The 101,549-nt window shown below is 42.6% G+C and overlaps 1 protein-coding gene across 7 annotated transcripts; it reads left to right on the forward strand.

Annotated features, from left to right (window-relative positions):
* Positions 1–24,444: 24,444 nt before the first annotated feature.
* On the forward strand, positions 24,445–77,974 carry SPATA6 (spermatogenesis associated 6). Of its 7 annotated transcripts, XM_048860488.2 has the most exons (14): positions 24,445–24,620; positions 25,767–25,963; positions 29,352–29,489; positions 31,287–31,335; positions 32,825–32,866; positions 34,141–34,265; positions 38,958–39,038; positions 41,452–41,730; positions 43,639–43,726; positions 46,634–46,674; positions 49,444–49,625; positions 64,756–64,855; positions 73,483–73,571; positions 77,570–77,974. In XM_048860488.2, the coding sequence occupies exons 2-14, from the start codon at positions 25,961–25,963 to the stop codon at positions 77,847–77,849; spliced, it is 1,497 nt and encodes a 498-aa protein (XP_048716445.2). In that variant the 5' UTR covers positions 24,445–24,620; positions 25,767–25,960; the 3' UTR covers positions 77,850–77,974. The 7 variants fall into 7 exon arrangements, with proteins under 7 accessions (XP_048716445.2, XP_048716444.2, XP_048716447.2 ...); XM_048860487.2 differs by lacking the exon at positions 25,767–25,963; XM_048860490.2 differs by lacking the exon at positions 25,767–25,963 and having other exon boundaries at positions 24,447–24,620; positions 77,602–77,974.
* Positions 77,975–101,549: the final 23,575 nt, after the last annotated feature.

The following is a 101,549-nucleotide window of genomic DNA, read 5'->3' on the forward strand; positions in this document are numbered from 1 at the left end:
AGTCCCATAACATTTTTCTGTGCTTCATCCTCATCATCTCTGTAATTAGCATACCATAGAATAGTAATACTATTCCACCATTGTAATAGTACCCTCCTCTAGCAGCCACTATGTGAGAAATCTCAGAGAACTTTATCCTCATGAATGCAGTAAACCTTAGAACAGTCTTGTGAGAGGGGGGATTATAATCCCTGTGATGGGGTATCTGCCCCTTAAGAGCAGTGGTGCCTAGGAGACAGTCCACCCTGTCACCTGGGTGGCCCTTTAAGATTTTGCATGGGCTGCCACATATGAGGATCTAGGAGATATTGGAAGGTAGGAAGTGGTCCCAGGATTGAGTGGTGGTTGGGAGGAAATCCCAGCACTGTTGCTTTAAGGGCCCAGACCAGAAGCCTGGCAGAATGGGCGGGGTTCCCCTCTCCCCCAACCAACTGGGATGAGGTTTGGGAGGGGGACCAGCATAAATGCTGGCTCTGCCTTCCTAGCAGAGACACACCAGCAGGGAGAGGCTGGCCTGCCGACTACCCTCGCCCTACGGGGATTAACTGGGGGGAAGGATGCTGCTGAAGAAGAAGCTGGCTAAGCCTCTACATCTGGCTCAAATGACTGGGCAGCTCCAGGGAGGACAGATTGTGAGTCCGGTCTGAAGACTATGACTGGCCAAGTTCAACCCAGCTCCAGGAAGAGGACTGAGGAGAGCTCCTGAACAGAGGCAAGAAAAATCTACCAGGAATCTTATATGGAGCTAGCGTGGGTGTGAACTTGAGCAACTAAAGAAGCAAATTATGCTCTGTGGAAGGAATTAATAAACCAGACCTTCCAGAAGGGAGTAGGTACTTTGAATTAATCTGGTGTGAGTCATTGACTGCAAGATCCCAAGTGGGGCTGAAGACCAAGCACCTGCAGGGCCGTGAGGGGCCACAAAGTGGCGTGCTTCAGGGCGGTGCCCCATGACCAGAACACTTCATTTTATGTCTGGGGACACTGAGGCAGAGAGAGTTTAAGTGACTTGCCCGAAGTCACAAAGGACATCTGAAGGACAATGTTGGCACAAGAACAAGTGGGTGCTCAACTGGCCATGAACACATTCAGGCTAGAAATTAGAAGAAGGTTTCTAACCATTAGAGGGGGTGAGGTTCTGGAACAGCCTCCCAATAGGAGTCATGTGAGGAAACAATTAGTTTTGAGAGGGAGCTGGACACATTTGAGTGGGACTATGTGATGGGTTTGCTTGTGGTGTCAGGCGGGGGGTGTGTAGACAGGGCTCAGAAGCTCTGGGCCTCACTCCTGGTTTGTCTCATGTTCCTAAAAGCTCATGCTTCAGGGTTTCATCTGGCCATTGGCTGGGGTCAGGAAGGGATTCACCCCATGTATTCTGTTTTGTTTTTATTTCCTTCTTCTGAAGCATCAAGGATGGCCACAGCTGGAGATGGGAGATAAGATGGGGTGGGGCAGGGCTCTGAGGTGGCACCAAGCGTGCACACATTCCCTAACCCAGAGTCTAACTGATTGCCATATGTGGGGTCGGGAAGAAATTCCCCCACAGGTCAGACTGTCAGTGACCGTGGGATTTTTGCCTTCCTCTGCAGCATGGGTCAGCAGGTTGCTTGCCTGGTTTATCTGGGTATATTTCACTTAATCACTTGGCCAAGAGTGGGGAGCCCCAGTGTAACACCGACAGACCCCAGTCGTCAGCAGGTGGGACTGAACCTGGGACCTCTGGAGCTTAGTGCATGAGCTAAAAGCCATATGGCTGTTAGCTAAGGCTGCAGAAGAAACTTTTTTCTCTCTCTCTCTCTCTCATGGTCTCAATGCCACAAGATGGAGCAGAACACCACACCCAGGAGGTGTGTGGGTTACACCACGCACTGGTGCACCTCGGTCCTTCTAGTCTCCCAGTGTGGCACATGATGGGCTCGTCTCCTGAAGGCTGTAACACTTTGGGCTCATTTCAGTTCTTGGGTTTAGTGTGTTGGTGACCTGTGATGTACAGGAGGTCAAACTACATAATCTGGGCGTCCCTTCTGGCCTTAAACTCTGTGCCTTTCTGTGTGGTGGTGCTGGGAACAGAGCCTAGATCACCTGATGCCGAGTCTTCCAAGGCCGTTGGGGCTGGTGATTAACACAGAGATAATAATTAACAGGCTTAATTCATTGTGGCTTGTAAAATGCTCACATGGCTGGTGCTGTGGAAGAGGAACGTATATTATTATTTACAGTGGCTATTAAATAAAATAGCTTTAGTAAAAGAAATAGTTCCTCTCTCCTCCCAGTAAAATATAAGTGTAATAATATCTTACTGTCATGCACGGCATTCATCTGAAGACCTCACTGTTGTTTATGAAAATAGCACTATGCTTTAATCCCTGCTCCAATTTCATAGCATTCCCATTCTACTGAGGGGGAAACTGAAGCAGGGAGCCGTTGAGTTGTTTGCTGAATTGTTTGCAAGATAAGGCACAGCCAGGAGATGATGGTTGCTCTAATCATTGTGTTATACGGCCTCTCAGGCCAATGGCGCCATTTGTTCTGGGGGGTATGTGTGATGAAAGCGCTTTTATCCCTTTGCTCAGCCTGCTTGTCACTGCAAATTTCACACATCCATGTGGCACGGCAGCAACCAACAACATGAGTTTATTTTGTAATGAGCCAAAGAGACTGGCCAGTGGGCAGGGGCTGGTTAGCTGGACCATTTCTGTTGTGTGTGCTGAGCCCTGAGTCACTTCTCATTGCTTATGGAAGGTAGGCCCATAGCTCGACTTGAGAGGACAGTATGGCTAGGGTTGCCAACTTTCTACTTGCACAAAACCGAACACCCTTGTCCCGCCCCCTGCCTTGCTTCTCCTCTGAGGCCACGCCCCTCCTCCAAGGCCACGCCCCTGCTCACTCCATTGCCCCAGACTTTGTCGCTCTCTCCCCCCACCCTCATTCACTTGCTCATTTTCAATGAGCTGGGGCAGGGGGGTGGGGTGCAGGATGGGGGTCAGGGCTCCGGGGTGAGGCCAGAAATGAGGAGTTCAGGGTGCAGGAGTGGGCTTCAGGATGAGGCAGTGGGTTAGGCTGTGGTAGGGGGTGAGGGCTCTGGCTGGGGATGCGGGATCGGGGATGGGGCCAAGGATGAGGGGTTTGGGTTGCCAGAAGGGGTTCTGGGATGGGGGGTGGAGCCAAGGGGTTTGGAGTATGGGAGGGGGTTCTGGGCTGAAGCAGGGGGTTGGGGTGTGGGAGGAGATGCTGGCTCTGAGCTGGGGGTGTGGGTTCCAGAGTGGGGCCAGAAATGAGGGGTTCAAGGTGCAGAAGAGGGCTCCAGGCTGGAGCAGGGGATTGGGGTGCGGGGGGTAAGGGCTGTAGCTGGGGGTGCGGGCTATGGTGTGGGGCCAGGGATGAGAGATTTGGGGTGCAGAGGGGGGCACATGGCTGGGGCTGAGGGGTTCAGAGTGTGGGGGGGTGCTCCAGGCTGGGGCAATGGTTTGGGGTGCGATGGGAGTGTGAGGGCTGTGGCTGGAGGAGCAGACTCTGGGGTGGGGCTGGTGATAAGGGGTTTGGGATGTAGGAGGGTGCTCTGGGCTGGAACCGAGGGTTTTGGAGGGAGGGAGGGGGATCAGGGTTTTGGCAGGGTTTTGGGGGGCGGGAGGGGGCGAGGGGTGCAAGCTCTGGGCAGCGCTTACCTCAAGCAGCTCCCGGAAGCAGTGGCATGTCCCCGTTCTGGCTCCTATGGGGAGTCGTGGCCAGGTGGCTCTGTGCGCTGCCCTGTCCGCAGGCGCCGCCCCGGCAGGTCCCCCTTTTGGCCTCGGTTCCTGGCCAATGGGAGCTGCGGAGCTGGCGCTTGCAGTGGGGCAGCACACAGAGCCACCTGGCTCCCCTATGCGTAGGAGCCAGAGCGGGGACATACCACTGCTTCCAGGAGCCGCGTGGAGCCACAGCAGGCAGGGAGCCTGCCTTAGCCCTGCTGCACTGCCGACTGGACTTTTAACGGCCCGGTCAGCATGGTGGCAACTAAACTAGCCAGGAGCGACAGGCCGGAGCGGGGCTTAGGCACCTAAGTGGCTCACCTTGGGCACCTGGCTGATTGGCTGTAGGTAGGCACCTCCCTCTATTTGGGATCCTCAGCCACAAACTCTCCCTAGGAGCCAGGTCAGCTGCTTCGGTAGCCCCATGTCCCATCAGCCAAAACCACGTCGCTCCACTTCCTGCTCATGCTGCTCACCTCTCATGCTTGCTCTGTGTTTCCCAGTGGCCTAGGCTGACCAGATGTCCCGATTTTTGGTGCTTTGTCTGATAGAGGTGCCTATTAACCCCCCACCCCATCACACTTTCTATCTGGTCACCCTACAGTGCTCCTCCTCTGACCCCCCCCCATGGGATGATGAGAGGGAGAGAAAAGGGCCCCCACAATGTCTGTAACTGGGGTAAGATGGGATGAAATGGGAGGGGATGGGGCCTCAACGAACAGGATGGACCTGCCCCAGCTGTCTTTTGTGCTGGTGCTGTACTGCCCATCCCCATCCCCAGCACCTGCCAGGGGCCTGTACCCAGCCCTGCTGCGCAGCTATCAGGGCTTAGGCCTGCTCCGAGCACACCTACGGGATCAGGCCCAGGTGAGCGAGGCAGTTCCCCACCTCGTTTGCGAATCCCACTTACGGGGCTTTGGCTTAAGCCAGGGCTCTGAGCAGCTTGTTCACTGTGGGGCGACAGCAGCACGTGGCCATCCCTGAAAATGCCAACCAGTGGAAAGGAGGCACCTGCTGAGCAGCAGAAATTCAGCAGTGCCTAGATGGTGGACTTATGTAACGAGGCCGACGGGTGCCTAAATACCTTTATGGCTCTGGGGCCCAGTGCTGCAGCAAGCGGAGGCTGGCTCCCAGGCAGAAATGCTCCAACTCCACTCAGTGTGGGAGGTTGCAGCAGGAAGAACCAGAGCAAATAGTTTTAAAGGGCGTCTCATGCAGCAAGCTGAGGAGCAGTGGGGCCCACCTTGCAGATGCCAGCTGCCAAAGGAAATAAGAAGACCTCGCTCTTGCACAGCAATTTTTGCTCCTGGGTCTCAAAGTTCCTTCCAAAGTCCGTGTCGGTTCATTGTCCTCGTTTCACAGGTAGGGAAACTGAGGCACGTGAAGGTTAAGTGGTTTGCACGTGGGCATGCAGCAGGCCCATGACAGAAGAGCCTTCCCTTGGCTCACATGGCCTGCCCCAACGAGCCACACTGCAATGATGGCCTCTAAGCAGTTGATGCGACAGGTGAAAAGCCCCCTGTGGTAGGTGTAGAATGGTGTCGTGACTAAAGGCCAACTGCCACCCTTTCCCCAAAGGCCGGTCCATGAAAGGATCAGGCCCCTAAAACTGCAAACAAAAACAGAGGCGAGAAGCTTCTCCGCTCCACCAGCGAGACAACGGAGCAGCAAGCACCGCTCCCGCAGGCTCAGCTGAATCGCGAGCCACAGACAGACAAGCTGGGGTTTTAACGGAGGCGTGTTTGTGACAGGTAGCAGATGCTTACACCCACCCCTGTTTCGGCCACAAGCCTGGTTGCCAATTATTGTTTGTAGACTGTTTACTGCAGGGCTCGTTGCCATCCGGGTAGCAGAGCTTAAAACAGAAGTATATGGTTATTATTAGCCAGTAGGTGCTAGATCTCTCCTCTCATGTTACTAATGCTCCTTAATTAAAACTTGCATTTCTGTGGTTGGGTCCAGAAGTGATTTATTTTGATCCGCTGGCCCGGAGTGAATGTGTGCCTTTTTCCAGAATAAATGTACCGATTTTCTCAGAAACATTGAAAATCTGCAAGGGGGAGCAAAACCCAACCATCAAGTATTTGTTTACATTCAAAATCCTGAAGAATGAGAATAATCTGCCTGTTACCCTTATGGCGAGCTGAGCTGGTGCTTGGGTTGTGTTTGTGTGGAATATAAGCAGCACGGAATGGCCATTTATGGTTGATTAATCACAGCCGTGTAGCCTTTATTTCTTATTTACGGGTGATACAGTAGGATGAATTTTAATCAGCTCTCAGTCGCTTTGCTGGGCTCATCATGTTCTCTGCTTTGAAGCCTCAGAAGTTAACTGTTTCAGGAGATACAAGAAAAACAGATCAGCTGAACAATGGGACAAACCGTTTCTGCTCGCACTGATTTGCTGTGGACTAGTGGAAAGTAGAGTGTGACAATATACATATTTAATGACAATGCAAGCCACAGAACAATCTCCACAGTAGGGAAAATCGCTGTTCCTGACTACATTTAGTGGGCCTGATACCCCACAGTGCTGCAACTTATCTCGTCATTTAAACCTGTGCAAAGTGGGTGGGAAATAAGAACACAAGAACGGCCACAGTGGGTCAGACCAATGGTCCATCTAGCCCAGCATCCTGTCTTCCAACAGGGGCTTGGGCCAGATGCTTAAGAAGACATGAATAGTACAAGGTAATTTACTGAGTGATTCATCTCATGTTCTCTAGTCACAGCTTCTGGCAGTCAGAGGTTTAGGGATACCCCGAGAATGGGTTGCATCCCTGATCATCTTGGCCAATAGCCACTGATGGACCTATCCTCCATGAATGTATGTCGTTCTTTTTTGAACCTAGTGATACTTTTGGCCTTCACAACATCCCCTGGCAACAAGTTCCACAGGTTGACTGCATTTTGTGAGGAAGTACTTCCTTTTGTTGGCTTTAAACCTGCTCCCTATTAATTTCATTGGGTGACCGCTGGTTCTTGTGTTATATGAATGGGTAAATAACACTTCCCTATTCACTTTCTCCACACCAGTCGTGATTGTATAGACCGCTGTCAGATCCCCATTAAGTCATCTCTTTGCTAAACTGAACAGTCCAGTTTTTTTAACCTCTCCTCAGATGGAAGCTGGGCCATAACCATAATCATTGTTGTTGCCCTTCTCTGTACCTTTTTCCAATTTTAATATATCTTTTTTGAGATGGGGCAAGCAGAACTTGCATGCAGTTTTCAAGGGGTGGGTGTACCATGGATTTATATAGCACCATTATGATATTTACTGGCTTATTATGTACCCCTTTCCGAAAGGTTCCTAATAGTCTGTTGACTTTTTCGACTGCTGCTGCACACTGAGCAGATGTTTTCAGAGAACTATCCATGGTGATCCCAAGAGCTCTTCCTTGAATGGCAACAGCTGATTTAGACCCCATCCTTTTGTATGCATAGTTGGGATTATGGTTTCCAATATGCATTATTTTGCACTTAGCAACATTGAATGCTACTGCTAGTGTGAGAGGTGACTTGGTGACGTCTCATGTGGTAGCGTTTGACACCCACTTTCCTAAATGCACGTGGCTAGTGCTAAGCAAATGAAGCTCACAATTTTGTCACCGTTTGTACATAACTGCTTTTAAACCAAGAACTTTTAAAGGTTGAGCTGCCTGTTTAATAATGCATTTCCTTGATTCCTCTTTGCATTGGTAAATCAAGCCCATTATTATCCACGGTCTGGTTAATGGGCAGAATCAGATGATTTATCCTTGGCTGGATCATTTAATTGTGTGTCAGGGCTCTGGCCAGGGGTTTTGTACTGTCTTAGCTATGAAGTCCTATACAGCTTTTGTGGACTTCTTTTGATTTCAGTAGATCTTTGTATTGGTGCATGGATTTTCTTGTGCACAATCAATTGCAGAATCAGGGTCTTCATTCTTAATCCTTTTAATACTTTGCAAACTGTATCCAGCTGGAGGACACTGTCTAGCACAGCAGCTGTAAACATGTCAAGGTTCCTTCCCCACTCTGAACTCTAGGGTACAGATGTGGGGACCTGCATGAAAACCTCCTAAGCTTACTTTTACCAGCTTAGGTTAAAACTTCCCCAAGGTACAAATTAATTTTACCCTTTGCCCTTGGAATTTCCACTGCCACCACCAAACTTTAACTGGGTTTACTGGGAAACGTAGTTTAGACACATCTTTCCCCCCAAAATCCTCCCAACCCTTGCATCCCACTTCCTGGGGAAGGGTTGGTAAAAATCCTCACCAATTTGCATAGGTGACCACAGACCCAAACCCTGGGATCTTAGAAAAATGAAAAAGCATTCAGTTTTCTTACAAGAAGACTTTTAATAGAAGTAAAGGAATCACCTCTGTAAAATCAGGATGGATACCTTACAGGGTAATTAGATTCAAAACATAGAGAATCCCTCTAGGCAAAACCTTAAGTTACAAAGAAGACACGCAGACAGGGATAGTCATTCTATTCAGCACAGCTCTTTTCTCAGCCATTTAAAGAAATCATAATCTAACACATACCTAGCTAGATTACTTACTAAAAGTCCTAAGACTCCATTCCTGTTCTGTCCCCAGCAAAAGCAGCATACAGACAGACCCAGACCCTTTGTTTTTCTCCCTCCTCCCAGCTTTTGAAAGTATCTTGTCTCCTCATTGGTCATTTTGGTCAGGTGCCAGCGAGGTTACCTTTAGCTTCTTAACCCTTTACAGGTGAGAGGAGCTTTCCCCTGGCCAGGAGGGATTTCAAAGGGGTTTACCCTTCCCTTTATATTTATGACAAAGCACATTCAGGTATTACTTTGACAGAGGCAGGAGGAGAATAACAATTCATGAGTAGTTTAGCTCAAATCCTTGGATTATGTTAATCTTGGGCACCTTATGGTACTAAAACGGCAGTAAAATAAAAATCTTGGGTTAGATTCTGACCTCAGGTACACTGGTGTAATTTTGAATCTGGGGTCACTTCACTGAAATCATTAGAGTTACTCTGGATTGAGACTAATATCACTGACATCTATATATGGTAACTACACCAGCCTAAACCTATGTGTGCGTATATATAGAAATGTACACGTATGTGTATATGATATAATACTCACACACATACAATCAGACACACAATATATTCATTACCTGTCTTATTAATAACACTGTAGGCTATTAAAACTGAAAGAGTTTTGAAAATCTAATGTATGTTTCACCATCACACCCTTTGGATCTAGGCCTAATTTTCAAATCTCATCTCTGTTTAAGGAGAGGGCTGGGAGAATTGGAGCCTCCAAAAAACAATTCATCCCCTTAGCTTAGTGGGGCTCGGAGAAGAGAATCCACTGAGTGAAAATGAATTCTTACAGAGCTGGGCACTATCATCTGAGTAAGACTGAGATGTGAAATTAACAAGCATCTCAGGTTGGTTCTTTCTCAGAAATATATTTACAAAATTGATGCAGAGACATGAGGAAATCCTGAACCTCATGCCATGGTTTCCTTTCAAATAAGAGCCTGTAGGTGATGGGCATTTTTCCAGGTATTAGGACTCTGTCAGCCCAATGTAAAATACAAGAGCAAGAAAGTAAATGGAAGGAGTTACTTTTATTACAGATAATGCTACCGTTTTCAGCTAGCCATGCTTCAGTTAAACCCACCGAACAAAATTCCATATCACAATTCAGTCTGGAAAGTAGGTTCCTTAAGATAGGATGTAGGACAAGCAAAATTACTAAACTGAATGACTTTTAGGACTATCATCATAGGTACAGTCAGCTGGATTTTATTTATTTATTTTATCATGCTGCTTTTACCTTGAGATATTCTGCTCAGATCCAATTCTCCTGGTCTAGCCTAAAAATGGACAAGTCTTTATAAAAGAAAGCAGCATCAGGATCTTCTACTACCAGATGAGACAACGGAGCAGGCCCAGCTAAATCCTGATCCCATTCATGGCAATGACAACACTGCCATTGACTTCAGTGGAACCAGGTTTTGGCCCTAAATGGCCCTTTGGGGACTTTGAGACCTCAGGGATTTGGGAATAACATTATAGATTTCACCTCTCGGTACTCTCTTCAAAGTCAGCCTAGGTCTGTAGAGACTGAAAGTCCAGCTTCAGTAGCTACCATTTGTTGTTCTCATTCCAGTTCCTAGTGGATGGGTAGCTACATCACACAACTACTATCAGAAAGGCCAGGGCATCTTTCTTGACAGGAGAAGCTGAGGCTTGAATAGGTGATGGAGATCAGTTACTCTCCAGAGCTGGTCATCCCTTCATACAGGACTGGGGAAGCCTGCACTACCTGGTCTGGGGATTAACAGAGCTCGGGCTTCAGTCACCGGTACTAAACATACAGAGTCAAATTTTGCCACCCAGGAGCTCGTGAGACAAGTGTTGTGTCTGTAAGAAGGGAAGAAAGCAGAGAAGGAAGAGGATGCAAAGTTGCCACAGTAGGTAGAACTACTGTTGAAGTGGAGTTAAGAAGAGAGTACACATTCTGCTCCCAATTACACCAATGTAAAGCTAGCTTCCTTGGAGCTAGCTTGGATGTTGCACTAGGAAAAGAAGGTGGCTCGCTTTGTTTTTTGAAGAAATATCATTTGCAACTGGCTTTCCTAAAGTGAGTGAGAAAATAGTGTCACTTGGCATTTGTGCAAGATGTGCGTGCATGTGACTGTGTGCGTGAGTGAGAGAGAGAGAGAGAGAGAGCGTGTATGCATGTACACAAGCTTGTACGGCTTAAACCAAAGGTCTGTTTTTCAGTTACTGAGAACGACAACAGCCGCTCCTCTAAGTCTGGCCAACGTGAACAGCATGGAAATGAAGTACATTATCCTTAATGCTGTTAATAAATCATTAATGCTCGGCACTCATGTAGCACCTTACAGCTGAGATTTTCAAAGCTGCCCAGCTGCTTTGGATGCCCCTTTCCCATTCACGTTGTTAGGAATTCAGCACTCAGAGCCCATCTGCAGCTTTGAAAATCTCAGCCTGTGTGTTGGAGACACTGTGCAGTCCGTGATTACTTAGCTCTCACAACAGGCTTTGTCTACAGCTAGATAGGAAGGTGAATATTATTCCTAATTCTCTGAGGCGCAAAGAGGTCAAGTGATGGATATGGACCTGGCCCCAGTAACATGCACTTTTGTGAACTCCAAGCTTGACGACTGTAACAGAATATACATAGGAATGGGAGCAGGTACATTCAAAAGGATCCAGCTGCTGGTTAGCCAACATGTATGTTGTGCATATAAAACATTGCATTGCTTTGTGTATTAATTATATTATATTATATTATATTGTATTATTTATTACATATTAATGTTATGTAGTTATGCTAAGTCATATAAGTGTGAATGTATTATGGTGACAGGTTTCAGAGTGGTAGCTATGTTAGTCTGTATCAGCAAAAACAATGAGGAATCCTTGTGGCACCTTAGAGACTATCAAATTTATTTAGGCATAAGCTTTCATGGGCTAAAATCCACTTCATCAGATGCATGGAGTGAAAAATACAGTAAGCAGTGTATGTATATTACAGCACATGAAAAGATGGGAGTTGCCATACCAAGTTGTGGGTCAGTGCTAACAAAGCCAATTCAATTAAGGTAGAAGTGGCCTATTCTCAACAGTTGACAAGAAGAGGTGAATATCAACAGAGGCGAAATTTCCTTTGTAGTACTAATGAGGCCAATACAATCAAGGTGGATGTCGCCCATTCCCAACAGTTGACAAGAAAGTGTGAGTATCAGCAGAGGGAAAATTACTTTTTGTAGTGACCCATCCACTCCCAGTCTTTATTCAGGCCTAATTTGATGGTGTTCAGTTCGCAAATTAATTCCAGTTCTGCAGTTTCTCGTTGAAGTCCGTCTTTTAAGTTTTTTTGTTGAAGAATTGCCACTTTTAAGTCTGTTATTGAGTGTCCAGGGAGATTGAAGTGCTCTCCTACTGGTTTTTGAATGTCACAATTCTTGATGTCTGATTTGTGTCCATTTATTCTTTTGCATAGAGACTGTCCGGTTTGGCCAATGTACATGGCAGAGGGGTGTCCCATGACACTTGGCAACAGTTGAACTTGGCTTTTTGCAGAAGCAAAAACTAAGCCTGTCAGAGACTAGATATATTAATAGTATGTCCTGGTACTGTGAGGGGTGCCTTCACGGCCCCCTGACACCTGTAATGTGATATTCAAAATAATATAAGGAAAGGTACAGGATGATACAGAAAAACAGCTACAGACTGGCGGATGATTGTAGAGGGCTCCCTAACTTGTAATCAAGTGTGCTCTAAATATGAGTAGTCCTAGAAGCATGTTTTTGAAGCAGACGTTCTATGTATGATGAACGCTGCTTCCCAATATTGCTTCTCCCTTTTTGTATTGATCTGTCTTTGGCTAATAACCTGACTAAGCTTGGCTATTTGCTCTTGTGAATAATTTTAACATTGAACTGAGAGTGTAGTCAAGCAATTGGCTGTTTCTACTCAATGTGGTACTACGTGCAGCTGCCCATCTGCGAAGAAATACCAGCTGATGTGAACGCATAGTCCTGGTATGCTCATTGCTATGCTGGCTCCCACAAAATATTGACTCTGGGTTGTGGTCTTGATCTTCAAGGGTTCAATCCTGCATGGTGCTGAACACTCTATCCTGATACAGCAAAGCACTTAATCATGTAAGTAGTCCATTGAAGTCACATGCTTAAACGAAAGCTCAGTGAACAAGGATGGGCCAGGGGGTTAGAGTGCTGGGGATTGACAAACCTGCTTTCCATTCCCTCCTCTGCCACAAACTCCCTGTGTAACCCTGGACAAGCCACTTAGGGCCTGAATATTAAGTGTATTTAGGTGCCTACAGATGCAGATGGGTGCCGAGTAGGATTTTCAAAAGCATCTAACTCCCATTGGAAGTGAGGCACTAGATCCTTTTGAAAATCTTTAGGCACCTAAATACCTTTCAAAATCTGTCCCTTAGTGTCTCTATGCCTCTTCTATAAAATGGGATAATAACACCTCACAGGGTGTTGTGAAGAGTGTGAGGTGCTTAGACAGTGCAGTGATGGAGGCTACATAAGTACCAGAAAAAGACAGAAGCTTGCAGGACTGAGTCCCAAACCCTAAATGGCACAGACTGAGTTACCTCAGGGAATGGTTCTTCCTCTGCAGCTCGTGGATGTCAATGGAACGATCAATGACAAGACTCATAAAATTAGAGGTTCTTCGTCAGAGGGATCAAAGCTTTCCACGTCCGTTCTAAATGTGAAACCCACCTCGTCAGCTGGTCTTTTCCAAAAGATGGTAATATACATCCATCAACGACACCCCGTCATCCAGGTAGTAGGCATTAAAGAGAGGCTCTTCACTTTGTCAAGTTTCTTCGCCATTGTGAAGTCCTCCTAGACCATGGCTCTATGTGGGGTACAACAACCCAGATTAGAACAGAAAGCTCTTCCCAGAGAGCATGTTTTCCAGCAGCAAAGATGCAGCTTTAGACTGATGTTCATTATATTTCTTGATAGTAGCTAATTAAAAGAAATTAATAGAAGCATAGCCAGATCCAAACATTTATTAGATGAGGCGCATTGTAGTTTAATTACACTGGTATGTTGTGTACGACACAAAGCCCACTGAAAGATGAATACTTTATGATCTCTGGAATTTATCTGGGAGCTCTTCAGCCAGAGGGAGAATCTTCACAATTTCTAATCTACATACGCTGACACTCTCTGTGTAGCGGGGGCCCCAGGAGGGTCTTTAATTGCTCTGTAAACTTCAGACTGGAGTGTTTTTCAATAGTAAGAGTCAAGATGCTGTATTAAAGTTAAAAAGAAACCATAGTTGACATGTTTATTAAATACCCCTACCCACAAAGGACACCAGGGCGGAGTAAATTATGCATGGAAAGAAAGAGTTAGTCAGTGCAAGACAATTATGTTTAAATGTCAAGGTGTGACTACAGCTGTGTGAGTTCTGGGGAGAGATATTGGCAAACATTTCCCAAATTCTAAGCCACACCTAAGTTCTGCCATGTCTAGACCCCTTTTTATTTGCTTTTCTGCACCCAAGGGGACGAGTGGTTTCTATTTACACAAATATTAGGGGATCAGCTGCTATTTGTGGAAGTAGGTTTCTTTTATACAAGACTATAACAGGGTTCCAAAAAGAACTAGATAAATTAATGGACGATAGGTCCATCAATGGGCAGGGATGGTATCCCTAACCTCCGTTTGCCAGGAGCTGAGAGAGGGCAACAGGGGATGAATCACTTGATGATTACCTGTTCTGTTCATTCCCTCTGGGGCACCTGGCATTGGCCACTGTTGGAAGACAGGATACTAGGCTAGGTGGACCTTTGGTCTGACCTAGTATAGCTGCTCTTACGTTCTCACAAGGACATGAATTTGTGTGAGACACATTAGCCCACAGGTCACAAAATAAATAAGTAAAGGAAGGAGAGCTGAGGTTCTCCTTACATTTCCATTCATGGAGTTCTGTTACCTCACCCTATCAGGGTTAACGGCCACCCTTGGACCAGTTAACCTCTGTGCCTTCAACCTGGCCTGCTATCTTTACTGAGAAAAGCAAGACGTTACTCCAGCTCATTCTCCCACCGCCAATGCTATCCAGACTCTCTTCTGCCTTGTGCATCATGAACGCAATTGCCAGAGCCATTCTGATTGCAGAATCTTTATTATTTTTATTTGTATTGCATTGCACTGCAGGGCACTCCTTGAGCTAAACACTGCACACACCCAACAGAAAGATGGTTCCTGCCCCCAAAGAGCTTACAATCTCTTTGTAATTCCGCTGCATGTTACAGTTATAATGGTCTCATGGTTACCGTTCCCTATGAGTTTGTTGCATTCATGAGATGGGAGAGAAATGAATGCAACAAACTCATAGGGAACGGTAACCATGAGACCATTATAACTGTAAGATGCAGCGGGCACAGAGCACCAGCTGCCTAGATGTTGGGGAGCAGCTTATAAACATGATGGCAGAGCTGAGATGTAAGGAGAGACTTGAAGGAGGCTAGGGTAGTGGTCATAAGGATTTTTATGGGAAGCGCCACAACCTCTGGTGACCACGTAAGAGGCAGAAAGAGCCTAGCCTGCAGGAGGCTACCAGCATCCAGCTGCAGTTTGAGGCACGCTCATTTAGGAAAACTAGCTTGTGATGGAACAAAATTGATCTTGGGCATAACGGAGAGAGAATAAATCTGGAAACTCACAATGTCATTTTTTTTACAATCACTCTTTAGCCTCTAATTATGCAATCCAAAGCCTTGAGTATAGGGCGTACATAAAGGCAGTTCTTCAAAAAATCTTACCTCTAGTGGGGCAATTGTGCTTCCGTAATACTTGTTTATTAGCAGAATGCATCTGATCTCAGAGGCCTGCATGACAAGTTCATTACATATCAATTTAATTAGTCAATTTACATTTAGTTTCCATTTCAATTAATGTCTTTAGCAACAAAACGTTGCCTTAATAGGGTAATTGCCTCTTAGGCAATATGTAAAAGAATAAATAGTCACATTCCGAGGAAGAATTCCTATTTTCAATTTTTTATTACCATAAATAACCTAAATAATTATTGCTCTTAAGGGGCCAAGTCCCAGTTCCCTTCTGGGCCTAATTATAAAGACTTAGTACCTCATTAAGCAAGATGGTTTTGGAGTCACAGAAAAGCATTACTCTAATCGTGACTCATTAGTTTCAACAAAAGAGGAGAAAACTGCAAAAGTCAGCACATTTAGCCATATTATTCTTGTGGTTTCATAAGCAGTGGCCCATTTGTGAAGTGGCTGTTACAGCTGTGTAGGCGTTACCCTCAGAAAGCACAGTTCTCAGAAGGTTTCTTGTAACTTTGGTTGTTTGGGGGGGGGGGGGGGAAGAAAATCACGCGGGGCTGAAAGTTGATATGGAGTATAGTGACGTAAAGCAAGCACGTTTAGCAAATTTCCCCCTCTTCCGTGCCAGTGCTCTCCCCATCCTCCCAAACAAAACACATCCATTTGTTTGGGTTTTAAATTAAATTCGTGCCGGTAAAACATAGGTCAAATTCTGCTCTCAAAGACTGAAATTCGCCAGCGTGCAGAGGGTCAATGCAAGGACTATGAACCACTTAAGTTCCAGTTAAGGTCTGTTTGCACCCAGTGACACACCAGAATGAATGCCTGTTAAGTTAGTGGAATTGGTCCTTATTTATTCTGCTGTAGCTGAGAGCTGAATTGAGCTCTTAAGGGTTTATTGATCTAAAATGATTTCATGTGGAAGTGGGAGGGAGTAGAGGGAGAGGGTAAGGTTGATTACAAATGTGTTTGGGAAGTGATTAGTCTGCAATGTGTTCTGGTGAGTTTTAGTATTTTTAAATCAAAGTGTTCAGTTGGAAAGCTCTCAAGCAGTGGGAAGTAACTAGTTTTCATATTGATTTTTTTCTAGCATGGCAACATTTAATCAGCAATCCACATGAAAAAACCAAGCTCTGTGCTAAGGAACATTCCTTCTTGTGTTGCAATTAGCAGATACTAAAAATAGATGTTAGGAGTGATAATATTTTGTACTTAAGGTAGTGCCTTTCAGATGACGAGCTAGTGCTTTGCAAAGGTGAATAAGTTTTATGCCTGATGTTCAAAGGTGGGTATATATTAATATCCCCACTGAACACTACAGATTGGAGGAATTGTGACTTTCCAAATGTCATACAGACAGAGCTGTGAAGAGACCCCACCACAAGACGTCAATCACAATGCTCAGACCACAAGGTGTCTCCCTATGTTCTACCTTCCGCAGACATTTTATTGTCACTCCTACATTTGTGCTGATCTGGAATTTTCCCCTTCAGGCTGCTAGGTCACTTTTTGCTTTTTTAAAGCTCATTTTAAAGGTTCCTTCTTCCTTTAGCCTGTGATTAACACTAATCCTCACCCCCGCCCTTTCCCTCCCCCCTCCACTTATATTCACCCCTTGCTGCAGCTTGCCAGAATATTAACTGACACTTGCATTTCTTTGGGATTTCAATTCTTCTCTTTCTTGTTGCTGCATTTTCTCTCTGTTCCTGGGCAAGCTGTTCTGTGCTTTCACCCCCACTTCTGCCTATTGTCGCAAATGATATTATGGTGCTTTGTAGGAAAAGCATCAATAATAGCCACAACACAGTGCTGGCCCTTTAAAATAGTTTCTTTCCATGAGGGAATGTCCTGCTTTGTGGAGTGAATTCCAGTGAAAACACTGCGTTCCTGTAAAAAGGACTCTTTGTTCCTGCTGGATAGGAGCAATTTTAAAAGATGAAAAATTCAACCAACAATTTCAGGACTCTATATTAGCTAATGTAGCCTCAGCCTTTATGTAAAGAAAGTACAATAGTATCTACTGTCATGGTACAAAACACTGCAGTTTACTATAAGGAAAAGAGCCAGATACCACATGAAATTCATGACAGACTTTACAATTGCCATTCTGCTTAACGTGGAAGCTGCTCAGATGTGACGTGATGGGTAGCAGTATGAACTTCTGAAATAGATACAATATAAAACACTGGCATTTTTTTAAAATAAGTCACAAGGCGCCGTGGGAATTAGATAAATATTGAGGCACACAGAGGCTAAGTGACTTACCCGAGATCACTCACAGCAACTCAGGAACAGAAACCAAAAATTCTCTTGACTCCCAGCCTCCCCCCGCCCGCCCACGTTAGCCTCTGCACAACCCTCCATCTTTTATTACTGCATTTTATTAACATACTTCATAGATTCATAGAGTTTAAGGCCAGAAGGGACCATTATATCATCTCGTCTGCCTTCCTGTATATCACAGGCCATTAAATTCCCCCAGATACTCCTGTATTCAGCTCAGTAACGTGTGTCTCACTAAAGTACAACTTGTGTTTGACTAAAGCATATCTTCCAAACAAGCATCCAGTCTTGATTTGAAGACATCATGATCCAATGGCTGGAAGTTGAAACTAGACAAATTCAGACTGGAAACAAGGCATACATTTGTAACTGTGAGAGTAATTAACTGCTGGAGCAATTTAAAAAAGGTCATGGTGGAGTTTCCATCACTGACTGTTTTAAAATCAAGATTGGATGTTTTTTTCTAAAAGATCTGCTGTAGGAATTATTCTAGGGAAGTTCTCTGGCCTGTGTTATGCAGGAGGTCAGACTAGATGACCACAATGGTCCCTTCTGACCTTAGAATCTATGAAATGGAGAATTCACCACTTCCTTTGGGAGTTTGTTCCAGGGGGTAAAAATTCTCCTTGTTAAAAATGTGTGCCTATTTTTAATGTGAATTTGTCTGGCTTCAGCTTCCTGCCATTGGTTCTTATTATGCCTTTCTCCACTAGATTAAAGAGCCTTTTAGTAACTCATATTTTCTTCCTGCAAAGGTACTAATGCACTATAATCAAGACACCTCTTTTAGTTTCTCTGACTGGCCACTTAGCTATTGTTGTTGTGGACAGGGACATCACTGCACACTTTTCTTAGCAGAAGCCCTAAAATACAGTACTTTAATGTCCACCCTTTTATATGCATGCAGAATGCCATGCATTCCCTTTTCTACCCTCCCCAGCCATTTACACTGAGTTATTACTGAATCAGGATCATTGGCATTGGGGTGGTACACCAATGAAATTCCACTTTCAAGTGCTACTTTCTAGTTCCTCCACCACAGTCATCTGGAGTCACTTTGCCAGCCTGCCAATGTTCTTTGCTTTGCTTTTTCAAATACAAAGCGGTGCATACATTAGAAATAAACCCCCCTAATTTATTCTACAGAAGTGTTCATCAAGTGAGAGACAGGACTCTTGGAAAAGATTAAGAGCTTACATTTTTCATTTGACTTATTTCACATAAAATTTCATAGAGGATAAAATGATGGGAGGTAAAGAGGAGAAATGATATTTCTGTTTTATCCCCGTCTAAGAACCATAAATCTTCCTGAAGTATCATTAATTGTAGCAGCTCCATTCACACGGCTATTGTTAAGCGTCTATCAGCAGTCCCATTATAAACCCCCATTTTCAGGGGTTTATAACTTGGTTGGAAGAATTTTGTTTCAGGCTGAAACTTCACTTGTGCTGTGTCTCCGCATAGGAGAATTCTGATTGCAGTTTTTTACATAATGTATTAAAAAGTGTCACCTGTTTTGAACTGATTAAAGGGTGCAGATGTGAACTTTTAGATGTGTAAAATCATCCTTCATATGCCAAAGAAGGAATGAATGTACTGTTTGTAGCTGTGATAGGGTTGACTTCACTGGAATTACATGCAGGATGAATATGGACCAATGCGTCTGACATTCAGTCATTTCATATGGCAAGCTTCTGATTAGTACCACTGAGTTCTGATTAGTACAACTGGCCTATTCCTCCAGCTATGGTCTCATCGAAACTTACCAGATAAATCTGTACTTTGATGGGAGTCATCCAAGATAAAAACAAAACAAAACCAGAAGACTGCTACAGGCTGGCTTGCCTCTGAAAAGCTGGAGGGCCTGGGGCTAGACAACTCTGATTACTAAAGAAGCACACCTGGGTTGGAATAGGTAATTCCCTATAAAGAGCAGCAGGAAGCTGCAAAGAGTGCAAGCTTAGGATATTGCAAGGAGTGAGTGAGGCTATGGTAGGAAGGACTTTGACATCAGGGTAATTTGGATGCCAGAACTCAGTGAGGAGGAGGGTCCTGAGAGAAACCCTGGCTGAGTCTGGCCCTGAAGGTCAAAGCTGGAGGGCTCAGCTTCAACGAGGAGGAGCTGGGAGGAGTGGCTGTGAGAAGACACTGGGATGGAAGAAGAGCTCTGGTTGTGACAGGAGGTGCTGGAGCTAAATAGAAATGTTTGTGTTGTGGCGATGGGCTATATTTTGGGCCCCGATTATTGTTTTGAACTGTTTCTGGTACACCGTACATAAGAATGACCACGCTGGGTCAGACCAGTGGTCCATCTAGCCCTGTTTTCTGACAGTGACCAGTCCCAGATGCTTCAGAGGGTGTAATCCATCCCCTATCACCCTGTTCCAGCTTCTGGCAGTTTGAAGTGGAGGGACAACAAGAGCATGAGGTTGTGCCCCTCATCATCTTGGCTAACACGTATTTCATTATTTCTTTAACCCAGTTATACTTTTGGCCTTCACAGCATCCTCTGACAAGTTCCACTTGTTGACTGTGTGTGGCGTGAGGAAATAGTTCCTTATGTTTGTTCTAAACCTGCTGCCCATTAATTTCATTGGGTGACCCCTGGTTCTTGTGTTTATATGAATGGGTAAATAACATTTCTCTTTTCACTTTCTCCATACCATTCATGATTGTATAGACTTCTATAATATACCCCCCTTAAGTGATGATCTAAGTAAGGGTTGTTTTCCAGAACCAGGGCCTAAATGATGACTATTGGTATGTCCACTGCATAAAAGAATCCCTGTTTTGTGACTGGGTGAAAAATGATTGAGTAATTTTCTATAGTTTACTTCAGCCAAAGCCAATAACATTGAGATCTGGAATAAATGTTAAGTAATAAAAAGTATGTTAAAATAGATCCACCCATTTCTTCTCCCCTCTTAGGCTGTTCATTTCAATGGAGAAACTGTTTACACTGTAAAACTTCACTGTAATGATGCGATCGTTGAAGCCATGCAAAATGTATGTAACAATGCATACGCTGACTATTGAGATATGTCGTCCCTCCATGAAAATATAACCTTGGCTTTACTTCAGTCACAATTTACTTCAAAAGTCAAAGCTTGATATTCACTTCAGCCAAAATCAGTATCTGCTTAGTAGCGGAATAGAGATCACCTCCCCAGTCAGAACTGAGAGAGAGGCTGTAAAAAGCAAGAAGAAATGCCTTAGATGTAGTCAGGCTTGTTCCAGGTGGCGGGCACTGCAGAGGAGAAAGCTCTCTCTAACAGAGAGGGGTTAGATTGGAGAGGAACAGAGAGCAGAGGCTCATGCTTGATATAGAATGGAGAGAGTGACACAGTCTATGGTGACTTTTGCCGATAATGATTTTAAGGTACAGCGAGTAGATTTTGGAGTCCAATAGCTTTGCCCGGTTGTGTCCCAGTAGGTAAGGAGGGCTCAAGATGAATGCAATACGTGGCATTGAAATGAAATTAACTAAACAAACGCGGCCTTAATCTAAAGCAATAGCTATCAATGAACAAACACTAACATGTGGGGAGCTTTTTTCTTCTTGCTTTGAAGTAGAAAGGTTATATGAAAATATGTTTTTGTGAAGTCTTCTGATAATCTCCATCTTCCAACCTCATACATCGCCTATCATTCTACCCTTCCCAGTCCCTGGCATATTACTGTCTGTGATAACGCAATTTACTTTGCTCCTCCTAGATCCCATTAGAATCTCTTCCATTACAAAATTCTCTCTGTTTCACTCCCCCACATGCTGGGATTGTTTAACATTAGCTTTTTCTGGGAGCTCCCTTGTACTAATCAGAATCTTGCCATATGACTGCACTGTGAAAGGTACAGTTATCCCAATAATGAATCTGGAGATAGAAATGAGATGTGAACACAGGTATTGTCCTAGTAGATCAGACAAGAGGTCCATCTAGTTCAGTACCCTTTCTCACACAGTGGTCGGTTTCAGAAACTTCTGAGGCAAACATTAAACCCCAACAATTATGCAATAAGATGCCTATGGGAGAAGTTTCTTACTAACCCTAGGTCTGGTCTTGCAGCACAAGCACATCCCTTTATGCATTATAATTTATTTATTTGCATTGCAATTGTGCTTAGGACCACCAGTTGTGGACCAGGACTCCACTGCGCTAGGTGCTGTATTAACACAAAACAAAGACAATCACTGCCCCAGCTTCAGGTATTCCTATTGTTCATATAAATATCTGGCTTTCCAAATCCTCCAGAGATCTTTGCCTCGTTAATATGTAGCAGCAGTGAGTTCCATGGGTTAATTCTGTCTTCATAAAGCACTTTCTTTTATAATTTTTGACCAGGTTGCCTTTTAATTTTCATATTACCTTGTATTCTTGCCCTCTATACAATGAGAGTCCTAAACTTTTGTTTCTTTTCATAGGGAAATCTTTCCATACCTAGCAATTTTTTTGTTGCCCTCCTTCAGGACTGCACATAGGGGAGACATTGTCATTGAACTTTACACAATTATTGTTAGGACAATTACTCTCAGTGATGAACTCTCAAGAGAAAAAAGAGGCCTAATTCTTAGTTAAGGCTCTTTTGTGCTGCTCTGTCAATATAGAGGCTTTAAAGGTAGAGACAAATGAAATGGAAATAATTGGATCAAGGCACAATTGCTCTCTGATCTAAACTATCTACTCTGCCTCTCTCTAGTCCAGGGTACTTCCAAGACTTTGATCACCACAATATCATCTGCTGCTTTATGTATACGCAAAAAGAAAAGGAGTACCTGTGGCACCTTAGAGACTAACCAATTTATCTGAGCATGAGCTTTCGTGAGCTACAGCTCACTTCATCATGCTCAAATAAATTGGTTAGTCTCTAAGGTGCCACAGGTACTCCTTTTCTTTTTGCGAATGCAGACTAGCACGGCTGTTACTCTGAAACCTGCTTTATGTATGTGATTTCTTCCCTTCCCCACACTTCTGGATCCCTGACCCCTCCCCTTACCCCCCCACACTCCATCAGCAGGACTAAGTGAATAGTCTAGAAAATGTCCTGCCACAACAGATCTAAAGCCCGATCCTGCTCCCACTGAAGAAAATAGGGTCATGATTCTCCTCATGTTTGTCTGGTACTGGTGTAACTCCAATTCTTTTAGTGGTTACTCCGATTCTCACTGGTAGAAGTGAAAGCAGAAGCAGAAGGAGGCATTCTTCCATTTACTTCCCTGTTACCAGGATTTTCACTTCCTCTGTACATTGCCCAAATAGGGGGAGCAGCAGCAGAAGGTGCTTTGGGTTCTTGATCATTTAGATGGAGTTGAGTGTGAAAAATTAATATTATGCAAGGCAGCCACCCAGACATCTTTATTCACCTCCATACAACTGAGTGGAAATAATGCTAAGAGAAGATTTATGTCTGCAGAATCAAAGGAATTCAGAGTTGAAGGGGCACTTCCACACTAGGGGAAAGCTTATGTCCTTTTAAACCTTGAATCCTTGAAACTAGCATGTGTTTCTTGTACTTCTGGTCACCAGTGTGGCTAATCAGTAAATGTTTGTGCTGATATAGGGGTTTCCTTCCCTAAAAGCCCATCTATTAGAGCTGCTTGGGTCTATAGTACAGTCATTGGACCAGACCATGACTGAAAGATCCAAATGGCTCTCATCCCTCCAACTAAATGGGATGAGGACTCAGATCCCCGTAGGGAATGGCAGTGGGGACTTTACAGGCTGAGACAGGGTTGGAGCAGTGTGCGGGTGCAGGATGGGAATTGCAGCAGCGAGGTGCAGGGTGGTGAGGGGCTGTGTGTGGACTGGAGGTGGGAAGGGGTGTGTGTGGGTAGTGGAGTGCTGCAGGATGGGGATCACAGCTGTGGGGTGCAGGATTGGGAGGGGTGGTTGGTGGGCAGGGAGGTGCAGGCGGGTTGGGGCGCTGTGTGGGTACACGGTGGGGATTGCAGCAGTGCGGTGCAGGGCCGGGGTGAGGGGCTGTGCAGGACCGGAGGGGCAGAGTGCGAGGGGCTCGCAGCACTGGAGCGATGGGTGGGTGGAGGGAGCAGGGAGGGGATGTTAAGAATCAAAAAGCAAACGGGATGTTAGGAATCATTAAAAAAGGGATAGAGAATATCTTATTGCCCTTATATAAATCCATGGTATGCTCACATCTTGAATACTGCTTACAGATGTGGTCCCCTCATCTCAAAAAAGATATACTGGCATTAGAAAAGGTTCAGAAAAGGGCAACTAAAATGATTAGGGGTTTGGAACGGGTCCCATATGAGGAGAGATTAAAGAGGCTAGGGCTTTTCAGCTTGGAAAAGAGGAGACTAAGGGGGGATATGATGGAGGTCTATAAAATCATGAGTGGTGTGGAGAAAGTGAATATGGAAAAGTTATTTACTTGTTCCCATAATATAAGAACTAGGGAGCCACCAAATGAAATTAATGGGCAGCAGGTTTAAAACAAATAAAAGGAAGTTTTTCTTCACTCAGCGCACAGTCAAGCTGTGGAACTCCTTGCCGGAGGAGGTTGTGAAGGCTAGGACTATAACAAGGTTTAAAAGAGAACTGGATAAATTCGGGAAGGTTAAGTCCAATAATGGCTATTAGCCAGGATGGGTCAGGAAAGGTGGCCCTCGCCTCTGTTTGGCAGAGGGTGGAGATGGATGGCAGGAGAGCGATCACTGATCACCACCCGCTACGTTCACTCCCTCCGGGGCACCTGGCACGGGCCACTGTCGGCGGCCAGGATACTGGGCTGGCAGGACCTTTGCTCTGACCCACTGTGGCCACTCTTATGTTCTTATCCCGCCAGCGGCACCTGCAGCCAGGGCTGGGCGCGGGACTGAGTGGCTGGTGCCGGGGGGGATGCAGGGAGCGCAGCGTGGCCCCGCCCCCGCTCCACAGAGCTCCGCCCCCTCCTGCTCTGTTCTTTGCCCCTCCAGTGAGCGCAGCCGTGCAGCTGGACTCAGCCTTCCGCGCATGCGCACAGCAGCCGAGGGCGTCGCTCGGGCTAACCCGGCCCATGGCGCGTAACGTCATTCCATTAGCCCCGCCCACATGGTAGCGTCCGGAAACGTTCCGGTTGCCACGACGACGGCGTTGTTCCCTGCGGGCGGGGCCGAGCGAGCGCCGCATCCTGTGCGGGCCCGGAGCTGCCCTTCCCCCTCCGGCCAGGGCCCCGGGCAGCCCCCCGCCCGGCCCGGCCCGGCCCCCCCGATGCCGCGGAAGGCGCTGGTCTGCGCCCTGGAGCTGGAGCTCCGCTCGGTGAGTGGCCGGGCCGGGCCGGGCGCCCGCCCCCGCCCCCAGCGGGTCCCCGCGCTGCCGCCGCCTCCCCCCGGGCTGTGACAGGGCGTGGCGGGCTCCTGGCTTCTCTGTCCCCCTCCCGCCAGCGCTCGGGGAGGAGATCGCTGCCCGGCGGGGAAACTGAGGCACGGGAAGGCCGCGGCCGCACCCGCCGGGAGATGGAGTCCGGCGCCCCCAGCGCCCGCTCCGCTCTGCCCCCCCCCCCGCGGGCAGCCCCTGGGCCGCCGGGTTAAAAGGCCTCGGGTCCCTCTTCTGCCCCGCGGCCAGGGGCTGCGGGGCCGTTACTCTCGGCCTCCTCCGCTGGCCGCGCTCGCCTTGCCCGGCCCCTGCGGGCTGAGCGCAGGGCCCCGGGGTCAGAGCCTTCCTGGGGGGTGAAACCCGCGCAGACCGGGGGGCCGCTGGAGAGCTGGGGGGGGGGGTTTAATTAATTTAGTCTGCTGGTAGTTCTCGTGGCTACAGATGGCACGGGGGGGAGACCAGCGTTTCTCAAATTGCAGGTCTTGGCCCAAAAGGGCATTGCAGGGGGGGGGGGGGGAATCACAAGGTTATTTTAGGGGCTCATGGGATTGCCACCCCTCCTTCTGCGCTGACTTCAAAGCTGGGTGGCTGGAGGTCGGCCTCTGAAGGCAGCGCCCTGCCAGCAGCAGCGGGGAAGTGAGGGGAGCAATACCACAACCGCCCCCCTACAAACACACCCTTCCCCCAACTCCTTTTTGGGTCAGGACCCCTACAGTTTCAACACCATGACAGTTCAGATTTAAATAGCTGAGGTCATGAAATTTATGATTTTTTTTTAAAATCCTATGACCGTGAGTTTGCTAGTGCCTTCCTCATGGCAATCATGCAAGAGAAGCGATCAGTTCTTCCTGGCAGAAGTTCCTACCCTGCAGTTTCTCCTTGGGACTAAAATGTTTTAGGTAAAAGAGGAGGAGTGGAGACTGCTATATTTTACCCTAGACTTGCCTGGAGACAAATGTCAGTAGCAGTGTAAATGGTGATGTTTTCACTTTCATCAGCTGCAAGTAGTGTCATCTGATTCAATTGTGTGCAGTGCAGGACATGCAAGGGCTGAATACGATTGGAATTGAAACCCATCTATTTTTCCAGGTGACTACTGTGAGTTGAAATGTCATGGAAGAGTCACGTGACCTCACCTGTGACCGCTCAAAGTAGCATACCTATATTCTGATTTACTCAACATAACGGTCTCTTCCCACGATCCCCCACCATAATTTTTAGACCTTCGGAGACACCTTGCATGCCAGCTGGCAAAATGAGGTTGGGATTATGGTTGACTTTGCATGGTCAGTGCTCGCTTTGATCTATCGGTTATATTGGCCCACTGGTTCCTGGATGCACTTTGCACAAAGAAAAATCCTGGATGCCATCTAAAATATGAAAATGCATTGTCCTCACATTGCCAGCGAGAGGCTATGATGGAAATGGAGCTGGTGTTTTTGGTTTCTGATTTGTTCCTACTGCTGGTAATTGCACGTTTGCTCTAAAACAGCCACATGACCATGTATTTGTTATGAGATGAAGGATAGGGAGGGTACCAGCTTTCCTACAGTTGTTCAGGGATGGCAGCTTGGTAGGTTTCCATATTAGCCTCTATCTATGGCTGTCTGATGAAATATGACCTTCTTCCCCCCTTCTCCCCAAAAAGCCCTTTTTGGCTACTGGAAAGAAGAACTAGTATTTTCTCTTGGTTCCTCCTTGCACCCCAGGTTTTGGGTGCTGAATGGGGTGTGGGGACAGGTAGCCCCTACTCCCTTGCCTCTGGCTGCTGCAATTAGGGATATTTGCTACCCTTCCCACCCTCAAGATTCCAGGTTGCAATCAAAGGAGGCTTCTCAGTTATGTCCACCAGCGTCGGTTCTGAATGCGCCTTCCTAGAGAATAGCTCAAGTGCTTGCCTTTGATGCTGCCTGTACCTCTCACCTGCTTCTTCATTTCACTGCCAGCTAGAGACTTCTTACTTGCAGCAACATGCTGAATGACTAAAACGGTGTGTCTGCAGGCTAAGGAAGTTAGTGTTGCACCTGTTTACATTCCATTTACATTTGAAGGTTACCTTTGCAACCGTATTGGCTAACGCCTTATTGTAAGTGAAAACTCTGTAGGAGTTAATGGGCATTGTTTGTCCTTGATACTGAGAGTGTCTTATTTGTTAGCAGAGAGTAGGCAAGTGGATTTTTGAAGCTCCGTGTCTGGAGTTAGTTAAATACACACACATCACAGGCCTAAAACTGCATGTAAAATCAGACCGTGGGAGTCCCCTTGAAAGGAGATCATGGTTCATTATAATATGCTGTCCCCTTATGTGAAATGAGTTTGGTGGGTCTCATTCCTTTTCTTATTGGATACTTATTACATCACAAGACCACGATGACCACACATTTTTGGGAAGCTTGGATCAGAAGACACAAATTGAATGAGTATGGATGCTGATCCAGTTTGTTACTGTATCTTTACTGTAAGTCCCTTCAGGTCTGTTCTGAGATCAGTTTGGGGATACCACTGTCGCTCCCCTAACTGTACTTGTCTTAGGGATAATATTAACATATTTTTACATAGCACGTAACAAAGCATAGAGCAAAACTGTCCATTGTACTTATCAAATAGGGGCTTCAGCTTAGTTGCCAAAGTCTGTGCAGCTCCATGTGACATTTATGGAAATTATTTAGTGAGTTAAAATTGTATATTTGTAATTCACTGGTATATACCCATAAATTGGCTTTAAAAATTGTAGATTTATGCTTCTGCAGCTCTGCTAAATGAAGCCCTCAGTTTGTCTACAGGGCAGCAGAAGTGCAAACTTCCAGCATACCTGAACCCTGATCTGGGAAGAAGTTCATTTTTCTGGCAAGGCAAAATGGGAAACTGGATGAAACTTGGGTCTGTCGGATTGGAGACTTGCCTTCAGTGACCTCCTTCAAGCTTTCATTTTTCTTATCTGTAAAATGGGGGAATGCTAGCTGCATCCTCTAAGGTAAAGATATGAGGCCTTGGTTATTAAGGGCTGTGAAGTGCACAGAAATATTAACAGCATTCAGTTGAAGAGCTGAGACAAACACATTCTCAGTTTGTAGCTCAAAGAATCTTCCCCTAGGCGACAAGGTGCTGCATGGGGAAGTCTCTCTCGCATTCATACTTATGTATGCATGAGTTTCATGCAAAGTGTAATACTTGGCAGGTGTGCTTCAATCTTTAGGACTGTTAACCTGGTGCCTTTCATCAGAGATAATAGCTCTTGGAGGGGGAAACCTTTTGCTTAGTTAATATATGTTTTAACAGACTTTCTTGTTTAGAACACAGGTCCCCATTAAATTCCACAAATCCAGTGCTTAATTTGTGCCAGGGCTGAGTCCTGGCACCTTTAGGGTTGGCCCTTCATAGCCCCAGCACATCTGAGCTTGCTGCATCAGTTATGAATGTAAAATTTTTTTTTTTTTTGCTTGAGCCCCGGCACCTTTTTCATTACAAATTGAGCACTGCGCAAATCCATCGGATTTAGGCTCCATAACTTCTTTCATTCAAGGATTATTTTTCTGTGATATATGAAGAATCTTTAGGTCCAGCAGGTATTCCTCATGTTCATCTGAGAGAAGAACTGTAGCAAACGTACCTCACTTAATTCCTATCACTCTGCTCCCTTTCTCCTCTAGCTGGCAATTGAAAATCTGAGCACTGCTTCTCCTGCAACCTTGTGTTGCAAGAGGCAACCTCACATTTATAATACTGTGATAATATGAGAGCAGCATAAACTGAAGTGAAAGGTGACTGGGAATTCTCTAGCTGGATCACACAGCAGAACCATCAGAATTGGAGAAAATAACATGTAGTTGTGGGGAAGAGATTTGTGTGTGTTCTTAATGTGAGAGAATAGCTGAGAATTGTGTGATGTACATCACAGCTTGAAAAAATGTATGAGATGCTCACTAGCCAGAGGACTAAACCTATGAGTTAGAAATAGATGTGAAAGACAATGCAGTGGCCACCCACCAGCAGTGTCCAGAGTATCACTGTAGTAAAAAAAAGTCCAGTCTCCCTTTGGTACTCCTCTGCAGTGCCCAAACTTTGCAACATCAGGAATTGCATTGGCAACTTTCTGGGAACCCAAGAGCTACACCTGATTCCCACATACATTTACATAAACTTTAAAAAAAAAAATCCAACCCTAAAACAAATCTACCTTTCTTAGGCAGATTGAATTTGTTCACAAGCAATAAAACCTACCAGTGCATCAGCTGAGTCCTCACTGCCGGGAGGCTACGTTTCAGGACGTGGACAGCTTTTGGCTCTTGGGGCATGTTTTGGATATCTCATGAGTCATTGTTTGCTCTGTATAACCCTTAGTGATTAAATGATGTGGATTGTGAACACCAGCAGCTATTATAAAGTGTGACCTTAAGACTGGGGAGTCTGGCTGAAGTTAATGGAGCTGTGACTGCTTACACTAGGGGAGAACTTAGTCCTAAATATTTTAAAACTATAAGTATTTGCCTTACTGTAAGTAAGTATAGCTAGAATTACTTCAGAAAAGGAGGGTTTGCCACTGAGCTATGTTACCATATGGGTCCCCAGCAAACAACTATTTTCATCTTAGCTCATTCTATTTTTTCTCCCAAATATAACCAATAATTCTAATGCTGAAGCTCAGTTTGTATAATAAATATGTTGTTCTTCCAGATAACTTGCCCTGGAGTGTTGCTGAAAGACAAAAGTGAGCTCTATCTCAGCGCCTGTGTATTTGGACAGTACAAAAGGACTCAATGTTTCCCTGCAGCATTTCCACTCTTCTTAGAAGAGAAACTAGTATTTGAAAAGGTACGATCATAACATCAGACATGAACATGTAAAAAACAAAGAACCAGAATCCCCAAACACAAATGATCACACCGAAAATGGTATTGTTTTACTACTAATTTCTGCAGCTCTTCAACACAAAAGACATTTGTTTTTTCATTATAGATATAGTAATTCAAAAATAAATTTGTGAGCATATGAGCAAAGTATATCATGAGGATTTTTAGGTTTTTGTTCTTTCTTCTTTTATGAAATGACCTTTTTTCCCAGTAGCTCCTCTTAGTTCCTGCCAAGTGTTATGCTCCTTAAATATAGGTCAAAATGGAAAATACAAGTAGGGAATAGGGAGAAGAATGAAAATTAAAAATCACAAAGTAAGATTATAAAAACAGTCTGTAGCAAAAAGGTGGAATATGAGCTTGGGCTTTCTGGTGACAGCTCTCTGCTCTTTCCTGGTTTGATGTCGCAAGAGCCCCCTTGATGGCACTATAGCCTTGTATTTTACCGTTGCCTATCACCTCTTCCATGTCCCTACTAGTTTCATTGTGAGTGCCATAGGAATAATGAAATTCTGTACCTTACAAACATGATTCTGTTTTTTGACTACTCATGAATAACAATACTTTGCACGTCTCTAATGCTTTTCATCCAAGTATCCCAAAGCACTTTCAAAGACTGACTAATTAAGCCTCAACAACACCTTTGTGAGATAGGTAAGGCATGAAGAGGGATAATTTCACCCACCACTGAAAGGCAGGGTGGAAATGGAACATAGCAGCTATTTAACAGGGCACAACCAGACTACAAAGCAACTTAGGACCGGAAGTGCTGATTACTGTATTCAACTGAAACTGAGGGAGAAATCTAGGTGCATTTATAAAGTGCAATTTCTTAAGTCGGAATTTAGTCAGAGCACTGGGAAGAACATCCATGCTCTTACAAAGTGTCATTTAATAGCTTGAGGTATTCAGGCTCTCTACTTTTACATCCTCAAAAGTTTGGTACCTCCAGCAATAGGATGCCTCGCAACATCATGCTGAGGCAGTGGCTCAGTATTGAATCAGAGAGAAGATTCCTACACCACTGTCCCCTAGAAATTATAATAACAAACTAGTCACTATTTCTTCAGGACTTGCAAAAATGTTGTAGAGAGCTGCCCTTTCTGGCTTTACAGCAGTCATTAGTGAATGAACGGTATTCCCAGGTGCTGACATGATCAGTAATAGTTATGCACAAACAAGAACATAATGGAAATGTGCCATGTTATTTTCAGGTCAGTCACAAGTGCCAGAAGAATTATCAACATTATACAAATGGAAATAAGAAAAAACAAAAGGGAGAATAATTCTATTTTCAAATATCTAAAAAGATTGTGGGATCGCTCAGTGTAGAAAACCCAATAATTAAAAAAGGTGCCGACATTGTCCCTTTAATCTTTTTCAGTTACAGATGAAAGATGAATTTTTCTAACAAGATCAGCTATTTGTCTTTTATATTGCTGAAATTTGTGCAGACTGCACTTGCATGTTCATGTGATTGGCTCTTTATCTATGGTAGCTCACATAATTTAGATAGAGAGGAAGAATCTTGAAATGGTTAGAAATCAGATGACCAAAAGTGCTGTCTTTCTAAGAAATATATTCTGTCTCGGTGCCAGGTTATAATTTCAGTTTTCTGTTGTTCCCCCCTCACTCCCTCCTTGGGGAATAGTACTGTTTGCAATAATCAGAATCAAAGGGAAACTTTAGTTTTCTTTAAGCACATCTGTTATTTCTGATCAAATGTGTCCATTACATTTTTTTAAATCTTTTGTTTTAGGTATTTACTGATGTAGTTGATCCTGGAGAACTTGTTGAGCTACTTGAATGTAGGTTTTGCTTTTTATATACATTATATTGTATGCACCTAGGTCTAGATCCTCAGAAAGAGAGCATAGGCTCAGCTTTGTAGTGCCTAATATGTAGGCATTCTGCTGCCCATGAATTTGGCGCTTAGACTCTGTATACAATGCAGTAGGGAGTTAAGTCCCTTCAAAATAGTCATGGGGCAAAAGAAAAAGAGAGAGACTCTGTCTCCTAGTGGTTAGTGCTCTTTCCTGGGAGACTCTGGTCCAGTACCTGCTTCAAGGAATATTTAAGTATTTCATACAAAGTAAAACAGCTTTAACAGAAGAGTTTAATTCCTGCGTGAGCTGGGTTCCGAGCTGCTCAGCGACTTAAACAGTTTTGCTCATGCCCACAGTCACGAATTTAGATGCTTAAAGGACTTTACCAGTGAAAACTTAGGGGTCTGGGTAATTTAGGTTCCTATAGGATTATGTGGCCACTGAGCAGGGGTTTAGAGGCACTAAAGTTTGAAACCTAAGTGCCTAAAGTGGCGTTTAGCACCTGAATCCCTTTGTGGATCTAGCCCTTGGTGGCTAATATCATATTAATAATATGGAATCTAAAGATATTTTTGAGAGTTGAGGGGTTAGATTGGGAACAGGAAAACATTCTTACTATCTCTTTGAAACACTAGTGCCTGAAGAATGATCAGTATTCCATCTGCTAGAAATATGTGTGACCATTAAATGAAATAGTCATTGCTCAAAGAGCGATCCTTCAAATGTGAGCCTAGGAATGTTTTAGAGGATGTGATGGCTTCTTTTGATAGTAATAACTTACCAGGAATACAGATAAATAGGCACTTCCAGAAATCTCTAAATTATACATTTCTTCTAGTGTATTCAATAGAGTGAAATTTAAAACAGTTAAAAACATACCTTGTTCGTATACAAAGACTTAATGAACTCAACAAACTGACCACATATAGCAAGCTATGTTCAAATACTTTGAACTTCAGTGAGGGTTTTACTTTGTCAAATGACTGTGATTTTTTTTTAAACAGAGTGACTCCACAATGAACAATGCTGCCATACATTGAGCATGACGAATCCTATTAAAATAGTATTGTGCCTGAACTAAAACTCCAAATTTAGGTCCCCTCAAACATTGTGAGAATTACAGTCCAAAACAGGATCCAAACTTCATGGCTTCTCTGTAGTCTCTTCAAAGGATTGACTCCATTTGCTGCCGAACTTGACAGTGTCTGTTACAAGCTTGAGCCAATAATTTATTATTTGTATTATGGTAGTGCCTGAGGACGCCATTGTGTTAGCCTAGATTTGTAGTATTCATATAAAGTGTTCATAATCTGCTCTTATTATTGGTACATCATAGTTGAACTTATTACATTAGCGCATACATTGTTGAGAGGGTTAAATCAGGGAATGGGTGCTCTTTTACTTTGCATATTAAAATTACTTCTGATCATAGTTTATTTTTTGACTTTTGAAAACTTTTTTTCCTTTCTAGTTGACACAGCAGTGCTTGAACTAATACAGCTTGTTCCTCCAGGTATTGTATCAATCTCTTCATAAATCAGGCAGTTTAATCGGTGAATTTCCATGAGGACACACAATCATTTTTCTCAACATACAAACCATGTAGAAAGCTCTTCAACAAATAGTCCCCTGAATATAAAATGTTAATAGATCAAGAGGATCTCATTTTTGAAAGAGAATAAAGCTAATATTGAAATGTTCTATTCTCAGGCTTACGAAAGTGATAATACTTTAAAAATTGAAAATAAACTGAACTCACACAATGCATACTTATTAAAGGCCTCAAAATTCACTTGTGGTCTGCCTGTGAGGTTTCAAAGTGTATAATCTTGTTCTCAAAATGACACTTTTCTTTTAATGGTGACCGCTGGGGAAAACCCTTATCCACGCTATAAATATTTCTGGTCTCTGGGGAGAGGTGAAGATAATAAATAACGATTTGTCATATTTCTGTTATAGGTTTGTGTGATTATAAAAAAATCTATCTTAATGAAATTCAAATATTCCCATGGATAATATAAATCTGCATTTTATTGGAAATAAAATAGAGTTTGAAGGAGGACTTGATTGAGAACTGTGGAATTAAAAGCATCCATAGTTACAGGTCCTTAATAACACCACAGCAAGCAAGAAAATACCTGTTTCTCTCAGTGGCTTCCTGGGATATTTACACAAAGAAAGAAACTGAGTGTGGATTTTGTTGTTGTGGGAGTGTAGGAGATTTTAGAAGGAGAGAGAGCTTATAGTGGACGCTTGGCAAAGTGACTGTGGTAGAACAACTTGAAAGTTTTATATAATCGATCTTGGTTTTTTTCCTTAAAGAAAATAAAACAAGATTTGAGGATCTTGAAATACTCTTTTTGATTGTACCTAAATTCCTTTCTGACAGCTGACTAAATCTCTGATTAACAACCATAATTGTTCTGTAATACAGAATAACAGATGTGAAGTTTGCTACTGTTAGAAAACCATTGGCTGTACATAGGAGAGGAAGAAGGGAAGAAATGTCGTAGGAAAACCTTTTACATGTCTCTTAGTGCAACAAAGGCAGTCTGCTTTACATAAATTTGATAGTTTTCAGTAAAAGGTGCTTAAGGGCCCAATCCTGTGCATTCTTACTATCGGGCATAGTCCCACTTTAGTCAGTCGTCTTATGGTCTAGTGTAGTAAGAGTTTACTCTTAATTTTTAAAGGTAAAACATTGTACTCATTTCGGCATAGTCTCATGCATGTGTGTCTACACTGTACAACTGTTTCCCAATACATTAGTACATATTTCCTTTTTAGTGGGAGAAATTCTAGCCACTTATGAAGAAAATACAAGAGATTTCCTGTTCCCTGACCCTAAGCTTACTCGTGGACACCATGGTTCAGATCGCGAAGTTTTAATGAAGAGGTCTTCTAGTTTTACAGTAAGTGCATATCTGTGTATTGTACTTATGATACAGTATGTTTCACAGGAACAGCTTCGTGAACTATCTCAAGCCAAAAGTGATTACTTTTGACAGATAATTCAATACCTGAAATGGCAAGTACTAATCCAAGGCTGAACTTTGTGAAGATAGAATATGTCTGCTGGAAATGTTATTTTAACTTGATGTGCAAACTGTACTTGTATAATGTGAACAAGTTAGTATCTAGATTGATTTGATATATAGTACCATGGCCTTTATATCTTCTTTTCACCCATCCACTGGGTGCGAAGCTAGATTTACTGCCAACAGGAACCATCAAATTGTACAGCAGTTGAACTATGTAACGGGACAATCTTATTTTTGTAACACTCTCCCACGCTTACTCTTTTGGTTGCATTTTGTCTCCAGTTACATCGGAAACCCTCTGGGTCAAGGTCTGTTGATCCATCTGTTTGTACAACACTGTGCGCAGTGCTTCTCCAGCACTCATTGGAGCTTGAGGGAATCTCACATAATAAGAATGAATAATCATCATCATCTGTATTTAAACTTGATTCAGACTCCGATAGCTTTGATTTTCCCTTCTAGAACTTGTTTGTCAAACTCTCGTTAGCCTCTGTTCACACTGACTGGCCAAGCCATTTTAGAAACTAGCCACATTTAGGCTTTCAAAAAAGCCATAATTGCTGAGGAGTGATTGGAAAAATGAATAGAATGAATTAGCATTGGTCTTTTGTAGCTGCAGGCTCAAATGTACACTAAATGAAAATAAGTTTGATCTCAGTCTGCACCTTCGTAGGTGTTTAAAGCTGATAATTCTCAGATGGGAACGGGATAGTCCTGAAAGCAACTTTAAAGAAAAAAACACAGTTCCCAAAGGTATTTCCTTAATTTGATATAATTGTATCATTAAAGTGACAGAACACTGAGATTGGGATGATTTGGGACTCAATTACTACTAGATTTCTTAAATTGATGATTAAAGGTCAAAAATGGCTTGCAGCTGGTACACTGTGCTGCCTCAGAAGGGCAACCTGAAAAATCACCCTGTCAGTTACAAGCAGAGGTGCTAATTTGATGGTTAGAGGTAGCATACTTCATTTGAATGATTTGAGTAGCAGAGATGGGCTTATGATGATATGTTTTATTTGAATGAACTTTGTTTAAATGAAAACTTTGAGTGAGTTGGAATCCAAATACATTGTGTTTAAGTGATTTCTCCTGTACCACAAAATTGTAACATCATGTGATGCAATTGGAAGCCTGCTTATAACCAATCCAGATCTGTTTTTATGTTTTTATCCAGGAGTGTTTTTATGTCAAAATTCAATACACAGGTGCACCTTCTTTTGGAAGATTCCACAATAACTGCTTTATACAAACCATTTTTTTAGCATCCTATCTGCATGTTATCAAATATATTTAGCCTGATGATAGATACAATATAAAAATAAATCATACTGTATTAGGTTAACTTCTAATATTAGTAGGAAGGTTTTTCCCCAAATGAAAATGTAGTCCTATTACACATTACAGTTTGGGACTTAAGGTATATATTTGACAGTTGAGGAGTATTAAATATGAAGCTTATTATAATTTTTTTAAATTAAATTTAGAATTCTTTAAATCTGTTGAAAAACTAGTTCATGTCTCCCAAAGTTCTTTATGGTAAATCAAATACATTTGCATTTGAATTCATTCTGAAAGGCTGTCTACCTCTTTGAGATACAAGTGTCCAGATAGTTGGCTTTTTGCAATAATCACTGTAGTAAACCATGGTAGTTCAGCGATGCTTTAGGGCCTTTCATTCTTGTTGAGGTGTTGAGCAGAGCCAGCTGGGGCATCGGCAAGTGCATAATGAAGCTGTAGCAGCCCTAAAATGACTGGAATGATGGAATGGAAAAAGGTACTCCAGTCTCTCTCATCCCCAGGAAAGTATGTGGAGCAGTTTAGATGGTGAAATCTGTTCCTGCAGAAGCATGTGTGTCTCCTCCCTCCCTCCCAGAAACATGGAATGGCTTAGAAGGGGTAGTGGGTAATGACAGTAGCCCCAGAATAATATAGACAATTTGTGGGGGAGAGAGGGATGTGGAATGGAGGATTTGCAACTCCTTTCTCTAGATCAGTGGTACTCAAAGTGGTGGTCCATGGATCTGTGCCGGTCCGCGAGCCATCGGCTGCCGGTCTGCGTGCACATTGGAAAAAACAATGCCGGTCCCCCACATCAGATAGCTCGAGAAGCACTGCTCTAGATGATGGTTTGGGCAGCCATGAGGGAAACAACCTCCCCTTCCAAACCAAGATGAAAGAGTCTCAAATGTTCCTTCCCAGATCCCCATCATACCAGCTGTGTTTCCTTTCGGGTGGGTCTCCCTCTACTCTCTGAACTGCTTCAGATTCCTGAGGTTGGGAATGATGGGTGCTTCTGCCTCACCCCTCTGCTCTCTTCCCTCTTGGGTGAAGGGTGTTCTTTCTGTCCCTGTAGGCAGCAATCAGCGTATGTACATTTTATTGCAAATGGTAAAATGTTAATCATGATCTTGAGAACCAAAACACTCATCTTATTTCAGCACTGGTCAGTTGAGTTCTTCCCACAAGAAAAGTTATAACAAGCTGCCATAATAAGTATATTTGACTGACAGCTGTGCTACAGTAGTGCTTTGATGCCCAGTAACTTTTTCTTGTGTTAAAACTAAAGGTAGCAAAAGCAAGGTTACTGTTCTGGACTTCAGCTAGGCAGTGACAAGCAGTGTCTGATTAGCACTGCTAATCTGCCAGTTGGAAAGAATTCCAAGATTAGAATATCAGAACTCCTCCAGAAAGCTGGCACTTGGCTGATAATGTCTCTGGCTAAATGTCTTACAAGGCTCACAACACACAATAAGAATATAAGGCATCCTGGAGTTCTCTCAGAACAATTTTATTTCTTTTTTCCTGCTCTGGTGTTGTCCTACTGATGCTTTTGCTGACTCTTCAACATTTCTGTGCAGACCTCACCTCTAAGAACATGATTAACCTGCTCTGATTGTGACAGCTTATATAATGTATTGTCTTCTCTCTCTGTGCAATATTTGCAGCATCACTTAAACAGACCTTTTTTCCCCTCCAGTATCTTTCATTAGAGTCCCAATTAGGGAGCTGTTTTTTTTGTTTTTGTTTTTTTTTAAAACACAGACTCTCAAGAAACTGGTTTCAGAGTAACAGCCGTGTTAGTCTGTATTCGCAAAAAGAAAAGGAGTACTTGTGGCACCTTAGAGACTAACCAATTTTGAAATTGGTTAGTCTCTAAGGTGCCACAAGTACTCCTTTTCTTCTCAAGAAACTGTTTCTCTGTTGAACAAACTTCTAAAGTTTCTGTAATAATTCCTGGTCTCTTTAAGAACAGTAGGCACTCTACTGAGGCTTTTCATAGCAGATGTATGAATTCTAATTTTCTCCTTTTTAGACAGTTGATAATTCATGTAGATAATAAAAATGAGTGCTGATTAAAGAAGGTCAGCTTTAAGATGTGTTTATACCCTGTGGTTTGACTTTTTTACAAAAAATTAACCACTAGATTGAATTTGTCACCATCCAGGGCCCTGATGATTGTCAAGGCTAAAGGTAACGAAAATCATGGTTGGCATTTTTGTCTCTTACACTTCTGATTTTAGTATTCTAGCATGGGGCCAGATCATGCCACCTCATGGGGCGTGGGGAAATCAATGGTGTAGGCGTGGGGAAAGGAGGGGCAGAGAAGGGTCTCCCTCATGGAGTTCCCCCCAGGTGACGGAAGCAGGGTTCACAATGGAAGAAGGCTACCCTGAAATCTCTGATCTTGGAGATCTACTGGAGACATGAGAGCCACTAGTGCGGAGGTCCTTTGCCTCCACACTGAATCCAAAGCCCCTCTGTCTTCTCTACCACTTGTGACAGTGCCCAGGACCCCCAGGCTGTATCAACTGTCCTGCAGAATGTCCCAGCCCTCACCCCTCCTGTCTACCCCTACCCCCTTTTCCATGTTCAGATCCCTAGACCCTAGTGTCCTCTGTGGGTCTAGGGATCTGCATATGGATAGATGTGTGGTGCTTGGAGGGGGTGGGGGATGAGGTTCCCTAGGGATAGCCGACCCCTAGCTCTCTTCTGCACATCTGAGAAAGATGCATGTGTAGATGGGTCCCTCTGTTCCTTGATCTGCAGAACATGGTAGGCCCTTAATGCTGTATACTTTTTTCCTAACATTCTACACAATCAGTGAATACCAAAAGTTTACATATAAGTAAATAGAAAAGCATTAGTTTAGCATAAGCTACAGAAACCACAAGCAATAAAGTGTTTATAAACAAGTTTGCAAAGTCAGTAGGAATGAAACTTGCAAAGCTTTACTTGAATTTTTATTGATGCTGTAACATGACATGAAAAATCTTTAAAACTGCTTTTGACAAAGAAATGTATTGAAATAAAAGTCAGACCTTAATTGTACAAAAGCAATGTAATCATCTGTAATTGAATTGTCAGAAATGCAAATGTTATCTTCTTGACATTTACCATTGCTGTTCTGTCTTTTCTAATTATCTTTATTAAAGGCTGAAATTAACAAAGGAAATGGTTTAAAATTAGGAATGGTTTGTTACATTAGGTGACATTTATTTCTTTGATACCCTTTATCTTTAGTTGGAGCTTGATGTTCAATTATTGTCTCTCTTCTAGGGAATTGCACCAAAATTGAGATTTTCTACCAGCTCCCTTATTACAGAAAGCCTGTTAAGTTCAGGAAGGATTCATGTACAGGTTAGCATAATTTAACTGTTTGTGATTTAATTTCTAGATTTAAACTGACAGCTGTGCTGTCAAATGTTTGCATGTGCTACTCCCTACAAACTTTTTTCTTCCTTTTGTTTGGGTAAAGCAGTTGTCAGAGGTGCTTGACAACTTGATTAAATTTTTAATCAAGCAGGAGTAAAGAGAAGGCTAGGTGCTTGACAGTAGGTGCTGAGAGTTCCTCGAATACAAAACAATTAACAGCTGCCATATCCTGTGATCAGCAGAGGTGCGTGTCCCTGGTGTGTGTGGAGTTGGGAAGATGCCTTCTCATCATTATTTAACAGTAGCTGGGTGAACCTGGAGATGACAAATTATTAAAAACAAACCAATACATAAAGTATAACTGTAATTATCTTGAGAAATTATTTTTGTAATGGATATGAAGACTTCATTTTAAAAGGCGACCATCAGCTTGTCAATCAAATATCCACCTGGAAATTATGAAACAATGATTAGTAACGCTTTCGATGAACTAACTGAAGGAAACTCTTTTTCTGCCATTTGTTTACTTTGTGTTTGACAGCATTTTGTGTATAGTCAGTTTTACTGTTTTGAGCCTCTGTTGGGCTTCCTGTCCTATACACTTATATGATGACATCACTTTTCCATATTGTTCAAAATGGTGTTTATTAGTAATAGCAACAGCAAAACTGAAAAGGGACAGGCGGCAGGCAGGAATGTGCACAGACAGAGACTGGGTAGCCTGTGAATGTTTGGGGGGTGGTGGTGATGTTGGGTCTATCCTTAAGCAGGGGAGCAAATAAAAAAAGCCTTATCAACATTTTTAAAGGAGGATTTTTTTCTAAAAAGGCACATTCTATTGGAAAACTGAATGTTTCTAAACTGATAAACATTAAAAAAAACCAACAAGTTGACATTGTCACTTTAAAGAGATGCAATCATATTGGTGTTTTTCTAAAGTGTACATAGCATGTACTTGAGATTTTTAATGTACTAAAAGGTACCTGAGATTCTTAACATACCACTCTGAAACCAGTCTTAAACATGTAACTCACCGTGTGTGCAGATGGAAAGGCAAGCAATAACAGTGAATACCGCCCAGTTAGTCTGTAGTCCATTTCTGTTTCAGTTCTCATGCACTGATATAGTGCGGTTGCATTGTATATGCACCAGAATGATGTCTGTCATCTCTTTTTATTTTAAAAGGAAAAGTAATTCCCAAACGAAAGTCATAAAAAATATACAAAATTAAATACCAATAAAAATTAGGTTTAATAAAATGGGAATTTGGAGCCAAACTTTACCTGAAATTCCAGTTCATTATACTGTGACATCAAAGCCAAAATGTTCAACTGAGAAAGCGTTCAAAGCATAGCCTTTTTTCTAGCGTGTCACCAACTGTAAAGCTTGTAGAGGCAGCTGAAAGATGATTTTGTGCTGAAATTACAAAAGAGTGATAATGTATTTCAAATTAAACTTCAGTACTGAAAGTATTACTCTTGACAGTTGATTTTTAAACTAGTCAGTGAAGAAGTTAATAGTTAGGGCTGGCTCTTTTCTTAATAACTGTTAGTTTGGTGTTGCTGGTTACAAAAGAATTGTGGTTTGTTAATATACCATGCATGTGCACAATGTGGTAGTTTTAAAGCTTGTGTCAACTCTGAGCTAGACCCCTATGCTGGCATTTTAAATGGTCTCCAAACTTTGCCTCCAAACCCTGTATTTGTGGATGCAAAAAATGCCATTTTTACAGGCAAATGTTTAGGTTTTGTATTTGCATTATATTATTGGCATAACTTAAGAGGAACATTGGAAAGTGGGTCCTTAAGGTTATATTATTATAGCTTTTTGGTAATAACCTTGTCTTTAAAAAAAAATACCCCAGTAAATTTGGTCAGCTTCTAAAATGCATATAATTTAACCATAAACAAGAGTTCAGTCTGTTGCCATCCACTCTTTAAAATAATTTAACCTTACACTCGGAACAGTAAACACTTTAAAAGATTTTACAAAAAAAGATGTTAGCCAGTTGAGCAAATATTTTCAAATCTGTAAACTTTTAATCATATATGCTAGGCAGAGTTGTCATTAAATGAACTAAAGTGACATAATTCAACTTAATTTTATATAGTGTCTTTAGCACCAACTGTGTGAGCAAGCTAATTGGATAAGTATCAGGCACTTAACCTTAAAGTCTGACATTTAACAATGTGCATTTTATCCTCCTCCTGGTTTTAAACGCATTATTTTTTTCTAAATTGCTGCGTGATTATAGTTTTCTTAGGGTAACTTGCACTGACGTACATCTATTTCTGTCGGAGGTATTGGTTCCCCTTTTGCAGATTTTTTTTTTTTTATCATCACTAGCAATCTTTGCTCGGCATGCTGTCAAACCAGATAATTTCTCTTTTCACTTTAGGATAATTTGGATTGGGTGCATCATTCAACAGCAAATGGAAGATTACAAACAAGGTCACCAAAGAAAAACACCCCTTCACCTGAGAAAAACAGGCACTGTTTAGCAACAAAGAACTATGAGCAGCCCACAATAGCTTCTAAATCACGATCTCCATCTCCATACACAAAAAGACGAATGTGTGAGCTATCAGAAGAAGCCAGACAACGGCTGGCCCATTTAAACCTGGGGCCTTTTGAATTCAGAAGAGAAACTGATAAACCTCCATTTGTAATTAGACGTGTATGTATTCTCTGCAAAGTGTTTCCAATTTAAGCTCAGCTCAAACATTATTCTTTTGCTAAATATTACTCCCCAAATCCTAGTTTAAATGAAAAACCTTTTTTTCTCCTGAACAGCCTGCTACATAGTGATTTAAATGTAAAATTAACAAGAATAAAAGTCCTTTTGTCAGCACTGGTAACTGACAAGGCTCAAACTCTTTCATGAATACCATGTTTAAATTCTGAGTGTCCATTCTTTTTCTTCTAGCACACTGGACAGCATAACAGGTGCATAATTCAAGTTGGAAGTAATTGGTATCAGTATTAAAAGTGGCTGAATAGGATTTGAAAAGAGTGCAGTGACTTTATGAAGAGTCAGAATTCCTCCTTTGTACCTTTCTTTACATTATCACCTTGTCTTTGAAATTGTCCCTTTTCTAAAATATAAACTTAATCCTTCAAGTTCCTGAGCATTCTGACCCCAACCTAGCAAAGCACTTATGCACATGCTTAACTTTAAGTATGTGAGTCATCCTGCTGAAGTCAACAGGACTACTCTTGCTTAAAGCTAAGCATGTTCTTAAGTACTTTGCTGGATTGGGGCCAGAGTGCTTTGCATCTTGGAGGATCATATTGTTCAATATGTACTTTAATGTTAGTTTTCTTTTTTCTTAATATTTCCCATGATCACTATAAACATCTACCTTCAGAATCCAACCTTGAAAGATTGCAGAGAGAAGGAGAAATGGGGCTCTTTTGTTTCTGTGCTATGACATCAGGCCTTGCGTGCAATTTCAGCGATCTTATCTGCCATGTTACCTGATTATCTTAGTTACTTCTCTGATTATTCCTTTTTTAAGCTGATTACTAATTAATTCATTAGCATATGTTATCAAACTCTGGAATTCACTAACAAGTTTTCTTTTACTCCTAGATACCCTTTAGAAATTCAGATGAGCCTTAAGCAACCATTAATCTTCATCCTACTGCTTATCGTACTCCCATGGATATTATTTTTTCTTTGAACTCAAATTAGTCAATTCTTCTGTTTCTGATCTATAGGTGATGTTCACAGTGTAATTACAGCACCTTTACATGACAATTGCTGACTGATTACTTTGACTACTTTTGTGCCTCTTCTACAAGAAGAAAATGTGTATCTGCTGTATTCTTTTAATGTACCATATCCAGACTTTCATTGCCTTTCTGATCTTCAAGGTGTCTTTAACTCTGAGGTCTTCTTGGACTGGGAATACTATGTGTTACATTAAGATCAAAATTTGAACTTGCTAAAACATTATCCTTTAATTAGGAAGAAGAGCAGTGCTTTAAATATCTTGGTGAGATCTGAACTATTTCTGGTAAATATTAGATAACTATTCCGTAGCTTTTCCTTTTTTCCTGTTATGTAACTGGTGCCGTAGTAGACTATGTATAACAAAGCTGTAAGCAGGGCTTTGGAGCTGGGCTCCGGCTCCACTCTAGCTCCAGGCAAAAACCTGCAGCTCCACTGCTCTGGAGCTGCTCCGCACTCCAGCTCCGGGCTCCACTCCAAAGCCCTGGCTGTAAGAAGGTTCTAGTGGATCTGCATTAATATATAAGACAATAAGTTACATCTTGTTCTGCTGCGTGTCACCCTCTCGCCTCCTTTCTGGTTTGATTTATAATTTCTAATCTAAGGGTTTTTGTAACTGTTCTTACATTATCGTCTGTGTATACGTAATAATACTATATTTACACAGACAAAATACTGAGAATAGCTTCCTTAACATTATCATCAAAAATCTTAGATTTATAAATTGAACCAGAAAGGAGCAGAGGTGGACTTACAGGAGAAGGAAAGGTAATTTAATTTATTTGTGTGTTTGTGGTCATATAAAAAGTTTATCTCCACACACTAAATGTTTTAACAATGTTTTGGCTCCAGGTTGAACATCCGAGCCCCACTGTTGATGTTCATACTTGGCGTCCCACCAGAGACAGTGGACGAGAAGCTTGGTCCAGGGTATCTTATGGTACGTATTGACTTGTGTATCTCGTCTTAGATACTCCCGTTCCATACAACTGGTTAGGCTTTTTAACCCCTTCGTGTGGAAAGACTGTCCTTTCTTCCGAGGATTTAGGCAGGATGCTGGGATGAATGAACCTACTGTTTAAAAAACAAACAAACAGACAAAAAATGTAGCTTAGGATATTTAATTAGTCCAATGATTGGGTCCTTAGTTCTGTGTCATCTGAAAACAGAGTGTCTCCAAACACAGGTTGGTGCACTGGTAAAGTCAGCCTGTGCTGGCAAGGAGCCAGTGCAGAGACACCTGGTGAGTGAGACTGACTAACCGTGGCCTATTTGGATGAACAAAGATGACACTGGAGAGGGCACTCCAAGCACTAAGCCTGAGGATCCCTGACAACCCAAACAAAAAACCCTATTACTCACTTTGAAATATAACTATTTTAAGCCTCTGTACCTAGGATATCTGCAACCTTTCTCTTTCCTGCCAGCCAAAGTAAAATACCCTTTCACTTACCCATGTGTCTGATTGGTTATTGGGGCCCACCAGGGCTAACCCCTACAAGGCCTAGCTTTTGAAGCCCCTAAAATGCTTGCCTCTGAATTTCAGTACACCTGGCATGCTACTGTTAGCCTACAGGGTTCGTGTACTGGGTTGGGACAATAATTACGTATCTTTATATGAACTGAAAAATACAGGTCTTCCTACAGTGGTTATGCTTTGCCATTTTATTTAGCTTCTGATCTCTTATTTCCCATATGCACGACATGGATTATTTGCTTTGTTACTTCCAGTAATCCATGGATTAAAGTTAGAATCCTTTAGTGGAGAGCTAAATTGAAAACAATCCTTCTCCCATATAGTATATTTCCACAGACTTGGAGATTCCCTGTCTGTCTCAGGTAAAATTAGGGAAGGCGGTACTTTAAAACATGGTTTTTCTTCAGTATTCCTCATGTATGATAGCGTGAAGTCTAGTGAACTTCGTCAGTATTTATGTGTACTTCTATTCACATTTTATTGTGACTCCTCACTAGTAATACCTTCGCTGCAATTCACCATGAATTAAAGGTACTTTGCAGTTTGCCCATAGTGGAAGGACTGGAGGCTCCAGATGTAGACATTGGGATGCAAAGCCTTTCACCTCAGGGTCATAAACTTGAATCTTTTGCAGTTTGGTAATATCAGAGCCACATTACCACCTGATAGGCATTAAGCACGTATATGAAATGAGCTAGAGGTCTTGGGCCAGTCACTAGGGGTCTGAAATCTACCTCAGAAAAGAGTTGTCACTTCTAACGGTCACAAGATTCATTGGTAGAGAGCCACCCCCCTGCCTATGTTCTGGGGTGTAACAGTTATAAGGATCAGACTTCTGAAAAATACAGGTGTTCTAATCCTAGAAATGACAGCTCAGTACTCTTTCATCCTTCTGGAGGTAGCTTACTGAGTCCATGCAGTTTACTGCATGTATATATTGATCTTTTGGATGAGACTAAAAATATGGAGGTCCTGTCTGCTTTCTGTGGAGAGGATTTACAAATTTGGTTACTTGGTTGCACCCCCAAATTAGATACTAAATTTCATCATTTTGTGCCTGTAAAATCAGAGGCAGTTATTGAAAATTTGACTCTACAGATACTATGGTGCTTTTAATTAAAGAAGGGTTTGCCCCAGTGCTTTAGAGGGAAGCTTTCATCCTGACAGTTCCAAATATATGGCCCCTCTTAGATATAAGCACATTTTATCGAAACTTGGGAGCCATTGATATTGGTGGGATTTCTGTGCATGTATCTGTAGATAGAATTGTAGCCCCTGTCTGGTTGCCATGCACTCTGGATATCTAAAGTTGCACAGAAGAACTAAGCATTAGATACTATTAGGTGAGCTCACTCTCACCTTGAAGATACTATCCACCAAACTGATTTGAGGCATAGCAGCACAGAGTGAGAATAGTTGGGACATTTCCAGTCCTGTGGATATACAGTGGACTTCTCTTTTAGGATGGAAATTTGACTTCCTTTACAAAGTGGCTTACTATAGTGTAGTAGATAATATGGTCCATATTCTGGTATAGTTTTACTTTACATTGGTTTAAGCAATGAATAACAATATAAGTCACTTCGGTCCACTCACAAAATTGTACTCATCCTCTGTGATGAGTTCCCGTTCACTTAGACCATGTCTACCCTACCATTTATGTTGGCAAAACTTATGTCACTCGGGGGGGGGGGGTGAAAAAACCACCCCTTTGAGCGACATAAATTTCTCCGGCATAAATGGTAGTGTGCACAGCACTATGTCAGCGGGAGAGCTTCTCCCGCTGGCATAGCTACCACCACTCTCTACCGTAGCTACCACTGCAGGTGGTTTAGTTATGTCTACAGGGAGCTCTCTCCCGTTGGCAGAGAGCAGCTACGTGAGAAATTTTACAGCAGTGCAGCTGCATCTGTACAGCTGTGCCACTGTAAGGTCTCTAGTGTAGACATAACCTTAGTGCTGCAGCCAAACTAAAGTTATTGTTGTCAGATGAAGAAACTGAAACCCTAACGCACTAATGGCCATGACGTTATTGTGAATTACACAATGTATCATGTGTCAGAGGCGTAGTCGTGTTCGTCTGTATCCACAAAAACAATGAGGAGTCCGCTGGCACCTTAAAGACTAACAGATCTATTTGGGCATAAGCTTTTGTGGGTAAAAAACCCACTTCTTCAGATGAATGTAAATTGCATCTGAAGAATGTAAATGTATAACAGTAAATTGCTTTGGCTGCTGTTTTGAAAGGTGAGTTGTAAGTGATTTTTGGGAAAGACTTTTTTTTTTAAAATGCCCTAAACTGCATGTGGATTCTAGACCTATAGTCTCAAAACTTGTTTAAAAATTCTGTTGGGGTGCATTTTTTTCCAGATCCTTCTCTTCTTGGCAGCTATAGACCCAAGCATACTAAAGTAAGTAATGCAAATAAAATTGCATGTAAATTTTCCTATGTTTTGGAGTATGTGGAATAGAAAAGCATGTGGGATTTTTGTTGAAGGTGCCTGAGTGAAATCAAGTATACAACTTCTTCATCTTGTTGTTTGAATCTGTATATGCACCGTTACCTGAATATAGATATTGTTTTATTGTACTATAAAGCGTTCTCAAAACATTCTGCAGACACAAACTGTTAACACTATGGACATAAACTCATAGTGAATAATCCTATTCTGCAGTTATAGAACCTAATTTTTATTTACAGTAAAGTCACTTTCACTTTATGATGCCGGGGTGAGTAAAGGCACCTTAAAGTGGGTGTGAAATTACATTTACAGCCACTTCAAGAGGATCTCTTGTATCACCAGAGCATTGGTGTAAATGACAGCTGGATCCACAGTGTTTTATTTTTGTTTTGTTTTTTTAAATTGCTGCTCATTACTTCAAATGTTTGGCTCTTGTGATTATTCTCAAGTTTTGTCTTTCCTTCCTCAGCTAGCTGCTTTTCATATGTTCTTGGTTGGGATGGAGAGCCTTGTTTATCTCACCAACCTGATAGACGTGTGAAATGAGATGTCACTTCTTTGTTTATCCTTTTTTTCCTAATTTTTGTCTTTCCTGAAATACACTGGAAATTTTACTAGCAGACTGTAGACCGTTATTTATTGTGTGTGTGCCCTATTAGATTTCCTAACGGCTGGCAAGAGAGATGATGCAAGGAGGGACAAGGAAAGTGAATTAAAAGGATAAACCTTTGGTTCAGGCCAAACATTCTTGTCAGCTTCTTAACTTTCACTGTGTAGGATTGCAGTTTTATGTGGCATGTAAGTCTAATATATTGTGCTGCCTCTGGATTGCTCCATAGTGATAAGTGATAAACTGTACTGAGAACTTCTAAATATGCTTTTATGATGGATGTTTTAATTCAAATCCATTTTTCTCAAATGGGGAAGAAGATATTAGCGGCAGTCATTGTTTGGACCACATAGATAACAAAGATACAGATTAAATTCATCACTCTCCTGATGCCCTTAAGCATTCCTGGTTTCAACAAAAAAATAAAGGCAAAAAGGAATATACCTTTTCTGTTGCCAAAAATAATAGTATAGCTCTGAACTAGATGTTGTTAATATTGTGTAGAGTGAGAGGGCCTGAGAATTACTATTGGTGTAAAGTGGCTGTTAAGGGGAAATCAATGTTAAATTTAATAAAGCAGATTATATTTGGGCATGCTGTTTGTCTGTGTGTTTAATCTGAAGATTACATTTGAATGGGATTCTAATTCTGTAGCCAACATCAACTACATCTTTTAAAATTGTTAGGTGAATTAGCTCATGGGGCCAAAATGTTTGGACTTTCCTGGCTTTTATTTGTTAATTTAGGTCTTTTGTGTGGCATGACTAGGGTATTCAACTTTGGTTAAAGTTCACCTAAAAATAGTGTATTGTGCGATGGGGACAGATACAGTCCTGCCTTTCAGAGGGTTTCCTGGCTAGCAAGGAGAATTCCATGGAATATTATTGAGTTCCTCTATGTGTGTGGTGTAAAATAACAAAACAAATTCCTTTCTCCCACAGGGCACAAGAATCTTTAAAGGGCCAATGGGGTAAAGCTTTCGTCAAGGTTACATTTGAATAACGCTCTGATGAATCTCTTTGTAGGAATATATGGGAACAGATCGAATCTTGATCTAAAAATGCTATTTCTACATAAGTGGGCATGGCAAACCAGATGAGACATGGCCTGGTCCCCTAAGCTTACAAGCTAAGCTGGAAAACATGTATCCTTATCCCACCCCACATCTTTGTCATGGAGCTATTCTGGCAGCTTTACAGTGTCCAAGGATCTCCCTTATGTGGCTGCAGCAGTATCTAGAGATCAAGAATTTGGCCCTAGCTGATGGGGCCAGCAGGAAGTGAGATGCTGGATCAAGATGGTGGAATACTAAAGGTTCATCACAGTGGGACACCTTTCTGTGAAATTTAAGGAATATAGCAACCCTTCTAAGCCCTTTGCACTGCTTGCACATTTTTCATTAGCAGCAAACTCCATCACTCAAGCGTGCAAGGTGTAGCTTTCCTTAGCACTTTACAAGCTTACAGAGAAAACCCATGCAAAATGAACTGTATGGGTGTAGTATTCAGTTTTTAAAGGGTCATAACTAGGGCAAATAGAGAACACTTTCAGTGGAAATCTTCAAGGTCTCTTTTCACTAGAAACCTGCAAGGCACTTTCTTCAGTGAGGGCTGTTTCAGATTTTTACCTCTAACTTTTTTCAGCTCTGTAGCGGCTCCAAAAAAATTGCAAAAATTTCTTTATAATTGGGAAAAATGTTGTCTCCCTCCTCCCCCCATTATCCCCACCATCTTGTTTGATAATCCAATATGGCTGAAGAGCTTTTGCTGAGACTAAAAAGTCCCTGTTCAGAAACCAATCCTAGAAAATTTTCATCCGGAAAGGTGAAAACTTCAAAAAGATATCAGTGACTGAAAACAGGGGTTAGCCTGGAATGCAATCTTAATTATGGGGGGTGCTGCTGCTCCCACTCCAATGTTATATGCAAACCTCTGTAAATCATCACGTTATGTGTATCACTTAATGCAGACAAGTTGAATTTTTAACTTTGTTTGACACACATAGCAGGTGGAAAGTGTACATCTCTGCTCCGTTAGCTGGTGCACAGGCATAGCCAGGGCACATTTTACATATTGTTTTAAGTTTTCCTGCTGTTTTCTCTCTGACAGATGATCAAGTCTCATCATGGGAAAGACTTAGATGGCTCTTCCGACAGCTGTGATGAGCACCCGATCTCGGGTACTGCTAGTAGGCATTTTCATTCTACTAGTTCATTAATACGTTCAGCACCCTCCTCATTGCAGAAACATTCCTCAAGTCCTGTACTAAACCGTTCTTCGCTTAGAGAAAGGTAAAGGCTTGTTTTCATTTGTTGTCTGTGAAACTTTGGGATAATTGGCAATTGTGAATCACAGTAATGTTTGCATAACTGTAGGTTGTAAGGGTAACACAGGCTACAATGACTGTGGATTTCCTGTTACTTTATGTAGTCATTTGAACTGTCATCAAAGGACCACATGTACAAAAGTTAGGGTGTCCATCTTCTCTCAACTGCATTTGTACAGCCCAACTGACATGGGTCCCAAAATCATGGCAATAAAATTCTCTTCTCCAATTGCATGTTTTGAATATTTGGTATAACTTAGTCCGGGTTTTGGCTCTGAATGTCTATTATATATCTCAAGCAACAATTGGTCAGTATCTTGGAAAATGCTAATATTCCAAACACTGATTTCAATGTCAGGAACTTAAATGTGGTGATTGCATTAGTAAAATATTCTGAAGGTGTTTTGAACTTCTGATTGTTTTTCAACCCCAGTATTTGTTAATTTATATCTAATCCAATTAAAGGTTCTTTTTATAAATAGAAACTTTACTTTAGGGTTTTCTTTAAAAATATGTAGAAATATAGTTTTAGTGGGGCATATGTGGGCTGGCTTTTAAATCCTAGTGAGAGTTTAAGGTGGTGTCCCCTTACCATCGCCCTCTGCCTGACACTATTCCAGCATTCTGACGACTATAACTGAGAGTTTCATGTGTCTTGTGTATTGATGTTTCTCTTTTTTTCTCCTTGTTTGTGTATTTGATAACTGTGTGTGTGTAGTTAAGGTCACTATGCTACCCGAATAGATTTACCCCCTTTTCTTTTGTGTGGATCTTTCACAGGCAGTAGACAAGAGAGAACAACACTTTGAAAACAACCTTTTAACTCTTTTTTTGCATGGTACTCATCTTTGCCTGTCCAGCTCAAAATCAGGTCAACATTCTTGCTGTTTCACATCACAGGTCTCTCCCCAGCAGATTCAGAATTTTGTCCAATGACGTCATGTTCCCTTCCTATCAGTAGGGGGACACCAATGTTGTTAATAAATACCCACAGTTTCCTTACTTGAGGTCCAAGACTTTTTAAAAAGAATGTAAATGTTTAAAAGAAATCTTTTGGCAGAAGCAAAATCATAAAATAAGAAAGCAAAGAGGCAGGAGCAATGAAAACGTAGTCTGAATCTGACCTTAATATTAGTACTGCTCAGCTTACTAAGGTTTTAACCGAATATATGCCGAAAGTTACATTTGAAGCTGGCAAACATGTAGCCAGGGTCAGCTTTTGGAAATGTATTAAAATATTTTTGTTCAAATCACCTAACTGTGCAGAACATCAGTATTGCTGAAAGCATAACAAAATACATGTATATCTAGATGAGTATAAGAGCCCAATCTTGTGGTGATTTGATAAATACTGCCTCCAATCTATTTTGAACCTAGCGTACGGAGAGCACTGAGCTTCTAGGCTACATAATGCTAGTCAGCACACAGCAACAAGAAAACTTGACCTCTTTGCTAAATAGGTGTGAAGTGAGTGTCCATGACATTATTTCCTCAGAGCCCCACTGTTGGTGTTACTTGCATAACTATGCACTCCCAGAACCTTTTTGAGCAATGTATGGAAGGGGGGGAGAAGGTTTGCATAATTCCCATGAATCCTGCATCACATAGCCCAAGGGTATAAATATTGTGCCCTTTCTAATAGTCCCTCGGCGCCTGCCTGCCTGCTAGCCAGTGGTTGTAAAACTTCTCCCTTTTTCTTTAGTGTTTGATAAATAAATCAAATAGTAAATAGTTAGATTGTTAGGCTAAGGCTGAAAAGTTTGCTTTGTTGTTTTAAATTTTTGTCTGTTTTAATTTCCTCAAATTCTACGTCACTTTGTGTCATTGTCTTAGAGACCAGTCTAAGACAATGGGTTTAAGAGGTGGTCTTTCCCCATACCTGCTTTATATAGATGTGTAACGTGCCCTTTATACGTTGGGGAAGTGCATTCCGCTAAGCAGGGATTGACCATTATTTTTTGTCAAGGTCCAAATTTTTTGGTCAAGGTACAGTGAAGGTCCAGACTCCAGAGCAAATAATAAAAAAAAACAATAAGTAAACAAATAGATTTTTGGGGTCCATTCAGAAGTACCTGGCAGTCCGGATTTGGCCCGTGGTCTGCCTATTGACTCTCAAAAAGGGCCCAAAAGCGTTGTAAGACTTTGGTCCAGAACTTGCTTTTGGAAGAGGCTCCAGTAGCATGCAAGTCCTGGTGATTTTCTGCTACGAAAGTACCCCCCAAGCACAAGTAATTTGGCAGCTAAATCTTGCTAGATGACAACGCCTGATGCAAAATCTCAAGCTGAAATCATCCCCTTGTTTGAGATTCCTTTACAAGCATTGAAATGGGTTCCACCAGCTAAAAAGATTGAAATTCTTTGGTTGGCTCTGAAAAGAGAATGCACAGTCATGATACTTGGTCATTTCTGGTGTGCTGAGAGGCAAATCGGGCTTTGAGAATCATGCATCCAGTTTGAAGTAATCCTTTCCATTCTGCACCTGGCAGGTGTAAAAACTCCCTAGCTGCTGATTTCAGTCTGAAAGGTGTGGAACATCATGAGTGGTCACTCCTGCCCTCAGGTGCTTGTGTGATTTCTGCCAGATGGGATCGTTGGAACACGGATTTATCCGCTACAAGTCAGAACAACAAACCACAATCAGGTTTGCTTGAGAACAGTCAGGGATCCACGTTTAGGACTCCTTTCTTTTGCATTGGCAAGAGAGTCTCCTTTTACTCCTTTCTTCTGTTTTCTCTCATTCCCAGAGTACTGGGAAAGTTTTGGCAGCATAGTGTTGGGTGATCTTAGTTACTCCAACATGAGTCCAGTTGACCATGTGTGTCCTGGCTCTACTGAAGTCTATGGAAGTTTTGCCTTTGACTTCAGTGGAGTCATGATTTCATCCCAGGTTCTTGACTTCTAGTTTTGTCCCAAGGTTGTTTGTTCATTCTCTCCCTGAGTCAAGATCTCCTGTCCCAGCAGAGTAATGCATCCAGACTTCAAGGTTCTTTGTCTCATGTTATAGAGATTGGCTTTCTAGGGCAAGATGTCTTAAAATGGAGTCCAGAAAACCATCCACTAGAAAACAGAATGCTGGTAAATAGAACTGTTTTTAAAAGTTTGATCACTGTAAAGGCTGTGACCCGGTTTCTGTCCAGTTCCAATTGGTTTAGACTTTCTTCTGTCTCTGTTATCAAAGCTGTTCTTAGGTAAGCACCTGCAGTTTCCATCTGCTATTACTGCTTATGCTGACCCTGAACCTGGCCCTGTGAAAAGGTGCTCTGGCTTTGTCTGTTCCCCAGTGAAACAATTCTGTAAAAGTCATACAAACTTATACATGCCTGTTCAGGAACCTATTCAACTTTGGGACTTGAACTTGGTATTAAATAAACTCATGGGAGGGTGTTTGAGCTTTTAGGGTCCTGCTCTCTGCATTGCTTCTCAGTGAAGATTATCATATTTTGTCACCGTTAACTTGGCCAGGAGGGTTTGAGTGGCAGGCCTTGATGATCTGTCACCTTATACTGTATTCCACAAAGATCAGTGGCTACTTCACCCCAATCTAGACCAATTTATATCTGACTTTTCATCTCAATTACTGATATCTCTGCCTGTCTCTTTCACAACGCCCCATAATTATGCTGAGGAGGTGAAGTTGAACACCCTGGATGTCAAGAGCACTGGCTTCTACTTAAACAGGACTAAGCCATTTCAGAAGTTAGACAATTTATGGCCTCTGGAGAGGAATTTGAGGGTCAACCACCTGAGCTCAAAGACTGTCAAAATGGATAAGAAAATGCATCCAGTTATGATATATACCAGGGGTGCCTGAATTCTTAAGGGTTTGATCAACAAGGGCATTGCAAAATTGATGGTATCTACATGCAATGTACCCTTATGTGAAATTTGTAGGGCTGCTACCTAGAGGTGAGTTCACACCTACGAATCACTATTTTCTCGACACTACATCCAGAGCAAATGGTGGTATTAAAGGACATTGTTTAAGACCAACCTCCTTAGAAGGTGATTGGCTAGCCTTCATGCTTTAAATTAAATGAGTTTACTTATCAGCAAGCACTTGTTCTCTGTGTGCCTCCATAGAGCTACCTCTTTTCTGCTTCAGAGCCCAGCTCTATACAGGGCTTCGGGGGGTGAAAAGGAACTGAGTGACCATTAGAAGGGATGATGCATTTCCTATCTACAGAATTTAGCACTCCGAGGAACTGAGTGCACCCACCAGCTACTGCTCAAAACAACTATTTACTGCCATAGTGTGACTCTTGTCTACGCTTAAAAAACAAAGTGGTGGTTGTAGCTATTCCTTCACAGTTAAACAGCAAAATCCCACGGGATGGGAGCAGTTATATCAGTATAAAGGTGCTTATACCAGTATAGCTTCTTGTGATTTGGAAACTGAAATAAGCTATAAACTATAAACCGTATAGCTATATCTACAGGAGGGCTTTTACTGTCCTCATCATGTTGGCAAAAAAAAATCACACCTCTTACTGACATAATTATGCCAGTAAGACCAACTCTTACAGCATCTCTCTGTGTTGGCAATATATGCGGAGAACAAGTTGTTTTTTTGTAAATAGCCACTTCCTAGCCTTAACTGGAAATAAAGTTACTTCTTCTGGTTACCATGAGTACTGCAGAGATACAAAGTATCCAAGTTCTATCCATTTTGGAATTAAGTGTACCTGTATTTGGCTTTTCTGGATGATCTCTCATGTTACATGGGTAGTTTCTGAAAGATTCTTTTAGCTGTTTGTCTGGTTATATTTATCTAAGTAGTTATTTCTTTTTTCTTTTCTTTTTCTGTCTTGCAATAGAGCTCTCCAATTGTGAACCTGCTACTACAGTTCTTTATTGATTTCTGTCCTGTGATAGTTTGTCCTTGTATGTAGTTTCTTCTCAGCATGAAGTGTCTGCTTTGAAGTTGATAAATTCTTCATGGACGCCACATACACACATTTACACACACTGTTGGAAGGTTTGCTGATGGGGAAGGGGTTATACCTGATGCAAACGTTTTGCAGTAAGCTTTTGCATTAACTCTGCTATCCAAGACGGTGTAGGATTTCTTACTGATAGGTGATATTAGCATTTCTTGCTATGTTCAAATGAATGATTGGACTGTCTGACTTTGAAAATACCTATTTATTATAAAGTTGAGAGTTGTAAGCTGGTGTTTAAATAGTATACACACATCTATTTGAATTTTTAATAGTCTGTTCCATCCTAGTGGATGTCTGAGAATTATATTAATCTGTATTATAACATCCAGACTTGATTCTTTTTTTGCACTAAGGTAAATGTTGTCTGTTTACATGACTTCAAAAAAAAATCCTCATCTCATAAAAGAAAATAAATGTCTTTAGTTACATTCCAAGGGAAAATAGTTTTGTACCTTAGATCGTACTTGACATAACGTCTTTGAAATGAATGATAACTTCTCTGATCTGGCTTTTTCTAGGTCACTGAACTATACTTCCAAAGTGTTTATACAATCTATTGGAATCAATAAACAATTTAAACTGATGTAACTGCAGAATGTTTGCAAGTCCCAAGAAAAATTGGAAGTATGACAAAATACAGCTATAGAAGTTTATCAGGGCAAACGGCCATTGAAATGAAATGACTTTTTTCCTCCAACATTGCAATAGAATACTGACATCTTAATCACATAAATAAGTAGCTAGTGGTTTTTAAAATGCATAATTAGTGGTTTTGGGCAACTGAAATTCCTTTATTTATAATTTAAGAACCTGTGCTCTGAAAGCCATTTATAAAATATCTCCAATAGGAGTTATCACATCATTAGATGGTTTCAATTTAGATTATGGGTGTTACATTTTCTAGCATCATTTTATTTTCGGATGAGTTTTGATTTGGTGTAAATATTAACACTGACTTAAAATGTGGATTAGGCTTTATAGTTATTACGAAAATTAGACAGTTAAGATACTGGCAAAACTAATTAAAAATGAGCTGATACTGTTTTTAATCATACTTAAGGTTTTGATTTTTGTAATTTAAGTTCAGGGCCTATGTGATCAACAAACATTTCTTATACCACAGTGCACACTAGTGGATTGTTCAGTAATGCTACTGAAGAAATGCATATAGCTTTTGCATTAAATACTTAATTTTCTGCTGTGGTACATGGATACATCTCATATGAGTGAATAAAATAGCAACTATGGTTTTTATATTTTTCAAGATAGAGCATCTGACTCCTAATGACAGGTTTCAGAGTAGCAGCCGTGTTAGTCTGTATCCGCAAAAAGAAAAGGAGGACTTGTGGCACCTTAGAGACTAACAAATTTATCTGAGCATAAGCTTTCGTGAGCTACAGCTCACTTGACTCCGAATGGATATTTATAAACATGAGATCGGTAACCGTGCTTTGAAATCCTCCGAACAAACCGTAGCCGCTTTATTTCCTGTTTCAAAAAAGCAAATACTGTAAACTACAGCAACCTGTCTGACCTCTCTTTCCAGTATTAAACAACACAAGCAAATCTGACAAATTGAAATTGCTGTATACATGAGACAAAGTGCCCCACTCTCATGGACTAAGTTTCATTTGTGGAAATAGGAACTGGCATACTTGAATTGCTTGCAAATATACTGGTTTCAGAGTAGCAGCCGTGTTAGTCTGTATTCGCAAAAAGAAAAGGAGGACTTGTGGCACCTTAGAGACTAACCAATTTATTTGAGCATAAGCTTTCGTGAGCTACAGCTCACTTCATCGGATGCATACTGTGTGCTCATGAAAGCTTATGCTCAAATAAATTGGTTACTCTCTAAGGTGCCACAAGTCCTCCTTTTCTTTTTGCAAATATACTGTTTTACATGCACAAGTTCAGCAGCAATTTCTCTAGTGCTAGGGTTTGGAACTAGTGACAGGAAGTTGGAAGATCACATTACTAACCCTGCTCTTCCTTTTTTCTTTTCTTTTTTTTTTTGGGGGGGGGGGGGGTTATTTCTCTCTTACCTGCTCTATTTCATTCTGTGTCTGAGCATTTCAGCAGAGCTGCAGGTTTCTAGCAATTTATTGGATAAGAATATAATGTATTCCTTGTAATGTTCAGCCTTAGTTCAGTTATATGATGAAAATGCAGAATCCAGCCTTCTCACTCATAATTTCTTTGATATCAGATCAATTAAGAAAAGTCAGCAAATCACTCTGCCTTTTTCTAAGATTTCTTAAAATCTGTTACTCTGACAAGATTTTGTTTTGTTTTGTTTTTTTAGGTTCTACCTCGAGAAGAAAAGAATAATTTGAACTGCTCATATACACTGCTAGGTTCTAAATTAACTGTAACCATTCCAGAAAAAAAACATTGTCTGACTTAATGAAAAAATCTGCACAGTGGTGGTCAAAGAGCAAACAAAATCTTAAACTATATAAGGAATCTGAAAATATGCCGATATATAAATCAGTGTTAACCCTCACCTGGATGACTGTCAGTTCTACGCATCCTCTCTCCAAAGGGAGATAGTAGAAACAGGAGGGGTTCAAAATGGATGACAAATGATTAGATGCATGGAAATATTCTGTAGGAGGATAGGTTGAAAAGATTGGGACTGTTTACAGGGAAGACAAGGAAGCATACTAAATAATGAATAATTTAGAACAGGTAAAATGGACACAGAAAAATGGAGGAAAGAACAGGAATCTCGAAGTAGAACACTTACGGAATAACCTGCCCATATTTGGAGTTGCTCAGTTAGAAGTTGGTTACTCTCTGAAGCATGAGAATTTAGATCACATTGAAACCTTTGGGTTATCATTGTCATCTTTCTTGCGACTTCCCTTTTGGGGGTCGATGACTTCTATAGTCTTCTTCCAAAACTCATGATCGTACACGAGGCTGTTACGCAGATTGGCCTTTCTGAGGCCTATTGATATCTGGTCAATGTGCCGTGTCTTTGGTCTTCCCCTAGGTCATCTTCTGTCCACAATCATGGAAAAGCCATTCTACTGATATAGCTGTCTGATCTCCGCTTGATATGTCCATACCAATGTAGATTAGCCTCCCTCAACTTGTCTTCACTTGGAGAAACCCACATAAAGCCCCTTACAACCTCATTTTGTTTCCTATCGTAGAATGTCCAACCATTTGACCATCTCAGCGTCTTAGTTTCTGTGATGGAGAACATACTGATTTCCTTTCTGGTGGCTGGCCAAGTCTCTGTTCCATATGTTAAGATAGATAGATAGAATTACAGTTTTAAATACTCTGCCTTTTAACATTATTACGGTCAGCTCCTACCATCTGAACCACAAAGCTTTAGAGTAATGCCAGGCATCACTCGGGGCGAATCATCCTAAGAATGACCATACTGGGTCAGACCAATGGTCCATCTAGCCCACTGTCCTGTCTTCCAACAGTGGCCAATGCCAGGTGCTTCAGAGGGAATGAACAGAGCTCTCAATCATTGAGTGTTCCATCCCGTTTTCCACTCCCAGCATCTGGGAGTCAGAGGCTAGGGACACCCAGAGCATGGGGTTGCCTCCCTGACCATCTTGGCTAATAGCCATTGATGGACTTATCTAATTATTTTTTGAACCGTGTTATAGTTTTAGCCTTCACAACAACCCCGGGCAACGAGTGCCACAGCTTGAGTCTGCGTTGTGTGAAGAATTACTTCCTTTAGTTGATTTTAAACCTGCCGCCTATTAATTTCATGGGGTGACCCCTGGTTTTTGTGTTATCATGAACCATTGATACTAGATATTTAATCACTTTCACTCTTCTAAGCTCTCTGCGTATGATATCCTTTCTGGTGAGTCCTCTTCCCTCAGGTATCCTAGCCTTGATCTTACCAACATTCACTTGAAGTGCACCTCTCAAAACTATGTTGCCAGAGTTCAAAGTCGGGTTGCAAAGTCTCTCAATCTTTCACATATATCACTACGTCATCAGCAAACAGCAGGTTCCAAGGCACCTCCCTTCGTATATTCTCACTTAGCACAACCTTGAAAACCACAAACATAAAGGGGCTCAAAACTGACCTGTGACACAGGCCAAAATTTTCTGGAAAATCTCTACTATGGCCCCGTTGGCCCCGTTAAGTTTGACTATGATAATCACTCTATCATACATATCCTAGGATATCCATAGGATACAGAGGGCCCTCGACAAATTAGAGGATTGGACCAAAAGAAATCTGATGAGGTTCAACAAGGACAAGTGCAGAGTCCTGCACTTAGGACGGAAGAATCCAGTGCACTGCTACAGACTAGGGACCGAAAGGCTCGACAGCAGTTCTGCAGAAAAGGACCTAGGGGTTACAGTGAACGAGAAGTTGGATATGAATCAACAGTGTGCCGTTGTTGCCAAGAAGGCCAATGGCATTTTGGGATGTATAAGTAGGGGCATTGCCAGCAGATCGAGGGACGTGATCGTTCCCCTCTGTTTGACATTGGTGAGGCCTCATCTGGAGTACTGTGTCCAGTTTTGGGCCCCACACTACAAGAAGGATGTGGAAAAATTGGAAAGTGTCCAGCGGAGGGCAACAAAAATGATTAGGGGACTGGAACGCATGACTTATGAGGAGAGGCTGTGGGAACTGGGATTGTTTAGTTTGCAAAAGATTTGATAGGGAGAAGAGGGGGGATTTGATAGCTGCTTTCAACTACCTGAAAGGGGGTTCCAAAAAGGATGCATCTAGACTGTTCTCAGTGGTAGCAGATGACAGAATGAGGAGTAATGGTCTCAAGTTGCAGTGGGGGAGGTTTAGGTTGGGAACACTTTAGGAAACACTTTTTCACTAGGAGGGTGGTTAAACACTGGAATGCGTATTCTAGGGAGCTGGTGGAATCTCCTTCCTTAGAAGTTTTTAATGTCAGGCTTGACAAAGCCCTGGCTGGGATGATTTAGTTGGGGATTGGTCCTGATTTGAGCAGGGGGTTGGACTCAATGGCCTCCTGAGGTCCCTTCCAACCCTGATATTCTATGATTCTATAATCCTGGAGAAGACGGGGTATCCTTCTGGAACACCCTTCTGTTACACACTATACCATGTTTCATGGTCTCTGTGTATATATAATGTCTACTGCAGTTTCCACGGTGTGCATCCGATGAAGTGAGCTGTAGCTCACGAAAGCTCATGCTCAAATAAATTGGTTAGTCTCTAAGGTGCCACAAGTACTCCTTTTCTTTTTGCAAAGACAGACTAACACGGCTGTTACTCTGAACTTTATACCAAACTATTTCTTACGGTACACAATTGTACGCCAAGACCATACTCAATTGCCATCTTTTTTCTCTGAACTTCTCCGTGGGGATTCATAGTGCATGTATGGCATCAATTGTGCTCCTCCTTGGCATGAATCCAGCCTGATCCTTCCAAATTTCAACCATTCCACACGGACACTTTTCAATAATCTTCTTCCATACTTTCACAGCAGGTGATATCAGCTTAATTGGTTGATAATTAGCACACATTGTAATATCTCTTTCTTGTTTAAAAATAGGCACCACAAAACTTTCACGCCATTCATCCAACATTTTCCCTTTCTTAAGAATATAATTAAACAAACTTATAAGATACTTAAAGCTTTCCATTCCCAGTGATTTAATTTCACCCACTAGTACTTCATCTGGCCCAAGTACTTTCCCCTTTTTCATTTTCTTAAGCGCCTCTGCAGCCTCTTCCTTCTGTATGCAATCTATCAGGCCCCAGTTCAGCTTACATGTTCTTAATTCCTCCTTTGGGTTCTCCTCATTCATCACTCTTTCAAAGTAATCACTCCAAACTTTGTTGATTAATTCTCCATTTATTTGCAATATTCCATATTCATTTATAGCATAAGCAAACTTGTTCATGTTCTCTCTTGCCCTGGCAAGTCTTTTGATGGTCTTCTCTCCCTCATGTCCTCTTCGTTAGTTATATAGCACATCACAGGCCACACTTTTAGCCCTCACAACACTTGTTTTGGCTGCTTTTTTTGCCTCCATGTATGCCATCTTATCTCTCCTCAAGCCACTGACCTGCCGTTTTTTTTATGAAGGTTACCATTTTTCACCCCCAACAGATTCTTTAACTTGAGGAGCCCACCACCCAAGTCTCCCTTCTTATCCTTTGTGGTGTTGGTTTAATCATTCCTAGGACTTCATGTGCCATTTCTAACAGTTTACTTTAATTTGAATCAGTTGTCCTCCACCCATCCCTGTGTGTAGTCAGGAAGTCTACACATTACTCTTTGTTTGAAGGTTTTCTCATTCCCATCTTTAAGTTGCCATCACTTAAGCCTCGCTGGTGCCCAGGGGCTCAGACGTTTCTGAGGTCTCTGCATTCTGAAGTCCATTAGGAGAAGTCTGTGCTGTCCCACAGTGCGCTCTCTGGGTATTCCCTTACAATTGATTATTTGTGATCTGTCTAAGAAATCAGTTTGGGACTTGTCCTCCACTGGCACAAGTTATGAGATGGCTTCCCTTCTTCTGCAAGTGCAGTCACCAATCCCAATGCCAGACAAGTCTGTAGAACCATCTTCCCCCTCAAAAGTTTCTGGTTCCAGTGCCTTATGACCTGCTTCATATCCAGCCTTATCAGTTCCACTGCGTACATTTTAGATCTGTTCCGATAAATGTCTTCTCATTGGATGGTATGTTTCTCGTAAGGCACAGCAACTCATTGAAAAACTTCTCTTTTGATCCTCTCCTAACTGTGGTGCACATCAACTTATTATATGGATAGTGAAATCTTCCCAACACAATTTAACATCCATTAGTCGGTCCAACCTTCTGGTAATCTCTCTCATATGCCTGTGCGTAGTTTCATTTGGAATAGCTTCCAACATTATTTCAGGCAGTTGAACTCCCTGAGTAATAGATTTTGTAATCCTCCACCAGTTGGCTCTGCAACTTTCCCTATGATCTCTTGTATAAGTGCCATATTTACTCTTCGCCTCATTTTAAGACCTCGCATAGTTCCAGACTTCCTCCAGTGAATGTTCTACATTGCAACTTCCACATGTCTGCTTACTCACTTGCTTCTTTAACTTTAGAGGCCTTTTCCCAGTTACAGTAGTCAAACAAGGCTGCTGTACCTTGCTTGCAGGGAGCATCTTAGCTCTCTGAGGTACTTGACATAGACGTCAGTTCACATGAGCATGTCTGCTGGATGAGCGTTATAGGTCAGCCATCCAAACATGCGACCTTTGGTTTGAAATTGGAGTTTCCCTTTTCCTAGGTGAGCTGCCTACCAAGGGTGACAAGCTCCATCTGTCCTGACAATACCTTTGTTTTTTTTAATAAACCTCTTTAATCATCATCAGTTTAGCATTCCTTCTTCGCAAACTCCTGGTCAGCAAAAAAACATCCTTTTTTCCCTTTTATCTAGCAACTGTGCCCAACAATCAATAATTATTATAGTCAGGGCTCGTAGCCCTGCCTATTATTAAGGTTGCCCAACATTTCCCATAAGACCCTATTTTCAGTAGCTTATAACTTTACCAGACTATTTGGGCTGAAATTTTCCATGCTGGGTGTCTGCCTCAGGCAGATCTTGGTTTTGAAAATTTCAGCCAGAATGATTCCCTCAGCTCTGAGAAAGAGGCTAGTGAAACGTACATTTTGTCCATGTTTAAGAATTTGAGTGCCCTTTTCTTTAAACAGCTCTAGCATCTCCGTGCTTTTGAGCAGGGACTTGAAATTTGTCGGGGGATGGCTCTGAGTTGTCCACATGAAAATCGCCCCATATGTGGCCAAATTGTAAGCCACTGAAAAATTGCAGTTCACACATGCTCAGTAGAGACTTCTTAAACTGGGACTTGCTGGACAAACAGACTGGAGCTAGGAACCAGTGGGAGGATACTGGGGAAAGTAAAGGGGGGGAGGTATGGGGGAGACAGATGGGATGAGGACCCTGAGAGTAAAGAGTGGGAGCTACTGTGGGGGGAGCAGAGACAGAGATCAGATGTGGAGCTGGAAAGGGGGAAGTGGAACTGGCTGGGCAACATGACAGGGCTTGTGGGAAGAGATCTGTGAAACCTACTGGCAAAGGTCCCATACCACTCTACTGCTGGTCCACGCTGAGGTTGACAATCTACTATTGCTATCAGTTACTCCGTTAGCTTAAGTAGCAGAGGACTATGTGGTGGATCTAAAGGTTCCTTCCTTGCTAATATGATGCAACATGGTAGAGATCCTATTTTTTCAGTTGGCTATTTTAAAAATTGAGGGAATTACACACAGAAAAACTGTGTTAAAAACATTTTTAAGGTTGCGAAGTCAAACACTCAAAATTTATGAAATGCCAGAATTAAAATTCCCTGTGCAACCTTAATTTATCTCCCTTGTGCATATGCATCGTCATAGTCTTTAATTGCATGATCACATGCTGTTAGTGACTTCCTCAGCATCACAAAGGAACACTGTGGCAGCAGGAGGAATAGAAACCCATCCTCCAGGCAGCATTCAACTGCCTTAACCATAAGACCATCCTTTCGCTTCCTGCAGTCCTCAGCCTCATTCACTACATGCCTTCCAAATTCTGCAACAAATGAGACGGGTCATACAGACAACAGCCTCCTTTACTACACAGTCCTGTTTTATCTTCAGAAGAAATCCACTGCACCGATTGAGGCAGAGGTCTTGTGGGGAAAAAACAGTACTTGATCATGTAATGAGACTGCATCGTAATGCATAGACGTAAGGGGGCTGAATTAAATTTGCACAGGGAACCTTAATTCTGGCATCTCCTAACTTCTGAGTGCTGGACTTCGCAACTTGAATAATAATATTCTAACATAGTAAAGAGTTGGGGGGGAGGGGGAGAGAGAGACAGACAGACCACAAATGTGTAGGTCAGCAATGAAGAACATGTAAAAAGAGGCGATCCCCAAATCTTTTTTTTCTTCATGAACTCTTTTAGATTAACTCCTATTCTGAAAAGTTAAATGCATAGGGAAAGGTAAAACTGAAATCTTTTTAAAATGACTTTTTCAAGTAAAATGAAATAAACAGGGTGCATGTCATGAAAGAATAAAATCCATCCGTTTGTTTTGCATGAACAGATGGAGGTTCTTGTTTGATATGAGCGTCTTTTAAAAAAAATTAAGACTTAGAACTTTGCTATGTCTTGTAAGATGGAAACTGAACTTGCAGTTTCATAAAACTGTTTTGTGACTTTCAGGAATTTTTTAGTGGTTTGGGGCTTGTTCTCCTGTTTCATTTTGGTGGAGGGAATTTCATGAATCTAATTCTTCTTGTAAGAAGAGAAAATGGGACTTCATTGCTGGGGATGAAATAATTGTTTAGCTTTTCTATACCATAGCAGTAGTACAGATATGACACAAACTGTACAGTTACAAATCCATGCATATAAAATATGGACAATGCTTGCACATAATTGAAATTGTGGCTATATTTTCCCAATGCACCTCTTTGAAAGGTTTTTTTAGCTCAGTGATACTCAGACTGAGGCTCAGGAGCTGCAAGCGGCTCTTTAATATGTCTCTTTGCAGCACATGAAATGAAAACACTGTGTGATTTAATTATTAACCCATCAGGATGCTTTTGCTATGTTAACTAATTGTAGTTGATAAAATAATTTTATATATATATGTATGTATGTAAGCTAAGTATTTCCGCTGTTGTCAGGGCCGGCAGCAGCGTTCCAAGCAGGTGCTTGGGGCGGCAGTGTTTCCGCGGTAGTGGCAATTGGGTGGCAGCTTCTCTGTTTTGCCGGCCACGGCGGCAATTCGGGGAGAGTTTCTCTCTTCTGCTGTCTGTGGCGGCAATTTGGTGGCAACAGTTTTTTTCACTGTTTGGGGCGGCAAAAATGATAGAGCCGGCCCTGCCTGTTGTACTGCTTAAATATGAATATATAGTAAATTAAACAATGAATTCACACTACTATGGCTCTTTTGGGTAATGCCGGTTGCTAATTTAGCTCCTGAACACCACTGAGGTCCGAGGATCACTGCTTTAGCTCTATCCCAGAGGAGAAAGAGAGGATTGAACTTTAACTTTCTATACATTCCAAATAGAAAGTAATAATTTGTTTCTTAATTTAAAAAAACTTCACAGCAAAAAATGTCGGCCCTCTTTAAACTAAGAATATTTCTTCTATTATTTTCCCCCCCTCTCTTATAGGTTTAACACTGGTTGGTCTACACCAGCAAATGGAGAAGAGATCCATAAACGAGTGAAAAATATTTTAAGGACACACAGTGCTAGGCAAAGGCTGACATTTGTAAGTTTTATGTTTTCAAGCTAAACACATTAATTTGTCACAAAATATTTAAGGGGAAAAATTGTCCTTCCTACAGATTTTGTGTAATAAAAGGTTTCTTTTCTGTGAAAGTCATGGACAGTGTGGCAGGCACTATGTAGCCTTTATGGACAGGGCTTGTGGGTAACTCCCTCACAGAGTGTCAAGGGATAGTGACATTATGTTCATCTTTACATTTCTCTCTCCTGCTCCAATTTAAAATAAACTTAATAGAAATGTGTTATGTGGATTGAGAGAGCTTAATTCCCAAATACCTGAATGTCACCCAGTCAGGGATACTGTATTCAGCTGTTTTGTACAGGTATCTTTAATCCTCAGAGGCATGTTATTTTTTCTTCATTACCTGATCTTCTATGAATGGTGGAGGAAGAGCGTGTTCTGTACGTAAGTAAGGAGTTTATGCCCTAGATCAGCGTATTCCATTCTTCTCTCAGTGAGAACTTTAAGGGCATTTGTAGTCAGATAAGTGAACCCATATCCTAGTGTGTCTGAGTCCTAGAAATACAGGCCAAGATTTTTTAAAAAGTTAAGCTTCTCCATCCATAAAAGCCATTCTGCTCTGGAAAATGATTTTGTAAAATTGGCATAATGAGATTCCGTTTTTGTGTCTCGGTGACTCTAGGTCAAATCAATTTACAAGTAAAAAGGTTTTATTATAACTGCCTAACTCAACCTGGAATATGAAAGTCTATGTGTTCATTCTGGCTCATGCTCCCCCAACAATAATTCTGAAGTTGAAATGCAATTAACAGTGCTGCTGATCTGTAAGCTAGGCTGGAATCCAAGTCACTCTCCTATAGCTGTGTCGGCAAGTCAGAGGTAATGAGAGTAAAAACACTAGTAAAATTCAAATTGGAGCAGATCTACACAGTAGTGATAATACTTAAAAGTTTTCATCCATGGAATTTAAAGGGTTTACAAAAGAGAGCTAGCGTTAGTGATGGGGAACCTGAGGTGCAGAACAGTGAAGTGACTTGCCAAGGTCACCCAGTAGGTCAGTGGCACAGCTGGGAATAGAAACTGGTCTCTTGACTTGCAGTGCTACCCTATCCAAAGACAAGAAGGGATCTTCTCTTTTTTTTTTTATAACACTCTTCAGAGTAGAACTGCGCTTAAAAAAATCAAATCTATGTAGCCAGAAATCTCTTTAGTCTGAACCTATTTCCTGAAGTTTCAAGTTGCTCAAGTTAATCTGTCCTTTGTGCTTTGTTGACATACTAAACAGTATGACAGTCTGTTAAATGCTTTTGTGATGTTCCATTTAGGGCATGGCTACACTTGCAGATGTAGAACTCTATGAGTTAAACCAGCCCTCGGGGAGCGCCGTAGGGAAAGCGCTGCAGTGTGTCCACACTGTCCAATTCAAATGCACTGCTGTGGCCACGTTAGCAGCTCGTGCAATGGCCACAGAGGGTAGTGCATTGTGGTAGCTATCCCAGCATGCAAGTGGCTGCAACGTGCTTTTCAAATGGGGGGGAGGGGGGAGTGTGACAGTGAGTATGTTGTATGTTGGGGGAGAGTGAGTGGGTTTTTGGGGGGGCTGAGAGCATGTCAGCATGCTGTCTTATAAGTTCTGGCAGCAGCAGACCCCCTTTTCCCCCGCCTCTCAAGCAACATTCCACACTAATGGTTGCTTTGTCCTGGAGCAGATAAGCAGCCGGCTGTCAGAAACGGAGCTTTGAAAGAGCATATCCGCATTCCTACAGCTGATTCCAAACAATGACAAGAGTGGCCACTTCCAGGGATTATGGGAAGTTTCTGGAGGCCAATCGCAGAGCAGTAAGGCAACACCTCGTTCACACTGAAGCTGGGGCATTTCAGCCAAGACGCAGCAAGCATTCTGCTTCTCGTGGAGGTGGATTACCAGGAGTGCTCCAGCTGCAGAGTCCAGGCACTCTTAAGTGCCTTGCCAGTGTGGATGGGTCATGGGTTAGGGCACCCAGGGCTGCTTTAATGCACTCTAACTTGCAAGTGTAGCCAAGCCTACAGTCTGATAATTCCCCTCTTGAAGCTCTACCATTGTATTGGGGTGAATACTGTTGAGAAATTTCCCTTTGCAAGATCTCTTATCTCCAAAGCACAGACTTCTCTTGTCGCTCCACCTGTGCGTGCAACATAGCTGAGGGTGAGCAAAACATTTTATATGCCATAACAGCTTACTGCAGCACTGAGTATCTTAAACCATTCTTTATGGAGAACTTCATGAATACAAACTCCTACATCTTCAGCTCTCTGGCACAAATAGCAATTACGCCTGCACTCAGGTTTCACTGCGAGTATATACAGATTAATGGAGTATGGAAAGTCCGTTTTGGTCAAAGGTTGATTTGAGATGTTGGTGCTATCACGTTTTTTGTCACTGGACATGAAGGAAGGAAGGAGGGTTGGTCTCATCTTTATCCTCAACATTCTCTTAATATTAAAACATTCTCGTTTTTCTCCCATCATGAAAATCTTACTGATTCCCAGCTACTGTATCATACTTTCCCTCCCCTCTTGATCATATGGACAATTCCTTCCTACCAACTCTCTCTTTGACACCTTGTAGACTAGCTTTCTGTAGAGTCAAGTGGCAAAACTGCTCTTGCTAAAGAAACCCATATGACAATATCTTGGCAGGATCTAATGGCTTTAGCTCTCTCTCTTCACATTTGAAAGGACTGATAACGCCTCCTTGTCCCCAGTCTTCCAATTCAATGTACTGTGTCTTGGTTTTTCTCCTTCCTTTTTAACTAGCTCTATAGTACTTTTTTCTATGGCACTATCTTCTCCTCCTCTCCCTCTCTGTCTGAGTTCCTGGGACTCCATTCTTGACTCTGTCCTCCCACTCTCTCTGGGTCATCTCATCCATGACTATCTTTACAGTAGTAGTTACCCAATCTACTTCTCTGCTTCTTGTTGTTACTTCCAATTCTACGTCTTGCTGCTACCTCAGATTCACGATAGTGAACCCAGGCTTGGCTATTCCCCTACCCCCATTTATCTTTGCTTTTTCCTGAATTGGTTCATACCATCACCATTTTTCCTGTATTACAGGCTCTCATGCCTAGGGTCATTTCTGATTAGTCTTTGATTCTTCCGTCCTGTCCAAGCCATTGCCCAAACTTGTCATTTCCTTTTTTCACAACTCTTTCAAAATTAGTCTCTTCTTTTCACACCTGCTGCCAAGGTGATAATCCATGCTTTAGTAATTTCCTTCCTAGGCTACTGTAACCTCTTCCTCATTGGCCTTCTCCTCTTCTCTTCTCCCCATTTTAGTGTATCCAAAATGTATCTGCTAAGATCCACATGTTGTCAGAGCTCTCCAATAGCTCCACTCTGCTTTTATACTTTCCCTCATCTACACCCCTAACCCAGCCTCCTCACTATGTTCTGCCATACTTCCTGTTTAACTCTCCCGTGTCTCTTTTGCCCACTCTTAAATTTCATGTCTCCTTTCATGCTCCCCCACTTCACACTCCAAGTTCCATGCAGTCTCTCTGGGTATGCTCCACTGCCAGCTGGCCTGTGCCTGCGGGGCTTGGGATAACGGGGCTCAGTCTCTTAGCCCAAGTCAACAGGCATGGGCCCGCCGTGGGTGTTTAATTGTAATGTAGACATACCCTTTTAGAGTGATGCCTGTTCTGTGAAGTGTATGCTTAGCGCCCTCTACCAGCTGTGTGCTATATTGTACCTGCTCTGACTTCAGACTGTTAGATTTTCATATTTACTGAAAGGTACAGTTTGCCAGTAATGGTGCTATATATGACTTCTTTACATGAAGGGATGAGAATGAATTGTTACTGCTTAGCCAAAATCACATCCCTGAACTCCCGTGACTTCTCTTTTAGAGGGAGGACCAAAATTTGACTTTCCAAATTAGTAATCTACAAGTTTATTTACAAAACTAGGTGTACGCACAGACTGAAATTCTTGTCAAATGAAAGATATTCAGTCTGAATCCCCAGAAGTAGAGACAATAACTAAAATTCATATAATTCATATGTTTTTACCCCTCCATTCATATTCAGGTATGAGAACCTAGTCTCCTAATCTGATTTTTCTGTCCACTCTTGGCTATTTTTCAAAGCTATTGGAGAGCCTTTTTTTGGTGCATGTTAAGACTATTTGACTAAATGTAAATTGACTAAATTCCAAAATTGTACATGAACTTCATGAGCTTGTGTGAGCTGCACTGCGGCCTGTTAAATACAAGATGTTTGTAACATTTTTTCTGTGTTCTAAGCACTCAAAAGCAGGTACAGCTCAGGTCAGTCTCTTCTGGTGTTCCAATGAATTTAGGATTGCAAACTGAATTTTATGACAGTCCTGCACCTACGTGTAATGAAAGTTTGCACAGCCTAAACCAACTCCAATAGTCCTGCTTCACCTGAACACCAGACCATGACTCTAAGATAAAAGGATTTACTAGTTTGCTAAAAAAGCCTGATGACTGGCTATATTGTCTTCCCAGGAAGCCATAAATGGCTTTTAACTCTTAAAGAGGAACTGCAAATGGGGAAATGTGAGTCTTTTTCCTCCAAGCACCCCTTTTCCACTGGCCCTTTCTTGAAAAGTCATCATTTGAAAACACAAAAATAAAGCCTCATGCCACTCCTGAGCTGCCTCTACACAAGGGTTTCCTGTCTCTTACTGCCATATTGAACCATCTGTCCCTTACACGCTCACCCAAACTTGACAGGATGTGCTGTGTTGGCTTGAGCAGACATGGCCAGTTCTGCAGGTGAGTGGATGGACTAGCACAGGGAGTGTTGAATAATCATAAGGCAAGTCTCTGTGACCCCCTCTCCCTGCCCAAAAAGATGATCCCATTTAGGAGGGCAGGTGGGAGTGAGACCCAATGGGAAGAAACAGGAAGGCAGGACATCAGGCAAGATGGGATCTTTTAGTTTTGGTACACTTATAACTGGCTGGCTTTCAGATAAAAATACTGCTTCTCATGCTCTTTTGTTCATGTTCACTTTGCCTCTATTCACTTAAATAAGCAGATAATTGCTTTTTGACGTTTATTATGTATCATTAATTTGTGTTGCACTATCCTCTGAACCACCAGTCGAGGATCAGGGTCCCATAATTCAGGGTGCTGTATAACATCTGGTAGAAAAACACTTCTTGTCCTAGAGAGCTCAAAATCTAGGTTGTGATAGGAGGCAACAGGTAGGTGAGGCAGATGAGGAGGGGAGGACAAGGTAATAATACAGCAAACAAATTAGCATACAGGAAACAGAGGTCTTGGCTCAGGTCTCCACTCCTGTCCAAATTTGTTATACTTACGGAAGAGTCTCTAATTCCTGTTATTCCAGAGAGCATGGGCCTAATGTCTCTAACCTTTACAAATAACCACAGACCTTGAGATCAAGTGCAATATCAGCCAACTGGGTTTTGCTAGTTTTTATATCTGTAGTGCCTTCTGAAAATACTGTGACCAAAACTCTGGAGACTATTCCAAAGGGGGCCACTACTGCTCCAATTATAATGTGTGGAAAACTAGAACTGGGCAAAATATTTCATCTGAAACTCTTTCACCAAAAAATGCAGATTTGGGTTGACCAAAATGTTTTGTGGATTTGTTGATTTTGGCAAATGGTTTCAGGTTCAGAACAAGAAAAAAACAGGAAATGTTGAAATAAACTATTTTGCCTTAATTTAAATGAAATATTTTGATTTTTTTGGGCTGGCTTCACCAGGAGATGTAGGTATCATTCACAAAATGGAAGCGAAGGTGATGGCAGTGCCCCACTTATGCGGAGTAGCTCAGTGGTTAGAGCACCCACCTAGGGAGACTCTGGTTCAAATCCCCCACTCTGGAACAAGGACTCAGGTCTCCCGCCTCCCAGGTGAAAGTCCTAATCACCAGGCTATCAAGTATTCTGGGTGGCGCTCGCCATCATCTCCGGTTGAAGCTGTTCCACATAGTATATCCACTGGGCCAGAGAAAGTGAGAACAACTCTATACTATAATCCTAGTGGTTATGGCGCTGACCTGGACTTCAGTCCCTGCTCCTATGAATATTTATTTGATTTATTTTTGTTTTTTGGACCTGCTAGCAAACCAAAAACTCTGTTATTCAGACAGCTCTATGGACAGCATCTTCCTGTTTACATTTGATGCATCTTCTTATGCCTTCCAAAATTTAATTTGCTTCTGGCAAACATTTCCGGGTTTATCACTGCAGCTGATTCCTTCTGCTTGGTGCTTTGTAGTGTGTGGCTGCTGAGGGCAGAGTCAGATTTCCTGTTTACACATGCACCCTCATTACCTTCTATTTCTCTATGATAAATAGCGTTAGCCTTTCCACTGTCCTAGGCCATTCAGTTTGCTCTCCATTTTATTTCTTTTTTTCCTTATATTCACTGTCCTGTTTCCCAGTTTTGTGTTCTCAACCAGTTTGATTATATTAACGGCATATGTGAAAAGTAATTTGTTCACTAATCCTTGCAACAGTTGGCTTCTGCTGAAAACATCCTTTAGCTTCAACTCTGTATAGTCCTTTATTCTATACCTGCACAGTAAGTGTGGGTAAGTAAGGGAAGGGTGTGACACTACACCCCCATATTCTTCATAGAGATATTGTTATGATATGATTATGGCATAACAATGATGTATTTTATACAAGATAGATTATGTGATGTATCATTGAAAAGGTTATGATTTACTGAATAAGATTATCCTATCTGTATACATTTTTGTTTCTGAAGTTAGGAATATTGTCTATGCATCTATTACAAATGTGTTTACACCTGGAGAATGCCCATTAGGCAGAATGCAATCAGTCTAGATGTCTGGTTGGGAAGGGCCATTAGGGGGAGCAATAGGTTTTAGAAGATGCTAATCTCCCGCCAGGGGAGCCTTGCTGAGGATGCTGCAAACAGCCTCTGAGTCATGGCTGCGGTGGCCCTACAGGGACATGTGACCCAGTCACCTGATATTGGACTCCATGATAATACTAGTGTTTTTCCGCTGACCGGGGCACGGGAATCAAACTGGGACACCAAGGGTTCCCACCATATGTAAAACTATTTAAGGCAGGGGAGTGACATCATCGTGGTTGGTTCTTCGCTGGCTCCCTGCCCAAGATGACTGCTGTAAGAACACCTAAGAAACAAAAAGACTGAGCTGGGGGAGAAGGGCTGAACCCAGGCTAAAGGGTTATCTAGCCTGTGAAAGGAATAGCTGGAATTTTAAGCTGCAAACCAAGTGCAGCTTGCCTTCAAGGTTCTCTGCAATTTGCCTAAAACAACATTTAGGGTGAGAATTTGCTACACATCTCCAATTTCTTTAATAAATTAAACTTAGATTGTGTGTTTGTTTTGTTTACTAGGTAATCTGCTTTGATCCGTTTGCTTTCCCTTATAATCACTTACAATCTATCTTTTGTAGTTAATAAACTTGTTTTGTTTTGTCTAAGACCAGTGTGTGGAAAACATAACGGTGGGGCAGAAAGCTGTGTATATTCCTCTCCACATTGAGGGAGGGGGTGAATTTTGTGAGCTTATGCTATACAAATCTCTGTGCAGTGCAAGACGGTATAATTTTGGGTTTATCTGCTGGAGGGGGGTGTGCACATGAGTACTGGTCAATTCCTTCGCTGAGCTTTCCCATGCAGAGCTGATCTCAGCATCTATGTGAAGCTGCAGCTGGGTGTGTCCCTACCTGTAAGTGTGCTGGTAAAGTTGAGTCTGACGCCTGAGGAAGGGCTTGGCAGGCTGCACAACAATACAGCGGAGAGGAAACCCAGGCTGGTGGGTCAGGCGGGCCAGTGGTACTCCAGTTTCAAGTGGCACCCTGGCAGGGGGGAACCCATCGCAAAGGGATTCCTACCTTCTAGTCTTGGTTGTTCTACTGACTTTCAGTGGGTAATATGCTACTTACCTTTCGCACAGGGGACCAATTCTTTAATGTTTGTTAAGCGCTCAGACGATGAAGAATCCTAAGTAGTTACTTTTTAAGACTATCTCTGCAGAGTCAGTAAATATATCATAGTTACCTTAAAGTCTGGTAAACTAAGTACATACCCTTCTCAGCCCCACATACCTGATTTAGTTGGGGATTAGGTCCTGCTTTAAGCAGGGGGTTGGACTAGATGACCTCCTGAAGTCCTTTCCAACCCTGATATTCTATGATTCTCCCTGGAATGAACATTTTTTGTCCTCTAGAATGCCACTAACTGTTTAAAATGCGTTACCTGTCTGACAGTGACCTATTATAATGAGCTAATGAATCTTTATGATTCCATTTTCCCCTTATGCAAGATACAAATGCAGTGCTGCTACCAGCATGCATCCTAGCACTCAACCCTGTGTGTGTATAGTAGGCATGAGTGACTGCCATCGTCTGCTCAGGCCCTTGGATGGACAGATCCCAGAAATTCTTTCCACTTTATTACCTGAAAATTATTAGCTGAGTTCCAGTGATTTTAATTAAAACTGATCATAAGTAGGATTTGGTTCATTACACCTTTTCCTTTCTCTCCCTCAAGAAATGTAAGCAGTTTAATAGTCATTTACTAAATGGAAGGAAACTATTTTTAAATGAAACTATTGTAATCAGAACCCGGGCTAATGAGAATTTGATTTCTGTTTTTTAGGATGAGAGTAACTCATCGAAAGGAGACTCAAGTAAGACCAGAGAAGTTTCATGTAAAGACTCATTATGTGGCAGTGAACTACAGAGCAGGTATGAAGTTTGGTTATGTGGTCCTATCTGGTAATTGGTATAGAAACAACATGTACACCACATGGCTAGCTGCAAAATGGATACTTAAAGAATTCATTTTCTATTTTAAATTATGCTGTAAAATGGCCAGATGGTTCTCTGAGTTAGGCTTACTAAGATTTTTTTTACCTAAAAGCAAAAATACACTTAATTATCATTGTGTCTTCCATGCTGCTCTGACTGACACTGTGTCAGTGTAACCTTCATTAATCCCTATTTTCAGGATTCAGAGTAGCAGCCGTGTTAGTCTGTATTCGCAAAAAGAAAAGGAGTACTTGTGGCACCTTAGAGACTAACCAATTTATTTGAGCATAAGCTTTCGTGAGCTACAGCTCACTTCATCGGATGCATCTGATGAATTTGGATTTTATCATCTCAGCCAGAGAGCAAATTTTCTATTTTTTAAAAAGTATTTCGTTATCTTTTAAATTACGGAAATGTGAAAATTGATGCTTAGTAGCTAGACAGCTTTTCCCAGGCATGTAACTGAGAGAGGATTTTTATTTTTAAATTTAAGATCAAGTGTTGTACTCTGTGCTTCATCTGTGATAGGGTGGATTAAACATAGTACTAGACAGTTTAGTGTATGTATTTCAGATGAGACTTCAAACACTGAAGTCCTGTCTGATTTATATAGGCCTAGTATCTTTGGGCACTCTTCATCTGAAGAGGTACTTGCTCCAGCGTTCTTAATCATAGTGCATTGGTTCAGTGCCATCCTGTACCCTAGAGATGCTTCCAACTCGGGGTGAGGCTGGGAGGAGGGCTTGAGAAAAGGTCCGTTGGTGGTAGTTTGTGAAACACTTCGGGATTTCTGAAGATGAAAGGCACTATATACATCTAAAACATTATTAGGTCTATGTACCTTTGCTTTTTGTTTTTAAAAAAGCCCTCCAGAATTGCAGTGCTAAATCTAGGGGGATTTGACCTAAAATAGCTATGTTTTGACACTTAAATGTGATGCAAACTTTCACAATGATTGCCGAGTCATCATTGTATATGCAGACAGGAAGAACATTCATACTGTGCAGTGTAGTGAATGTGTAACTTTTAGTGGTTTGCTATTAGCATCGTTTAAAAAACCCTACATTTTAATTTCTGCAGTTAGGGTGTAACTAAGGGTTACGATAACAATCATTCTCTCTTCTGTCAAAGAGCACTTACTTTTCTCTTTATCAAGTTTTAAAGCAATTACTAGGTAAGTTGTTGGTAACACTTCTCTACTTACTGCCACCGCTTTATCATAAGTGTATCCCTTATGATCCCTTACCCTGCCAGTTGAAGCAAACAAAGTATCTGTATGTCTATGTACACGCGTCTCTATATTGAGACAGCTTTGGGACTTTGATGTTGAAACGTCAAGCCTTGGGGGAAAAAAAAAAACAACAAATCCCAGTACTACAGTATTAAGAAATGACGGGATATGAAATGGGGCACTCAAGTTGGGAAAGTACTGCATCTTGGAGTTAGACACTGGCAACACTAATTCCACTCCACAGAAGGCAAAGAGACATAAGAACTCAAGGATAATCTGACAGCTCAGGGTTTGCACAGTTTTTGTCAACAGGATACAAGGACAGAGACAAAGTTCAGAGGAGGACATGGTACTGCCGACCGAATGTTTGCAGTAAAGTAGATGATTGAAAACCACTGGGAGTATGGAAAAGGTCCATCTTGTGTGAAATATTTAGTGTATGACTCTCTCTGAAAAGAACTTCTGGGACTCCTAAAGGAGATGTATGAGGGAATAAAAGCACATGATAGGTATTTCAGAGTGGGGAGTTGTGTGCAGAAATCCTGCTGTTAATGATTTGTGTGTGTAATTCCCAGATCACTTCACTCAGATTGTCAGGATGGTTTCCAGTTAAGACAAGAGACTGGCTTTTCTGTAACATGGCTGTCTTTGTCCATACCAATGCTGCATATCTCATGAGCAAGCAGTGACTAATGGAAATACACCAAAAATAGACAGCCCTTAAGCTTTAAGGCTTTGTCATGACCTTGATATGGAATTTGCTGACTTTACTCTCATTCTTGATGAGTCAGCCATGTTTGCCACTATGATGGTTTTTGAATGGAAGCACATGAGGAACTTTAGTTTTTCTGGCCCAAATTACGTTTTAGTAGAAGAAAGTGAAAATACAGACTCTAGGAAGCACTTTGTCTAAATAAGAAAGTAGAACTGTTCGTTGAGTTGTATATATGAAGGAGGATGCATTGTCCTAGTAGGATATTTATTTGCTGGACTGAGGTCTGTGGCTTCTCTTCTGGAGGACAGGTAGTAGCATGGGCTGTGCAAAAGAAAATACTAATCTGGTATCTTGACCTAGCCCCAAGTCCTGGAGGCCTCCAATTCTACAGAACTGCCCAAATTCAATGTGGGACTATGAGGATCTCTTGCTGATTTGACATTCCCTGTGTGTTGGTTTCTTATGTGTCAAAGTTGTAAAGTGCAGTTCTACCTGGCTGGTAAGGAAAGCTATGTTTAATTTACTGCAAATAGTCAATTGATTTAAAATGCCAGGGCCTGTTTTTGGCGAGGGGGTTAAATGTCAAGATGGCCTTTATGCATTTTCAGCCTTGTGTCCACAATTGTGGGCACAGGTGATGCCATTTTCACCCAACTCCCTGTTTATATAGCATGTAGACTGGCTTCCAAATTACATTGTTTGTGCCCCAGCATGTAATTGTAAGTGGAAGATTATACCTTCTGTTTATCATGTGCTATAAGGGAGGCCAGGGTTTAGAGATCTGGCCCTAAATCTCTCATCGTTCCCCACCCAATTCCCATTGTTTTAAGTGCACCTTTCAGTGGAAATCTCATTACAAGATGCTGTAGCTAGCTAAAAATACACTCATGAATAATTTCACATATGTTGGTTAGCTCATTTATCCCCTTGTTTAATACATATTAACTTCAAGACAGAATATTAAGACCTGGAAATTCTGTCACCCTGCTGGAGTGGTGTGACTTGACTTGATCAACATATTCATAAGCAACACAATTTTGAAATTTACCTGTAAAATCAAATCTTACTTCTATTTTCTAGACAAAAATGGACACCAGTAAACTTCACGTAGACAGTAGGGTTGTGATCTGAACCTTTAGAGAAGGGGGTAAACATTTCAAAAACAAAAAGTCATTTAGGTGTGTTTGGAAACTTTACCCCAGAACTGATTTTTACCTTTTTAATTTTTGATTATTTTTACCTTTTTAATTTTTGATGATCTAATTTCAAATATAATAACATAAAATCTGACTGGCTGGTTTTATTATAATGCAACCATTTATTTCAAAGCTTCTAACAGAAAGCAAACAATCCATGGAGCTTAGATATATGAATGCATTAAAATTTGTCAGTGCTTGGTAATGAAGACTTTCAGAGGATAAATTCTACTTGATGGTTCTAGGAAAATGAATTATGGAAGCTACTGGTATATGAAAATCTTTTCTTACAAATATTAAAACACTTACAATAATGGGAAGAAACAAGTAACATTCCATTGCCATTATATCATAATGTATTTGGTAAAATATATTTTTAACCTGAGATGGTGAGGATCGAACACATTATAGCTGCAACTGCAGTCATTTAATTTACCTTGAGTAGATTGTCTTCATATTGAAATAGCTGCTCATGGTTACATTTTGACCTTCAAAGGACACAAATCCTATGTAGCTGCTGCATACAAGGCTCAATGCCTAGTCATACTGCCAATCAAAATACAGTAAAGCAACCACATTCTGTTCCAAAACAAATTCTGCCTCTATTTCGGAGGTATTTATAAAGGGTACTTGGTTACATGAACGAAGACTTCTGTATTTCAGTAACATGGGCTTCTGTTTCTTAGAATAATTGCGGTATAATTATATTTCTACTTGTAAAATGTCACTGTTTCTCAGCACTGTATCTGGGTTCACATTGCATTTACAGACTCGTGTTTCCTCTTCCCCTCAGATTGATCATTTTGGCTTTGCTTATGTTAACAGTTCATCAGTTCAGCAGAACACCACCGTTCACTTGGATAATGGTGAATATTGGTCCAACCGTGCAGCTGCGTATAAAGGAAAACCCCACAGAGCTATCTTTGAAGACAGCCTGGAGAAAATATACAGAAACATGTACAAAAAAGCTTCTGGCACCATTTCAAAAAGAAAAATACACTCCTGATAGCAATACAACCAGAAATGTACAGTGCACAAGGTTACTATTTTTAATGAGAAATATTTTTGTGTAACAAATATTTGTACTCTTATTTTTTAACATGTACTCTTCACTGGGACGAACTCTTATGGGCTAGTGGGGCTTTGAGGCTGGGACCCCAAAAGCAAAATGTTAAAATAAAAAGAAAATCCGAAACAATTGAAGGTAAGCTGGCGCATTGTTCCCTTAAGAAGCTAGGATGGTGCTCTTTCACCCACCCCCTCGTCGTCTGTTTCAGTTCTGAAGCAGGTGCTGAGTAAGCTGGATGTTCCTATCAGTCATCAGTGCAGGCTTTGATTGTAGCCAACTCTATTTCAGTTATTAGCAATTTAATTTAAGTGGTTGAAAGCGACACCTGCCCCGGTGTTTAAAGAGCTAGTGAGATGATCATAGTACAATACTATCTGTTTAGAGGGATTTTTTTAGAAGGATAATGTCTGCTCATTCCAGGTCTGGAAATGGAGAAGGGAAAAATTCTGAGAATAACCCTGTAGCTGTGTTGAAAGTATTTCCCAGCACTTTCAGCCATGAACTTTCTATTAATGTCAAGCTCTTCTGAAAATAACTATCTCTATATTGCAAAAAGAAAAGGAGTACTTGTGGCACCTTAGAGACTAACCAATTTATTTGAGCCTAAGCTTTCGTGAGCTACAGCTTACTTCATCGGATGCATACTGTGGAAACTGCAGAAGACATTATATACACAGAGACCATGAAACAATACCTCCTCCCACCCCACTCTCCTGCTGGTAATAGCTTATCTAAAGTGATCACTCTCCTTACAATGTGTATGATAATCAAGTTGGGCCATTTCCAGCACAAATCCAGGTTTTCTCACCCTCCGCCCCCCCCCCTCCCACACACAAACTCACTCTCCTGCTGGTAATAGCCCATCCAAACTGACCCCTCTCCTTACAATGTGTATGATAATCAAGGTGGGCCATTTCCAGCATAAATCCAAGTTTAACCAGAACGTCTGAGGGGGGGGGGGGGGTAGGAAAAAACAAGGGGAAATAGGCTACCACCACTTTCTACAAGCCATTACCCTCTGATCCCACTGAGAGTTACCAAAAGAAACTACAGCATTTGCTCAAGAAACTTCCTGAAAAAGCACAAGATCAAATCCGCACAGACACACCCCTGGAACCCCGACCTGGGATATTCTATCTACTACCCAAGATCCATAAACCTGGAAATCCTGGGCGCCCCATCATCTCAGGCATTGGCACCCTGACAGCAGGATTGTCTGGCTATGTAGACTCCCTCCTCAGGCCCTACGCTACCAGCACTCCCAGCTACCTTCGAGACACCACCGACTTCCTGAGGAAACTACAATCCATTGGTGATCTTCCTGATAACACCATCCTGGCCACTATGTAGAAGCCCTCTACACCAATATGCCACACAAAGATGGACTACAAGCCGTCAAGAACACTATCCCCGATAATGTCACGGCTAACCTGGTGGCTGAACTTCGTGACTTTGTCCTTACCCATAACTATTTTACATTTGGGGACAATGTATACCTTCAGATCAGCAGCACTGCTATGGGTACCCGCATGGCCCCAAAGTATGCCAACATTTTTATGGCTGATTTAGAACAACGCTTCCTCAGCTCTCATCCCCTAACGCCCCTACTCTACTTGCACTATATTGATGACATCTTCATCATCTGGACCCATGGAAAAGAAGCTCTTGAGGAATTCCACCATGATTTCAACAATTTCCATCCCACCATCAACCTCAGCCTGGTCCAGTCCACACAAGAGATCCACTTCCTGGACACTACAGTGCTCATAAACAATGGTCACATAAACACCACCCTATACCGGAAACCTACTGACCGCCATTCCTACCTACATGCCTCCAGCTTTCACCCTGACCACACCACATGATCCATCGTCTACAGCCAAGCTCTGCGATACAACCGCATTTGCTCCAACCCCTCAGACAGAGACAAACACCTACAAGATCTCTATCAAGCATTCTTACAACTACAATACCCACCTGCGGAAGTGAAGAAACAGATTGATAGAGCCAGAAGAGTTCCCAGAAGTCACAAAAAGGCCTTTGCAGGACAGGCCTAACAAAGAAAATAACAGAACGCCACTAGCCGTCACCTTCAGCCCCCAACTAAAACCCCTCCAACGCATTATTAAGGATCTACAACCTATCCTAAAGGATGACCCAACACTCTCACAAATCTTGGGAGACAGGCCAGTCCTTGCCTACAGACAGCCCCCCAACCTGAAGCAAATACTCACCAACAACCACATACCACACAACAGAACCACTAACCCAGGAACCTATCCTTGCAACAAAGCCCGTTGCCAACTGTGCCCACATATCTATACAGGGGACACCATCATAGGGCCTAATAACATCTGATAGGTGAACTATCAGAGGCTCGTTCACCTGCACATCCACCAATGTGATATATGCCATCATGTGCCAGCAATGCCCCTCTGCATGTACATTGGTCAAACTGGACAGTCTCTACCTAAAAGAATAAATGGACACAAATCAGATGTCAAGAATTATAACATTCATAAACCAGTCGGAGAACACTTCAATCTCTCTGGTCACGCAATCACAGACATGAAGGTCACTATCTTACAATAAAAAAACTTAAAATCCAGACTCCAGCGAGAAACTGCTGAATTGGAATTCATTTGCAAATTGGATACTATTAATTTAGGCTTAAATAGAGACTGGGAGTGGCTAAGTCATTATGCAAGGTAGCCTATTTCCCCTTGTTTTTTCCTACTCCCCCCTCCCCCAAGACGTGCTGGTTAAACTTGGATTTATGCTGGAAATGGCCCACTTTGATTATCATACACATTGTAAGGAGAGGGGTCAGTTTGGATGAGCTATTACCAGCAGGAGAGTGAGTTTGTGTGTGGGGGAGTGGAGGGTGAGAAAACCTGGATTTGTGCTGGAAATGGCCCAACTTGATTATCATACACATTGTAAGGAGAGTGATCACTTTAGATAAGCTATTACCAGCAGGAGAGTGGGGTGGGAGGAGGTATTGTTTCATGGTCTCTGTGTATATAATGTCTTCTGCAGTTTCCACAGTATGCATCCGATGAAGTAAGCTGTAGCTCACAAAAGCTTATGCTCAAATAAATTGGTTAGTCTCTAAGGTGCCACAAGTACTCCTGTTCTTTTTGCAAATACAGACTAACACGGCTGTTACTCTGAAACCTATCTCTATATTGTAAGAAAACATCTCTTCTTCATGCATCCCAATGTAACAATGTCTAAAAGTTTCCAGGATCACTTTCGGAGCTCGTCGGCGAGAGCCAGATGCTCCATGCATGCATTATGAAGTCCCTGCATCACAATCCCACCAAATTTGGAGCCTGTCCTTACTATCCTGCTGGGGATGTATTGGCAGAAATTGCATCTTTTCATTAAAGGCCACCAAATGTTCGGCAGTAGTTAGATGCTTTCCCAGGAGAGGGAACCTTTTCAGCCTCACATTGAACAGCTCTCACATTAACAGACCAGGGCAAGCTGCCCATCTGAGTGATTTAAAAGGGCAGGCATGTCCATCTCCCGCTCTTTTCTCCCATTTCAAAAGGAAATATATATCCTGGTGCATTCGCTACAGAAGCAGGTAGCTGGGACAGATTCAGTTACGCTAGTGCCATCTTTTATATCTTGCTTTTGGACAAAGGATAAAACTAGCTGTACAGATGGCAGAAATCTAGGACTATAACCTGCCAACATACAGGGATAGAGTAAATGTTGGCCTACTCCTATCTGGGCTTTCTTACTAAGATAACCTAATTGATTTAAGGAAGCAGCCGGTGAACGAGTAAGTCAGGTGGAGAGCACATTGAAAGGCTGTGCATTGCAGCTTTAGGAAAGGGGGCTTTTGGAGGAAGTGTACTGAATACAGACATTTCTGCTCCCGGTAACAGCTAAGCCAGTCACTGGATTAACAGCTCCACGTTCCTGGCCTTGATCATACTTGGCCCTTGCAGTGCTTTAGCTTTTCAAACTGCAAAACAAAGATTAACCAGTTATTTAATTCTCACAGCCTCCTATAATGTAGAGAAGCATTATTAAGTCTCTTTTTAGAGATGGAAATGTACAGCACAGACTTATCCAAAGTCAGGGGCTCACCGGCACAGCAGGGTTTAGAATGTGCAAGTTTCTGGATCCTAGCCCTGTGCTTATCCATTAAACTGGGCTGCTTTTCTTTGGCTCCAGTCCTTATTGGTCTGTACTACAGTAGTTTCTTAATCGATAAAATTGGCCAATGAAAAGATGGCAGGAAGAAACTATGAAGACCACTTATGCATCACGAAAAGCCAAGGCAGGATTTGATTGGTTCTCTGCCAGCACGTGACCTAGAGTTACCCAATCGACATCTACATTGCAAGTGCAGGTTGAAATGATTTCCTGGGTGTGAATGAGCACTCAGCCATGAGTCCTGTCTTCCTGCCCATGCAGTCAACCCCTCTTTGTTCAGGACTCCCTCCTGGCCTGACCCCTGATGTCATAGCTGAGTGCAAACTGTAAGCATGCATGTACATTACTATTGTTCATGTAACCAGAGCAACGCTGGTGTATACCCTAGGCATGCTAGACCTGCAGGATATGAAGTGTGTACTGTGTATGCACACACTCTGTGTGCCTCACCTTGACTACTTCCGGTTGTCTAAAAAGTTTTAGCAGCCGCAAGCATCCTTCATAGTCTCAGCAGGACAGGTGTAATTGTGGTGTATGGACTAAGAATATTTTGGATATCACCTGCTGCTCTTTGTTTTGCACTTTGGCCCATTCTCTCTCCGTGGTATAGGAGTGCTACTCGCTGCCACCCATCTCTGATGGTTCAGCCAATTAGTTACTAATTTCAGCCCCATTAGTTCAATGCGTGGGAGGTGTTGAACATACAGAGGTGCCATCTCCTTGCATGTGAGACTGGAGACCCCAGCCCCACATACGCAGCCAGAAAATCGAGGGATGGGGAAGACAGGGGAGAGAGATCCACCATGAGTTGGAGGATGGAAAGAAAGGGTGGGCTAAAGGGGCAGGAGTTTGGTGGGAAAGATGAGGCTGTAATTTAAGTTCCATTTTAGCCTAATTGAAAGGTGGCAATCCTGGTTCTTTAAATTTTGGGGGAACCTACAGGCTTAGTCTGGGCTTCCTTTAGGAAGAATTGGAGAGGAAAAGAAGCGTTCATATCTGAATTTTGCTGGATAGGAATATTCTCCCTATGAAGTTTTGCTATATAACATCACTTGTGCAATAAATTGAATGGCTACCCTTTGGTCCTACTCCTATCATGTGTGTAGATGTTTTGCCTCTTAGAATCAGCTAGTATCATCAGTATCAGCTAACCACCTCTGTGATGGCAGGATTGTGCTTGTATTATGTACACCAGGGTATAGCTAAGGGTTTTTTTCCAAACCCTGTCTTGGAATCCATTTCTGTTGTTGGGGGAAACTTGTATATGAAATGGGACTTAAGAGTCAAGGTACACAGCTCTGTCCATTTGAAATCTGCAAGCCGCTTTTAACACAAGTTAAAGAGGCCCCCCCTCTCCTGCTTGTGTGCTTGGCTAACCTTCTATTAATACACCTCTAGCTCAAGTGCAGAGAAGACTGATTCTCCTCCGCTACTGCTGTGTGCGATAAGTATAGACTCAGGCAGTGAACCAACAGAGTAATAAACTGTGATTGTTTAGTGCACCTTGCCTTCTAATACAATTTAAATCCCTTCTATCAAAGGCAAATTTCTAGGTTCCTGAGCTGAGCTTTAAATAGCATTTTCTTGCTCAGTCCTTATCTTTTGCCATCCACAAAGTGGTGTGTTAGTGACAGTAGGATGGCATAATTCCACCACCACCATTTTACCTCCTAAAGGAAAACTGCCTACTCAAATCGAGAAATAATGGGATAGATTAAGAGAGAATTAGTGTTTATTGCATCAGTCTTTTTATTTCTTTTTTTCCTCCCCTGGGCTGTCATAGCTCATGAGTAGTCTAACCAGACATTATTTGCCTTTTTGGTATTGTATGTGACACAAAATGTAATCAGCTTAATATTTTAATCACTTTTTTGGGAGTCAAACTGAGGCTACTTTTGTCTCAGCTCCCACTGGGGCAGAAATTTAGTTTGTGCAAACACAAACTGTACAAACAGTGGGGCTCAATCGTAAGTCAGGCTCTTTGCTAAATAGCAGTCACTTTAAAAATCCCTCAGCATTGCCCTGCAGTGATTAAGGGGTGGAAGTGTCAAGCTCTTTAAGGATCAGCATTATCTAGCTTCCCAGGTAGCAGGATAGAAGCCTCGGCTTGGTCCCTTGAGAATGTCAGATGGAGCGGATGATGTGGAATCCCTTGGGTAATGAAGACACTGAGAATTTTTAGGCTCAAATTTTGTACTGCTTTAAACTCATTTGATGAGGAAAGTGCTCCAGGTTCTATGTACTGTGTGTGTTTTGGGTTTTTATACACTGGCTCTCCAAGATTTCTTCACCTGAAGTTTTCAGTGAGTCACCAGAAAACTAAGAAATCTCTTAGAAGAAGCAAGAAGCTGGTCTTCTTTGAGTTGTGTCTCTGTGGGTGCACATGCATCCTGTGGCTCTGATTGGAGATTTTTGGTAGCCGTGCCCATTCAGACGTAGCGTGCACCCTACACATCTGCATGCCCCATTTGAGGCTACATAGAGTTGTGTGGGTGCAGCACCTGCAGTTCTTTCTCACCCACCTTCCCTTCACAAGCTCCTGGCCATATTGCAGACTTCTACTTCAGCAAAGGTGGCATGGCCAGTTAATGATGCTCTCCCTGAGCCAGCCCAGACCGTCTGGAAAACTCCCGCAGTGGCACCCCCTACATGCAAGTGTGCCAATTAAAAATACTATGTCCCCAGCCAGGGATTTTGAGTTTTTGTTTTCATATCCAGCACCAAATTCTCTAGTTGTGGACACAGTGAATGCAAGGGGGTGTCATTTCTAAAGCTACCCCTTATAATAAGGACCAGAAGTGGCTGGAGCTTTTTGGTCATAAAAGCTACTCTTTGGCAACATTACAGTTTGAGATTGTGACTTACCAAGCACTGATGTTGAAATGTAACTACCTGAATTAAGAGATGTTTAATGCATTCATTGACCATTTACTGAGATCCGTATAGTGCCATAATAAAGGAGGGCCAGCTAGTGGCAAAGACATCCTTGCAGGCTTTACTTGATGTGGGCTGCACAGCAGCCAGGTCTGTTTCCACTGCAGTAGTGATGTGCGGACTCCACAGGCACCTCAATTCATTCCCTAAATGACTAGGTCTACACTTAGGTTCCTGGAGATATACATGCCTGGAAATAAAAAGAAATTCAGCAGGTCTCAATTAGTGCAAAGATCCCATTCTGCTTAATTTTCCACCCTCCGTAGACCATCTGAATTGCCGGCTAAGAGGTCAAGATTTTCTAAAATGGAGCCAGTGACTAACTTGAATACTTCATCCCAGCCGATTTACATTTCCCAAACATAATTTTTGAGGGTTTGGTCGGGAGTTTGAACCACCTGATAGGGTTTCGCGGCTACACTATTCCACCCCTTTCCCTTAATTTGGACACCGTCTCTCTCTATACCATCAGGTTTCTGTCTCCCATGCATCAGACAAATGGGTATCAGTGACTGTTACTTCTGGTTATATGATCCAATTTATCTCCATCCTGCCCTTCCACCCCCCTTTTCCTTCTCCCTTCAAGGACCTTCTCAGCTTCTTACTTCCCAGGTATATAAAACACCATGGCAAATGACTTCAGCAGACATTTTACCCTAAATTGTGAGTGGGAGTTGGACTTGTGAGTCTCTATAAAATATTCGTAACTTGGGGGTTTCCAGAGATTGACTTTTGCACCACTGCAGCCAACACGGAGTGCAAAAAAGTCTGCTCCAGCGGAGGACTCAAGCCTTTATCTCTAGCAGCCACCTTTCTCATTACATGAACAAAGGGTCTTATTTATGCTTATCCGCTGATTCCACTGCTTTTAAAGGCTTTCAACAAGATCAAGCAGGACCAAGCCAGCGTCATTTTGGTTGCACCAACTTGGCCAAGGCAGGTTTGGCTTCCTAACCTCATCGAACTCACCTCTTGCCCTCAATTCTCAGCTATTGTCTCAGAATGCAGGTCAAACACTTCACTCCAATCTGAGTGTACTGCAACGCCAGGCACAGTTCCTCAATGATTCTTGGGACTAGAGGTATCCTGTTCATCAGGAGTAAAACCTGTACTGTTAAATAGCAGGAAAAAATCTACAAGATACTTACTTCCAAAAATGGAGAAGAGATCATCTTTGATGTAACCACTGTCATCACTCACCTATCCAGTCGTCCCTTTCCACAGTCTTGTATTTACCTGTTGGAACTGAAGATATCAGATCTATCTGAGAGTTCCATCAAGGTTCATTTAGAATCAATAACTTTCCACTCACCAGTAGAAGGTTCCTCAATTTTCACACTCCTAACCATAAGGAGGTTCCTGAAAGCTCTTATGAAACTTTTTCTGTAAATTAGAGATCTGTTCTGCTTTGGGATCAGTCTTGTCCTTAACTGTCTCATGAAACAGCCATTTGAGCCACTAACTACATGCTCTCTGTTACATTTGCCTATGAAGATGGCCTTTTTGGTGGCCATCACTTTTGCTCAAAGGGTTGGGGAGATTGGGGCTCTAATGGCAGGCCCTCCATTTACTGTGTTCTCCAAGGAGAAGGTATCATTACAACCCCATCCAAAACTTTTACCTAAGGTTCTTCTGAGTTTCACATTAACCAGACTATTCACCTTCCAGTTTTCTTTCCTAAGCTTCATAAGACAATACCCAAAACCACCTTCCATACACCAGATGTTAAAAGGGCATTGACCTTTTACATGGACAAAACTGAACCAGGAACCATTCAGGAAGTCCCATAGACTTTTGCTACTATTGCAGACAGGGCTGGTGGATCCACCATCTCCATGCAGCGACTCTCTGGATGTATTATTACCTGTTACAGTCTGGCTGATTTTCAGTCTCCCCTAAAAGTGACTGCACATTCTACTCAATCACAGTCTACAACTGTAGCCCTACTTGAGGACATTCCAGTTGTGGAAATCTGCAGTGTGGACCTCAGTACTTGCTTTTCCCAACCATTATGCTTTGGCTCATGCTGCAAGATCAGACGCTACAGTGGACAACACAGCCCTTTCTTCAGTGCTGGACTCTCTTACGAACCTTCTGCTTCCTTAAGGGGTTATGGCTTGGAAGTCACCTGAAGTGGAGCACCCGTAAGACACTACTTGATGAAGAAGGAGAAGTTACTCACCATGTGCAGTAACTAGAGTTCTTTGAGATGTGTGTCCCTGTGGGAGCACCACTAACCGCCCTCCTGCTTCAGAGTTTCCTTTGTGGGACTTTGTAGTTCAGAAGGAACTGGGGGCGGTTTTCCCACTCAGCCCTATATAGCCTCGGTCACAGGACGCATGCATAGGATGAATGGGCACTTCTCCGATAAAGGCATAGGGTGCATGCGGACCTGAAATGGAGCACCTCAGGGACGCATCTCAAAGAACTCCAGACACTGTACAAGGTGAGTAACCTCTCCTTGTGGTTAGGTTACAGAACTAGGAGCAAGAAGACTTGGGAAGTCTGTGGTGAATCACTGTGCCTCTTTGTGCCTTTGTTATCCTATCTATAAAATAGGGAGACTATAGCTCTCTAACACAGGGAAAAGTGCTTTGAGATCCTGAGACAGAATTTGTTACAGAAGCGATTTATTACAAAATAAATAAATAACTTCACCAAGTCCCATTTCCTATTCAATCAAAAGGGCTTTACTGTAGATTTCCCAATTTCTTACTTTTTTTAATCATGTAACGGTCTAAATTAAACAAGCACTATTGTTGAGATGGGAGTCTGATGTTAAAACTGACGGAGTCCATTGAGAAACAGAATATACAACTCTGACAGCTTGTGGCTCAGAGTCTAATCATTATAATAAAAATCCTAGCCAACCTCATTGGTTTAGGTCTTCATCCTGCATGTCTAATCCTGCATTGTTCCTACTGGAGTCTATTCTACTCTATACCAGTTCTTATACATCTTCTGTGTGTATATATATATGCATACATATGCTGTGCTGTTCATTTATCTTAGCAGAGTCAAGGTCAAAACGTGCCTTGCACTTAGAGTGGAAGGTGGTGAGTCATTCTATCACTGTATAATCTCCGTCCTCCTAAATCCTAAACTTGATGTTATTTTAGCAACATTTTTGAACTGTGCAAAGCAAAATTTTGCCAGTGGCCTCTCAGTATATAAATACGGTCATTTAATGGAGAGTCTTTTGGATCATGAGAAGTCTACAACTGTCTTAATTATGACAGTGTGAGTTTATTTGCCCAGTTAAGAGAACGATAAAATTTATCAGAGATTATTATTGAGAAGATTTAGAAGTTGGAATTAGCTGTGGAGTGTGACAAGGACTCTGGAGCTTTTTTTTCCTCTAAAAGGTTTGAGGAGAAACCTTAAACTTTAGAAGTCAGTAACCAAGCTAGTCTACAGCAACAAAACCATTAGAAGCCAGCCTTTGGGGATGACTTGAATTAACTACCTCATTGATGGAGATGATGCAGTAAAGAGGGAAGTCTTTTTAGATCAAGTCCTGTGTCCCATAACAAACGAATTGGTATTCTAGGAAAAGATCACTGTCTTCCAATAATTTCTATTTCTGTCATATAGTGGGGTCAAACACATAGACCATCATCAGTGGTCACCACTAGAACATCCAGTGGTATTTAAATATCTTGATCCCAATCTTTTAAAAAAGAAGAGGGGGCAGATTGTGGCTATGAAAGTGTTGACTCATGTCACCACTGATTGAAAAAAGAGACAAGGAAACCCTTGTTCTCTCCCCTTTCCTTTCGCCGCGCCCCATCACCTACCACCCTTGTAATTTCATGTGCTTGCTTTGTGAGGAAAAACTATTCTGAAATCCAGGATAATTTTCTGGATGAAAACCTGTAGGAAATTTAAACTTTACCTTTGGCATATCAACTTCAGAGGTCATGCAAGCTTTCTGCTGTGGATTCCCATCCAGTCAGGGTGGTTGGTTTTGATCTAACAGAGCTGTGGGACCTAGCCATCTGAGATCACTTTCCCCATGATGCTCCATTATGACGGCTGCTATCAGCTGAGCTACTCTTGTTGATGGTCCCTGGCTTTGAAAGCTTTTAGGCCTAGAGGCCGACATGTTTTGGTGGAGAGTCTTTGATTGTAGAACTTTCTCTCTTTGTTCCTCAGAGTTTACCATCTTTCAGGGCATAGCGTGCGGTCCTGTTCTTTGGTCAGGCTTTTACTTAATTCTTTGGAATTGCTTGGGAGGTTTCTCTTAGGATGGGTTGGGGTGACACAAAAGAAGGAGATCTTTGTTCAGTCTGTTGGGGGCAGTTTAATGTGTTGCTTTCCATATGCATCAACGCACCCAGATGCCATGGATGAAGGGTTTATAAAATAGCCATTTAAATAAATCGTTTGAAAGTAACACAGGCAATATCCACTTCCCCGAACATCTGTAGATTGGACGCTTATGTTTATATCATTAAACCAACTGGAATTTTTGGACTTTGAGCTGAATGTGTTCTTTCAAAGGCGACAGCTCTGTGAACTGGTTCATGCAGCACTCCAGTAATAAACACTTGACAGAAGGTTGCTTTCCCTGCCTGCCTTATTTTCACCACAATCATGGAGTGTTTACATACATTTTAGCCTCTGTGCCATTTTTGAAGGCTTTATTTGTCTCATTTACATTTTTGGTTTGGATAATACTTAAATATGAAATCCATCTGTGAAGCATATTGTATATACATGTTGAAGGGTAAAACCAGTTTTTAATTAAAATTTTATACAGCGCTTGTATTTCACTTTGTCCTGTTTTATTATGAAACACTTCAATCTTCTTCCTAAAACACATATGTCTCGTACGTTTCAAGATGTTCCGTGTTGCTCATGCAGAACCAGTTTCTGAGCTCTGTCAGCAGAGCGCCATATGTTCTGGGGTTCATTTAGCATCTCTCTCTGGCATTTGTGTAGGCAGCATCTTGGATGTAGTGCAACTAAGCTATATTCCATTCTTCTCTTTTGTAAAACTTGTCAGGAGATAAAATAGCCGGGGAAAGAAAACACTGAATTATACTCTTGTAACTTGCATTATAAATAATTTATGGTAACCTGGCCAATCAAGATAAGATTTTTTTTGTATGAGGATTTCATTTAATTGTTGCTTGTGCAGAGTATATAAAATGTACAAATGTTCCAGTGCAGCCCAATGTTGCATCAGAAATGAAATGCTGGAGATGAAGATACTTACTCGTACCCACAAAATGACACTTGTCATTGAATCACGATGTAAAAATACAAAAGCTGAGTTCTGCAGCACATGGGTAAAGGTATGAGGTTTTGCTTTGGTGTCTTCTGTCTTCATGAAAGCTACATTCCCCCGTTTAAATGTCCGCAACTGGAGAGCGGTCCTTCATCCCCATGGGCTCGATTGTCTCGTCCTATAAGAAAACCTTCATCTTCCACTTTATAAGCAATCCATTCCCACCATACAACCTTGGCTTACCACTCTTACAGGTTATGAATCCATAAATTACATCCACTGATGAGCTCTCTCACTCTATTCCATTTAATTCTGGCCTTTAGAAATTGACCCAAGCATTTGTTTGCCAGGACTTCTCTGGTGACATTTTAGCTTCTGAATTAGCTTCTGATATTTGGCTCCTCTTATCAGATAAGAGGAGCCAAATATCAAGCCCCAACTCCCAAGATGCAGTGATGTTACAAAGCAGCAGCATGGGGAGCATTAGCTTTGAAAAAGTGCTTCCCCTCTGTTCAGATGGTTTAAAGGGGGGCGGCAGTGGAAGCCCACGCTGATTCTGATCTTGTTCACATTGGTACAAGTCAGGACTAATTCCACTGAAGCCCGTGGCATTACACCTGTGTAGAGCTTGCACAAGTGCCACAAGAATCTCTTGCCATAGTCTTTCCTGAAGAATAAGCTTTTTAAAAAGTTGTTCACTTGGCATTCAGCTCTTCTATATGAGGGAATCTGTTTTATGGCGGTTGTAGGTTTTAGTGTCTAAGAACAAAGCAAAACTACTGAATTTCTGTTTTGATATGTGTCTAGCTGCGATTTGATTTTGAAATCTGAAAGTAAACTGAAACTACCTCCAGTTTACGTCTTGTTTAGTAATCTTTAAAGTTCTCAAAACCTTTTTCCCAGGGGACCAGACAAAATTATAGTAGTAATCTTATGGCTGTACGGCTACAGAGACAGTGGCTGTAGGTTAATGGAAAAAAATGACACTGTTACTTGCCCGTGCTTCCAGCGGAATTTTTTTCTTCAAACTGATGTGAACTCTTGCACTGAGACAAGTCTGAGTCTCTCCTATTAAATTGAATGTGCCTCTTGCAAATCACACGTGAACATTTTCAACAGTGCTGGGTTTTTTAAACTGATGCAATAAAAATTGCACCTTTCTCTTAAAAATAAGCTGTCTTTGTGCCTATTCCAGAATGTGGTCAGAAGAATCTGTCCCTAACATCGAGGGAGTGTCCACATTGCAGGCTCTGTTGTGTTAGTCCTCATATTAGCCTATCAGATGAGGCTGTTACCCGAGGTCCTTTCAAGCCAAAGCTCTTGGTAACTTTTACTCTCTGAGAGGTAGGGTCAGGAAATAAACCAGTAGAGACATGGCTGTCTGACCAATAGATGGCTGGCACAAACAGGACAACACAAGAGTACTTTCCCTTAAAGCTAAACTTTACTTAGTCTCAAGCACTTACACACGTCCACAACAGGTTAGTAAAACACCCCCAATCCTCGATAATTACCGAGTGGCACAGCAGCAACCCAGCTGCCGGTGGGGAACACAAAATGCATCCAGAGGGAGAGTCCCACCACCTCAAACTTTCCCCCTTATTTATACATTACTAACACAATGACATGTCCCTTAAAGAAAACTTGTTAAGCAAGCAGTTCCAATGGTCAAGCAAGAGTTGCCTTCTGATTATTGATTAACCAGGTGTGGGTTTTTCCCAGAGTCTGCAGCCTTGAAACCCTGTTAGACACAATCCTGAGGGCACATTCTGTTCTTCTAAGGTGCATGTATCAGCAACTTCAACACAATTCTTATCAGGAAGGACGTGGGGTCAAGCTGCCCTTTCTGTGGCACTCAGAACCTCCTCCCCTCCTGCCTTGGTCAAGCTGAGTTTGCTACATGGCCACTTTACGGCCTGCTGACTTGGCTGCTTTTAGCAATAAGCCATAGTGATTTCAGGCACTTTACTGGTTTGCCAAAATCTCCCCATGCTACACGGTAATAGCCGACTGCTGCAGGAGATAGATTCCTGAAATGTCTTGTGCCCATCGTGGTGCTCTGTTTGCTTACATGTGGCACGGAGGTAGCTGGGGACACATCCCCTGGTTCGTAGCACTTCAGTAAACTGTGCCTGTCTGTGAATACTTTTCCAGTGTATTGTGAGAGACCTTGTCTGGCCCTGCTGGGGAATGTGGGTGGAAATGGCATGAACCGGGCAACGCCTCAGATAAGCTAGTTCTGGCTTGGCATGCTCCAGATTGGTATCCGCTGCCATCTTAATCCCTTGTTTTTCTCCTGGCACTGACGTCCTGTTTGATGGCACCTCGGCAGTTTGTGAAGTACTATACAGCCTGGCATTTTGGTTCTTGCTCCTGAAACCATGGGCTCTGCTTTCATTGCACCAGAGACCCACAAGTACCGTGGTGTCAGATCCTGGCCATCTGGCAGCATGCTTGAGCTGTCACATTGGGGCAGGGGCATTCTCCAAAGAAAGGAGATCTGTACCAGCGATGGATGAGTCTAGTTGATGCGTGGAAGCTGCATGGGGACACGGACACTAAGAACTGAACAGGCCTTTATGCAGTGGTAGATGACTTCCCGTCAGGCAACAGGGAATAGTTAGTTAACAAGAAAATACCATAGGGTTGGGGGGCCTGTAGGAATCCTGGGAAGGCATTGGAGGACCGCCAGCCCCCAAAGGTTGTTGCAGCACTGTGTCCACACTATGGATACCTTGTTAACGGGTAACATGGTGAACTTATTCAAGATCTGCTCAAGTGTGTCAGTCAGCCACCCCTGAGGGGTTTTCTGTGTGGATAACGGTTAAGTTAAGGGGAAGACGCAAGCTATACTTTTTGTTCATTCATATACTTGATTGAGTTGGCTGCTGCCACCTCAATCGAATGGTGTTTTTACGACCCTAAAACCCATCACTTACAGATTATGACAGCCTGAGAGACACATGCACCCTCTCATAGGATGAAATTCCTCCCTGTCCTTTCAGGCAGCAGCACTTGAGTCTCGCGTGAGTAGGTTCTGAACTGTGCAGAAACCACCTTCTGGGCCTCTGCACAGGGGCAAATTGTGCCCTCAGGCACTGTTTGCCACTGCTCAGATTTTGTATTTGGATCCTGATTGCATGTTACACGACACATTTCTGCATAGACTAGTTAAAGTTAGATGGGATCCTTTGTTTTCTCAGTAGGGATTGTCCAGAATGACAACTGGATTTTATTCAGCAGGGGGCAGAATTTCAAATACTTTGTACTTACAACTGAAGCAGATTTTCCAAAGAATTTGGCACCCACCGTACTGAGTTCTTTTGAAAATCTGAACGAGCAGCCTTAATAGTCTAGTACAGCCACCGTTCTATTGGTTTCAGTATTTCAATGAGCTGCTAACAACATTTTTAGAGTCTTATAACTTCTTTGGGGCAGAGTAGGGCACATCTAAGGATCTGACCTTCATGAAATTTATAGTAGGCACTGCCCCTGATTTCGGCTGCGGGCTGGTATTAAGGAGGTTTTTTAGAAATATTGCAAAAGCTATTGAATTCCAAAAGCTTTAACACGTCTGCTTACAGAATGCCCATAGCTGCAACCTCTATTGCCTTAGACTCCTTGGCGAATGATTCGCTATTCGACATTGGTGAGGCCTCATCTGGAGTACTGTGTCCAGTTTTGGGCCCCACACTTCAAGAAGGATGTGGATAAATTGGAGAGAGTCCAGCGAAGGGCAACAAAAATGATTAGGGGTCTGGAACACATGAGTTATGAGGAGAGGCTGAGGGAGCTGGGATTGTTTAGCCTGCAGAAGAGAAGAATGAGGGGGGATTTGATAGCTGCTTTCAACTACCTGAAAGGGGGTTCCAAAGAGGATGGCTCTAGACTGTTCTCAATGGTATCAGATGACAGAACGAGGAGTAATGGTCTCAAGCTGCAGTGGGGGAGGTTTAGATTGGATATTAGGAAAAACTTTTTCACTAAGAGGGTGGTGAAACACTGGAATGCGTTACCTAGGGAGGTGGTAGAATCTCCTTCCTTAGAGGTTTTTAAGGTCAGGCTTGACAAAGCCCTGGCTGGGATGATTTAACTGGGAATTGGTCCTGCTTCGAGCAGGGGGTTGGACTAGATGACCTTCTGGGGTCCCTTCCAACCCTTATATTCTATTATTCTATTAATGATGGACACGGGGGGGGGGGGGGCAGAACGGAACAAACAGTGGTTAAGCAGAGCCTCATACCCCTCTAAAATGTGAAATGCACCAATACTTAACCCTCTGCAAAACAGCAAATGACGAGTTAAAATAATGTATTATGCGGAACTGAAAAGTTAAAGTAATGCAACCTTGAATCTCTTAAAATAGGAACATGCAAAGAAGGAATATACCAGGAACTAAAGGTACACGTCACCTCAACACAGCCACAACTCTGTCCTCAATGTGCCAACATGTCAGTTACACCCATTCTGGCTCTCTGCCCTAACTGATGCTTGATCCAGAACACTTTGCGAACTGAGCGTATGAACACTGTAGAGCAAAGTCTAACCCCTTCTCTTTGCTAAGGCAAAAGTTAGGTTTAGGTGGGGTATAGAAAACAGGAGCAGCCTTGCCTCAGTCTATGCCACACAAACCGCACCCACACTTGAAAAAATGTTACCATCGCTTCACCCCAGAGAGATCCTTCTGAGACCCTGAATTCACGTGCCCTTTAGTAAGTCCTGGAGACTACTGTCAGGTCTTGCATTCGCATGCAAGAAGACACCATTGTGCACCTCTGCTGACAAAATGGAGGGAAGGCAACGCTGAACTGAGGCGTACTTGCTCATTCAGGACACATGTGCATGTCTCCGCAAATCACAGCCATGAATCTACCAACTGACTTCAACTAAGCCTGTTCTCATTCAGTGCTGTGACAAAGCTCTGACCTTGTCTCAGTGGGTCCCATGCTTCCTTGGAGGCTCACTGTGACCCTCTACGTAGCCCTTCTCTCTCTAGAGGCAAGGGTCACAGACTACTGAGCCATTTTCATCGTACGCCAGCAAGGGAGGTGAGGAGAAGCCACCCTCCCTCACACAGTCTCTGTTGTCAGTCAGGGAGGGGAGGGGGGAGCCTGGGCCCGCCCTCTACTCCGGGCTCCAGCCCAGGGACCCTGATAGTAGCAGCTCATGGTAGCTGACTTTTTGGAAACAGGATGAGTACGATTCCCTGGGCCACTTCCTCACAGCAGCCCCCACTTCCTCAATATCTCTGTCACCCTTATCTCAGGGCCTCCTTTCTTGTGCCTGATAGGGTTTGTACTGCTCCATTTCTCCAGCAGCATGGCTTCCTCCTACAGCTTCTGACACATGCGCCCCACCTGACTAACTGGGAGGCTTTTAACTGGTTTCAGCCAGCCCCTGATTGGCTTCAGGTGTCCCAATCAACACAGCTGCCTCCACTGCTTTGTGGAAGGATCTTAATTGGCCCCAGGTGTCTTGATTAACCTGGAGCAACTGCCATTTGGTTACTGTGGTAACAGGGATTTATTTATCCTGGGGCTAACATACCTGTTTCTCACTACTTTCCTATAGCCATGTGGCTTTGCCCCGTCACAGTGCATAGTGAATACAGCTGGTGTGCCCGCAGACAAGTGTTGGCATTTCAGTCTGTGGTGCACCATGCAAACAAGGGCATGGGATTAGAAATGCCTCATGTTTACCTGTGATGAGCACACCCTCCCGTAACCAGCTGCAGGAGCTATTGCTAGCTCCAGGGGCACAAAGTTAAGGTTGTTTGGTGCAAATGGCTTGTACAGTAATTCTCCACGTCCTGGTTTTTGGAGGGTTACATATTGCATGTCCCAACGCTGCCTGTAATGATGTATGTGGGTGGTGAGTGGTTTGCATGGTTGGGTGCACAGTTAATTCCCCTAAACCATTTGTGTATCGATATGTCAAAGCCAATGCTGCAAAAAAATCTCAAATCAGGGAGCTAGCCCCTTTCACCTATGAAAACATGAACGGTGAATGTTTGGAGCTAGGGCTCTCAGTCGTAGTGTGTGTAAACACACTCGTGCTACTGCATTAAAACCAGGCGTGTAGCCATGATAGCACTGGCAGCGGTGAGTGGCAGGGTAGCTGGCCCAAGCGCAAACCCCCGGGACTCTGTGGGTACGTATTTGGGGCACTTAGCCCATACTACCAGGTGACACTACTAGTTTTAGCGTGCTAGCTTGATGAGCACACACCTCAGTGAGCTGGGATGTCTCACCGCCAGCTCCAAGTGTAGATGTAGCCTAGACGAAAAACCTTCACCAAAACTCTAGCCTTAAAAATAAATCCACCCTCGCTGCCAATCCCTTTCACCAGACACCCTGAACCTGGCTGCTGTCGCTCTAACTCTGAACTGTGTGGTTAAACAAGACAGGAGCAATGAGTAGACGCTGTAAACCACTTGGCACATTTGGGGAAATTAATTGGGACCGGTTGTCGTCCCACAAGAATATATTATTACCCTTCACTTTGTCATATGTTCCTTACCAGAGCCTTGCCCTGGGCCAGGGGACAGTGCCAGGCATCAGGAGCCCTGCTTTCTATTTGTGGCTAGCTTTGTGCTTGGTTGGGTCACGTCATGTCCCTGTGACTCAGTTTCCCCTGTTTGTAAAATGTTTCTCGCATTATGAAATGCTTTGAGATCTTTTCCGAGCATAGACGGCTCTTTGATATAGCAGAAAAAGCCTAATGAGATCCAGCCATTGGGAGTGAGACAAATTCAGACTAGATGGAAGGCACAAAGTCTCAGCTGGTAGGGGTAATTAACCATTGGAACAACTTAACTTACTTCGGCATGTTACAGCCTCGCCATACCTGATGGGCTTTAAATGAAGACTGGACAGTGTTCAAAATGATATGCTGTCGTTCAAACAGATGGTCTTAATGCAGGAATTATTGGTTAAAATTCTCTGAGCTACCAGTGCAGGACGTTGAACTCAATCAGTGTTTGTCAACTCGAGGGGGGGGGGGGCGTTGTGACCACCCAAGGGGGGTGATGGGACTGGTTTGGGGGGCTTGCAAGCAGGGCTGGAGTTAGGGGCAGGAAGCAGGGCAATTGCCTGAGGGGGCAGCCGTGTGAAGCTAATTTACTTGTTTCAGCTCTGAGTGGGGGTGGGGACTAAAGCCCCAAACCCCACAGATGCTCAGCCCCATGGGGGTGGGGGGGCTGAAACCTCCAGTGTAAGTTACAGACCGGTAAGTCTAATGTCAGTACCGGGAAAATTAGTTGAAACAATAGTAAAGAATAAAATTGTCAGACACATAGAAGAACATAAATTGCTGCACAAAAGTCAATACGGTTTCTATAAACGGAGATCAGAGTTCTTTGAGGGGGTCAACAAACATGTGGACAAGGGGGATCCAGTGGACAGAGATTTCCAGAAAGCCTTTGACAAGGTCCCTCACCAAAGGCTCTTACATAAATTAAGTTGTCATGGGATAAGAGGGAAGATCCTTTCGTGGATTCAGAACTGGTTAAAAGACAGGGAACAAAGGGTAGGAATAAATGGTAAATTTTCAGTATAGAGAGGGGTTACTAGTGGTGTTCCCCAAGGGTCAATCCTAGGACCAATCCTATTCAACCTATTCATAAATGATCTGGAGAAAGGGGTAAACAGTGAGGTGGCAAAGTTTGCAGATGATACTAAACTACTCAAGATAGTTAAGACCAAAGCAGATTGTGAAGAACTTCAAAAAGATCTCACCAAACTAAGTGATTGGGCATCAAAATGGCAAATGAAATTTAATGTGGATAAATGTAAAGTAATGCACATTGGAAAAAAGAACCCCAACTATACATACATTATGATGGGGGCTAATTTAGCTACAACTAATCAAGAGAAAGATCTTGGAGTCATCGTGGATAGTTTTCTGAAGACATCCATGCAGTGTGCAGCGGCAGTCAAAAAAGCAAACGGGATGTTAGGAATCATTAAAAAAGTGATAGAGAATAAGATGGAGAATATCTTATTGCCCTTATATAAATCCATGGTACGCTCACATCTTGAATACTGCGTACAGATGTGATCCCCTCATCTCAAAAAAGATATACTGGCATTAGAAAAGGGCAACTAAAATGATTAGGTGTTTGGAACGGGTCCCATATGAGGAGAGATTAAAGAGGCTTGGACTTTTCAGCTTGGAAAAGAGGAGACTAAGGGGGGATATGAATGAGGTCTATAAAATCATGAGTGGTGTGGAGAAAGTGAATAAGGAAAAGTTATTTACTTGTTCCCATACTATAAGAACTAGGGGCCTCCAAATGAAATTAATGGGTAGCAGGTTTAAAACAAATAAAAGGAAGTTCTTCTTCACTCAGCGCACAGTCAAGCTGTGGAACTCCTTGCCGGAGGAGGTTGTGAAGGCTAGGACTATGACAGGGTTTAAAAGAGAACTGGATAAATTCATGGAGGTTAAGTCCATTAATGGCTATTAGCCAGGATGGGTAAGGAATGGTGTCCCTAGCCTCTGTTTGTCAGAGGGTGGAGATGGATGGCAGGAGAGAGATCACTAGATCGTTACCTGTTAGGTTCACTCCCTCTGGGGCACCTGACATTGGCCACTGTTGGTAGACAGGATACTGGGCTGGATGGACCTTTGGTCTGACCCAGTATGGCCATTCTTATGATCTAGGTTAATTTTTCAAGCAGCTCAACTATTTAGGTGCATAACCGGTGCATAGTTAAGCCAGACGACCAACCTTGACTCTGCACCTGACATGATGCTCTGCAATTTTCAGCTTACCACATTAAAATACTGCGGTAACTGACAAAAGTGATGGTTGGTATTTTTTCTCCTCTTGGCTTGCTGCAGTTGCAGCCACATCCAGGACTAGCCCCCAAGGTCTGCTGGTGGGTCTCTGTCAGCTTTTCTTTTTTGTTCTGTAGACTGGCAAGGCTGGGTTGTTGTTGTTTTTAAAGCTCCCCTGAAGATGAAAGCGTACGCTTAGTGCCGTAGAGATGAAATGTCTTGTTAAATGCCAGCCAGCTGAGCTGGTGTGTGTTTTGTTGCCCTTCTGCGATACAGCGAAGCACATGCCGAACGCCTCTTGTGACCATGTAATCACTTTGCAACTGCAGCAGCTGGAGATCAGCAAAAAAATAACCCTATTTTTTAGACTTGGGTTCACAACAGTGCTTCTAACCAGGCGGCTCAGTGAGCTAAGGTGCATACCCGGAAGGAAGGATGGATTTTTATTATTTTCTGGATGAGACACACTTGCCAATACAAAATACAAAATTGTTTTAACCAAACCCCTGAGGCGCTCGCACAGTGCCAAATAGTTTGCTTTCCAAGGTGAGGATGAAAGCAGTTCCCCGCCTTCCTTCAGGGCAACGACAGCAAGGATGGAGAATTGTTAAAGCTAGTAATAGGGTTAACTTAAGGGCCCAATCCTGAAGACACAGGCACAGGTGAGTTGAGGGGACTACTTGTGTGAGTAAAATTACTCATGTCCTTGTGTGGCTGAGACTCAGGCCCGATCAGGTGCAGAATCAGGAAAAACTTCCTGCCATGAAGAAAGTGGAATAGTCAGATGTGCAGTGGGGGAAGCCCCATTGCCGGGACACTGAAGTCTAGGCAGAGCTGGGCAAATGATCTACCAAGGGCAAGCCTGCATTAAAAGACCATGGACGCAACTGCATTCAGCAACATGCACCCCCCCCCCCCGCCAAGAGATCCAACTGGCTTTCCTCACATCCCACCTTAATAGTCTTCTGTCATGCCATAAACAAACCCAGGCATTCTCAGCGACCCCATCCCCTGGGAAACCCCATCTCAGCTAGCCCAGTGGGAAGAGCAGAGCAGTTGAAAAACCCTTCTCTAATCCACATCAGTCTTCAGGCTGTTACTAACCAACTAGCAAAGCAAAAGCACCCACCTCCTCCAGCATGAACCAAAACCCACGGACAGACCCCACCACCCAAAGCCCAGAGCGAGATCACCCCAGAATATGATGTTCTCAAAGCACATGCCAGCAGGTGCTTCACTATTAATGTCAGTGGGGCCCAATAGAGAAAGCAACAGCAGATCACTCTCTGAGTCTCCCACTGGCTCTCAAGCATCTAAACTCCTGGGCCAGAGATTTTACACTGGGGCCAAAGCTTGTGGCGTTTTCGTTTGGAAGGCTTTCTGCAGTTGGGGGCAGTGGAGTCGGGTGGACAGGGCATTGACCGGGGAATGGAAAAGACACCAGTTCTCTTCCCGGCTGACTGTCTGCTCTCACTGCTTCCTTTGCCACCCATTGTCTGCCTTGGCTAGACTGAAAGCTCTTAGGGGCAGGGGCTCTTAGTATTGTATGTATCTGCCCTGATTCTTCTCACCTCTCCTTTTACTAGTCATAGCCCCTGGCTGTCTTAGTAGGGTGGTCAGGTGCCTGATTTTTGACTGGAAAGTCCGCTCAAAAAGGGGACCTGACAGTGTCCGGTCTGCTCTACTGACCAGCTACCCAAAGTCTGGTTACTGCAGGTGGGGGAAGCCGGGACCATCACCCGCACCAGCCCCTACTCAGCTGGGGCCACCTCCTACCTTCACTGGGTGGCATCAGCTCCCAGCCCTGTCTCTGCAGGCAAGTCCCTCCTGACTTGGATGGGGCTGGGAGGGGAAAAGTAGCACGCAACAGGGGAGAGGGAGGAAGAGGTGTGGATTGGGACAGGGCCTCCGGCAAAGAGGCGGGGCTGGGGCAGAGGCAGGGGCTCGGTGGGACAGGGGAGGGGCTTTGGGGGGGTGGGTTGAGGTCTCAGGGGGAAGAGATGAAGCAGGGGAGGTCCCAGCACCCCTGCTGGAATGTCTGGTTTTTAAATATTACCAAGTTGGCAGCCCTATGATTTAGCTGTAATGTTGGTACAGTGATTTGGAGAGGTAAAGCACCGTATAAGTGCTAAACAGTATTAGTCGCATATGCTCATGTTCCCATGGGAGCTGCTAATGTGCAGCCATTTTGTGATGACATCAAAGAGGAACTGGATTTGTAATTATACTACTCCTTCCTGTAAGCCAGGAAACATTGGGTTTAATTGGTTGTGTGGGACTTTTTTGACCCAAATCACAGAGTCCTTACCTTTCATCTCAGCAATCTAAAAGAGAACGTGGAGGAAAGGAAATCGAAAGCACTAATCCAGCTGCAGTGTACTTCCTTTTGATGTAGAGCCTGTAGTAGGCCATTGGAGGTTAGACGTAATGGAATTCTGCTTGCCACAGCCCCTCTCTCCCCCACCTTGTACCTCCTTTCCTGCCATGATCCTGATGCCGCCACCAGTTTTGCACCAGCACGCTGTTCCTCTAGGCAAGGAAATTTTCTGATGGCTACTTACAGCTGGATGCTGGCTCCTTTGT

The sequence above is a fragment of the Caretta caretta genome, chromosome 8, assembly GCF_965140235.1.
Source record: "Caretta caretta isolate rCarCar2 chromosome 8, rCarCar1.hap1, whole genome shotgun sequence".
NCBI classification, from domain to species: Eukaryota; Metazoa; Chordata; order Testudines; family Cheloniidae; genus Caretta; species Caretta caretta.

What these genes read in the sequence shown, in the direction of transcription:
- SPATA6 (XM_048860486.2), top strand. Translation starts at nt 26,093, where the DNA reads ATGATGGAAATGGAGCTGGTGTTTTTGGTTTCTGATTTGTTCCTACTG. An exon ending in CTCCATTTGTAATTAGACGT is followed by an intron (nt 41,731 to 43,638) that starts GTATGTATTCTC and finishes TTTTGGCTCCAG; the next exon opens with GTTGAACATCCGAGCCCCAC. An exon ending in GGCAGTGAACTACAGAGCAG is followed by an intron (nt 73,572 to 77,569) that starts GTATGAAGTTTG and finishes TCTTCCCCTCAG; the next exon opens with ATTGATCATTTTGGCTTTGC.